The 120,661-nt window shown below is 39.4% G+C and overlaps 1 protein-coding gene across 5 annotated transcripts; it reads right to left on the reverse strand.

Annotated features, from left to right (window-relative positions):
• Positions 1–2,748: 2,748 nt before the first annotated feature.
• Positions 2,749–87,213, reverse strand: LOC124623191 (F-box/LRR-repeat protein 7-like). Of its 5 annotated transcripts, none has more exons than XM_047149001.1 (12): positions 87,085–87,213; positions 86,212–86,290; positions 69,214–69,287; positions 68,999–69,135; positions 43,436–43,731; positions 35,198–35,383; positions 33,461–33,741; positions 31,374–31,653; positions 18,379–18,533; positions 12,869–13,037; positions 9,173–9,400; positions 2,749–3,084 (listed from the first exon to the last, which is right to left on the reverse strand). In XM_047149001.1, the coding sequence occupies exons 2-12, from the start codon at positions 86,273–86,275 to the stop codon at positions 3,023–3,025; spliced, it is 1,932 nt and encodes a 643-aa protein (XP_047004957.1). In that variant the 5' UTR covers positions 86,276–86,290; positions 87,085–87,213; the 3' UTR covers positions 2,749–3,022. The 5 variants fall into 5 exon arrangements, with proteins under 5 accessions (XP_047004957.1, XP_047004953.1, XP_047004956.1 ...); XM_047148997.1 differs by having other exon boundaries at positions 86,983–87,189; XM_047149000.1 differs by having other exon boundaries at positions 86,925–87,189.
• Positions 87,214–120,661: the final 33,448 nt, after the last annotated feature.

Raw genomic sequence — 120,661 nt, forward strand, 5'->3', positions numbered from 1 at the left:
AATGCCAATCTCTGCATGGCACTAATATGATCACCCAGTTACAGTCAAAACACGATGACTATTACTCTGTGCATTTGTCAGATCCAATAAAGTTATTTTAGCTGCAAAATTTGATCAGACAGTTCATAAAGAATTTAAGTGACCACTATGGAGATTCAAAATTACTTGTCAAGATCAATTTGTAATGTATCAAGGTAATGAAACTGTCACGAACAGTTTCCGACCTTTTACAAAATCAATTTACTCGACATTTGAATACGAATAAAATATTGGCATGATGGTAAGGATTTGCCAATCCACATCTGCATAGTGTAGATGTAGCTCAAGACTATTCAGTACAAACATACAATGGTCAACAGACATATTAACATAAAGAATTCAAATTCAAGCTTGAACATGTCTTACTGTAAGTTTATGTTTTTATTTAGGCTACATGACTAAACTTAAGTAGAACAGATTAATTCTCCAGGAAAGTGAGGGAAGGAATTGTGCTAATTATTTAATCAAATGGAGCAAAAGTCATTATAACAAACTGTATTTATTAAGTTCACTGGCACAGAATCCTGCTAGAATACAGTTTACAGATTGAATGAGATAAAAAGTTAATGTTAACCTAAAAAATTACTAAGATCAGATCAGTTCCATTGTTACACTGCAATTATAAGCTGACTGCTGGTTTACAGTTGACTTCGCCTATCCCAAGACCTTATCATATCTCCGTCCAGTAGTCACATACACACTGGACAGGAGAATGACAAGGGCACGGAGTAGGCCAGTTACTTGCTGCATACACTTACTTGTCTGAAAAAATATAAATGGTGCTGTCATTTAAGAAAAGTATACTACAATACACTCAATTACTTTTTAATCAAAAGGTAAATAATTTCTTACAGGTTTCAGAAAACTTGATTACTGGGAAATATGAGCAGACACTGCAGGCCACAATGGGTCACATTTACTTATCTAATGAAGCAAACTTCTATGAAGTGACCGCTTACTGTTAAGTGTAACAACCACTAAGATAACATGCAACATATACCTTGCTTCATGCCACAAAATTTTAATAGCTACTTTGCAATTTACTACACCACATCAAACATGATATTCTCTAAAAACATACAGTGAAATCAACACCACCAACAGGCATTTCACAGAATGCTGCCTTCCTCTTTTTTCCAGTTGAATTCCTAAAGACGGCAGTTTTCACAAGGAAATTGTTAATATGTGACAGTTATGCAGTATAGAAAGCTACTAATTAGTACCACAAGAGATTTATCAAGCAAATTTTAACTATACATCCAGCAATAATTCAACCAAGTTGGAAAGTTAAACCAATACTCATGTTACTCATCTACCTCTATCAGTTAAAAGAAACCATTAAAAACAACTGTTTTTAATTTCTCATAAAAATAAAAATGTTAAGAGTGGTCACTAGAGGGTCAACCTACATCAACTTACTGACAAAATTATCAATTCTATAAATTTCAGACTGACTGTATTTTACAGCAAGTTTTATATAATGAATGCAATAAAACTTCACTAACTACACAAGTGTCTTCTAAAGATGATGCAGTTTCACAAAACTATGAACATTAATTTCATGAAACTTTCCAAAATGTTATTTCATTACAAAAAAAACTGCACTCAATACGGTAAACACACTCACTAAAAAAAAGTAATTATGCGTCCTCTGAACCAGGGTGTTTCTTTGTCTGCTAAATGAAAGGCAATAGTCAGAAAAAAGTACATTATGTAGTTATCTCTTAAAAACCACAGAGGGCCAACAAAACAGAAGGAAAAAGAATAATAAACCACTTAACAGATGAGACTTGGAAACCTGGATTCTATCTGTTAGAGAAGGCAGCTGATAAATTAGGAATAATGACTAGACTGAGTACTGAAGCTTCTATCACAATGTTTATTACAAATTTCATTTTCACATTGGATCTTTAACAACTTCATATGTTTTTAAATGTCTTCTGTTAAGTTTTCTCTCTTTTTTCATCTTTCATTGTACCCTGTTATCTCTCAAGCTGGGGCCATGAGACACTTTCCTGTTACCTTTTCCCTCGTTGCCAGACTGCCAGACACTGTGCCGTCCTGTGGGAGCCAGTTTTTTTTTCTATCTGTAGCTGTATTAGTTCCATTATTGTAACATTTTACTTCTGTTATTTACCAAAATTGTATGTTAAATGATAACACCACCTACGTTAGAATTGTGAGAAACCTTTCACTCCGTCCAAATGATAAGACCTATCATTCAGGAATGGACAATTCACCAATTTCATACTGAACAAACTATTAGTTTCTGGACTGGAGTATTTTGAGTTTATAATCATAGATATCATCAACCACATATACAATGCAAATGAGCAAACTGTTGCAGACCCTTCCCTACAAGTGAAAACTCAAAAAGTTGTGTACCATGAGTAGTGCACATAATTCCACATTCTTCTGATCAGGAAAGTTTCATCCTTTATTACTTTGTCGCCACGAAGTGAAAATTTATTTTTCAGTATACTTTCTGCTACAATCATTAGAAACAAATTTTCCTTTCACTGCATACAATATTAAATTTGCTGATTTGACTCCACTGGAGATTACAGGAAGTACATAACACCAATACTTGCTTGTGACCAGCACATGAAACATCATTTAAATATTTGAACAGGAAGTGTTTTTGAATGGGACCCAATTTTGAACTTTAAAAATGTCAGTGGTTGCAAAATATCACTGTAAACTTTGATCTAAATATCTGCACAAAATTTATTTAGTTTCAAAAGAAAGCTACCAAAAACAAAACACAGACCACAACAAAACACTTTCATCAGAATGGAAGATAGTTTTATAACTGCCATGTCAATTTTCAAATATAAAAATGTGACCATATGAAATACTAAGCAATGGGCAACTGCTGACAACCTCAAAAATGTGTTTTTTTTTTAATTTACATCATACAACAGAAAACTTTTCTTATCTGAATGGCAAGAAGCACCTTTCTAAACACTTTGCCCTCAGTGTTTCAGTATAAATAATGATAGAGAAGAAATGTATCACCAAACAGTTCTGGATATAAATTATTATCTGCAACAAAAACAGAAAACTCTGTAAGTTACAGGCCTTCAATCATTATAACACATACAAAGCTACCTTACACATACTGTTGTCCCCACTCTAAAAAAAATCACCACACAACCAAAAAGCTTTAAAAACCCTTTAACGCTAACTTTATTCCATCATACTGCTCCAGAATTTTACCTCTGTATTTCATACTACTTGTCTTCTTGTACCACTCACATTTCAACATATCAGAATGTAATGTGTTACCTGCTAAAAAGATGGACTCATTATGCAGATGTAATGTAATATTAAGTTCTACTTAACAGATTGCAGAACACAGGCACAAAAGTGAGCCAAATACTACCCTCAAAAAGCAGACCTATTTCATCTAACAAAAATACCTATGTATCCTACCCCTTTCAAGACACTGAATTTTTTTAGTTCTTGAGAAAAGTACTTTTTACTCAAGTCACTAAAGTCGTGGGCAGCTGTAAAGATAGGTGTATTGTGCATTCTGCAAAGAGAGGAAATTGCTCCAATATTCTTCTGTTAATTTAGGCACCGTGACAGCTGAATGTGTGCTATACACATTGTTCCACAATGAACAGAATCCTTAGAAATGTGAACGCATGCGCAGCATCCACAGAAATTTAATATATTTAAAGCATTTATTTTGGAATTAAGAATGTGTGGCTAAGGATATCAAAAATAATTGTTTAATGGATTTCATTGTGCAACCTGCTACAGCATTATGACATATGTATTTAATTGAATGAAATATATTTTTTGAAGGAAACTGCATTATTATGAAACCAAAAATGAATACTTTAGCTATTAATTTTTAATGCAGTTGCAGGGACAGTCATACAAAAGTCATATGCAGCAGTAATTAATTCTTACATACTTCACAGTAAGAAATCCACACCATAGTCTTTGCTGTCTGAGATAGATGTCAGACTTTCAGCAAGATTTATAACGAAATGTTCTATAACAACATTCCTGCTCATTTCTCTGCGGTAATCTTCACCCTGCAGTTTTCTGCTTGTCTTATGTGAGCTGCCCATGCAAATGTTAAGGTGCTGCGTATTCCTCATTGTTGTTTTCCACAATGTATGTTATTACCTGAGCCCATACCAGCTAGACTGGGTTGTAATGGCAATGGTATGGGGGTAATCTAACAGTGCCATTTCAATGCTGCTCTACAATTTCACATGTCTGAAACACTGCATGCAGACTTGTTGCACTGACACGAACCAGCAATTCTGCACTGGTATGCGACTAACTATAAGGTATTGCATTAGATGATAACCATGCAATAGTATCTGCCTTTTGGAATTCGTAGTTGGAGCTTTGTTCACTTTCACGTGTGGATGCATTATCCTCGACAATAACTGAATGCACAGGGATATTTTTCTTTACACCACCATTTGAAGACCCTGTCCAATTCTGAATAGTTTTCTTCAGAGTTCTTAACCTTTGACACCTTAAAAATCAGGGTGAACAAAATCAGTTTCTGCTGATCAGACATGAAGCACTGTAATTAAATTAACCTTACCGACAGGAACTTTTAATCCACCATGTACTTATCACTCATCTTCTGGCACATATCCCTTGCACGTGTTTGACTGATGATTTTGACATACATGCCAAATACTATGCACTGCAATTTTTTTTTAATTTTTTTTGCAGTATCATCTGGGTCATTTAATTCTTTTTTGTGGTTGAGTTCCTTGCCTGGTGACAAAGACAGCTGAGTTACAGGATTGCATAGACATCTTACTTCACTAGATATTCTCTGAATGGTTCTAAAACCAATACCATACACTTCAGCTGTCTGCTGTCACTGGTGCGACATCTTGTGCCGGTGTGGAGTCAACATAAGACTGTCTTGAAGTACTGATACACATGAAACACTGTTCCTCTTCACTTGTTTGTGCAGCACTGAGTGATCGCTTACCATCACTCATAATGAATGCTGTGAGCGCAAAATAATCACTCGGCACATAACATTATGACTGAACAGTAAGTTTTACAAATACAGCATGAACAAAGACAAAAATGTCACTGATGTGTGATTAGATATCACTCATGTGGTACACTTCCACATGGTTCTGTGCAGCCAACACTGACTGGCTTTCCAGCTGCTCTTCACTTTAGCAGCTCTGAAATCTTGTGTACACCACCTCTATGCCTGTGGCAGCTGCCATCTGCTAAGTAGAATTTCTGCAATCTATAGTTATTTCTTGTTTAATTTGCAGATGATATGTATTACAGTTTATTAACAGTCAAATATTAGACATTCACAAATACATGAAACTTAAACATGTAGACCATAATACTGAATTTTCATTACGGCAAAATCTACATATATTTCAAGGTGGAGCTTGTTATTTTTGTTTTTAAATTGGTTTCCTTTTTCTCTGCTCTCATTCCAAATCAAAACAATAGCATCACACACTCTCAATAGGGGTTTGAATCATTACATAATGTAATTTAATGACAAAAAACACACTTTGAACCTAAATCTCTGAACACAGCAAAGGTACATTGAAAACAAATTCACCAAAGGATTCATACAACACTGCACTTGAAAATTTTAAGTATTTTAAGAATGACAATGCAATAAAGGACAAAGAAAAGCTTACTTTTATCTACACTAAACAATAAAAGCCAGAACATTCTCACCCAGAAATTATGAGAAGATACCTACACAATATGTAGCCTGGATGCTCAATCTCTTCATATTCTAACTTTTCAATTACTAAGTATCATCTTCAGATCAACCCTCCTGTAATATGTCTTTTCTTTACATGTGAGCAAGTCTCAACCCAATCTCCATGCAACCAAAAATGCCTCTAATTTTATGCTCACACTGTCTACGAGCCGATTTTCCATCTCACTACAGGACTGCAATTTTTGGGAATTATTTACATCACAAACTTCTCAACACTGACATAACATACATGACCAATACCTGACTATGAAAACACTTCACTAATTTCTTATTTCTGTGAAAGGGTTTCAATGCTTCATCATATCCTAACTACCAACTGAATATCAAGGTGCCCAACCAGCAACAATTACTGAATATTAACCTCTACAGAACAAAATAATCCAGTGTACTTATTTACATTAATATAATTTTTTATTCAACCTCATTGTGTAGACATCATCAAAACATTGATCTCTACTTAAAAAAACCAACTGGGGGACCACATAAGGTAACAACTAACAACATTAAGAAAATGACGTACACCAACCATCAGTTTTATTATTAATTTTTTTTAAAGGTTACACTGGCAATTTGTCACCTGCAAAACCCATACAGTTGGTAGGACAGTTTAGACAATGATCAGAGAAAGGGATTCCAACTGTTTTCAGCCTATCTTAATTGGAAAAGATGAGAAATTGTGAAAAATTTCAATTTGACAGCTTGTCTTTTATTGCAGCCCACGATCAACTAACAGTATTTTACCTCACTAATGTATATTTCTCAGTAGCTGTTCAATACTAACCACTTTATTTGAGACACATTTCACACACACGTACTACGAGTTCCTGGGTTAGAATATTCACACCATATTTATGGTGGAGCATAACTTATTACCACCAGCCCCACTACTATGAAGCATTCAAACATAGAACCTACCAGAAAACTCTACGATCTGCAATGAATATGTTATGTTTAATTCATATACAGGAATAAATGTGATTTGTCTCAGGATGAAACGTTTCCTTTTTGATCACTGTAACTGGGAAAGTAAGAGCAGCAGCAGCACACTAATTTGTAGTGCATCAGGTGCAAAAATCAAAATTATTTAATTTCCTCCAATGTCTTGATTTCTAAACAGTCAGAGAAGATAAACCTATGGGCAGATGTTACTTCAGGTGTGCCTAAGTTGAACATCAAGATACCAAATGTGTGTTGTCTCCAAGGGTAGAACTCAACTGCCTTTGACACAGGGGGGTTTGGGGTAAGTAAATGCACTACAAAAGTCAGAATATGTAATAATCAAGTTCAAGAAGAGTGTTTACTGATCAAGGACAAACATTGCTTGCAGAAGTCTTAAGTGATCATTGTAATTTATATACAGATGAACTGCCACAAGTAATTTTATTTACTATTATTTTTGCTCATCATCAGACATTGGCATCTTCAGGTATTCATTGCCCTGTTGGCAACACACAAAGTTTAAAGCTCTTCTAAGCACCACTGTCAACGCAACTGCACTAAGCAAAAGTGTACACTAATGTGTTACCATTTGAGTAATAAATATTTAAAGGTGCTAATGTCAGATGAGCAAAACTAGTAATAAATAAATCACTGCTGTCATTTTATCTGTGCATTACAAAGGTTTAAATAACTATAAGCACGTCTCATGTTGCCTTACAGAACAGATCAGACACACACATTTAAAATATGTATATATTCCAGAATGTATATATTACATTTAATGCAGTAGAGAACGTACCAAACCCAGCATTTTCTATCACAAGAAGCCAACACACATACTACTGTTCTCCTGATTAATGCAGCAGTAAAATTATTGTGCCCTGTCATTTTCTGACTTATGTACATACAGAATTTGGCCTCCAAATTTCATTTGCCAGCTACCTCTCATATCAATTTTTGGTTTCCTTTTTTGTGTTCTCTTTCTGAAATATCTTCCCTTCCTTTTGTATTTTTTGTACTTCCTTTCATGGGACCAAAAGCAATATTCACTTAGCTGTGGAAGAGCAGGAGTTTGTGAAATCCCAGTTATTCTATTGCAGACATGAACATCTACACAGTGAAAAATTTAATTTGTGCCCAGATTTTTAAATACAAAAACAGATCTAAATGGCTCCAAGAACTAATGTTTTAGATATCTATAGTCTCTTTCAGCTTCACACATGGCAATTTTCATATTACATGTTTTTGACATGCAAGACAAAAAAAATTAAGCAAGAATGGGTAAAAAAAATTTGAAATGAATGAAACATTATGTTCACATCTAAAGCTTCAGCATAATAAATCAGTTATCTGAAATAAGGGAACTTCCATTACAAAACACCCATTATCCGTAAATGGAGAAACAGAACGGAAAGTATGGCACAACGTGTGCTGCCCCGTACAGATATAACACAGAGGCGCGTTTCACGAGCAACAGCCAAAAGAGAAACGTTTTTTAATTATTTTCACAATCTATGAACTACTTGTGCCTACTTGTCCCCAACAATGATGAGCATGACCAGTAAAGGTTGAATTTTGCATCTGCTGTGTTCTATGAATATAGTTATACAAACCAAGTATGGCTATTCAAGAGCTTTAAAATAAAATATCTAATATGGAACATGTTATGGTACAAAAGATGTCTACATGCTACAGGTGCCCAACGAAAAAAATTAAGAAGGCAAGGTAACAAATATTCGTCTTAGAGGAGTAAAATTTTACAAAACAATTTTAACAGATATTTATTCAAAGTTATTACATGTGGAATAAAAAGTGTCTGAGGCTAGCCCAAACGAGTAAAAACAAGACTGTAAAAGTTTTTGGAACAATTAGCTATAGTGTTTACGTATAATAGTCCATTTGTATATTACCAAACAAATACGTATTTTACACATTTCACATTATTCAGTTGTATTTCATATTTACATACAAGCAAAAAGCTTAAAATTGTTACAAAAATATGATTATTTTTTCAAAAACTGTTACTATCACAGATAAGCTGTGGGCTCTATCACTCTGTTTGTTCTTTGTAAAATTGTCACTTTCATTAAAAAAAAAAAAAAAAGTATTTCTAACTACTTGTAGCTTAACAATTCAGCTACAACACAATGTTTCCTCATGCTGAGGAAACGTGTTCTCAAAACGAGAGAGGTAAATGAGAAAGGAGTGATGGAATCAAACTTCTGCGAGATGCCACATAAATAAAAATTAAATATAAGTTACAAACCAAATTCTGCTACGAACTTCACAACAGTCCAGCACACAAAACATTCAGCACTCACAAATAACAGATGCCAGTGTCCAAAAAAACAGGCACAATATTAAAACACCTCTTCAGCACAATATTTAACTAGTTCAACATTGATAGCGATTACATCAGGAATTGTGCATATAACATACCTTCAAATGCATCATATGAATCAGACATGTCACTATCATATTCATCAATACCACTACCAAAGTCATACTCGTTGTCAGAGTCGATGAAATCATCATCACTGTAGTCTTCAAACATAGGGAGAAGATAATCGTCTACAAAATCAGGCCTAAGGTGGTCTGTGCAGTTGTTGTGGAAACTCAAGGCCACGGAGCCTGGAGGCTGGAGTGAGCCTTCTGATACAGAAGTTCCTACAAAACAGCAATGAAATACAATTTGATTTCTTAAGTAAGCAACAAAATTAACCTAACTTTCAATAACAACGACAAAACCAGGCTTTGGTACACATATTAAGAGCACATTTATTATCAAATTTGCAATTCATTTTTCCCCCCAACAGAAAATCAACACATTTTATTCAACTTTATTACATTTTGAATTATATGTACATATATTACGCAAAGTCTCTCTTTTCACGTAAAAGCTGACCATGTGTGGCGCCTCTGAAGACAGGCAACACTGAAAAATATCTGGTCACATGCCACAATGTCCTGAAGACAATCACCAATCAAAGCAATGACCACACACTGAAAACGCCCTCAAACAATATTATAAAAATTCTACCTGGTCCGAAGAGGTCTGCTAAGGGTATTACACAAGAAGTGACAGCATTCAATAGGATTGTTAGTGCAGATATGATTGATTCACTTGTGGAATGCACCAATCTGCATATCAGAAACTTAGTATCACAGAACATCTATTCTAGAGGGGGAAACATGAAGGAAACTTCTAGGGAAGAGATACATGCCCTCATTGGAATCCTTATATTGACTGGCTTGAAGGGTGGAAATAAAACAGATGCTTAGGAACTTTGGAGTAAAGATGGTACTGGTATGAAGATCATTATAGCTTGCATGTCATACAGACTGTTCTTATTTCTCCTCAGAAGCGCGAGATTTGACGACAAATTGATGAACACAAAAACACGAGACAGACAAATTAGCAGCAATCAGGTCATATGTAGATAAATTTGTCACCGACTGTAAGGAAAGCTGCGGTTTGGGAGTGTTTGTGACCGTAGAATAGATGCTGATACCTTTCTGAGGGAGATGTTCGTTTGTTCAGTGCCTACCGAACAAACCAACAAAGTACGCAAGGTGTCAAGTAAACCGTTCCATATTGTGCATCGTCCGGCAGAACCGCTGCTGTGATCAAATCAGGATATTACTTTTGATAATTGGTATACCAGTTATCCTCTGGCAGTCTCACTTTTGCACAGAAACTTCACATGCAGTGGAACTCTGAAGAAAAATAAAACTGAAATCCCTCCAGAATTCCTGCCTCTGAAATCTAGGAACATTTGGTCTTCACTGTTTGGATACCACGAAGATATCACACTGGTTGTTCTGCTTAGCACCATGCACAGTGAAGGCACAGTTGATGAGAATACCAATAAACCACATATTATCACGGACTACAACATGACGAAAGGAGGGGTTGACACAGTTGACCAAATGTGCAGTAAATATTCTGTTGCACGAGTAACAAGGAGGCGGATGATGGCTTTATTGTTCGCTTTACTAAACAACGCTGGTATCAATACCCAAATACTGTTTCACTGCAACGCCGAAAACCCAAAAAACCAAGGAGGCCATTTTTGGAACAGTTGTCCCAACAACTTATGAAAGATCATTTAGTTACAAGATCCCAGATTTCAATGCTTCCAAATTATCTCAAAATATTTTTGGCACCTTATAAACCGTAAGAACCTCCAAACAAAGAAGAGTCGCTGTGTTGTGTGCAGCAGAAAAAAAATGTTGTAGCCAGTGTAAGATGTTTGTACGCAATAAGTATAGCGCGTGTGTGTGTGTGTGTGTGTGTGTGTGTGTGTGTGTGTAGCACTGTGGATGAGGTAAAGGAACAGGATGAGTAAACACTTTATGTAGAAACAATATAGCCATGTTTAATAAAGAGTATAATCCAATAAATGCTGTATGAGTAACGTGCTGTATAATAAATGCAGGTCAAATGAGATTTAACTTTATCCCATGTGTTAGGAATGTATTGTTAAATGAAAAACTAGGATTCTTTAATTAGATTTTGTAACTGTATCTTTAGAAATAATGAAGGTCAACTATTAAAATTTATATTTCTATTAATTAAAAAAACAAATTTTTTCAGTAGCAAGCATAATATGGTAGAACTTTTCACATCCTGAATGAAAACGATGGCTGGTTGACAGAGTCAACCATGCGACCACTTGTGTTACAAAAATTGATGCAACCACTGGAGGGTTAAGAGCTCTGCCCGTGATTTTGCAATTTTTTGTACCTTATCATATAGCAATGTAATTTGCGATGCCCAATCTCCTCTGCTCATCTGCTGCTAGTACTATCTGTTCATACCTTCAAGACTAATGGCATGTCTGTTTCAGAGCACTTAATGCACTTAAGTTAATGGATAAGTTTCCTGTACACAAATACAACAAATTGTTTCCAGAAAAACGAAGGCAAAATGATAAGTGAATGACTACGTTATACTGATAAAAATAACCTTCTTGGAAATAGACAATTCACTGTTCAATTCACTGAACATGTGCTGTGTTTTACATTTCTGATTTACATTCAAAATATATTCTTTAGCACATGGTGTAAGTACAAGTGTTGATGCATTAATTCATTGAGAGACACTCAGATTCAAATAACCTAAACAGTTAGTCCAGAAAACTGTTTTTACAGCTACATTTAGGGGAAGAAGGTGCAGTAACATGGGTCAAAGTTCATCTTATGCCTTGCATTTGTTGCCCTATCTGCAAGTTACACAAATTTTTTGTTGGATAAAAAAAGTGAACAAAATTTGAAGACCACTTTAATCATGTCCTTTACCAATACCTATATGAGTAGGAATTTTCTATTAATAGAGGGCACTATATACGTTAACAGTCTCTGAATAAAAACAAAATAAGTTTAATTACTCGAAGAAAATATATGTAGTGTATAAAACTAATTGGAAACCACATGATATTATGGCACAAAGGAGTCTCAACAACTGACAAATTAACTAGGGACAGTGAGGGGGGGGGGGGGGGGGGGGGGGGGAAGGAGAAATTATTTCCACTTTGAAAGCTTTAGCTCTCAACTTACTATTATGCAATATTTGAGTTTCTTCAAAGTGCCGTGGCAAGAAATACAACTCATATTTCTATTATTGTAAGTACTTCTAAATACTTGAGATTACATGTACTATCCAAATGCAATAGCAGTTTCATATGGATATGAAAAAAACACACACACACACACACACACACACACACACACACACACTGGAACACAGGAAATACTAGTTAATATCTATTCCAAGTTAACACTCAAATTATTTTAACCCTTTCACTGCTCTGGACGTGTTACAGCGCATGCCTTTGTACCTGTCCCCGTGTGCTCTGAATGTATTTACGCATGCCATCAGTCCTTCTACCTAGTACTCTGAATCTGTAAGCGTAGACATGTTCACAGTACGAGGTAGAAAGACTGGTGGCGTGCAGAAACACGTTCAGAGCACACAGGGACAGGTACGAAGGCGCACGCGTTGACACATCCAGAGAAGTTAAAGGCTTAACCATCATTTTTAGAAAACCTACATCATAAGCTCAGAGGTAGTCTAAATTCATAAAATAACACATAAGCAGCAAAAGCTGATGTACTGTCTATGATCTGTCTTACCTCCTACAATAATCTGAAGCGGAACTGAACTTTTACGTTGTGCCAGTGCACAACTAAGGCCTTTAGTGGTGACACACTGACAGCCACTTATATCAAGACACTCAAGTTTGCAACAAAGAGACAGTATACAAGCGGTGCCAATGTCTCCAAGGTAAGGGCTGCCACGCATCTGTAAAAAGAAGATTACCAAAACAAGTCAGTCAGTCAGTATTCTGACTATATGTTACCCAAAGACTAACCATTTTTAACGGACACATGCATTTTTTCAATAAAACTACAAAAGTCCAACAGCACCAACCACAGTGAAATCAATTACCTTATGGATGAAAGAAATTAGCACAAAAATGCACATCACCCCAATCACCACTTGCACATTCACTTAACAGAAAGTCTAAAGGGTATAAAATGAGTATTCTGAACATGCAACTCGGGTAGCATCTATTGTGTTATAAATATGAACTACTCCTTAGATGCACAAGAATCGGGGAATGAAACGTAAGAGTAGGCTCCAAAGGGGAGAAAATATATTTGAGGATCCTGTCCTGGTACTGCACAGCCCTCAAATTGCCTTAAACTGTTATGAGAGTCATGGTTTGGGTGCATATATATCATATTCGGGTGTCAGATGCCTAAGACATGAATTGGTAAGTGACCACCACGACACACTTCTGTGACAGTTATCCCATGTCAAATCTTGCATTTATCCAGAAAGAGGACCTATGTCACTCTAGTTTCAATTCCAGGTGACTTCTTGCCCATCTTCACACACCACCATAATGGAAAGGGTTTTGCTTTTAACACACACCAAGAAATAATTGTGAGCAGCTAGCTGCATATTACCTGGGTCCACAGTCCTCCCTTTTGCCTCCAGAAAGACAGCATGCAGTACTGTTCATTCTCCTTGGTGTATCAATGGGCCTTAATTTATAGATAATGGTTGGCAGACAATGTTAACTGGGTAGTCACTATGAGGCATACTAATTTGTAGGGTTATTTCCCATGCTGACAACCTTGTAACTATAAAGTTATAACGTGCACACAGTCTAAGCTCGAAATGACCGTTTTAAGAATACTGAATAGCGTACAAAATTTAATACATCAATTTTAGTTATTATTTCTGTAAATTAACGATGAACCATAAGCACTTGATATACATGTAATTGACTGCTTCAGAATGACCTTTGCCCATCAACAAATTTACAAGTGAAAGTTGGATCTGATATAACAAGGTACATTTTCAGCCACAACAATGCCTGAAGCTATCAGTCTCTTCATCTTAGTCTCTTTACTCATATATGCTTTGTCAGCTTTCTTGATGTGATTTAAGTTTCCAAGAGTGATTACTATTATCATCATCATCATCATCATCATCATCATCATCATCATCATCATCATCATCATCATCCCAGCATTACAAACATTTATTGGAAATCTGAAGCACATGTTATTTGCAGCGACAAGTGAATTTTTGGAGGATAGCTCCCATGAACTAATTATGCAAACTGGTTAACTTAAACTGCCTCTGAAAAAAATTCTGAAACAATTTACATATTAAGGTATGTTGTTGTTGTTGTTGTTGTTGTGGTCTTCAGTCCTGAGACTGGTTTGATGCAGCTCTCCATGCTACTCTATCCTGTGCAAGCTTCTTCATCTCCCAGTACCTACTGCAACCTACATCCTTCTGAATCTGCTTAGTGTATTTATCTCTTGGTCTCCCTCTACGATTTTTACCCTCCACGCTGCCCTCCAATGCTAAATTTGTGATCCCTTGATGCCTCAAAACATGTCCTACCAACTGATCCCTTCTTCTAGTCAAGTTGTGCCACAAACTTACCTTCTCACCAATCCTATTCAACACCTCCTCATTAGTTACGTGATCTACCCACCTTATCTTCAGCATCCTTCTGTAGCACCACATTTCGAAAGCTTCTATTCTCTTCTTGTCCAAACTGGTTATCGTCCATGTTTCACTTCCATACATGGCTGCATTCCATACAAATACTTTCAGAAACGACTTCCTGACACTTAAATCTATACTCGATGTTAACAAATTTCTCTTCTTCAGAAACGCTTTCCTTGCCATTGCCAGTCTACATTTTATATCCTCTCTACTTTGACCATCATCAGTTATTTTACTCCCTAAATAGCAAAACTCCTTTACTATTTTAAGTGTCTCATTTCCTAATCTAATCCCCTCCGCATCACCCGATTTAATTTGACTACATTCCATTATCCTCGTTTTGTTTTTGTTCATCTTATATCCTCCTTTCAAGACACTGTCCATTCCGTCCAACTGCTCTTCCAAGTCCTTTGCTGTCTCTGACAGAATTATAATGTCATCGGCGAACCTCAAAGTTTTTATTTCTTCTCCACGAATTTTAATACCTACTCCGAATTTTTCTTTTGTTTCCTTTACTGCTTGCTCAATATACAGATTGAATAACATCGGGGAGAGGCTACAACCCTGTCTTACTCCCTTCCCAACCACTGCTTCCCTTTCTTGTCCCTCGACTCTTATAACTGCCATCTGGTTTCTGTACAAATTGTAAATAGCCTCTCGCTCCCTGTATTTCACCCCTGCCACCTTCAGAATTTGAGAGAGAGTATTCCAGTTAACGTTGTCAAAAGCTTTCTCTAAGTCTACAAATGCTAGAAACGTAGGTTTGCCTTTTCTTAATCTTTCTTCTAAGATAAGTCGTAAAGTTAGTACTGCCTCACGTGTTCCAACATTTCTACGGAATCCAAACTGATCTTCCCCGAGGTCCGCTTCCACCATTTTTTCCATTTGTCTGTAAAGAATTCGCGTTAGTATTTTGCAGCTGTGACTTATTAAACTAATAGTTCGGTAATTTTCACATCTGTCAACACCTGCTTTCTTTGGGATTGGAATTATTATATTCTTCTTGAAGTATGTGGGTATTTCGCCTGTCTCATACATCTTGCTCACCAGATGGTAGAGTTTTGTCAGGACTGGCTCTCCCGAGGCTGTCAGTAGTTCAAATGGAATGTTGTCTACTCCCGGGGCCTTGTTTCGACTCAGGTCTTTCAGTGCTCTGTCAAACTCTTCACGCAGTATCTTATCTCCCATTTCATCTTCATCTACATCCTCTTCCATTTCCATAATATTGTCCTCAAGTACATCACCCTTGTATAAACCCTCTCTATACTCCTTCCACCTTTCTGCCTTCCCTTCTTTGCTTAGAACTGGGTTGCCATCTGAGCTCTTGATATTCATACAAGTCGTTCTCTTCTCTCCAAAGGTCTCTTTAATTTTCCTGTAGGCAGTATCTATCTTACCCCTAGTGAGACAAGCCTCTACATCCTTACATTTGTCCTCTAGCCATCCCTGCTTAGCCATTTTGCACTTCCTGTCTATCTCCTTTTTGAGACGCTTGTATTCCTTTTTGCCTGCTTCATTTACTGCATATTTATATTTTCTCCTTTCATCAATTAAATTCAATATTTCTTCTGTTACCCAAGGATTTCTATTAGCCCTCGTCTTTACCTACTTGATCCTCTGCTGCCTTCACTACTTCATCCCTCCTCAGAGCTACCCATTCTTCTTCTACTGTATTTCTTTCCCCCATCCCTGTCAATTGTTCCCTTATGCTCTCCCTGAAACACTCTACAACCTCTGGTTCTTTCAGTTTATCCAGGTCCCATCTCCTTAAATTCCCGCCTTTTTGCAGTTTCTTCAGTTTCAATCTGCAGTTCATAACCAATAGATTGTGGTCAGAATCCACATCTGCCCCTGGAAATGTCTTACAATTTAAAACCTGGTTCCTAAATCTCTGTCTTACCATTATGTAATCTATCAGATACCTTTTAGTATCTCCAGGATTCTTCCAGGTATACAACCTTCTTTCATGATTCTTGAACCAAGTGTTAGCTATGATTAAGTTATGCTCTGTGCAAAATTCTACAAGGCGGCTTCCTCTTTCATTTCTTCCCCCCCAATCCATATTCACCTACTATGTTTCCTTCTCTCCCTTTTCCTACTGACGAATTCGTCACCCATGACTATTAAATTTTCGTCTCCCTTCACTATCTGAATTATTTCTTTTATCTCGTCATACATTTCATCAATTTCTTCATCATCTGCAGAGCTAGTTGGCATATAAACTTGTACTACCGTAGTAGGCATGGGCTTTGTGTATCTTGGCCACAATAATGTGTTCACTATGCTGTTTGTAGTAGCTAATCAGCACTCCTATTTTTTTATTCATTATTAAACCTACTCCTGCATTACCCCTATTTGATTTTGTATTTATAACCCTGTAATCACCTGACCAAAAGTCTTGTTCCTCCTGCCACTGAACTTCACTAATTCCCACTATATCTAACTTTAACCTGTCAATTTCCCTTTTTAAATTTTCTAACCTACCTGCACGATTAAGGGATCTGACATTCCACGCTCCGATCCGTAGAATGCCAGTTTTCTTTCTCCTGATAACGACGTCCTCCTGAGTAGTCCCCGCCCGGAGATCCGAATGGGGGACTATTTTACCTCCGGAATATTTTACTCAAGAGGACGCCATCATCATTTTATCATACAGTAAAGCTGCATGTCCTCGGGAAAAATTACGGCTGTAGTTTCCCCTTGCTTTCAGCCGTTCGCAGCAAGGCCGTTTTGGTTAATGTTACAAGGCCAGATCGGTCAATCATCCAGACTGTTGCCCCTGCAACTACTGAAAAGGCTGCTGCCCCTCTTCAGGAACCACATGTTTGTCTGGCCTCTCAACAGATACCCCTCCGTTGTGGTTGCACCTACGGTACGGCCATCTGTATCGCTGAGGCACGCAAGCCTCCCCACCAACGGCAAGGCCCATGGTTCATGGGGGGAGTATGTACAATGTCTAAATACCTCGATACACGTGGACACAGGTGTGAGTGCATTTGTACTCTAGCTCAAAGCATTAACTCTAAAAACTGTGTGCCTGTTGATTTCTGCTTTTCGGTGTGCAGTCTCCTTTACTCCCTTATTTATTTACATTCTAACGTAACAATCCTACTAAAATAAAATGTGATTCAGAAAACAAATTTCAACATAGGGCTTCACTGACTCCCTAAGACAGGCATCACAAACCAACATGATTAGGAAGCCACCTTAGCTGAAAGAGTGTTTAGGCCAGTTACTAGCAGAATGACAGGAGCAATTTGAAAATCCAATTGAGGTGGGGTGGAGGTGGGTAGGCACGGAGGCAGCTTGCATTTAACACAAAAAATTGAACAAGCCTCATATCCTCATTCACAGTATACACTACTGAACTACACTGAGAATGCACCTTTTCTTTTACTTCCTATTACAGAGGTGGCTGAACACAGCAATTTCCAGTACTTAGAGTATCGAGAAACATTAGAAATCTAAAAAATTAAATTTGAGAGATGCAACTGATGAGCATGCTATCGAATAGAAATTTTAATTATATATTCTGAAAATGTGTAACCCTACATGCAAATACGGTTCAGTGTCTTAATATTTTAAGAAATCATTAACAATATGCACGCACCTCCAACTTCTTGAGTGCTGGAAAACCTTCCTCTCTAAACTGCAGCATACATGAATCCGATTTCCCTGGCAGATAGCTCAAGATCAAGATCTCCAGATTCTTCAGTGCCGAAAGGCATTCCATAATCAAAGCAATGTTGTTCAATGCACAGCAACCTATTTAAACATAGAAATGTTTTACTGGAGACACAAAAAGTAATCTAGTGCACAAGTTTACATTTATATGTATCACATTTTACATTAACTGCACCTGATTTTGCTAAGAAATACCAACAAGAACAGCATTACAACATAATGGAAGTGGCTATCAGAACCCATGTCTAAATGCAGTTGATTCAGAACCAAGGAAAATAATTATAACAAAGCTGGCACCTGGTAATATGAAATAAAAGCGCATATATGGAATTATTTATTCAAGTTAACATCTTCACTAAGGGTCTAAAGTCTAACAGTGTTACGGAAAGAAAAAAAATAAAACTAATATGACAAACTGCCCTCTATATTATTCATACTTAGGCCAAGTTAATATGTCTGAGGCATACAAAATTTGGAAATACAGAAGCGTCCGATCTTACCCGTCGGCTTTGACCCATGACGTCACAAATACCGCGGAAACGACTATAAACAATTCCAATATGGCGGATATAAAAACATCGCATACGTATTGTAAACACTGAAATACACAAGTTTCACAAAAAGCCTAATGACTGTAACGGGACAAGCGTGGGAAATTAGGGGTTTTTGGGTGCGGAGAAACTAAATATACAGAAATGTAGCCACCGACCGCCATTCAAAACCACGCAAAACAACGAAATAAATCAACATCACAAAACTGACCAAATACCAAAAAACACATTCCTATCCATAATCGGACACTTCCCTTAACCTATATAGCTCAACAGAACCTAGCGATCACATCCCCCAATAGAAAACTAAGAAACGAAAGCTTCCCTTACACCTACATACATCGGCACTTATGCAGTTTAGCAGGTACGGAAAAAATTTTCCATTCTTTTTCAAAATTTGATCATCATGTGTCGTTATGCGGTGGGGGGAGTCTGCAGTGCCCCCCCATCCCCCCACAGGCTTCATTAGTGTCAAATCAATATTTTCGAATCATAGGCGGCCGCTGCCGCGGCCGCATTCCAAAAAAAAACTCCCAACCTAACCTCAAGTGGGCTACGCTACAGATCAATATGTTCATCAAATTGCTTCATATTACGTATACATGTTCATTAGTGTGAAATCAATATTTTCGAATCATAGGAGGCCGCTGCCCCGGCCGCATTCCAAAAAAAAACTCCCAGCCTAACCTCAAGTGGGCTACGCTACAGATCAATATGTTCATCAAATTGCTTCATATTACGTATACATGTTCATTAGTGTCAAATCAATATTTTCGAATCATAGGCGGCCGCTGCCGCGGCCGCATTCCAAAAAAAAAACTCCCAACCTAACCTCGTATTCAGGGCTACGCTACAGATCAATGTGTAGGTCCCTTACGTCACGGGTCAAATCCGACGCGTGAGATCGGATGTTTCCAACCACAAAAAAAAAAAAAAAAAAAAAAAAAAAAAAAAAAAAAAAAAAAAAAAAAAAAAAAAAAAAAAAAACGGAACTTACCTCAAAAAAGTTCCAGCTCCACAAACTAGATTGGCCACCACAATCACACACAAATGCACGCACGCACGCACGCACCCCAACGAAAAAATACTGAACTAAAATAAAAACCCAACCCACCCAAACGTCAACCCCCTCCCCCACAACTCCAAAGTACAACACACAAACACTATACAACAAAATAAACCACCCACCCACCTACCCAGCCCACCCTAACTAACCACTTTCGGTCTATACATTTTACCCACAGCCCTTAAAAAAAAACCCGAAGAATGCAATAGCCCTCTGGGACACTCTTCCGCCAACAGTACTCATCTAAATGAGACTGAAGGTTGGAAGAGCGCCTCTTCCCCCTCCCAAGAACTGACTTAACCGCTCCCCACATCCCCTCAATTGTGTTAGTGCAAGCCCCAGTATCATAATTCTTAAACTCTAGACTGTGGTTCACTACTAAATGATTAAATCCCCTCTCACCCAACCCCCTATATGAAGAAAACGCATCTGAAACTACTGTGGACCCCGGCTCTACATACTCCTCAATTAACCCCACTAATTCAGGCTTCGACCTCCCCTCCACAACCCTAAAAACACATTCAGTACCCCCACCCCCCTGAACAACAGCCCCCCACACCCAAAGACCAGCCACAGACTTCCCCCTCCCATACTTCCTTTTACGAAACTGCGACTCATCCACCTCCACAAGCACCCCATGCCCACCCAACTTACCCCTGTACTTAATAAATTCGGAACACACCTCACGACAAAAGGAATACCAGTCTAAAACAGTCCTCTCACTCACACCAGTCTCAAACGCGCAAAAACTCTGCCCGCAACTATAACAAAAATAATACGTAATAAGCACAATCTCACGCATGGCCAATCTATACTTCTCGAACCAGGTACCACGCCTTACAGAACGCCATACGCCATCTTTCCGGCAACACCACATGTCACCTGGTCCGAGAGTCCGGAACTTTAACCAATTTCATAGGTTCACCGCACACACCGCACTTCACGACCTCGGCAATTAAGCCAAATAGCTGAAGAAATTTAATCAGCTCTAAAGCTGTCTCCCCCATCATCGCCCTCAACCGAACACTGTTAAGGCGGTCTTTCATATCCATTCCTGAACAAAAAACCACAACCAAATACACTCAATAACAAACTCACCCGACGTACAGCAATGAGCATTAAATTAACCATTAACTCACTAATAGAAATTCCGCTTCAAATCCAACACCTGAGCAACAGAAAACTGACCCCACCACACGAAACAAACGAAAACCATGAACACACCACCAGAGAGCACGACAAACAAAAACAAGACATCTACAAACACGCCACAATCGCAAATCAAACTCCGCGCCGTAATGACGTCACACACCACAACACGCTTACGTCACGGGTCAAAGCCGACGGGTAAGATCGGACGCTTCTGTTGACCCCAAAATTTGCATGTCAAGGAGAAAAGCAAGTGAGAGTGGGGTGGGAAGGTGATAGGAGATATTGCAATGAAAGGGATCGCAGCCTTATTCATTCTATTATATATAGAGCGCACATGCCAAATTATTGCTTTCATTTATGCAACAATACTTCTCACAGGAAAGTTCTAAATGTGTGCTGTTCACTGGATATTTGACATTTAAGTATATGCCATTTTTAAGAGTTACTGCACAGGTATATCTGAAGGCTGTCTAAAACGAAATTTTTTGTATGCCTCTCAAAAATAACTTCACATACAATGTAGGGATTGTGATTCTGAGGTGTGGTTTTTTTTATCAAGGTACATGTGCATGCACATGCGTGTGTTTCTGTAGGGGGAGTTGCTTACCGAACTTTTTACATGATGAAACCTGAGTCCCTTGCAAAGAGAAGTGGAAATCAAAGGATAAGCTAGAATATCAACACAAGACTGCAAGGCCACCCTTAGCTGACTATTATAGTATTTTAGACAAAGAATGAGTTTCCAAATGGCACTTGTGCGTACTACCTAGAGGTAATTTAACATTCATATGTAAGTTTGAGAGTAAGGCTCTAAAAACAATAACAGGTCCTACAAATCCAACAGTGCACTAACTCAGGAATATTTTTGAAATTCAAATGGCCACAAAGGGCACTAAAATCCCCATTCTACTTACCTCACTTGGAACACAGCATTTTATTTTTTAAACTCTAATATAAAAAACAGCACACTTTTTATATGTTTAATAAGTCATGTTATAAGTTTTCTGTGATGGCATAATTTTGAGTTTGCTTGGGAAGCTAATGAAAGTAAATGGAGAAGTAAAAAAGCTCGGGGAAAATGGTTTTGAGTTTACAATGGATTTTTCCAATAAGAGATTTTTTACAATACTAGGGTGTTAAATTTGCCATATAATTGCAAATGTCAGTTTACTGCACATTCTCATCTTCAATCATGTGCCTAAATAAGTTTCTATGAAGGCAACTTCATTGAGATCAATGGGACAAAAATGGAAATTATTTCAAGTTTTAATTAGTTGTTTCATAAAGGCTACACACAATGATAGTTACATGCAGCTATTGGGTCACGTATAATAAAGCCTCTAAAACCAAGATAACTTATTGCAATGATGAAAGTCCCTGCATACAAATGCATACCCCTGGACAATAGTAAGAGAGCTGCAGGACACGAACAAGGGAGCAGAATCCAAAGTACTGTTCACATACATGATTCTTCCAACTCCTTAACATAAAACCACGAGTTATCTTGTTTTTATATCTTCAGAGAAACTTCTGGTACCACATTTGTAGCCTGGGTGTCAATTTCTGGTTGAGGAGGTTGCCACTAGATATCGTCTTTACCTGGTGCAGCTTTGCATACTCTACAACGAAACACACGTTTTTAGATGCTCTGCTACAATGCCGTTTAGACAATGCTTAAAAAAAGTATTACTACAGTGATCCTTTGTCCGACACTGAATTTAGCAGCAGTAAAGATGAAGGTGATTTTCTTCAAGAAAAAGTGACAATTCATCAGTTAAACAACGAGTGTTTACCAGAGGTACGTAATACAGCCACTGTGCCCCAATCAGCTCTTTCAAGACTTGTATTCACAGGAAATCTTTGTGAAATACAAGATTAGACTTCATAGCTACACAGAAAGTAGAAAATGACTTCCAGTTTCAGGATTTTTGGTGAAAATCCAGTGCACAAGTGTTCTCTGGATTTTATTGTTGATTTTCAAAATTTTGCAACTCATTAATCTAAACTTTAAAAGCTGTCTTTATATGTCTACATGTAATTTCATTCATTAAAGGATTTTTCATAAATAAAAGAACCTATTATTTTTTGCAATATAATTTGAAAAAGTTCACAGGTTAGAACAGTGGTGTGTGTCTTCTTTACAGTCATTTAAACTGTACAATGTCTATTCTGTGTGTCCTAATGCTTCAGATGTCAGTGCATATTGTGGTAACAGAGTAAAGACAGTACTTTTCAATGGATTTGGGAGGGGGGGGGGGGGGGTGTAAAATGTAGGAAATGACTAAGTTTTACAGATTATGTACAGGGGGGCCCCTTTCATTTTTGTAGTTATGTATGATATATGCCACTAACATAACAAAATACTCATCAGGGATTGTTTATTATTTAATAAAGATTATCTGAATTTAGTGCCATGTTTAGCAGCTGACAACATTTAGTGACACTTTAGCACAACAAGTCACACTAAAAAAACCCTAACCAAGCAGCCACCGTGTTGATTGACGTGCCTGCAAAGCTAAGGGGATGTAATTGGCAGTTTCAGTATTTATACTTTAAGCAAATGAAAAGTGCAGATCAAGTATACACTCCATTTTTACATTTCTCTAACTTTCCTGCAAAAGTGAAGTCAGCAGATGTACACAGTATCAGCCACTTATCTAACAGTTTTAGAGTATGTGAATACATGTATGTGAAACATTTTGGAGTGCATTAAACATGGCACTACACTACAGATCAGTCAATCACTGCAGCCTTCATTTGACATTCACCAGCTTCGTCAGCTTGCAGCCAAATTTTCACCTTCAAATCAACAGACTGAGGTTATGCTGTATCCACAGCCAAGATTACAGGGAAGGATACAGTACGACAAGCATTTTAAGCACACATTCATAAAATATTAATAAACCACTGTTTTTATTATACTGACATTTAATTTGGATGGTCTATATGCGATGTGAACAAATGGGTTCAGTAGTTACTACTTTTTAGCAAAAAATCCAGAACTGTGGGTTGATTAATTTTTTATGTGGTTTTCCAGTTCATAAACACAACTGAAAACTTTGCCATCAACATCTGCAGCTGAAATTATTTTTCACTGCTGCATTTACAACTCCAATTGAGGGAATCTTACTGTCACTGTCTGCACTTTCTTGTGTGTGAAAGTCTGTGTGTATGAAATCTTGAACCAGATGCTGCCACTTTTCCCATAATGAAGCAAGCAGGTTCTCAGCGACGTCATTAGCACTTCGTACTGGTGTGCAATCCACGTCCATCTTCCCTGGCCTCTATCAAAGTTAATGCTTTCTGCACAATCTCCTTCCTGTAGGATGTTTTTAAGACTGGGATAATACCCAAATCCAAAGTTTAATTTGTGCAGTTTGGTGTCAAACTGATTGCACGTTACATAAACTTATATTTTTGGGATGTGCAGTTTAACAATCCACTAATGAGAGAATTATTCTGTTGGGAGTCTTGCATCAACGCAATGTAACTGCTTCACGAATAATTCTGACATCATCCGCCCTTCATTGCTGGCATTGTAGTTTGTTGGCAATGTTTTTATATTTTTAAAACAAGGTGTTTTTTTTTTCGATTTGCCAATCAAGAACAGTTTTAAAGTTTTTTGGAACCATCCGAGTTTGTGCCTAACATTACTGTCACACAAACTTTACCGTATTTAACTACATGGCAATTTTTGCCTTTGAAGGCAAGTGTTTTGTTTGACAGTATGCTGAAAGAGAGAGCCGTTTCATCAATGCTGAATATATCCTTCAGTTTATATTGTTTCATAAGTTCCTGTAACCTACCACTGCCATTCTGTGAACAGATTTTGTATCTACATCGTTTTCTTCACCACATTCAGTTTTATACACTACACTGTACTGCTTCTTAAAACCACCCTCTTGATACTATAAAGTTCTCGAATCCAAGAACACTGAATTTTCAGCACTCTGTCGCACATCAGTTTACTGGGATGTTCGATGCACGTGCTGGCTGAAACCATTTGTTCTTAATTTCTTCTAGCTCCACACATTCTGAATAACTGGCATATTTCATTTTTTGGAATTTGGCACACTGTTGCTTGCACTTTCCAAAATAGGTTCTCTCTCTCTTTTTCATGACAAGTGTTCAGTGTAGACACAGGTATTCCTATACTCTGTGCCAATGCAACCCGTGTTCCATGGTGAGCAACTTTTCCCGGAGTTTTTACCTTTTATTCCACAGAACAAGTTTTTCTGTCTCTTTTGGCAATACTGGCTTTTTCAGTATTAAAATTGTGACAGAAAACAACATGAAAGAAAGAACTAATGACATTTCAATCACTTAAAACAAAATTACAAACATTACACACAAACCCTTGGCAAGCCAGTTGTCTAGAGTAGCCTTGTCGATTGAAATTGACTCACTTTGGTTTTAGGAAGAGGCTTATCAGCGTTGTCAATCTTAGCTAGCAAATGACACTATGTACAGAGCTATACAAACTATAAAGGAAATTACCGTATATGATCAAGTTACAAATGTGGGGAAGTGGATGTCCTCTGCATATGATCATTATCACAGGGAGAAGTTAATGCCAAAACAACTTTTATAGTCCTGTCTTCCTCAGTTGCGAGTAATATTACAGTATATTAATAATTTTTACTTATGGACCGTCTTACTTATGGACGCTTAGTTAACCTAACAGAGACAGAACTACACGAAAATGAAAACATGCCCTTGGAAAAAGAGTTTGAAACACTGCACCAATAGCAAAGTGAACAATCAATACATAGAACATTTCATAGTAGAAACCGAACACATCCTTACACGTGAAGAACAACAAAATAATTGTGAAATAAACATAGGACTGTCAAGAGAACTAGTAAAAGAGGAAATAAAAGGAATAATAAAACAAACACAGCAGACACACAATAAGAACAACCAAACAGAATCAGCTACTATGAAAAGGTTAAAACAAAAGTTAACAGACAATAACGTATTAATAACAAGAGCAGACAAGGGAAATTTAACAGTACTCATGGATAAAGAGCAATACATCACAAAAACCAAGGAATACATAAACACCAACGCCATACAAAAACTTAAGTCAGATCCAACTACACGATTCCAGGCAAATGTGAAACAAACGCTGAAAAACATTGAACACACACTCACAGACAAACAGAAATACTACTTAACACAGAAAAACCCACAAGCACCGACACTCCGCAGTCAACCGAAAGTACATAAAAACGGAATGCCAATGACAGCTGTTATCAACTTCAAGAAAGCCCCAACATACCACATAGCCAAACACCTCCAAAAGTTAGTTACAAAACACTATAAAGTAGAAAACAACAGAACAGTGATAAACACAGGAAACCTAATAGAAAACATACAGAACATACAGGTACCACACACAGCATCACTGATTTCATTCGATATAGAAAATATGTATACCTCCATCCCTATCACAGAAACAATAGAAATCATAGAACAAAATCTCTCATCCCACAGCAACCTTACCACAGATGCAATAAAAGAAATAACAGAAATGCTCAGACTGACAACTGAACAAAACTACTTTCAGTTTGAGAAAGAATATTATCTACAAACTGATGGACTGCCCATGGGATCCCCAATATCAGGAACACTAGCAAACATTTTCATCAGTCACCTAGAAAATCAGATATTTGATAAGATAACCACAAACTGACCTTACGACTTATCTTAGAAGAAAGATTAAGAAAAGGCAAACCTACGTTTCTAGCATTTGTAGACTTAGAGAAAGCTTTTGACAACGTTAACTGGAATACTCTCTCTCAAATTCTGAAGGTGGCAGGGGTAAAATACATGGAGCGAAAGGCTATTTACAATTTGTACAGAAACCAGATGGCAGTTATAAGAGTCGAGGGGCATGAAAGGGAAGCAGTGGTTGGGAAAGGAGTGAGACAGGGTTGTAGCCTTTCCCCCGATGTTATTCAATCTGTATATTGAGCAAGCAGTAAAGGAAACAAAAGAAAAATTCGGAGTAGGTATTAAAATTCATGGAGAAGAAATAAAAACTTTGAGGTTCGCCGATGACATTGTAATTCTGTCAGACACAGCAAAGGACTTGGAAGAGCAGTTGGACGGAATGGACAGTGTCTTGAGAGGAGGATATAAGATGAACATCAACAAAAGCAAAACGAGGATAATGGAATGTAGTCAAATTAAGTCGGGTGATGCTGAGGGAATTAGATTAGGAAATGAGACACTTAAAATAGTAAAGGAGTTTTGCTATTTAGGGAGTAAAATAACCGATGATGGTCGAAGTAGAGAGGATATAATGTAGACTGGCAATGGCAAGGAAAGCGTTTCTGAATAAGAGAAATTTGTTAACATCGAGTATAGATTTAAGTGTCAGGAAGTCGTTTCTGAAAGTATTTGTATGGAGTGCAGCCATGTATGGAAGTGAAACATGGACGATAACCAGTTTGGACAAGAAGAGAATAGAAGCTTTCGAAATGTGGTGCTACAGAAGAATGCTGAAGATAAGGTGGGTAGATCACGTAACTAATGAGGAGGTGTTGAATAGGATTGGTGAGAAGGTAAGTTTGTGGCACAACTTGACTAGGAGAAGGGATCAGTTGGTAGGACATGTTTTAAGGCATCAAGGGATCACAAATTTAGCATTGGAGGGCAGCGTGGAGGGTAAAAATCGTAGAGGGAGACCAAGAGATAAATACACTAAGCTGATTCAGAAGGATGTAGGTTGCAGTAGGTACTGGGAGATGAAGCTTGCACAGGATAGAGTAGCATGGAGAGCTGCATCAAACCAGTCTCAGGACTGAAGACCACAACAACAACAACAACAACAACCACAAATGAAAGTTTCAAAATCATATATTGGTACAGATACGTGGATGACATTATTTGTCTGGTAGATGAGCCAAGTGAAAAAATAGATGAACTCCATTCAGAAATAAACAAAGCTCATCAGAACACAAAATTCACACTTGAAAAAGAAAATCAAATAAATCTTCTTGACATCACAATTAAAAAAGAAAACGGTAAACATACATTTAACATCTTTAGAAAACAAACAGCCACAGACACAATAATACATTCCACATCCAACCACCCCCACAGCCAGAAACTTGCAGCACTAAGACACATGTTACATAGATTAAACAGAATCTCACTCAGCAAGAGAAACTATGAACAAGAAATGAGTACAATCATACAAATAGCTGGGAACAACGGGTATGACACACAAAATATAAAAACACAAAAAACAAACACAACAGTTCGAAAATACAAAAGAACTCACAAGCTGAAAACTTACAAACACACTCAACAAACACACACAATGACAACACCACACAGAAAAGGACCAGATGGTACACCATGACCTACACACACAAACTAACACACAGCTGCAAACGTCCTAAAGAGACAGGGCTTCAAAATAGCATATAAGCCTGGGCAAACCCTTCAATCACACCTAAGCCAGCCAGCTACCAAGAGAGACAAATTCCAACAATCAGGAATATATAAACTTGAATGTCAAAGTTGTGATGCAGTATACATAGGCATGACATGCAGGAATTTTCAAACAAGATACAAAGAACATATCAGATGTTGGAAGTATGAAACAAACCATTCCACATCTGCAGAGCATTTAAAACACTACAACCATCATCCTACAAACATGGAACAAGAAATGAAAATAATGAGGACAAGCAACCATGACAAACATCTTATACAAATGCAAGAAAACTTCCACATCCAGAAAGCCATAGCAGAAAACAAACATGTGATAAATGAACACACACACATCGGCACAGGCTCCCTACTACACTTAGTAAAGGAAATGATAACACAAAACAAAAAATAATAAAAAAAGAAAACTCTTCCCCCCCTCCCACACACACGCACACACACACACACACACACACACACACACACACACACAAATGCATACACGAACAGACCACAGATACTTCAATAGTTACACTCATAAGTTTGGCAATAACATTCGATCTTTGGCAAAAACATTTGACAGTTGGCAACAGAAACCACAACATTGCTTTAAAACAAGCGTTCAGTGCATAGTGTTGTGGAATGGGGAAACAAAACCTCAAATCGGCGTTCATAAGAAGTAGAACAACAAAAAAAATGCAACAGGAGCGTAATATGTAGGAAATTGTTCACGCAACCTGTAAGTACAGTTCAAACCATTACTACTTAATAGGAAATACCAACCACCAGAACTGTTTATAACCTATAGGCACAATGACAAAAATGTAAATAAAATAGCTGACATATGTACATATTCCAGGCCACTGATGATGCCTTGCAGAAAATAAAGGCGAAACGCGTATGGCACTAAAATTGTGCTTTATTCAGTTGCTGCCAGACGGTCCATAAGTAAAAATTATTAATATACCGTAATAATGCCAAAACAACGTTGCTACAATAATATAAGGATCCTATTTATTATAGCACACAGTACTGAAAGAAAATTGCTATCAACACGAAACAAATTAATGTTCCTCTGAAGTCCATACTTTCTTCCCACTTCTATTGGAACAGTTACTCCCCTCAGCCACTGCGGCTGAGTTTAGGTTGGCAGTGGCAGACAGGATACAAATCGCGAATTGTTCTGACTTTTACCGATTCATAACTGCTGAGTAGAGTGCCTTTGTGTCCAGAAAGTTAACACTGAAGCATTTGCACACACTACTTTAAGGCTAACAGTGCCTCGATCATTTTGTGCCAATCATGCCAGTTTTCCTCCACAAACATTGTTTCATAAAATGTATATCATGGGGAAATTACTGATATGTTAACGTAAAAATGGGTGCAAATTAACATTGTTAACATACGCAATTTGAAAAGAGCAATAAAAAATGTCAAATGGTGGGAAAGCATTAATTCTAGGAATGTGAAAGTGGGGGTTGTACTTCAACTGCTTTGATTGATGTTGCCTACGGTACGATTTTAACTGACTGGCTTGTATGTAGCAGTACAATTACTGATGGCTACAATACAAACATACAAGTAACGTGATAATAAGGGAGTTCATATCAAATTGAACGGAGGGGGGGGGGGGGGGGGGGGGGAGAAGAAGAAGGAAATGGACAAAGACTGCAGACAGGTGACACACTGTGGGTCGGTTGTGAGAGTGCCAAGATAGTTCACGCAGTTATTACACTGTCCTGGGTGGGGCAATGGTTAACACAACTGCCTAGTAAGCACAAGATCCTTGGTCCGGCACACATTTTCACATGTCACCACTGGTTTTGCACACAGTCCTGATGCAGCTAATATAAAGAATTCCTTCTCTTTCTCCTCCTCGAATTAAATTGTATATTTATTCTTCTGAAAGGATACATCTAAAATTAATTACTAATCAGGAGAACAACACTGCAGTGACACAGTTTACTAGAGTTCCATTTCTTAAACTGCTTCTCCCTATTAATTTAAAGAAAATTTTAGAATATATGAATTCAAAACCTCAGACTTAAAATCCTGTCACACTGGTTTTACACTTTCCACATCAATTTCACTACCATGTGAACTGCACGTGCTTAAGATTCATTTAAATTAATTTCGTTTGCAGTGTAACAATGGACTGCTTATAAGTGTGTGAAATCAGACCTATTTGTTAATAACTAACATGGAAGTTCCATCATGAAGTGGGTTGACAAAAATCAGTATTTCATAAAACAAGATGTGCGTGCGCGCACACACTTTAGCATTTCATAATGTACAGTATGCATCTGACCAGCTCTACAGCATGGTGTACTATTGAGAATAACTTTTTACAGCACAACATACTTCTACATCACTGGCATGCATTTCTGCCAGACACGGCACAGATCAAATATTTAAGGATTATTGTTACTTGGGAACTGGAAGAGACTGCACTGGCTGTTCATAATGAAGCTAAATTTAGTCCATGAGCATATTTCCAAGCCATTACAGACAAGTCTGTCTGTTTCCGAAAACAATAACAGTCACCCAATAATTTATGTAACGGTTCAATTTTTGCAAGCCTATAGTTGTACGCACCATAAATTTCAATTTGAGATTCATTACTAATTTAACCACAGCAGAAGTAACTATCTGATTAAGAAGATAATATAGAATTATAATTATGTATTAATACTGTAAAATGTCGCTTACCTTCTACATTCAATTCTTTCATATTGATACAACTATTTACAATAGAAATTAACAGCTCATCAGTTAAAGATGCATTAAATTTTAGATCTAGAAGTGTAAGCTGCTCGCCCTTGGCAGCAATGGCAGAGAATGCCCTCCCATTAAGAAGAGGAAATAATTGTGCCATTGTAAGCTCTTCCAAATTTTTGGCACTATCCAGTATGTGTTTAACATCTATATCACCCAAGCTGCAATTTGCACTCAAATCCAGCTTTGTTACAGTTTTAACCGCACGTGCAACCTGGAAGATATATCAATTGTTAATTACCTTAGCTATCTATGGCATGTGCAATTTGTTATTGCTGTCAGTATGTTAAATAATTTACTCAAAGCAAAGACTAACAAAATTCATTACTTTAATAAATCCATTTTGGCGAAACAATGTCTACAAGCTGAGCCTGTACAATATTTACAGGGCACATTGGTTACCAAGATTCTTAAATGTCACGGGGGATGCAACAGATTGAAATAAGGGTGAAATGGAGAAAAGCTGCACTGTACATTAGGAAGCTAAACTATGTCTATAGTATTAAACATGAATTAAACTGCGAAGTACAAATTAAGCAAAATACATGAACATGTAGCAAATTTAGACAGAATCCCCTCATTAAATCAAGATTCTAATCACACAGATCGAACAAACAAAAAATTTTACTGAATAGGCTTGAAGGCAGCAGCAAAAATGTTTTACTTAAATTTCTTATATTTACTTTACAGTCACAAGGCCTTGGTCCCAGGTATAATTATCTGCCTAAAGTTCCATCTTTCAATGCTGGAAGCATTTGAACCTGTAACAACTCAAAAAGCAATTAGAGTCTTAAACAAGCTCAGCAAGCCAAATTGTTTATACTTATATACACCATGTAGGTTCCTGACAGACTGCTACCTAAGATCGCAGTCACATCAGTGTGCGTTTTGGAGCTTGTGTGCAGAAAAATTGGCAGTGCTTGTTTTGTTTAGCACTAAGGACCACAACTTGTGTAATTTCAGACCACCTCTTCTTCTGTTAAAGTAGTTGTGTTTTTGAAGTTCTACGGCCCCTGTACAACCTAGCAAAGTAATGATTAGTTTTTAATAAAATGACAGTGTCAAAGGAAAATTTGGCGATTCCCTAGTCCCAGTGCCTCATCTGCTACAGCTGATTTATTCATTTTGCCCAGGCAACAATTGCTCGTTTCTATAAGCTGCGCGATAATGCTTCTTTTTGTACTTTGTAAGTGCACTTGCCAAATGTGAGGTATTTTATATACTCCTGCAGTGGCAACCAGTGCACATAGATCATCTGCTGTGTTCAAATATTCACGCACCTTTCTAGTTGGTTTAAACACTGTATCAATACCAGGTTTTCTCGGTACGCTGCTGATATGTGACAGTTTTTACAAATGGAAAATTTCCCGTTTAGCTGGTTCTTTCTGATCAGAATGTCTTACTTTTTGGAGTGTAGTGTCCTGCTTACCTCCATAAGAGCAGGTAATTCTTCTGATGGAAGTTCTTAAATGATCTAGCTCATCCTTGTGATTGAATGTTCTGTGAAGGTATTTATACGTGTTAACTGGCTTTCTGTAGACTTTAAGGTATGTAGTTCCATAGTGCTTTTGAAGTACTTATACATCAAAAACTGAAACTACTTTCTTTTTTTCATAGTGAACTTTATATCAAAATATTATTTAGAAAATTATGAAATTCCGAGGATTGTGTGGATGCATATAAAAAGTTTGGCACGCTGAACTTATTTAAGACTAACTGCTTTCTGAGTAAAAGCCTCTGATGATGTTTCCAGCACAGAGAAGACTAATCATTATGCAGAGATTTTAAGCCTTGGACCACAGCCTGATGTCCATACAAGGAATATCAGCAAAAATGCAAATACCAGCTGGGAAGGTGAATTATAAGGTTTTAACTAAAGAGAATGTTATAACAATCATTCAAATTAATTGTGCAATCATCCAAGCTTCACCCCCCCCCCCCTTACAATGTGTTCCTAAAATTTAAGTTCAGAATGTATACCAACTTAATATTCTTGAACTTAATTATTTGTTAGCACACACCTGTTTGCCATCAAGCCCTGTGCACCCATCTAATGTGAGGTGGCGGAGTGAGTTGCTGACACGTCCCAGACCCCAGCCACTGAGACGGAACCATCCTGCAACTGACAGTCTCTCCAACACAGGGCACTTTACTAATAAGTGAGATAAATCCCGATCTGATATTCCACAGCAGCCTGTTAAATCCAGGACACGTAGTTGTGGTCCATTGAGAGGCCGCAATGTAGAACCATTAAGCCGAGAATGTGTTATGCGCAGTTCTTCCAGCTCCCTACAATAACGCCCTGCAACAGTCAGTCTATAAGGTCTTGCAAAAAACTTTTACATCCTATTGCTTCAGTGGCGCGCACACACACACACACACACACACACACACACACACACACACACACACACACACACACACACACACAGAGAGAGAGAGAGAGAGAGAGAGAGAGAGAGAGAGAGAGAGAGAGAGAGAGAGAGAGGGGGGGGGGTATACATCATCTGATCAAAAATTTCCCGACACCCCTACGCAATGCGGAACTGGTCAGCAGATGTCCTGATAGACTCACTAGTATAAAGAGGTGGGAGGGCTGTGTTGTTGGCACAGAAGCAGAGACAGCAGAATGGCTCAGCCAGGAGAGATAAGCATCTTTAAACATTGACTAGTCATTGGCTGTTGTCTGAATAACAAATCTATCAGACATTTCAATCCTTCTAATGGTGCCCAAGGCAATTGTTGGTGATGTGAGTGGAATGGAAACATGAAGGAACAATCCCTGCTAAACATTATATACATACAGTCCAGCTGAATGTAGGGAGCTTGTACAAATGGGACACAATGCACAAGAAGCTCCTCATAAGATACACATTTCTGGAGTCCATATCAAATAACACTTTTATGTGGTGTAAAGAGCGATACCACTGGACAGTGGACGACTGGAATGAGTCAACTAGAGTGATGAATAACCCTGTGGTAAATCAAAGAAAGGGTTTGAGTTTGCCCTATGTCTGGAAAATGTTACCTGCCATTGTGCATAGTGCCAACAGCAAAGTAGAGAGGTGGTGGTATTACTATAAGAGGGTGTTTGTGATCAGTGTGAGATCCCTTAGATGTGGAAGGATAAGAATGCATTTTACAGTGCTTTGCACTGCACACAGTAGAGGAACGGTTTGAAGACTATGAGATCAGTGCGACAATAAATTTTGTTAAAGCAGCACCTGGGAGGCAATGGTTTGTGAACAGTAACACTCTTGGAATGGTATGGCTGCCCAGAGGAAAAACCTGAATCCAGTGGAACACCTCTGGGACGAATCAGGGTGTATACTTCACACTGACCTTCCCTGATTTTGGCTTTAGAAGACTGGCCAGCCACTCGTCCACAGATATTCAAACACCTCATTGAAAGTGTCCCCAAGAGGCCAAGAGAAGGGGGTAAAAAAAGACTCATACTAATTTAACACACAAAGATATTGTGATAGCAATTATCCACAACTAGTTGTCATGGTGATATTACTATTTGCTCTAGAACCCAACAACTAACCACACTGATTGAAATTACTGTCATGAGTTTCATATTAAAAACAGACCTTGTTTTATTTAACATATGTAGATATGACACTATTAAAATCTTTCCTGGAATTGTTGGAATGAGTATATAATTTAACTTTATGCATATCATGGAAACCCCACATATAAGTTGGTAATGCTTACAACGAAAGCAGTATGTGAATCATTTAAAGTTTTGTACTTACCAACACAAACAACTGTCTCTCTGCTTATTGTCTGTGTATCATGTGACAGGTCTAGTTTCTTTAGACTGCTACCACAGCGCTGTATAATGGCTGGCAAACTCTTATGTATATTCCGCAATTTCTTTGCACAGAGTTCACGAGTTGATTTCCACATCATTTGGCTGATGGACTGCCACCTTTTGCACACTAACAATTAAAGAATGTTATAAAGCACTGCAGGGTTCAACAATCAGGAAGAGACATCTCTCAGAGAATTTACTGGTACAATTATGCACATAAAATACTTGTTGTATAAAATAGACCAGTGAGAACTAAGAAAGATAACACTTAAGAGAAGCTGAGTAGCCACTTACTAACAGTTTATCTTGTCCATCAACTTCAGGCTATATTTTTATCAAGTCTTACACTGTATCTCTTATTTCCCTTAATTATCATCTTCTACTGCCATTTATTACAAGTTCTACATACAGCCTGCCATTTTTAAAATTTTCAATTAACTTTAATGTAAGACTATATTGTTGCCCCACCATTTTTTAGGAACTGTCAACATGAATGTATTCCAGTTAAATAACAGGGAGGCCAAAATAAAACACCCCTGGAAAATTTAAGTGGCTTGCATAGAAACCAATGGTGGGATTTTATAGAACTGCTTCAGAAAACAACATGCAATACAGCCTGTAAATAGTATCTAAAAATTGCAATGAGTCAGCTGCTCACGTAAAAATACATAAATATCATCCAAGACAGTTTCATTCTGGCCACCCTGTGGCATACAGCTACTTTAAACTGACCACTTTTCTCAATATGCGAATGTGGCGAACTTAAATGGCAATACTTGTGAGATAAACACTCTTATGAAAGAAAGATTTATAAATTTAGAAAATTATGAGGATGGTTTGACAAAAAGTGAGCGAGCGAGCGAGCGAGAGAGAGAGAGAGAGAGAGAGAGAGAGAGAGAGAGAGAGAGAGAGAGAATGTTAGTTTTGTAAACAACTCTCCTTACTTTTCAATATAGTCTCCTTTGATGGAGATACACTTGGTCCACAGCAATACTCCAGCTTTTTCATTCTATGGTAAATGTAGGTTCCATCAAACTCTGCAAAATACTCATTGACTGTTACTATCAGTTCCTCATTTGATGAAAATTTCTTCCCAGCAAATTGAAGCTCAAGTTAGGGAGCAGGAAAAAGTCACTTCAGCTGAAGTTCGGTGCATAGGGTGGATGAGAAACAATTCAAAGCGCAATTCATTCACTTTCGCCATTATCATAATTTATGTCCGTGATGGTGCTTTATCCTGGGGAAAGAGCACTTCATAGGTGCCAACCTTGGTCTTTTCAGCTAATCCAAGTATCAAATATTCCAACAATGAAGCAAAACAGAGTCCAGTTAAGACTCATTTTTTACAAGTAATAGATGATGACTATTCCTTGGAAATCCTAAAACACATTGGCCATCACCTTACCAGCTGACAAAATGATCTTTGCCTTCTTTGGTGCACTTTCACCAGCTTCTTTTCATTGTTTTGACTGCAGAATCATGATGGATCCAGGTTTCATCAGCGCACAAGTCTTTTAGATTCTGATTAAACATCGCCGGACACTGTGTTGAAATGTTGTGCCAAATGCGCTTTTGTTTGACTGACCAATTGTGGCACCCACCTCGCACACAGCTTATTCATAGCCAATTCACAGTGCAGGATACTATGCACTCACTCGGTTGAGATGCCTACAGTCTCAGCAATCTCTCAATATTTTATTTAGTGGTCTTGCATTACCATATTACGAATTTTGTCAACGGTATCCTGTGCGGTGACAACTGGACAGCCAGAACACACTGCCTTTGGTAATCGTCCTATCACATTTAAATTCACTGATCCAAAAGTAAATCCTCTTCAACGATGGTGCAGAGGCAATGTAAACTTCATCTAACTCTGATTTGTGTGATAGTCCAACCCTTCAAATGAAGATGTTTATTAACAGCAGAAAAAACTGTTTTCTCCACTTTCAATCACAGCTGACATGACCAATTCAGACAGTGTCAACAAACTACACTGTACATTGTTGAAATTCTTTATACAGTCCTTGGAATAATCAAGCTCACCAAAATTGAAGGCACAACAAAAATGTTCCTTTCTTTCATGGAAATTTACCAGACTTGTCAAACCACCCTGATACTGGTGTTCATAGGATCGAAATAAGGCACGAACTGCAGAGATGCTATGACAATTGACTTGCTGTCACTACAGGAAGTAAGCTGCAACATACATTTACCTTACATAATATTGCCCCATAATAACATTAACACCTTATTTGTCCCTTTTCATAATTCAGTCAAGGTTGTCCCACGTCCCAAGCACACACTATACCAACAGACAAGAATCACTCGCCAACTTAACTTCCCATTGGAAGTAAACACTATTCCCAAATCATCTCACGGGGCGACAGTGCATTCACCTCATCACGCAGTGCCTTTAAAAGGGGGGAAGGTGCAGGACAGGTCACTCAGCAGCTCCTCTATGATGGGAAACATTGTGGCTGATAGTAAACTCTAAAGGCCAGTACAAGGTGGTTGTTTTTTGTTTTTTTTTTGGGGGGGGGGGGGGGGCGGGGCGGGTGGGGGGGGGGGGGGGGGGGGGAGGGGAGCGGCGCAAATCTGCTATGGTCATTAGTGCCCGGTCTGTGACTTAGGAAACGGTAAAAACAAAATTGGAAAGCAGCAGCAATGGGAACGAAACTCAAAAAATTGGATAAACTAAAAGCAGAAGGAAAGCTTAAAAATCCACTACAGAAAGGGGTTGGTTGTCCCCAAAAAGAGCTTCAAATGACTGACATCATTTCACTGGCACTAATAAACTCGAGAACGCGATCGGCCGAGCGCATGTCATCTGCTAAAATGGACGATATCTCAGGCGACAGCTGTAGATGGGCGCGTAACTGAGAAATAGGGGCACTCAATTAAAAGGTGTCTTACCATCCACAGCTGAGAGCAGTGGGGACAGAGTGGGGGAGGATCGCCGCTTAAAAGATGTCGATGGCTAGAAAGACAGTGCCCTATCCGGATTCTAGTTAAAATTACCTCCTCCAACGACTCGTTCGGGAGGAAGAGGTCCAAGCACAGTGAAGAGCTTTCACGTCCCGCAATTTATTATGGGGAAGTGTCGACCAATATGCGTGCCATGAAAGAACAACACGACGACATAAAACGCTCCGTAGATCGGCGAAGGGAATCGATCGAATAGCTGGCCGAAGAAGAGACTGCAGCCTAGGCCGCTATATCGGCCGCCTCATTGCCACAGATACCAATGTGTCCTGGGAGCCAGAGGAACGCCACAGAGACTCCCCCCAAATGGAGCAAGCGCAGGCAGTCCTGAATCCGGTGGACCAGAGGGTGGACAGGGTAGATAGCTTGGAGACTGAGGAGAGAGCTGAGAGAATCTGAACAGATGACATACTGTATCCGCTGATGGCGGCGGATGTATTGGACAGCCTGGAGAACAACAGAAAGCTCCGCAGTATAAACTGAACACTGGTCGGGAAGCTGAAATCTATTTGGGGTGTCGCCAACAATATAGGCACTCCCTACACCTAACGATGTTTTCGAGCCATCCGTGTAAATAAATGTGGCTTCATTTGTGCACATAGAGCAGAAAATGCCCGACGATAAACAAGTGAAGGTGTACCATCTTTGGGAAACTGACAAAGGTCACGGAGCAGGCAGATCCGGGGATGGAGCCAAGGCGGTGCTGTACCAAGTTGTCAAGAAGGTTTTAGGAAAGCGGAAGGAAAGAGAATGGAGCAGTTGACGGAAGCGGACTCCCGGTGGTGGTAGTAGGGAGGAGGGGGCACCGGGGCAATGCAGAGGTGCGTGGCATTGAACGTTCCGCAGTTGTAAGAATAACGTCGGTAATATGTGTGACCTCATCGTAGACGCTAGGAAAGTGTCGGTATCAAATGTCGCTAGAGACGAAAAAAAGTGTCCAATCGGCTTGACCAAACTTCCAGCGTCGCGGGCGAATATATGGCTGTTGAGACTGCAGTCTAAGGACACATGGAAAGTGGTCACTCGAGTGTGTATCATCAAGGGCGAACCATTCGAAGTGCCGAGCTAGCGGAACAGTACCGACCGAAAGGTCCAAATGAGAGAAATTTGTCGTGGAGGCAGACAAAAATGTAGGGTCCCCAGTGTTGAGGCAAACTAGATCCGCTTGGTGGAAGACGTCTAGCAATAGTGAGCCACGCGGACAAGGATGTGGAGATCCCCAAACAGCTGGTGGGCATTGAAGTCCCCAACCAGCAAATAGGGGGGTGGAAGCTGACCAAGGAGATGAAGGAGATCAGCTCGTGCCATTGGTGTGGACGATGGAATGTATACAGTAGAAAGAGAAAAGGTATATCCAGAAAGGTAAAGACTGACAGCGACAGCTTGGAAGGAAGTTTTTAAGGGGGTTGGGTGATAATGGAGAGTATCATGGAGAAGAATCATGAGCCCTCCATGTGCTGGAGTGCTTCAGCAGAGGGGAAATCAAATCGGACGGACTGAAAATGGGGGAGAACAAAGCGGTCATGGGGACGCAGCTTTGTTTCCTGAAGACAGAAGATGACCGGCGAGTAGGATAGTAAGAGGATCGACAATTCATCCCGATTGGCTCGAAGGCCGCAGATATTCCAGTGGATAATGGACATACGGTGAACAGAAAATGGAGGAATGTGACCAAGGTTGCCGTCAACTCAGCGACTGCTCAGAGCTTGCGACCGACAGCATGGAATGGCATTCAGCCAACGGCAAAAGATCCTGATCCATAGGTTGCTCAGGAGCAGCTCCTGGCACCAGCGATCGGCCAGTTGATCGGCCACCAGCAGTGCGCCTCGGCGACACAGAAGACGGCCGAGGGCGATTACCACCAGGTGGTGCTGTAGATGAGACGCCTTGGTGGAGAAGGAGATGAACTGGGTTTCTTACTAGCCTTCTTGGAAACATGATGTTCAGATGAAGGAGGAACTGATGGTTGTGAAGTTGGGGTACGTAAAAAATCTTCACGAGTATGCTCTTTTTTCGAAGTCTTGGTGTCTGACTTTTGGGCTCAAGATTTAGCAGAACCCGATGAAGGGTGAGCCATAGAGTGGGCAGGCGAAAGTGGGGAGGTTGAACGGGCGATCTTTGCGCTGGCTGATCTGACAACCGTGGCACGAAAGGTAAGGTCACAAGTCTGTGTGGCTACCTCCTTTGTTGGCCGAGGAGAGGCAAGGACAATGCTGTATTTTCCTGTCTGAGGCACGGTGGGCTGTCGACTGGCGAATAATTTTCGAGCAGCAAAGGTAGACACCTTTTCCTTCACTCTAATTTCCTGAATGAGCTTTTCGTCTTTAAAAATGGGGCAATTTCGAGAGGAAGCAGCATGGTCACCCATACAGTTGATGCAACGAGGGGATGGAGGTGGACAAGCACCCTCATGGGCATCCTTGCCACATGTAACACATTTGGCCGGATTCGAACAGGACTGGCTGTTGTGATTGAACCGCTGACACCGATAGCGACGCATAGGGTTTGGGATGTAAGGGCGAACGGAAATTATCTCATAGCCTGCTTTGATTTTCGATGGGAGTTGAACTTTGTCAAATGTCAAGAAGACAGTACGGGTTGGAATGATGTTCGTGTCAACCCTTTTCATGACTACGAACTGTCGTTACGCCCTGGTCAGACAGGTAGTGTTTAATTTCCTCGTCGGACAATCCGTCGAGGGAGCAAGTATAAACGACCCCACGTGATGAATTTAAAGTACGGTGCGGTTCTACCCGGACAGGGAAGGTGTGTAGCAGTGAAGTACACACCAATTTTTGTGCCTGGAGGGCACTGACTGTTTCTAACAACAAGGTGCCATTTCGTAATCTGGAACACGACTTTACAGGACCTGCAATTGCGTCGACACCTTTCTGAATAATGAAAGGGTTGACCGTGGAGAAGTTGTGACCTTCGTCAGACCGAGAAACAACAAGAAACTGTGGCAACAATGGAAGGACTGTCTGTGGCTGAGACTCATTGAACTTACACTTGTGAGCTGACATAGTAGAAGATGAGGAAACCATTGCGAAAGTATCCCCCATGATTACCGGCGTCTCCGATGGCGCGCTCCTTCTTTGTGGGGGCCCTCTCTGAGGGCACTCCCGCCTTAGGTGATTGTTCACACCCCAGGTCACACCTCCCGACAAACGGACGGATGGACCAATCGGCACTTTCGGAAGGTATCAGCTCGGGTAATCACCCCTCCCTGGGCCTGGCCATTACCAGGGGGTACGTACGTGTCCTACCTGTCTACCCGGCGTGGGGAATTACGCGTTACCCCATCACTGGCTACGCATGGAATTGCGTGGGTCGGCCTTCAGACACGCACAGGGAGGGAAAAAAGAGAAAGGGAAAGGAAAGAAGAGAGGTCTCAAACGCCGCAGTGGAGAAAAGGGCAAAGAGAAGAGTTAAGGAAAAGAGAAGGACAAAGGAATGACGAAGACTTGCAAGCGGAGAAAGCAAAGAATTTGTTACAGTTTCAAGCATCCGACTCCGGACGTTGGCACGAACCATACTCCTAGAGGGGGAGAAAGGGAAGGAAAGAGGCTGAGGTGAGGGGGGATGGCGGGAGGGGGGGGGGGGGAGGGGGCGAAGATGGGGGATGGGGAAGGATGCGGAAAGGAAAGGGAAGGGAAGGGAAGGGAAGGGAAGGGAAGGGAAGGGAAGGGAAGGTATGCAGCCCGGAAAGGAAGGAAGGCCACATTAGCTCGGGGTCCCGTGCTCGCCACGCACGTATCCACAAAAGATTTGTGGACCCCCTGGGGGGGGGGGTAGTAGTACAAGGTCTGTAGCCTCAGCAAGTTACCGTACTAGAAGGATGTCTTCACATACAGGCAGGTTAACCAACCTTCCCAACCCATCTTGTACCTTCTGGATTTTGTCTTAAGTCTGCCATTGGTGGGTGAACACGTTTGAATCCAAATTGTATTGTGTCATCCTTTATCCCTACAACAGTGATTCAGTGCAACAACACAAGACAAGTTTTGCGAGTAATTCCTACAGGAACTTAATTGTGGATAGTGTTTAAGATTACACAGACAGCAAAACATTTTGAAGAATAGAAACACTTTAGAGGCTTCAGCAATGCTATAATGTTGTGAAGGGCACTGTTTCTTTACATTGCACAAACATGTTTCGAAGCCCACAGAAAGTGATTGGCTGATAGTTTGTCACAACCAGTCAATTGGCAGTTAATTTACCGTCCCCATTGTCAGTCCCATTATCTTCTACAGATATTTTTGAGATAGAGTAGAAGAACACAAAATAATTTAAAGGTCAAAGGTTTGTCATTATCCATCCGAATTACAAGCACTTTTTATAAACATCCTGAAAAATGTCACTACAGTAATTCCTCTACAGATAGACACTGATGGGCACCAAAATAAATACTGGAATATTTTAGGCTTCATAACAATTGTGTCAGATTGATAATCATGAGATCAAAAGAAGCAATCCATCTAATAAATTTACTAAGAAGAGCAATAGTGGCTGCCAATGTAAAATAATTGTTTATGGACATTAAGCAAATTTCTTATCCAAATAAACAATTGGAAGAGCTGATATAAATACCATTTTCAGAAAATATATCAGCCTGTACAGCTGATACACTATCATCACACACAATAGGAAGGAAGGTCATTAGAAACAAAGTTTAAGTTTAGACTGGAAAAGGATAGAGCATGAAATCAAATTTTGCCTTTGCAACAGAACTATCCCAATATTTGCCTCAAATGATTTCAGGAAATTACAGAAGATCTAGAAGGTGCTGTGCTGAGTGTCCAGTGGCATGAACAATGCACTTCTCAACAGTTATTTACTTTCCCTTCCTTTCCCTGGAAATGAGGAAACCATTCCACAGAATGTAACTCTTACAGCAAGTAACTCCCAAAGTGGAAGGAGTGCTTAAGGCTAAAATGTTAGGTTTTAGAATAATATTCCTTACACAAGGCGATTAAAGAATGAATAATTCTAAGTTATTCACAACATTCTCTAACAGCAAGGTATACAAACTTCAGCACAAAGACAGCAGAAAAAAATTCGAATGACAAAAACTTTTCTAATTACTTTCTCACATTATCTTTTCCTTGACAAGACTGGTACACATGATACACACGCACACACTATTCAACAGCTTACTATTTATATACAGAAGTTCACCGAAACATTTAATAATTACCTCGTTCAATTGCAATCCTTTCATAGCATGACAGATAGGAAAAAACATGCATAAGACAGTCATCGTTGAGGATATTGACCATACACAGAGACTCTTCTACATCTGTATCTTGCTGCAGTATGGGAGCTACTTTCTTGGTACCACCAGCACTAGCACTTTGTGATCCCCGCCATGGATCAAGGACTAATGTACCATCCGCTGCTTGATATGGTTGGTGCCAGCTGTCAGCGGGTGCCACATACAGTCTCTTGCCATTCAGTGTGATACCATGCAAGGTTTTACTCTTCATCATGGCTCTGTGAATATGTATACAGAGATCTGATTTGGTACACAATGGACAGGTTCTAATAGTTTTATACAACAACAATAAATATTTATTAAGCAACAGCTACAATCACTACACTAGAGAAGAAGTACCTTCTCACTGACAAAGCAAGCTGGGATTATTTTAATTCCTCTTGTTTTGTCCTCTGCCTCCTTGAAATTCATTTTTTTCATTTTGACTTAATTAACATTAACTTACGTGAATATAATCTGCATTTTCATATCAGAGAAAGGTTGACCCTCAGTTTTAAAGATTATAGCAGCAGATCTAATTTTTTGCTTAGTTTTGAGTATGTATTTGATTTTCTAATTTATTTTTGGTTATTCCAAGTTAGTAAGTTACATTATAGGGTGAATTTGACACACAAACAAGTATAAATTCTATACTTATAATAAACTTTTGGAAGACAAAATATTAATAATCTAAAAGTACCTATTTAGCTCTATTCAAAAACATGTTAGTAAAATTGGTTCTTCATTAATTCCAAAGTAATTAACAGTTTTGTTATATGTATTGTTTGCATAATTATATTTGTTAATTTCATGGTTTAAACAAATAATTCAGCCTAAACCTCAGAGCAGAAAAAACTGTTAAAAAGATGCAATATTTCGATGTATTCATTTTATTGAGGAAGTTAAATTTTAATTGTAATTTCTGTAAATTTAACTTCAAACAATGTGCAGTTTCAGTACCAATTACTGTGATTATATATAAGGGCCCCAATTTTTGGTCAGACAGACGGTCCATGGCTGAGTTTCAGACAAGTGACCTGCGCTGGTTAGAACAAAAAACAACAATGCTTCAAATTAACTGTGGAATCAGTTTTGTATGGTATTCTGCCTTACAGCAGGTCTTGTCATGGGTTAAGCCTCTTCCACGTTTGTCTGTCCATAGCCAGTCTTTTCATTTCTGAATATTTGCCTCCTTTGATATTGTCCAGCATTTTATATCTTCTTTTTCCTCTTCCCTTTTTCCCTCCACCATTCCTTCCTTCAATAAACTGTCCCTCAAACAATGTCCAATCCAGTTCCGTTTTCTCTTTCTGACTACTTTCAGCATGTTTCTTCTCCAACTCTTCTTAACACTTCCTCATTCCTTACTCGATCTCCCCATTTCACGTTTTCCATTCTTCTCCATATCCACAACTCTAGTGCCTCCAATCTTCTTTCATCTTCCTTCCTCAATGTCCAGGTCTATGCACCATATAGTGCAACACTCCAGATGTAACATTTAACAAGTCTTTTCCTCAGCTCTTTTTTAGTGGTCCACAAAGTAATTTCTGTTTCCTCTTGAATCTTTCTTTTGCAATTGCAATTCTTTTCCTAATTTCTGTTGAGCAGTAAATATCATCCATTATTACACTTCCCAAGTAACTGAAGTTACTCACTTGATCTATTTCCTCTCCCCCTATTTTCATATGGCATTTTCTCTCCTTTCCTCCAATTACCATGCTTTCCGTTTTCTTCCTCTTCTTGATCTTCATTCCGTATTATTCTAATTTGGTGTTTAGACCATCTAACATTTGTTCCCTCTCTCTTGCACACTCTGCCATCACAATCATGTCTTCTGCAAATCTTATACACTCCACTATCAGTCCCCCTATACAAACTCCTCTCCTTCCATCAAAACTTTCACTAATAATTTCCTCCAGATATATATTAAGCAGTGTTGGTGATAAACAACAACCTTGTCTTACACCTCTTCCCAGTTCAATTTCTTCATTCATCACACCACCTATTCTTACTCTTGCTCCCTGGTTCAAATGTAAATTTCTAATTAGCCATCTATCCCTCCAGTCAACTCCATGTTTCCTTAGGATTTCCATCAGTTTGTCCCATCTGACAGTCAAAAGCCTCAAGATCAATGAACACAACATACACCTTCCATTTCTTCTCCATGTACCTCTCCCCTATCACTCTCAGTAGCCCAATGGCATCTCTAGTTCCCACTCCTCACCTGAAACCAAATTATTAGTCACCACCTGCAACTTTATCTTTTTCTTCTATGCCACAGTCTTCTTCACTTGGTTGGCTGTCTGCAGCGTATAGCCATCCTATATATTCTTTCCATCTTCTCATTATTTCTTGGGGTACACTCACCATTTTACCGTCTGCTGCCTCTACTTCCTTTAGTTCAGTGTTGTTTCTCTTTTCCCTGAATGTCAAATCCATTGCTTCTTTGTACATCAAATCATTTTCCTTCTCTCTCTAATTTCTCTATCTTGGCACTTTTCTGTCAGCCATTTCTCCTTTGCTTTTTCTGTTTCCCTTCTTAATTCATTATTTAACCTCCTGCAGTTGTGCTTCCCATCTTCTGATTTTATATTTTTCCATTTCCTGCAATCATTCATCTTCGTTATCATATCTGCTGTTACCCATTCTTTCTTTACTTTTTTCCTTTCCTTGACTCCCAGTGTTTCCTTAGCTCCCTTTCTGATCCCATTTTTAAAACGATCACATCTTCCTTCTATGCACTGTCTCCTGTCCTTTCATCACGATTTCATTATATGCATTCTCGAATTTTTCACAATTGCCTTTGTCTTTCAGTTTCTCAAAGTTAATGTGCTCTTTCTTCTGTCCTTTCCAGGTTCTTTTCAATTTAACTAGAACCTCAGCTATTACTAATATATGATGTGAATAAATATCTGCCCCTGGATAGCTTTTGACATTCTTTAGGCAATTTCGGTGCCTTTGTTGTATCATTAAGTAATCAATTTGATATCTCTTGTTGTCAAATTGACATATCCAAGTTTAACGTCTTGTGGTTATCAAATAGATTATTCCCAACTACCATGAAATTTTCATTGCAGTATTCCAACAATCTTTATCCTCTCTTATTTCTTTCTCCCAGTCCAAATTTTCCCAGAGCTTTTCCTTCTGGTCCTTCGCCAACTACGGCATGCCAATCACCCATTATAACAATACATGCATTTCTTTTCTCTCTCTCTGCTAAGTTTCCCATCATCTCATTTTCTATCTTTTCATCTAAATGATTACTTGTTGGCATATAGACCTTGATGATAACTAAGTCTTTCTTTTTCCCTTTCAGTCTCATCATCATTATTCTTCCACTAACATATTCAACCCTGATAACCTTGTCTTTCAGTCTTACCTATTAAAATTCCAACCCCATACATTCCATTTTTATCTTCACCTGAACAGCACAATCTGAAGTCGTCACTTTCTAGTTCTCCACAACCACCCCATCTCACCACACACATTCCGAGTACATCCAATTTGTTTCTTGTCATTTCATGTTTGGCATGTTCTAATTTCCCTTCCTGGAGAAGGGTCAAAACATTCCAAGTCCCAATCCTCAATAAGTCTTCCTTTTCTCCTTCCTTCCTTCTCCATTTGCTCTAATCTCTGGAGTCCTCTTATTCCCCTCCCGAAGATCCGATTGAGGAGAAGCTTTACCTCCCGAATATTGTACAGAGAGGTCCATCCCATGAACATCTAGGGAAGTAATTCAAGTGGTGGTTTGCCAGAGAGCACCAGAAAACAGGCATTATTGCAAATACACAGCTGCATTAGTGTAGGAAGCCCGCATGTATAAAGCACTAAGAGAGCTTACATTATGCCATTAAACAGGACATCAGAGGATACTCCAAAAGCATCGAAATTTCGTAAACCATACTGAAATGCATAATTTGGCTTGCAGTGCACATTGATCTTTTTCCAGATTCACAATCAAGTAGGTCCCATCTGATATTAAGCTTTTCAGTGTGGTTTCCACGATGTAAATTTTCTTGGAGTACCAGTACTGTACTCTCTCATATTTGGTTCTTTATTATAGCATAATGCCATACACGGCAGAAGATGAAAACGTGCACTTGAAAATCATCGAACAGTTTGAACTAGTCAATGCTGTGGAACGAGACACTTCATTTCAAATAAATTGATTGCCTCTGCAGAAAGATTAATGAAGTCAAATTTCTTTAGCAAGCTGACAAAAATAGCTTCACTGTTCTGCAAGGCGATTAATGCTCGACTTAATAATTTGGAAACCAAAATAAAATCGTAAAACTGAAACTAATAGTATATTTTTCCCCTCCGTAATTATGTGAATGTATTATAATTCACTTGATAGCTCCCAGCCGCAGAAATTCTTTTTGTTTTCATTTAACGTGGGAGCTGTAAACTAAGAGGAAACAGCACAATCACTTAACGCAAACAGGGGTCAGGGGAGACTAACTCCCTCCCACTACAACTCTGAGACCTTTGCACCTGCGCATGCGGGAATCTGGCAGCTAGAGTGTGAGAAAAAAATTTTCTCGTACTGTTCATACGCAAGTCAACTGCGCATGTGCACGAGCCTGCTGGCCAACTGGTCAAACGAACCTAATGTAAACAGTTGTGACGTCACGCTCATAGGAAACAGTTTATTGTTACAAAGTATTACATAGTCTTCGCCTAAGGCCTTTGACATATTTTTTCTGTTCACAGACGCTTGTGAGGGCACGGTGTTTTATTGAAGTAAATGGCACATTTCCTTTGCCATTAATGTTTTATTTTTTTCCTCTCATTTATATTTTATTGCTGCAGTATCATTCTCTAGTAGCAGGACTCAGTAACATTCTTTGCTAGAGAATCAATTCTTACCAGTCAAAGTTACAAAAATTTAACTGAAGTTAAAACAATGAAAAATTCCCGGGTTTTATACAACCTGTATTAATGAGGCTTATGGAAAGTTTAAACAATAGTGCACTGGCCATACACATATAGCTGTGTATTATTAGGGGGTTGTGAACAGTGAAATTAAAGTATTGTAAAACGTAACTGCGCATCTATTGGCTACATCATTTGAAGTAGTCAGTGCCGGAATCCACAACCCTTTTTCAGCCAGTTTGGCAACACAGTACAAAGACACCGAGGACAATCAAAAAACATGAACAAATGAAGAATTAAAAGCATGTGGAATCGCCACATCACTACCAAAAAAGTTGAACTTTTAAGGAAATTAATGTTTAACATACTGTCAACAATGAAGTTGTCAAAGACAAAGCCATCACCAAAGAATTCATCTTTAAAGATTTACAGAAATCACACAAAACCAAAACCTAGATGACCTGGTAGGAATTTCAATCCTTCTCCTCCCACATACCAGTCCAGTGCTTTAATCGCTGTTGTAAAAATTGGAGGCATGTCAATACACACATGAAAACAATACTATTTCTAGCTCTTAATAGGAATGAAGTAGCAAACTGACTCCATTAGCAACACATACTTCTGCTAAAAGTATTCTTGAACGTATCACCACCAACATAGTATCTTTCTAACTAGTGTTATTTGCATTGTCGTGTTAAATGAGAGTTTCCAAAACAAATTTCAGAACAGGCTCTTCAACACATACTGACACTGTGATTTTGCCATCTAATAAATATGAATCCCAGGTTTCATTATGTACAAAAAGTATAATTACAACTAGGTAGAACAAATTGTGAACAATTTTCCAATGTACACAGAGTTCCTTCTCAGACTGCTTGTCCAGTGACCAATTTCATAGATGGTTAAGTGTCATGAAATCCGTAACAATGCAAAGTCAATAAGTACTGTATGATTACTGAATGACACATGCAAGTAATTCACCGCACTGAGTTGGTTTCTGGGATATGTTGTCAACATTATCACAAATCTTTAGACTGTTTTAATAATAGTATTTTCCCCACAATTTCAGAAATGAAACCTACATTCTACAAGTCTTGTGAAGCCGTGGGGTGGGGAATCATCTCACTAGAGGACGACTTCAACCAAAACTAACTACTCTGATATGCAGTGCAAAACTGATGGCCAATCTTACATAAAAAGTGACTTGCAATACCAATATACAGAGTGGTCTGTGCACCCCTCAGTTCACTGTTGTCTACCATTCAAAGTCCACTAAAAAAAGAAGAAGGAAAAAGAAATCCCAACACCTGCAAAAGTCTGACAACAATTAGATTTCATAATGCTGCAATTAATTGAATGAAACCTGTGGGCCTACTGAAAATGGAGGCAATTATGCCTTGACATTAAGAAGATCCATTCAAACATTCACAAGAAGCACAGAAATGCCGGGCTAGTGTCTGGATTGACGATCTACAATGGTGATTCAAATGAAATCTTTAAAAGTGCAATAAAATTTCTAGAAGATGTACTGTTGATTTGGATGTTGACAGGAGTTATCCTTGTTTTTCGAAAACTGACTAACCGTTTGCTGTAGAGAGTTTGTGAAGGATAGCAATCTCATTACTGTAAACAAAATAGCCATTTTTTGGATATTAGTGTTGGTTCAGCACACTATATTGTCCATGATGCATTGAGCTTCCATAGCAAGACTGCAAAATGGGTGCCAAATCTGTTGAGAGTTGAACTGAAAGATCATTGTGTCAGGCCCTGCAATGAACTTTCGCATTGTTTGCAGGTGAAAGGTAATTGACTTCTGGACAGAGCTGTAACTGGACATGAAACATGGGTTTTCTATCACAGGGTGTATACGTGGTCAAGGAAAAAAATTCCCGGATTTTTCCCAGTTAAACATACACTTTCTCCCAGGTGAAAAAACACTTTTTCCATGTTAAGTGACAGTATATTCTCCCAGGTGAAAAAACACTTTTTCCATGTTAAGTGGCAGTATATTTTCCCTGCAAAACTTATTTGAATGCTTATGGTTTTATACACGGGCATTGAATTTCCCGGCACTTTAGCAAACGAAACTCACGGAAAAAGACACATTTTGGAAATATCTTTGACTTGCAGCAACGTGTGCTCTGCATATTTTCGTATTACGCAAGTATACACTGGAATTCCACCAAACACTGCATGTTACTTTCCAAATCATTGAAATCCAGATTGCGATGCGCTTTTGTAAGCCAGTCATAGCTCATGTCACGTGATCTCACCAGCCGATGACAGCAGATATTCAGAGCACAGGACACGTGATGTAGTCAGCCAACAGAACATCTCTTAAGTAGCACGAAAACACAAACAGGGAAAGTTAACAGTTTAAATTAATATACATAGTGTTCATACAAGAAAAGCAAAGCTTGGTCTCTAAGGTTCATATGCCGCAAGGAAAGCTAAGCTTTCGCATATAATGTTGATCTTTTTTGCACGTGTTACACTTTAAGATGTGTCATACAAATGCACCAGTAAAATTTTTAACAATGACAAATGTCTGATCTTCAGGGTTCAAAATTCTAAATGGCTCCTCATCAAACAGGAGATTTTTAAATAAGAGTCAAACACTCAGAGTCGAGAAATTCATGGTACATTCTTGCACACAGTTCAACTTACGTAAAAGGATATTTACTTTGAAAGTAACACTTTTCAAACCACCATTCGCAATATTTTCCCACAACCTGTCAGAAATAGGTTAGTTTCAGCAGTTGCCAGAGAGCGCCGATAACAGGTGACACCACGCTTGTGCAGCTATCATGACGTAGGAAGCCCGTATGTAGGTACGTGTAGAACGTATTATGTCATAAAAGAAAGACATCTAAGGATACTCCCAGAGCATTGGAATTTTGTGAACAACATTTAAAATGCATACTTAAAGTGCACATTTGTATGTCCAGATTCCCAATGAAGAAGACCTCGACCTGGTATTAAGCTTTTCATTGTGGTTTTCAGAATGTAAATTTTCTTGGAGCACCAGTACTGTATTACATCATGTTTGGTTTTTTATTATGGCATAATGCCACACATGCCAGCAGATGAAAACATGCACTTGAAATGCAGCAAACAGTTGAAACTAGCCAGTATTGTGGAATTACACATTTAATTTAAAATACATTGACTACCTCTGCGGAAAAGGTTAATAAAACTCAAATTTCTTTAGCAAACAGACAAAAATAACTTCATCATTCTGCAAGGTGATTAATGTTTGACTGTCAGGAAGGTGGAAATAAAATAAAATCAAACTAATAACATTTTAGCCTTCCATAATTATGTGAATGTATTTTAATTCACTTGATAGCTCCCAGCCACAGATAATCGTTTTGTTTTCATCTGACATGAGAGTAAATGATGGACAAACAGCAAAATCACTAAACGTAAACACGGGGCACGTGGAGACTACCCACCGTAACTCAGACTGCTCTGGGCATCAGCCCCGGATCTACGATGTTTGCTAACGGGGTCAATAATTAAAAAAATTTGAATTTTCAAAACTATGTTCATCTTGTAGCGCACATATTTCTGAAAAGTCTGAAACATAAAACATACATGTTCAAGGAAATTTAAGGCATGTTGTTTGGTCTTGGTGTGCCAAAGTGCAGTGTCACGCCTATTTATACAGCATTCTTCTATCGCGCGTCACTGTATTTGCTCTGTGGTATTGAAACGTGTATATTTTGTAATGGATGCCATCAAACTATATGTCCTGTGGTGCCTCTCCTGCTCCCAGTCAGCCAGTTTGACAGCCTGACCCTCTTAAAAATCTCACAATTAATAGCGAATGGGATTATTTGTAATCGGGAGAACAAGAACTCTTCAGAATATTTGCACTCTTTATTGCCTATTTGCTAATAACTTGCTGTTGTGTGACAAAATTAATATAGGATACATAAAACCAATAAGGACAAGAGGAAGTACACATATCTCCATCCTTAGCTCCTAGCATTTTTTTCTCTCTAATCTTGCTAGAGCTTTACATGGCGTGCTTTCCTTTCTGTGAAAGGATCTATTACCTCAAAGTTCGTCAAACGATTTGCTACATGAAAAATCGAAATGTTGTTACCTAATACTGAAAAAGCTGTTAATACAAATAATACCCAAGACTGGTGTGGTTTCTTGATCTGATTACGTCTATTTCGTCACTGTCTGCTAGATAAAACAAAATAGGCCTTTCTCCTATTGCAGCAATTTTGTAACACACACCAAATAAACAAGACTATTTTGGCACAAATGGTCATTTTTATAACACGACAGAATAGAATTCACGAAGTACCAATATCAAATGCCTATTAGCAGGGTGTATACGACCCAGGACAACTGGGAGATTTGGGAAAAACCTGGGAATTTTTTCATCCGGGAGAAAACAGGGAAAAACCCGGGAATTTTTTACAGTTCTGGGAATTTTCCATTGTTTTTGTTTTCAGTTAAATTTTTGTAATTTTGACTGGTAAGAACTGATACTCTAACTGCAGAATAACACTTCAACAATAAAACATAAAGAAGAGAAAAAATGGAAATAACTTAAATTGCAAAGGAAATACGCCATATACGATGACGACACACAGTGCTCATGCAAGCGGGCGCCAACAGCAAAATGTGTAAAATGGTTTAGGAAGACTACGCAATGCTTCATAACAAATTGCCTCCAATGAGCGTGAAGTCACAACTGTTTATATTAGATTCATTTTAGCAGTTACACGCGGGATCATGCGCATGTGCAGTAGAGTAGTATCTTCTCCCACTTCTGGCTACAGAAATGTGGCTGTGGCCTGTATAAGCAGTCGCAGCAAGCAGCTAGATGCTACTGGGAAAAATTTTACTGGAGCATCCCAGCTGTCCGATTCCTGCATGCGCAGCAGGCCCAGATCTTGGGGGTGGGGATTCTTATTCTTCTGGGGGAAAAACCTTGTTTCACAAAGCAACTAGCATTCAGTACACGTTCGTCTAACGATTACTCCTGACTTTGAAACACATTCCTGTCAGTTTTTGAACACATTCAGAGTTGATTTCTGAATGAATCTCAAGTTGATTTGTGAATGTACGCATAGTGTACCTGATGTCTCTGTCGGGGGAATCCTCGTCGCATTTAGAAACAAACTTTCCTACAGACAAAAAGGGGCTATCGAGCTGAGCGGAGTAAGGACGAATGGATGAATGCCAACCACTGTCTCTGTGGTTGATTCGGTCTGCGAATGAGGAGGTTGTTATAATTACTAGCAAAATCCATAGATTCAGACTACAGGAGCGGAAATAATTGAATAACAGGTAAAAAAGATTACATATTACCTTCTCTGTGTAGCCAAGAAAACGAAATTTTGACAAAATTTTTGCCCAGATCACTATACTAGTAAGGGCCACTTGTACAGTCCCCGGCTAGCAGCCGCTCTAAGTTCTATTCTGGAATAAGCGCGGAAAACGCGTTATACGAACATGTAACAATGCCTAACCAGATAATAGCGGGTTAACTAAACCGGTGATTCTGGCAGAGTTAGTGAAGTTAACCTGCGAATAAGCTTTGACATTGGCAGGAATAGTTACAGAATTAGTGATAACAAGACTTTGTTAGAACGAGGAAGGAGAAGAAACGAGGACATCACACAAATTATGGAACAATGTGAAAATTCCAAGTTTTTATAAAAATTTCGTACTACTACTTTTCGATCTCATGCTTCATGCTTCAGAAACTGAAGCATATGAATGAAGTGTGAAACTATTTCCTACTGTAAAGCTTTTTGCTAGTAGTAGGCCTTACAGGCATTTGATATTGGTACTTTGTGACTTATATCCTGTTACAAAAAAGATCGTTTGTGCCAAAACAGTCTCGTTTATTTGGTGTGTGTTACAATTGTTGCAGTATTAGAAAGGCCAGTGACAAAATAGACATAATCAGATCGGGAAACCATACCAGTCTTGGGTCCTATTTGTATTAACAGCTTTTTCAGTATTATACAATGACATTTCGACTTTTCAGGTAGAAAATGTTTGATGAACTTTGACGAGGTAATAGATTCTTTCACAGAAAGGAAGGCACGCCATGTAAAGCTGTAGCAAGATCAGAGAGAAAAAAATTCGAGGAGCTAAAGATTGAAGCAATGTGTAATGTCTTGCTTGTCTCATGTCTTTACTGGGTTTATGTATCCTTTATTTAATTTTATGTCACACAAAGTAGCAAGTTGTTAACTCATAGGCCCAAGAGGGCAAATTTTATTAAGAGTCTTCTTTTTTTAAAAAAAAAAGGAAAGGGGGGGGGGGGGGGGGGGGGCAGAACGTCAAACCCACCGATTGTAAGCAGGAGAGGCACCACAGAACACTTTAATTTCCACTGTTATGAATATGGTTTAATGGCATCCATTACAAAAGATACACGTTTCAATTCCACAGAGTAAAGTAGAGTGACGTGCGATAGAAGAATGCCTGTGTGAGAAGGCGAGACACTGCACTTTGGCACACTTACGCCCAAATAACGTGTTATTACATTTCCCTCGAACACATATGTCTTATGTATCAGACTCTTCAGAAAAACGTGCACTACAAAATGAACACATTTTTGAAAATTCTATTTTTTTTTAGTTTTTAACGTCCTATCTCAAAGGCTCGAGGGAGTGGCGGGGTATTGCCCCGGTTTGGAAATATCTTAGATCAAGGGCTGATGCACAGAGCAGTCTGAGTTACAGTGGGAAAGTGGGTAGTCTCGACGTGACCCATGTTTACATTTATTGATTTTCCTGTTTCCTCTTCGTTTACTACTCTCACGTCAAATGAAAAAACAGATTTCTGTGGCCGGGAGTTATCAAGTGAATTAAAATAAATTCACATAATTACGTAAGGCTAAAATGTGTTGTTAGTAGCAGATTTTATTTTATTTCCACGTTTCTGACAGTCAAGCATTGACCTCAGTCCGTGGGTCCACATGCGTGGACTTCGTGGTTTTATTTCACAAAGCTTATGAACAGTTTCTATCGACTGAATACTTCTAGTACACGTTTGTGGAAGCTTCGTAGTTTCAGTCCATGCCACCAGATTGCGCCACAATCTGCTTGCAGTGCCATCTGATGTTTTGAAGATTCGGGTCGGCAAAATTGCTACACACAGCACACACTCTGAAGGTAATTCAAAATAATTCCTTATTCTATACACTAACTTTACTTTATTTTTTGCTTTACATATGTAAAAATAGTCACAAATGTGATATGTTTTTTCCAAATTATCTCTTACTGTGTATACAGTGGACATCGAAAGTCGAATTACACATATGAGTACTTCAGGTCTCAACCTCAAAGTTTTCCTGCTTACCTTATTCATTGTGAAGTTTTAGTTGTTATGGTATTGTGTGAAGAAATCTTCAATTATCCAACTGTTGTGGCAAAATATTATATAATGTTTACAATCTCGATTATTTAAACATCAAAAATTAATTTATGGCATTATTTTCAGTAATCAACGATGAAGATGTACTTCAGTTGCTGGAGGAGAGTGGCTTCAGCTCACTTTCAGATGATGAGAGTCTACAATTGTCAGATGAGGAGGCTATCCCCGAATCTAGTCACTACTGAACAAGCAGACATCAAAATAGAAGACCCTACACTTGGTTCGTCGCAGGACAGTGGACGTTAAAGTGAAGTTGAAATGGAAATGCTCAAAAATGGAAAACAAGGAGCCAGGTGAATATAATTTCGAAGATATGATGTGTTAAGGGATCCTGCTGAATACTTTTTCAAATATTATGATAAGAATTTTTGGAATGTTGTTGCAGAACAGACAAATCTATATCATGTGCAAAGCAATAGTAAGAATTTGAACACAAATAAGAACGAAACTCTTTCCTTTGTTGGCATTGAAATTCTAGTGGGCATGCTCAAGCTACCACAAGCCAAGATGTACTGGAGTAGGCTACTTGATCTGCCTCTCATCAGTGATACTCTAACTTGGGACAGATACTTCAAGTTACGCAATCATTTACATTTTGTAAATAATTTACATGACCAAGATAGGAGTGACAAACTTTGGAAAGTGAGGTCTTTGATTAATGTTTTCAGGAATAAGTGTCTCGCTTTGCCATGATCTAAGCACCTATCCATTGATGAGCAGATGATTCTCTGGCAGATGTGCAATGAGAACTTATGTGGCATCGAAACCCAATCCTCTTGGGTTGAAAAACTTTATTTAGGCATCATCAGATGGTTTAGTTCTTGACTTCATAATATGTAGTGGCAAAGGAACAGCGCCTGACACTGAATTAAAAGAAATAGGTTTAGGTGCAAGTGTAATTAAGCTGTTGACTGACAGTTCCAAACAATGGGCAGCATGTGATATATAGTGATGTTTTTACAGACTAAGTCAATTGAGCTTCTCTTAAGCAACAACATATCAAACAGGTACTGTTAATGAAAAACAGAATTTCTGATGTGGCTTCAAAATTCAAAACTGATTGTGATCTAAACAGAAGTGAATGGGATGAATATGTGAGAGAAGACAAAAAGGTGTGTGCACTTAAATGGAAAGATAACAAGGCTGTCATGTTGGTATCATCTTGTGTTGGGAGTGAGCCGCAAGTTATTTGTAAGTGATGGTCAAAGGTGCAGAACGGAAGTATTGATGTACCACAACCAGCTACTGTGAAGAGTTACACTTTCAACATGGGTGGTAGTGACCTATGTTACAGATTCATGGCCTGCTACAGGTCAAATACCAGAACAAGAAAATGGACTTTCAGACTACACTCCTGGAAATAGAAAAAAGAACACATTGACACCGGTGTGTCAGACCCACCATACTTGCTCCGGACACTGCGAGAGGGCTGTACAAGCAATGATCACACGCACGGCACAGCGGACACACCAGGAACCGCGGTGTTGGCCGTCGAATGGCGCTAGCTGCGCAGCATTTGTGCACCGCCGCCGTCAGTGTCAGCCAGTTTGCCGTGGCATACGGAGCTCCATCGCAGTCTTTAACACTGGTAGCATGCCGCGACAGCGTGGACGTGAACCGTATGTGCAGTTGACGGACTTTGAGCGAGGGCGTATAGTGGGCATGCGGGAGGCCGGGTGGACGTACCGCCGAATTGCTCAACACGTGGGGCGTGAGGTCTCCACAGTACATCGATGTTGTCGCCAGTGGTCGGCGGAAGGTGCACGTGCCCGTCGACCTGGGACCGGACCGCAGCGACGCACGGATGCACGCCAAGACCGTAGGATCCTACGCAGTGCCGTAGGGGACCGCACCGCCACTTCCCAGCAAATTAGGGACACTGTTGCTCCTGGGGTATCGGCGAGGACAATTCGCAACCGTCTCCATGAAGCTGGGCTACGGTCCCGCACACCGTTAGGCCGTCTTCCGCTCACGCCCCAACATCGTGCAGCCCGCCTCCAGTGGTGTCGCGACAGGCGTGAATGGAGGGACGAATGGAGACGTGTTGTCTTCAGCGATGAGAGTCGCTTCTGCCTTGGTGCCAATGATGGTCGTATGCGTGTTTGGCACCGTGCAGGTGAGCGCCACAATCAGGACTGCATACGACCGAGGCACACAGGGCCAACACCCGGGATCATGGTGTGGGGAGTGATCTCCTACACTGGCCGTACACCACTGGTGATCGTCAAGGGGACACTGAATAGTGCACGGTACATCCAAACCGTCATCGAACCCATCGTTCTACCATTCCTAGACCGGCAAGGGAACTTGCTGTCCCAACAGGACAATGCACGTCCGCTTGTATCCCGTGCCACCCAACGTGCTCTAGAAGGTGTACGTCAACTACCCTGGCCAGCAAGATCTCCGGATTTGTCCCCCATTGAGCATGTTTGGGACTGGATGAAGCGTCGTCTCACGCGGTCTGCACGTCCAGCACGAACGCTGGTCCAACTGAGGCGCCAGGTGGAAATGGCATGGCAAGCCGTTCCACAGGACTACATCCAGCATCTCTACGATCGTCTCCATGGGAGAATAGCAGCCTGCATTGCTGCGAAAGGTGGATATACACTTTACTAGTGCCGACATTGTGCATGCTCTGTTGCCTGTGTCTATGTGCCTGTGGTTCTGTCAGTGTGATCATGTGATGTATCTGACCCCAGGAATGTGTCAATAAAGTTTCCCCTTCCTGCGACAATGAATTCACGGTGTTCTTATTTCAATTTCCAGGAGTGTATTTAACCATTTTATTGATTTAGCTATTGTTAATTGCTGGATTATGTACAAAAGAACCTGTGCAAAAGAGGAAGTACCAAAGTGTAACAGACTGTCCCTAATAAAATTCCGACAATTTGGCCAATGTACTGATAAAGGGTTCTCATGTCAAAGGGTCCTCACAACTCTCCAAAGAAATAATCTTCGATGAACAGGAGATCACTGACAGCTCAGGAGAAGATGAAGACAGTAAATCCAAAAGAAGAAAAGTTGTTTCCATGCCAAGGAAGCCAACTCCATATGACCAGATTGATCATCTTCCCCAATACATAGAGGCAAAGAATGCTTCTAAATGTCTTTTTGAAGATTGCAAATCCTGCACAAGAACCTTGTGCAAGAAGTGCAATGTTTATTTGTGTGTGACTAAAAACAACTGTTTTTTTTAAATTCCATCAACAAAAACTTTAATCTGTTTTTCAATGTATTATTTATTTACCAGTTAAGACCTGAAGTCCACGTGCACCTAAAATATTTTGGACTGTACAAAAAATAAAAATACAAATAATGTAATCCTGAATGTAATTATTTTATCTTCGCGACTCAAGAGGTTAATTGCCTTGCAGAACAATGTTATTTTTGTCACTTTTCTAAAGAAATTTTCTTTTATTAATCTTTTCCGCTGAGGCAGACAATATATTTGAAAATAAGTGTTTAATTCCACACACTGTTTGTTGCATTTCAAGTGCATATTTTCAACTTCTAGCACATACGGCATTAGGCCATAATAAAGAACCAAACATGAGAAAACACAGTACTGGTACTCCAAGAAAATTTATATCCTTAAAACCACATTGAAAACTTAATATCAGGTCATTGACTACTTCACTGGGTACCTGGACATACAAATGTGCACTTTAAATGTGCACATTTTAGTATGGGTCACGAAATTTCGATGCTCTTTGAGTATCCTCTGATGTCTTGTTTCTTTTATGGCATAATGTAAGGTGTTTTAATGTTTTACACATACGAACATACGGGCTCCCTACGACATCGAAGCTGCACAAGTGTGGTGATGCCTGTCATCTGGCGCTCTCTGACAACTGCAGAAACGAACCTATTTCTAACAGGTTGCGGGAAAATATTCCAAACAGTGGTTTGAAAAGCCTTACCATCAAGTACCATTCTGGTAGTTACACCGGACCTATATGCGAAAATGTGCGATGAATTTCTTAAATCACAGAGCATTTCACTCTCATTTAAAAATAAATTCTTTGATGACTAGCCATTTAGAAGAATTTCGTGCCCGACCAATATTATATGTGGAAGCATTGTGTTTCATGTAGCAACACTATGTATATTAATTTAAACCATTAACTTTTTCTGTTTATGTGCTCACACTACTTAACAGTGATGTTGCTATTGGCCAACTACATCACTTGTTCTAAGCTCTGAATACCCACTTTCATCAGCTGGTGAGATCACGTGACATGAGCTATAACTGGCTTACAAAAGTGCATTGCAGTCTCGATTTCAATGCTTCGGAAAGTAACATGCGGTGTTTGGTGGAATTCACATTTATACTTTCGTAATACGAAAATATGCAGTGTATGTGTTGGTGCACATCAAAGATCTTTCCAAAACACATTTTTCCCTGTGTTTAGATTTTGATAGCACCGGGAAATTCTATGTCCATGTATAAAACCATAATCATTCAAAGGACTGAAGTTATACAGTTCCGAGAGAAAATCTGTCATCAGTTAACAGGGAAAAAGTATGTTTTCATCCAGGAGAACGTGTATTTTTAACTGGGAAATCCAATTTTTTTTTCCTTGTTTGCGGATACACCTTGATTAGGTCCACAACAAGCAAAAAGTTTTCTGTTAGGAAATTGTTTCACATTTCATTCATACGCACCAGTTTCTCAAGCACGAGATCGAAAAAGTAGTATTACGAAATTTTTATATAAATTTTGTATCTTCTTATTCTTACACAATTAATGCGATGTCCCCATTTCTTCTCCTTCCTCATTCTAACAAACAATCTTGTCATCAATTCTGTAGCTATTCCTGTCCTTGTCAAAATTTGTTCATCGATCAACTTCATTAATCCTACCAGAATCACAGGTTTAGTTATCCTGCGATTATTCTCTGGTTAGGCGTTGTTACATGTTCGTACAACACGTTTTCCGCGTTACTTCCAGAAAAGAACTTTAAGCGGCTGCTAGCCAGGGACTGTACAACTGGTCCTTATTAGAGTAGCGATCTGGCCAAAAATTTTCTGTCAAAATTTCATTCTCTTGAATACACTGAGAAGATAATATGTAATCTTTCTCACCTGTTATTCCTGTTAGTCGTTTATTTCCATTCTGGTAGTCTGAATCTATGGATTTCGCTAGTAATCATAACAACGCCGATCATTCGCAAACCTAATCAACCACATAATCAGACAGCGATTGGCATTCATCCGTCCGGCTTTACTCCGCTCAGCTCGTATAGCCCCGTCCCCTTTTGTCTGCAGAAAATTATTTCTAGATGAGACGAGGATTCTCCCAGAGACATCACATACACTATGCATGCATTCACAAATCAACTTATGATTCATTCAGAAATCAACTTAGATTGTGTTAAAAAATGTTAAAAACCAACAGGGATGCATTTTGAAATCATATAAATAATTGATATACCAACGTGCGCTGGATGCTAAGTGCTTTGTGAAACAAGTTTTTTTCCCTCTAGAATATGAATTTGGCACCCCCTTTTCCCAGTAGCATCTAGCTGCTTGCTGCGATTGCTTGCACAGCCAATAGCCACATTCCTGTAGCCAGAAGATGGAGAATCTACTATGCAAATGTGGCTCAACTGCACATGCACATGATCCCGCTCGTAATAACTGCTAAAAAGAATCTAATGTAAACAGTTCTGACTTCACACACATTGGAGGCTGTGTGTGTGTGTGTGTGTGTGTGTGTGTGTGTGTGTGTGTGTGTGTGTAAGTACAATCTATGTTCTGCACCATTTCATTTCAGTGCAGTAATGTATTCATTGTAATAAGTATTATAGTAGTTGTATTACACGTTTATTACCTTATAAATATTGCTTTGCCTTTACAAATGTCTGCTTGTGTGTGTGAATGTGCGGATGGATGTGTGTGTATGTGCGAGTGTATACCTGTCCTTTTTTCCCCCCTAAGGTAAGTCTTTCCGCTCCCGGGACTGGAATGACTCCTTACCCTCTCCCTTAAAACCCACATCCTTTCGTCTTTCCCTCTCCTTCCCTCTTTCCTGATGAAGCAACCGTTTGTTGCGAAAGCTTGAATTTTGTGCGTATGTTTGTGTGTCTATCGACCTGCCAGCACTTTCGTTCGGTAAGTGACATCATCTTTCTTTTTAAATAAATAAACTTTATTTTAAATTCAGTGCATTAGTATTTGTAAAATGACTTTCATATAGTGTTCATTAAAAAAAATGACGATCATTCCACTTGGGACCTGTGGAATGGTAAATTAGCTTATTTGTTTTAGTTGTAAATATTTGTCATGTATTATTGTTTTTCTGAGATGTTCTACATCCTGGAGGACCTCCTCATTATGAATCAATTGGAATGAAAGTAAATCTAATCTAAAAGCATTGCATAGTCTTCCTAAAGCCTTTGACACATTTTGCTGTTGGCACCCACTTGCATGGGCACTGTGTGTCATCGTATATGGCACATTTCCTTTGCAATTTAAGTTATTTTTGTTTTTTCTCTTGTTTATATTTTATTGTTGAAGTGTTATTGTGCAGTAGCGGGATACAGTTATACCATTTGTTAGAGCATCGGTTCTTACCAGTCAAAATTACAAAAATTCAACTGAAAACAAAAACAATGGAAAATTCCCGGAATTCTAAAAAATTCACGGGTTTGTCCCAGGTTTCTCCCGGATGAAAAAATTCCCAGGTTTTTCCCGGGTCGTATACACCCTGCTATCACCAAGCTGAAACAAGAGACTGTGCAAAGAAAGGCACCATAGCTCTTTGTCGACCACTGGCATGAACAGTAAAGCTCCCATTCCAGCACTACACAGCCTTCTACTCCACCAATGCACCACTAGTCTTTCCACTTCACTTATCTCCTTTTCTATCACCCAGACTACATCTAGCAACCCTACCTTTCCCCACTATGTGTCTGCATGCTCTCTCAAGCAGCACTACACCCTCCTCCACCACCACCCTGCTATCTTCCCCTTCCCCACCTCAGCCCCTTCCTTACCCTCACATGGCTGATTGCAGTCCAGCTTCAGTTGCCAGAGAGTGGTTACGTGCATGCGAGTTGTGCTTACGTGCATGTGTGTGGGTTTTTTTATTTTAGGAGGAGGCCTTTTGGGCAAAAGCTGAAATGTACAGCAGTCTTTTTGTTGTGCATGTCTGTGACTTCAACATCTCTATGTGGTGAGTAGCAATCTATCCTTTTCATGTTGTTGTTATTCTACAGTGGATTTTCCATTGGTTAAGCCAAGTAATGTGAATATTAGATAACGCGTTTAAAGAACGACAATATTAGGAGGCAGACAGCGAGACATGCAGATGTCTGGGTCAGTCTGAGGAGCTCGCACAGATCCCAAGTGGTCAAGCCAATAGGTTGCTATAATGGGGAAATCCCAGGCTGGCTGAAATTTTCATGTGTGTTTTGAATAGTAGGTCCATCCAAACAGGGTGAATGTCAATTCAATTGCAATCAGCAAATTAATTTCTAAACAATCATAACTGAACTGCTTTTAAAACAATCATTCTTTAAATATGAACCACAATTCATATCCTCCATTACATTCCAATGTTACCACTGATCGAACTTATGACTAGGGGCCTGAAAAATTTACATTTTGCAATAAATGTGAATACAGGGGCAAATTCTGCATGAAAACGCACAAATGTGAAGTTACCTAATAGGCACTATTTTGAAATAGGCGTTGTCCGATACAAGTCTTTTTGTGCCTAAATATCTAAAATGTAACCAATTTTCAGTCACTGGTATTGCATGTCATCTGACAAAACCCAGTTTGGGAAGATAATATGTGTAAAAATGTGTTTGCTAGATAGAAAGTGCATGAAAACAATGACCTACCAGTGCACTCTATTATCTGGTGCTATGAAAACTGCAGGTGGCAGAATGGTCTGTGTAAGATACACGCCACATAATCAAGCTTAGGCATAAGACCTAACATCTTAGAGCAAACACTTTTGTCTGCTAGCAAACATTCATATAATGTGGAAACTTTTATCATGGCAGTTTTAGGTCTTGAGTGTTTTGAAAAGGGCTTGCATCAAATACTGTACGAGGTAAGGCCTGAACTATTTTGTTTACAATACTATGCCAACCTCAACAAGCAATTGTACAGTAGCTGTTCCCTTGCTCCTCTCTTCTCATTTTGAGAGAAGTGAAAAGACTAATTCTAATTTGATTAGGACCCTCAACACTGGAAGGGATTGGCAATCCTGTGACCTTGTGTCAGTTCCGCTTTCTCAGAAATTCTGAGCATGGATAAAAGATGCTGCTAGAGGCAGGCAGGGATTGTTTTGCCAGATCACTCACTCCCTTCTCCTCCCCTTGGGTAGTCAAACAATAGTTGTTTAAACTTGAGGCTGTCTGCAAATATAGTGTCCAGACATTGCACTATAGCGACTGGAAAACAAAATCTGTTAGTGTATCTTGGCTACACCGGAATTATTCTTCTGATGTGTGAATGGAGCTATCTTCAGTTCTAGTTCTATAGTTCTATGCTATGTGCCTTGTCAGTTCTATTTGCAGTGTTGTAAATGGAGCTATTTTCTATTCTACTTCTATGTTATGTGCTTCATAGGTTCTATCTGTAGTGTTGTTAAGTATGAGTAGCACAACTTAACCCCAACAAAAGGCTGAAATTAATATTCTGCAGATTTTGTAATTATTGAACTGGGTGGGAAAAAAATAATGTTGAATAACTTAAATCAGATACACATGCAGCCCTCAGTGAGACAATGCTGCTGATTCTCAACAGACCGAGTATTTGTTGGAAGCTTGAAGACTGACAAAAGAATAAGACAATTTCAGAAAAATACTTGAATTTTTGCAAACGTCTATGTTCCAGCCAGAAAGTTCCCCAATCATTTTTTAAAGAGCCAATTTCAAACCACTAATACCTTGTCTCCAGCAGGTAGTGTGACAACCTTTTGTCATCTAATCATTTATAAATAAAAAAGGATACAAATTTTGCAATTTTCTGGTCCCTAATTATGGCAGAAGGTCATTCAAAATGGAGCAAGAGTTTCGATCATTTTTCAACTAGACAGAACCTTAGTAAAATATGGTGGTGGTGGTTGTTTAGACATTGAGGCCGTCAGAGATTTAGTACTCAATCAGTTCGGAAGTGACAAGAATTGACCACGATTTTTAAAAAGAATAATCTCTCAAATGATTAAAAGCAATTGTGAAAAATCTTAGTAAAGTGCATCAGACATTAAAAGCATAGAGGAGAATTGATGGGAAACACTGCTCTGGCTGTAAGCCATTAATCTGATATTTACCTGAAAATAAGGGCAACAAAGATTTTAAATCCACTTATCAGAATTTGAATCCTACAAGCATGAGAATTTAGTGGCTTAGCTATTTTCTCCCAGTGAGAATTATAAGCATGAAGAATACTGCCAACACTAAGATTTAAACAACCTTGTGTGCATCTGAAGTGACAGAACAATGTGACAAAGGAACTTTGGGGAAAATTAGCAATCAGCGATGAGACATGCATCTCCACATAGTTGGATGAACTCGGCCCAGGTACTCCACCCACATTTCTTAGTGAGTGTCTATTCTTGTAAAGGGAGAATCTTTATATACACAACAAAACATCAATTGAAACAATCTCAATCAGACCACAAAGCATGCATACTTTGACAGCATAATGGGCTGGCTACTGCTTGTTCAAAGCAGGAAATCCTGATCCAAAACATCCTGGAACAAGTTTTCAATTGTGTCTTCACATAACGAAACAGCCCAATGGACTATTATGGGTCTGTGTATTAGTATAATCCAAGGTTAAAAAGGTTCCATCTTTGATACGATCATCTTGATCTAAATGTTCATTGCTCAATCGAACTTCAAGATGACTACTACTTTCAAAAAATAGAAAAGTTCATAATGGGTGAAAAAGCTAAATAATGTGCAATCAATGGCACACATTGCTTGTATTGGACAGTAATTCATCCATTAACACTGTAAGATTACACATAAAATACAAGCAACTGGCACCTAATTAAGTTCCTCTGATTTCCCTGATAAATTACTCAATCCTACAAAAAACCACCATCCTAGCAATGATTAACAAAGATGGAAATTCCACTTGTGCAGACTCAATTATCTGGACCTCAGTTACACAGATTCGCAATATCCGGACTGCCAACCCTGAGCAAATATCTTTGTAGTTTAGTCCATGCACATACAGACATGTCATGCTGGACTACCATCCTGCACCCTGTGCAGTCTCTGCCCCACCCATTTCATTACTGTTAGAGTTAGAGAGCTTGCTTTTAATTATAGTTTAAGACAGTTGCCAATCGATACTGTGCTGCACTGTGTTGCACCACGTCTATGCTTTTGAATGTCAGAGTTCAAGAGAGGAGTTATCTCTCAAAGATAAAATAAACATTACCAATTCATAAAAAAGGGAGGAACTGGTTGCAAGGCAGCCGATAAATGTGGCTACAATAAGAGAAGTTCTAATATAAACTTTGTATTGTTGATTTTTACAAAATAATCAACTGGGCAACTGATATCTATTCCTTCACTCCACGAAAAGACATTACAGTTAAATGGCAAGTAACAGATGGTAATACAGACTGAAATCTCATTATGGAATTCATGAATTGGAAATACAAAGTGAAAAAATTCAGCAGATGCAGCAAATTCTTTTAACTGTAATTTTAAAAAAGTGGACAAAAATGACTGATGTGGACTTTGTTTACAACACTGATGAAACCAAATTAAATTATAAAAAATTATTTTCAAAACCTTTAAATTCTTGGTGAGCTTGTTCAGCTCCACAATAAACTAGTAAAGAGCAAGTAACAATATTAGTTTGCACAAACACTACCGAGACCCATAAAATGCCTCTGCTCCCCCACCAGAAAAATCAAAAGCTCCAGCCACCAGAAAATCAAAAGCTCCAGATACTTCAAAATATCAGAGTTCCTCCTCCTCATAGAAACCGAAGAAGCGCATGGATGAACACCGAAATCTTCACTGACTAGTATGACAACACTTATCCATGAAGTAAAAAAAAATTGGCAGACGTGGAAATGTCTTGCTTTTACTGGATAAGGCACCAACAGCTGAACTGCTGGCAACAGAAAATGACATGTTTCCAGTAAAATTTTGCCTCCTAATGTGTCATTCTTGCTACAACCAATAGATCACAAGTGTTACTGAAACAGCAACACAAATTTACAAACATCTTTTATATAAAACTTCCTGGCAGATTAAAACTGTGTGCCCGACCGAGACTCTAACTCGGGACCTTTGCCTTTCATGGGCAAGTGCTCTACCATCTGAGCTACCGACTCACGCCCGGTACTCACAGCTTTACTGCTGTAAAGTTTGGAAGGTAGGGGACAAGATACTGGCAGAAGTAAAGCTGTGAGTACCGGGCGTGAGTCGTGCTTCGGTAGCTCAGATGGTAGAGCACTTCCCTGCGAAAGGCAAAGGTCCCGAGTTCGAGTCTCGGTCGGGCACACAGTTTTAATCTGCCAGGAAGTTTCATATCAGCGCACACTCCGCTGCAAAGTGAAAATCTCATTCTGGATCTTTTATATAGATTTACATAGATTTTTTACATAGTACTTTTGTTATTTTTCCAGGCAAATGAATTTGAAGGAGTGTCATTACAGAGTTGAAGGTGCCTGGGATTTGATTGAAAGGAAGACTGAACAAAGCTTCAAACCAAATACAACAATGAAAGCATGAAAATTCAGTAACTGATACAAATGATTCTGTTTTGGAGGATGTAAATAAGCTACTGACACATGCTAATATGCTAGGAATGTCATGCTGATATGAAGAAGTGGCTCACTTGTGACACTAATGATTAAAGTTTTCAGATCATGTCGGATGATGACATTGTTGGAACGTATTGCATGCAGACAACAAGAAGTGTAAGAAAGAAAAAGAAAAAAATGAAAATGCAGAAAATGATTGAGACCATCTCGTGCAGAAGCACTTCAAGCCCTGGAAATAGCTTTCAAATGGTTTGAAAACTAACAGATTGATAGCAAATATTTTTAAAAATTAAACTCCAGTTACCCATTTTATGACCAAGGTTGCAATACTTCAGTAATTTTAAGAAAATGTGTACATAAATATGAAAATTTATCTCTAATCTAATAGACATTGATTTGTGTGATTTTTATCAGTTTGAATAATTTTTGTTGTTTTGAATAATCATCTAACATTGTGTATTAACCCTAGAAAGATAACCATATGACAACATACCCAAAAAAATAACCATACGCAGTCGATGCAGGTTACCTTTCTAGAGCTAATCATACAAAAGTTTTTCCTTAAAACATTCGATTATCCGGATTTTCAATTATCTGTATGCCCTATGACAAAAATTAGTCCAGTTAATCAAGTCGCTGCTGTATATGAAATATTTTAAATTATTTGTTGAAGTCCGCAACTGTGTTTCAGAAACACTATTTGAAACGCCAATGATTAAGCATAAATGATGCATAGGAGTAGGACACCAAATGCAGCAGCTGTAATGAGTAGCACAACACAGTCTCAACATTTTGTACGATTTGTTTCAGGTTAATACCAACCGTAGGCAGAGAACACAGCACCATACAATGCCGCTGTAGTCACCATATTACACTGGCTTCACTGTGCCGAGTTATTTCATGTATTGTTATCTCACATTACATCTGCTTTTGTACACAAAAGTTAACATGATACTTTCAGTGTTCTCTGCTAAGTCATTTTGGTTTGGCAGTGAAGGGAAGTTGTCTGTGCCAACAGTAAAGTATCTCCAATGTCAATCGATTCACATTGCCCCTATCAATCACTACTTTTGTGCCCTAAAGGAGTGCATGAACAATGTGAAAGCAACAATATTCCTTGAGTTAGTGACTTGATAATCTACTTTTTTACTCAACATGACTAATGAGAATTATCATTGCAGTGGTACCTGTGGCAAGAATTTAGGAGTACACTACAATTTCAAGCATAGGGGCCAAAGAAAAACATTTCAGTAACATTCAGTAATCAAGACTCAACCAAAAATTTTCCTCAAGTATATATATTCAATTAGAGAGGGCCAATCCACATTCTGACAGGACACAATCATTCATTCAAAATTTGTTTGACTGCCAGATGTGCACAATTTTGCATAAATTACAGTGTCAAAAGAACTGTTTTACATGAAAAAATGCAATCTCAAGAAATCTAAATGACAGACACTTACGAACAAGCCTGTGCTGGGACCAGAAATGTAACAAATCCATAATATTTTCTTTTGCAGGCATTCTTATCCACTATAACAACTGCATCCAGGACAACACCATATGTGTCAAAACATTCCTTTAACTCAGCCCGAGTCGTCTGAAATAAATGAGCTGTGTTACGGAGAATTAAAATATTTTTCCTTAATTTACAAAGTCATTTTGAATTCTTACTTACACCTGGACTAATGTTGCCAACAAAAATTTTCCGTATTGGACGTTCTGCATGGCCATTAGAAGCATCTTCACCACCTGAAAAAAAATTTCACCTATTTAATTTTTACGTACCTTTGTAGCTCTTTATGCACATACTCAGCAGAACACTAAAACAGAAACAGCTTATGATGTATCAATACTTAACATTTAGAAATCTAGGAAAGGAATTCATCTTTAAAGTGTCAAACAGTTCCGATTTTGTATGTTGTAAAGCACCAGAAATTTTAAGAAGCAGCACAATGATATTGAGAAATTAATCTACTCAGAAACCTACAATAGAAAATCCGTTAACAGTTTACTGCATTTTCTACGTACCATGCACGAATCTTCTATAAGTAAGTTGCTAATTATCCCGTATTTTGTGCATCTTTCTATCTAAGAACTTTCCATTATTGTTAAGATACAAACACCACTGCCGAATTATAAAATTAGCTTTTCAGATGACAGTAGTAAGTCAATGTGGAGTTCACTATGAAGTACAACAGGTTCTCATAAATCTGTGTTTCAATCATGTCATTACAACAGTATTGTCTCTGATAGTTAGAAGTATACAATTCATTGAGACTAAACTAAATGCTCTGAGAGGAAATTTGGTTAAGCTACAAACATTTGTAAATTTCTAAAACTGATCACAAAAATAAAACTATTTAGTCATTAAAATATAAGCACCTACAACTGGATGTAGAACCATTGTATACCCGTCCTTTTTCCCCCTAAGGTAAGTCTTTCCGCTCCCGGGATTGGAATGACTCCTTACCCTCTCCCTTAAAACCCACATCCTTTCGTCTTTCCCTCTCCTTCCCTCTTTCCTGATGAGGCAACAGTTTGTTGCGAAAGCTTGAATTTTGTGTGTATGTTTGTGTTTGTTTGTGTGTCTATCGACCTGCCAGCACTTTCATTTGGTAAGTCACATCATCTTTGTTTTTAGATATATATTTCCTACGTGGAATGTTTCCCTCCATTATAACTATATATATATATATATACATAAACAAAGATGATGTTACTTACCATACGAAAGAGCTGGCAGGTCGATAGAAACACAAACAGACACATACATACACACAAAATTCAAGCTTTCGCAACAAACTGTTGCCTCATCAGGAAAGAGGGAAGGAGCGGGAAAGACTAAAGGAAGTGGGTTTTAAGGGAGAGGGTAAGTAGTCATTCCAATCCCGGGAGCGGAAAGACTTACCTTAGGGCGAAAAAAGGACGGGTATACACTCGCGCGCGTAGAGTAACTATATTATAAATGAGCATTTTGAGTATTTAAATTTCTTTCAGCACAATAAACACATACATAAGGTCACACACACACACACACACACACACACACACACACACACATCCGTCCACACATATACAGACACAAGCAGACATATTTAAAGACAAAGAGTTTGGGCAGAGATGTCAGTCGAGGTGGAAGTGCAGAGGCAAAGATGTTGTTGAATGACAGGTGAGGTATGAGTGGCGGCAACTTGAAATTAGCGGAGATTGAGGCCTGGTGGATAACGGGAAGAGATGATATATTGAAGAGCAAGTTCTCATCTCCGGAGTTCTGATAGGTTGGTGTTAGTGGGAAGTATCCAGATAACCCGGACGGTGTAACACTGTGCCAAGATGTGCTGGCCGTGCACCAAGGCATGTTTAGCCACAGGGTGATCCTCATCACCAACAAACACTGTCTGCCTGTGTCCATTCATGCGAATGGACAGTTTGTTGCTGGTCATTCCCACATAGAATGCGTCACAGTGTAGGCAGGTCAGTTGGTAGATCACGTGGGTGCTTTCACACGTGGCTCTGCCTTTGATCGTGTACACCTTCCGGGTTACAGGACTGGAGTAGGTGGTGGTGGGAGGGTGCATGGGACAGGTTTTACACCGGGGGCGGTTACAAGGGTAGGAGCCAGAGGGTAGGGAAGGTGGTTTGGGGATTTCATAGGGATGAACTAAGAGGTTACGAAGGTTAGGTGGACGGCGGAAAGACACTCTTGGTGGAGTGTCTCATTTGGTAAGTCACATCATCTTTGTTTTTAGATATATATTTCCTACGTAGAATGTTTCCCTCTATTATAACCATATCATATATATATAATCTCCTACTCCAGACATTATAATAAATTGTTAGTTTGGTTTAAGAACAGATCAATACGAAAACGAAACGAATGGGAACATAAATGTTACAAAGACTGTTACAGAAGTCACATTGACAAACACATTTAGAAAACTATCATGACTGACCATAAGTATTTATACGATAAAAATTGTTTTCTTATACGCCAAACTTATAACCCATGGTTTGTTACTTAACTATTACTTAGAAACAAATGTGTATTAGTACTGCTTAACACCCAAGAATTTCAAGCTTTCAACACACAAGAAGAATCAAGCAACAAAGGATGAAGTTAAAGACTGGAGTGTGGGGTGGGGGCACAACTGCTTGCTTCAAGGTAAATTGGTTGAGACAAGCTCTAGTGTTCCACAAAGGCAGTTAATTTATAGTACAACTCGCAAAATGTTATACAAATCTGACAAACTACTGCACTGGCTGAATCGATGTTAACCCTCTAATACGCGCACCTGCGAATAATGCCCACCAGCCACAAATACCATTTTTTGGTAGCATTCCATTGTTGTTTTACAATTGCAAGCCCATACCTATTCATTCATTACTGCTTCAGCTATCACAGTGATAAGTTTTGTCATTCTTCCAAGTAAGCAACAGTAATATAAAATAAGCAGCATACTTGGTCAGAAAAAATTTACGATTGCTACAGAAAATGACCCATATTCTGAGCTAGCAGGAAAGTCCCACAATGAAGCCACTGTCTATGAGATAATTAGTAACCAAGTAAGTGGCTGGCTGAGATCCGATGCAACTGTACTGTTTAATGCTTCAAGTGGGTCATTACCGTATGGTAACACACAGCATCAGAGTGATAATAAAAGATTATTTTATTACTATCCAATTAAAGAGTGATTTAGCTGATATAATGTATGTTCATTGTATCGTTTAATTAAACTAAGAATAAACTGTGATTCTGCTCATCCATGTTTACCTTGGTAACAAAGACAACTATTCTTTACCTGTGTACGAATTACACTAATGTTATGAAAAATGGCACATCTGCTCAATTACTAACAAATGCAGAGTTTCAACAGTCTAATATGTTACTTCTGTGTTACACAGCAAGTGATACCAATGCTACTCAAATGGCAGTGTGAACCACTTCTTGGTTTTATTTTTCATGTATTTCACAACTTATTAGCCTTATAGAGCCTAGGACTAACACCTAATCCCTTGTCTCAATGCCAGTTGAAATTATTTTACATAAATTTTACTTTTCTGTCCACTTAACACTACACAATAAATAAAAGGATTCATTTCAAGTGCGGTGTATATCACTATGTCATCTTTGTGGGCAAGCTTTTAGGTTTCTGTTAAACAGTTTACAGGTGTCAAGACTTCTACTTCACACATACAGGACAATCACAATGAATGGCCATAACTAATGGGTAACAACACACACAAAAACTACACATTTTCTTTTTATGTACTCCACCAGTGTTTTATATTAATTCCCTTTATCACACAGATAGCATATCTAAGCAATAATCCATACCACGTAATACATTCTGAAATGTAGAGTAACTATATTATAAATGAGCATTTTGAGTATTTAAATTTCTTTCAGCACAATAAGCACATACATAAGGTCCTTGCCATAACTGCACAAAAAGAAATCATCTGATGTCAAGTTCAAAGATATAGATGCCCAAGAACAGAACGGTGTTGACATGTCCAGTATAACAAACGCAACAGTTTGAAAGACATTCATTTAATAATGTGCAAACCTCTTCAACCCAATGTGGTGATTTTTCACCTTGCAGAAATACGACATTCTTGGCATGTAACAGCCATTGCTCAAGCTCGTCTAGGTAAATTATATAAACAAACACTTACTTCAATGAAGAAATTAGACCCTACAGTTTTTTTTGACTGCACAGAACACATTAAATTTCTGAGTCATGAAGGCCAGATTTGAATGCTGTGCCAGTTAACATTATCACAAGGTGGAAGATTGTTAACATTATCACAAGGTGGAAGACTGCGTTATCGCAAAAAACGAGGTGTGCTCCAAATGTTTCTCCCCTTATGGCTTCCAGTATTGCCATAAGATATGCTGACTCCAGATTCACTGCACATGTGCAGCTGTCAAAATTTTGAACCTTTGTATTCTTATTGCTACGCATTTAATAGTTAGGCAATTTGCAACTGCTACATCCAAGAACCTGACAATACTTTTTTTTTGTTTGTTTGTTTTTAATCAAATTTCTTGCACACTGATACAAGGGTGGTTTGAAAAGTTCTTGGAATCACAATGAGAGGTCAGCACTAGTGCAACAAGTTGTCCACATGATAATTCATTGGTCTGTTGCCTGTAAACACATGCCACGTCAGGGCTCTTGGAAGAGAGCTGTGGCAGTGACGTGGTTCTGTTGTTCCCGTGTAGGGATTTGCCAGATGGAAAGGGGTGGGAGGGGGGGGGGGGGGGGGGGGAACCAAGATTCGAGCAGTGATTAAGTACTTCGTAAAGAAAGGTATGAAAGCAAAGGACATTCAAGCCGATTTCCAGAATACACTGGGAGGGGAGGGGGACTGCTCCTTCATATTCAACTATTGCCAAGTGGGTAAATGAATTTAAATTTGGTCGAGAAAGCTTAGATGATCATCCATGTGGTGGTTGGCCAAGATGTGTCACTACTCCAGAAATCATTGCAAAAGTGTACAAAATGGTCATGGACAAATTGCGTGAAACTGCTCACACTTGCCAGATGTCATCTGAAAGGGTATATCACATTTTAACTGAAGAGTTAGAAATGAAAAAATTATCTGCAAGATGGGTGCCACGATTCTTGACACTGGATCAAAAACACTTGAGAATGGACATATTGGAACAATGTTTTGCATGTTTTAGGAGAAACAGACCAGTTTGTGACCACAGATGAAACTTGGGTGCACTACTATACCCCAGAGACAAAAAAACGGTCAAAGCAGTGGAAACATACTGATTCTCTGCCACCAAAGAAAGCAAAGATGATTCCTTTGGCAGGAAAGGTCATGGCATCAGTGCTCTGGGATACAAAGGGGATTCTGTTTGTATATTATCTCCCCACTGGGCAATGAATTATTGGAGAATACTATGCTAACTTCATGGATAAATTGCAACAAAAGATACGCGAAAAAAGGCCATGTTTAACAAGGAAAAAAGTCCTCTTCCATCAAGACAATGGGTACCTGCACACACACATACTGTTGCCATGGCATAATTACACAAACTAAGGTATGAATTGTTGCCACACCCGCCCTAGTTTCAGCGATGTAAGTACTTCTATTCCGTTCCAAGAACTTTTCAAACCACCCTTGTATTTTCATATTTCATACTGAGAAAAAGTTACTGCAGCAAACAATGTCATTGCAAATTGATACTAATTTACTTCCTTTTTACCGATTCTCTCTCTCTCTATCTCTCTCTCTCTCTCTCTCTCTCTCTCTCTCTCTCTCTCTCGTGCGTGCATGTCCAAGTCTTTCTGCAATTCTGTATGATAGACTAATGATACTTTCCCATACACAACAGTAAGGTCAGTAAGTAATCTTTATGTCACTGCTACTCCCTAATAAATCATACATTGAAATCAAACGTTCTATTACACTTCTTTGGAGAAAACCTGAATGTTACTTTTGTTTTCAAAGAACAGTTACCATCCACTATTACACACAGATTTCTATCCATCAAATATTCCTCAAGCTACTCACACTTGCATGGAATCCATATGACTATAGATGCTGTCTAATCAAGTTACTGCACAGCACTCAGAATAACATTTCTGTACCTGTTTCACTTTCATTTATTCTTATTGTTTGTTGGCACAATGCTACACACAAAACCCACTCACAAAGATAAGGTACCATCAATTGCAATAACCTTTACACATATTGGAGAAACATTTTGTATGTTCTTATATTGTGTTGCTCGTAGTGATCAATCCACGTTCAAAAATGAATACTTCAGGTTACAGTACACAGCCAGTACACTCAATCTTTGTCAACTGCCTTCTTTTCCTCTGTTGAGAAACAGGATGAAATTTTTTTTCAGTACAGTGGTAGGATGCTATCTTCTGGAATTCTGAAAGCAGTATGCTGAGAAACAATTTACTGGAAAATCTCTTCCATTTCAGGGTAGCACTTGCACTTTGTCCCGTATTTGTTGGGTATACTCCAATCTGTCTTTCCTCATAATTTTTACCTTATACACCTCTCTCGTTCTGTATTAGTTCACCTAATTTCAACATCCGTCCACAGCACATCTCATATCTTAGAAACTCTTCTTTGCCAGTTTTCCCACAGTTAGCAGTTCACTACCATACATTCTGTACTTCAAATGAATTCTCCAAAATTTCTTCCACAACTTAAGACTTTTATTCCACTGGTCAGCTACACCTTCTCTGCTTGGGCTAGCCTGCTTTTTATTTGCTTCTTGCTTTCTTTGTCCATGTGTTTTGCTTCCAAAGTAGCAAAAATTCCTGATTTTGTGATCACAAATTTTGATATTGACCCATTATTGCCTAGCTTCACATTAATAGTATAAGTGGCAAGACTGGACTATTACTGGTTTTTAGGCGAACTATCAATTACAAATTCTGTTATACTTATTTAAGGATGGTTAACAGCTGTTCTTTCATTTTTGTGTTAGTAGTCTTAATAAGTAGTCCACTACTGTGAACAGTAAGCAGTTTAATTTAAAACAATTTCTGCAGCCTGACACCACACTATAGATTTCATGTATGTAAACAAAATATTTTATCATTAAGGTTCAAAAATTTTTAGTAGATCCTTAACAACCTACCAACCTCATGCCTTTTACTGAAATTGCAGGGACATGCTAAATTTTCAGTATTACTTTTACATAACTGAGCACTAATGAGTTATTTCCACAACCTATTTAAAAGATTGTTAATTTTTTGTAGAGATTTTGAGGACTCAGTTGCAGAGAGAAAATCATGTCACCCAAAACTGTCCCCTTCCAGAGAAGGAAATAGAAAAAGATGAAAGAATTACTATTTTTTCTGCCATACGAAATAGCACAAAAACTCCATTGTTTCTGCAGCATCAAATACAACATGATTGAACCCAGCAACTAATCTCAAAATACATTATCAATGATCAAGGAAACTAACTCCCTCAAAACTCCATCCTGACAATACAACAAGCAGATGCATGGAACTGATTGATTGGATCTAAATGTTAGTCAGCATGGTGATAAATACCCACAGCACAAAATGAAACTGACCTCTTTTCAGTAGGATATTGGACATGCCTGGATACTCTACCACAAAACTGGAAATGCAAACAGGGATAATGCGATTGTACTTTAGGTATGCAATACGACCAGAAGAACCTGTACAAACACCACACAACAGTACAGTAGTAGATTGGGTTCAAATCGATAGTATGAACCACCTGACTGCGAAAATCAAAAACACAAAAGAAGAATGTGTTGGAACAAAACTGTATTACATCAGCATGTACTTAATGCAAGAAATGTGATGTAGGACTTTATAATGAATGTTTTGCACCTTGTCATAGGATGTAATGTATTATTTTTGCTTTTGATTTGTAATTTGTAAAAACGTTAGAATGTGGTGACCTAAGTGACAAAGCCCGAAGAAAACGGGAATTTAAAGACAGAAACCGAAAGAAGATATTAGGCATTACCAAAGCCTAACAAGATATGAGAGCTGTTTCCAGTAATCGTTTTGAGCCCAATAAACCAATGGAAGAAAGTTGCGAGTGCAACGCAGTAGAATACGTGGGAAAGTACTTGCGGAGAAAACTGGAGAGAAGACCTCAACTTTTTGACTAAGAAGATTGGGTGTGGAGAGTAAGCAGTCTTCACACATGTACATCATGCCAACACCGACACAGTAAGCAGCCACCAACACCGACTGCACCAGCTTTTGCTCACCGGTGCTGACTCCGCATCCACTCGCAGCCGCCGACGCTGAAACCAACATTCGACACCGCCAGTGCCAGTGCCATCCACTGGTGCTGATTACATATTCGCTCACCAATGCAGCTAGAACTACACCAGCTGAGCGAAAACCAATAATTATTTGGTAAAAGTTGAGGGGACGGCTGAATAACAAACTTATTATAGTTATTGTACTCAGTGGTGACTATTCTTTTAGATGATTACTAGGTCTAAGATCAATAAAATTATGGATCAAGGACAGAAACTTCAGGATCAGCCATGGCCATGACAGTGAGTAGGGACATGCCAGACTTTAGGTTAGGATACACCAAAACACATCTACACACATACAAAGATACACTTAAACACAGACAGGAGAAATACAAATTAGAGACACCTGAAGTGATGTCAGAACCACCAAATGATGTAGGGGAATAAAGATAAATGTACATCTGAGCAAATGCACATATTCCATTGTTGATATGTTACGGTTCTGCATCTTTTTTTGTCACTCTCAAATGTATATTTACATGTATACATATTGTGACTTACCAAACGAGAAAGCGCTGGTAGATAGACAATAAAAAACACACATACAAATTTCAAGCTTTCACAACCCATGGTTGCTTCATCAGGAAATAGGGAAAGATGAAAGGATGTGGGTTTTAAGGGAGAGGGTAAGGAGTCATTCCAATCCCAGGAGCAGAAAGGCTTACCTTAGGGCGAAAAGGGACAGGTATACACTCGCACATATGTGCGGATGGATGTGTGTGTGTGTGTGTGTGTGTGTGTGTGTGTGTGTGTGTGTGTGTGTGTGTGCCATCACTTTCTCGTTTGGTAAGCCACAGCATCTTTGTTTTTAATATATTTTTCCCATGTGGAATGTTTCTTTCTATTATATTTGCATGTATATAAAGACAGAATAATAACAATCAACGCACATGCCTTGATAGTCCTTTGAGAAAAGGCACAGTACCTACTGGGAGTTGGTAAATACAGAGACATAGCATCTGCTACGTGTGGCCACGATATCTGTCTATATAGTAGGAGTGAGGAGTGAAAGAACTCTTGGGTATTAGAGGGAGTATTGGAAAGTGGAGTTAAGGTGTAAAGTAGATTTGTAATTTTACAAGAGAATATTCAACTCTTTCGTGACAAGCAAGGTAGCTCCCTCGTCGGTCAGACAGTAACCCAAAAAGACGATCGACATAGCTCCTACGTCGGCCGATTATCAGCGATGTTAACGACTCCCAGCGCATGACTTTCATATTCTGTAGGTTTATAAGTACTCTCTGGTTATCCTAGTACCAAGAAAAAAAATTATAGATGGCAACACATGTCACTGTTTGATGTGGTACAGGAGTATATTTTGAGTCATTTGCTTTGCCACGTTCACGCTCGACTTACAACAGTTATAAACTTTAGATTGTTGTCGGCTGATAGCTTTGCGCTTTATTTTCGTCATGGCCTTGCGAGATGAAGAAATAGAGTTTTTATTGAACAATAGTGGTTCAGAATTAGATGAAGAAATGGCAGATTTTGACATTAGTGATGGTAAGCTATTTTTTGCCCAAATTTTCCGTAATTCTGTGGTTTGATTCCTGGTCAGAAAAAAGATAGTTTTTACAAATTTTCTTATAGATGAAAATGATCCCTCGGACGGAGAACCGTCAGGAAGACCCTGAAGATGAGGCTGTTGACATCATTGTCACAACAAACAACTGGTCATTGCAATTTGCCACATTCTTCTGGCCAGTGGACTGATGACGATACAATCACTCCCCAGCTTCCTGTTTTTTCTGAATCCTGTGGAATTCAAGATGGGATTGACCAACAGTGTGAGTGTTTCACGTACTTTTTCGATGAAGAACTGGTGAGACTGATCAAAAGAGAGACAGACCGCTACGCTAGAACGACAATAGAGACACTAAGTGCTACATGAAAACTGAAGCCTCAGTCAGGCTGGCGTAAGCGGACAACAATGAAACTCAGTGAACTGCATAAATTTTTTGGTATTATTTTGCATATGTGCCTAGTCAAGAAACCAGAACTGACTACTGGCCAACAAATCCCGTGTTGCAGTCCTCATTTGCGGCAAAGTGTCTGCCAAGAGATAGATTTTTGTCAATTCTACAAATGTTACATCTCTTAGATAACGCAACATATATTCCTAAAAACCAGGTAGGTCGCGATCCTATTCATAAGATAAGACCTATATTCGACAGATGTGTGACCCAAAGTGGAAAGGCTTACAAGCCAGGTGAAAATATTACTATAGATGAACGAATTTGCCCTTTTCGTGGTAGACAGTTTTAGAGTGTATATGAAGAATAAGCCTAATAAATGTGGCATAAAATTTTTTACGCTATGTGAAAGTGGGTACGTCCTAAACTGTGAAATTTATTCTGGGAAACAGTCTAATGCCGATAACAGCATTTTACACATTGTAGACAGGTTGTGTCATTCGTTTCATAATAAAGGTCACACATTATACATGCACCGATTTTACACCAGCCCTGATTTACTGGATTACTTGTGGGGGAAAGAACTAAGGCAGTTGGTACTGTGGAGAAAAATAGAAAAGGACTACCAAGCAATCTTGTTGGTCAGAAATTGAAAAAAAAAAAAAATGGACTTTCGTTTCGCAGGCGAGATCACTTACTGTTTGTAAAATGGAAGGACAACAGACTTTTTTCTTTTGACAACAAAGCATAAAATGACGGCAACAAATGTCATTGTAAAAACTAAATTTGGAATGGTGGAAAAAATAAAGCCAGACTGTGTTTTGGACTACAATAGTAAAAAAGCTGGTGTGGATCAAAGCGACCAGCTAATGGCATACTATCCTTTTGAACGAAAACAAAGTGGTGGAAAGTTCTTTTTCACATTTTCATGCTCATGACTAAATTCATACATTTTGTACAAAACTAATGTAAATGTTTATTTCTTTGCAGTACTCTGAAGGGAATGGACATAGTTTTTAAATGCAAAAGAGCAATCTATTTTCCGTGGTATAGAATCTGCTGTAGAAAATTCAGAAAAACTGAAATCACTCAGTACCAGCTGGTTGAGCATCCACACTCGTGCTCAGCCCTCAAAGTGTTAAGAATAGTATACATGAAGATGTATGCTAGGGCAATGAACCAGGAGGCCTACTCAAGGATATGGAGGGCGCACTTGACATTTATTGGATGAGAAAACGGGCGGATACGCAGACCTACAAAAGGTTGACCTATACTGCACGGACAGGGCACCACGAAGGGGATTTACCAGTACCATAGGAGGATAGAAATAAGAAAGGGGAATACCTACCAAAACGGATCAACCCATGTAGGATATAGGTACTGCTCCTAAATGAAAAAGGGCAGTATCTTGAAAAAAGTCACGTGTTTTAACGTTTAAAAGAAACAGTCTAGTAAGTTGAATTCTATGCACCAATAGCCTTATTTACAAGTGTCAGAAGAAGTGAACACTTATTCTACCCAGAGTTCCTCCAGATAACAATAAGTAATGAGTAAGTACATACTTAGGGGAAGTAGTACGGGAAATAAGAAGAAAGCAGTAGAGTATTCATGAGTTACCTACATCTGAAATTCACAACTGGGCGAGGAATAGAAAACAAAAATTTGGTACTCACGAATTTTTTGTGATTGAAAACAGCTTACTCCAACATGGATTGAAAGGTTTACATTTTATAATTGTGGTAAAAAAGGCATGGTTATTAGTAGAAAAAGATATCTTGTGCGAGATTATTGTACACAATGAATACGTATACAATATTGCATGCTCGATTTAAGGGGAGGGATATGTAGTGCCTCAAGAATTTCTGTGTAAATTCTAGAAACACTGCCTTCCACAGTCTAGCACCCGATATTTTAGGTACGAGTGCGGGAGAGAGAGAACGTTTCTACTGATCCACCTGTTTCTAAGTGCAGGTCGGAAGTTTGTTATTAGAAGACTACGAGGGGCGAACGACAAGTGTTTGCTGCCAGCGCCACCGAAGATGTGATGAAAATCCAAGGAATAATTATGTAGTATTCTTTGGTGTGTTAGTGTGTGTTGATTGAAAAAAAGCTAATGAACAATTGAATATAGATTTCTATACACATTCATGTGTTGACTCGTTTGAGACTTATCTTACTTCACGTCTTAGCTCTGCATGAGGCAGGACGCATGTGACGTCCATAAATTATTGGATTGTTACTGTGATATTGAACTTGTGTTCTATCGAGTTTTACGCTTAAAGACAAGTTGGCTTGCCAGAGTTTAATTACGTATGTCAAAAAGAGTAAATGTTGCTTTGTGTTGAGAGATGAAAATATACCAAGAATGAAAAAGTGTTCCACAAGTACACAAATTATTTCAAGAATAGAGCAGTAGCTTAAATTCCTATAATCCACTATAGGCTTCGGAGAAGAAGGTTTTGGGAGATCAACGTAGCTGCCTACCCAGAGAAGAGAATCGGCTGCACACACTACGTAAGTCAACTGCGAGAGACGTGAGAGTCTTGCACCTCAGTACCACACTGTCTTGCGTCGTCCGAAAAACGTTATAACACAAAAAACACACCTTTCGTTCCCATCATACCTCAAGGCAAGCAATGACAACATTCCTCCAAGAACAGTGTTAAGTACTCCATTGGCACTATTCTAGACTTACCATTTCCCTGCAATAGCTACAAAATCTAACTTCTTATAAACATCCAGAATCCCAGGTCAGTCAGTCCCTCTCATCCCGTCTGGTAAGTCTCCCCCAACCAATGGTTCTAGGTGACTTCTGAACGGTACCCTCTTTCCTAAACCTCTCTAGTCTTCTTTCTTCACCCTTCTTCCTTCCCCTACAACTTTTCTGCAAGAAGGAGCCACTGGCTCCTAAAGCTTGTAAAAGTTCAACCTTTTTGTGCATGTGTTCTCCTGCAGCCACATGGTGAGTAGATTTTTTGTCTATCCATATACATTATATTGTACATAATTTTCACTGTTATAAACTTTACAATTTAACTTCACTGTCTAAGTAGTGGAGATAATGGTAATAAAATTGTTGCGTATCAGCTGTAGCACTCAGCACATACATAGCTGGCAGGTTTTACGTAACCATCACATTGCGTAAATTTTGGCAAAGTTCACACCAGTTTATTTGACATTGTCTGGACTAGATTGATGTTACACAGCATTATTAGTATGTCTACTGTGTAAAGCAGTTGATGCACTAGTTTCATTGGTTTAAGGTATATCATACTTAGTGTTAGCATAGTTTGCTGTTTATGTGAGTGTACTGATGAAAATTTGTGTAAATGAGTTGCTAAGGTCCATGGGGAATTAACCATTGTTGGTTCCTTTTAAAGTGAGAAAGGCAGCATCACCGTCGCCATAGGGGCCACGCCCAAAAGCTGTGCAACAGCAGCCACAGGTGGGTCTCTACATCTATACTCTGCAAACCGCCATGAGGTGTGTAGAGAGAGTACATCACATTGTATGAGTTATTAGGATTTCTTCATGTTCTGCAGGAAGAACGGACAATAGGAAGACTGACTGACTGAATGCCTCTGTGCATGCATTAATTATTCTAATCTTATCCTCACGGTCCCTATGTGAGCGATAAATAAGGAGTTGTTCTATATTCCTACAGTAATAATTTATAGCTGGTTCTTGAAACTTCGTTAACAGACACTCTCAGGATAGTTTATGTCTATCTTCAGAGTCTTCCAGTTCAGTTCCTTCAGTATCTCTGCAGACACTCCTATGGATTAAAAAAACCTGAGACCATTCATTCATGCTGCCCTTCTCTGTATACATTCAACATCCCCATTAGTCCTTTCTGGTACAGGTTCCACACACTTGAGTAATATTCTAGAACCAGTCATTAGTGATTTGTAAGCAATGCCCTTTGTAGACTAACTGCATTTCCCCAGTATTCTACCTATAAACCAAAGGCTACCACCTACTTTACCCACGACAAGCTATGTGATCATTCCTTTTCATATCCCTAACCAAGTGTTAGGCCCAGGTATTTGTATGAGTTGGCAGATTCCAACAGTGGCTTACTGAAAGTCATAAGATATCATACTTTTAACAATAAGCACATATGCTGTACCGAGTCAGTTACCATAGGTTCCCAAGCCTTATGATACATTTTTGTCATGGGCTAAAGTTAAACAGAGACATCTTAGAATCTTAGGCTTATGTTTACTTCAAGCTGTTTTAACTACCGACAGGTGCCAATTTGCTGTAAAATGTTATAAGAAAAACTTTACCACCAGACCGATGTCACGGATTGGATTATTTGGGAAGAAATTTTGCTAAGACAGAAACCAAAAAAAATTACACTTTTCAAATATGATTACCTCAGATTATTAGAGCCACAAAAAGAACTATTTTTATTGGCTTCCTTATTCCATTTCATTTTATAAAAGAATTTTGTGGAGTTTGAACACTAGAGATGTTTAAAATAAAACAGCACTTATAACTCAAGATCATTTCCTAGTCATCAGGACTTTGGTATCTTTCACAGAGAGCACTAAAAAATTTTACAATTTAATAAACAGTGCCAGATTTCAGTACCAGTGGTTATCAGGGGCCCATTTTCAGTGCACCTCCCCCTTATTTTTTGGGCCTTACATGCTCTCATTGAAAAACCAGATCCTGCTTTTCAGGTGGTTTAGAACACGGTCTTCCTCATGAACATAGTTCAAAAGGGTTTGTAGGAGACTTTAGTAAAAATGGGCCAAAAACAGCCATTTTTTAACATTTTTACAAAAATCACCTTTGCCCTCAATTTTTAAACTATTCAAAAGCAGCAAGAGACAAACGTTGTATCTTAACAATTAAGTACTTGTATTGGTAAATTATTACATGCAAAGTTTCATGATTATCCCCAGTTTCTTCCAGAGATACAAGAATCTAAAACTTCACATTTTTCAGACTTTTTCAGCTGAATTTGCTTAAAATTATTCATACAAAAACTGCCCAGGAAACTTTTCTTTTCACTACTTAGCTTAACGAAACATAAATGTTGTACAAGATGGCATAGCTTTGTTTCATTCAAGAGAACACTGCCAGAGACACAATGTTGCCAAAAACTCGTGGGTGCATTATTGATAGCTGTGCCATGGGCATCAAGCAAATAACTATCTCTGGAATTACTGAATTAATGATCATGAAACTATACCAGTGTTCATTGGGAACCTGTGTGAATGTTCCCACAAAATGTCATCAAAATCGGTGATGTGAGAACTTCTCAAATTAGACCACTTGGGATGGAATGGCCCAGCCTTGTGATCAATCAACTTACCTGCAACCATGCGCTGGACAACTGTAGCTGCCTGCCCACATGAATTACCACCACCAAACTACAGCCAATAGACAACTGGACTACTCAGTTACTGACCATGCCACCCAACATATGCTAACACATCTGGCTAATCTTCTGGCTGCACTGAACTCCACAGTCAAGTACTCAGCCTGAAACATACCCTTTGTTGCCATAAACCACCTGGCCTCTAACTTCAATAGTCTGTCCTCTACTCATCTACCCTCTTCCATGCTGCCTCTTCAGTACCACACAGCTACATCGTGTATTCCGCTTCTCTCCTCCTCACCCCCCCCCCCTCCGCACAGCTTCTCATTTTAAACTGAGCAGCCCTATCCCATCCCCACCATATCCTCAAACACTATATTGCTGCACACAACAGTTGCAGTTGGGACTTGGCATCCACACTGGCCATGGTTCGTTGGGCGTCTTCTAAACAAGACTTTGCCCTAAAGCTAAAGCAGTCTTTGTTGAGCCTGTCTGCAACAAGTCATTTTTACATTGAGTAGCAATCTACCCTTTTCCTAACATTGCTGATATACCAACCTTGAGTGTCCACTGTTTGTTTGAAATTTGAAAGACTGGAATGTAAATGGGACTCTGGAGGGGCCAAGGTAAAGATTTGCTCCAAACTTGGTGTAAACCATCAAAACTGGGTACAATCCCTTGCTAGAAGGCAAACCGTCACGAGAATACCACAGGGCCTAATCGCTCGTTGCCGATTATAAAAACATCTTTCCACTGATAGCTGATCCATGGTATGGTATGCAGGTGTGTACAGCATGGACAGCGTATTATAGTCATGTCACATCATGAAGAGGAGTGACGCAAAGCAGCAACTAACTAGTCACAGCTAAAAGGCTCAGTATGGGGCTACAGAAAATTAATATGATCTTGGCACAAAAGCTGTAAGATTATTAAAACCTGAGAGAAAAACCAAACTATGGGGTGATTCTTTTAATACAGAGATTATGCCAATGCCAGAGCTTATAGTTAACAAGAAAGACTATATAGCTTCACATGCAAAACCTAAGGGTCTACATTAAACATTTTGATTATAGAACAGATTGATACAGGTCATAAGCGCCATGCCCCACAAACACAAAGTGTAATATGCACCATCAACCTCTGACACTATGTAAGGTTGCATCAAGTCTCCTTTGTGATACATGTTAGAACACCTTGATTACATGAAGGTAGACAAACAACAGCACTTCAGCTAATATAAAGTTCTACACCATTACACACACAAAGTTGAGAAGCATCATGTCTATTACACATTAATATGGAATTTAAATGAATAAAATATGCAACCATTATAAATGTTTTTTTGCAATTCAAAAATTTAAAGTTCTATGGTCAAAATTTGGTTTCACAAGATTGGTAAAGCAACAACTGTGATACCAAGCTAGGCGCCACTGATTCCCCTCTAATAAAATTAAACCCAATGTCCACTACCCCTATTTTATAAAATAATAAAATTCGTAAATATAAGTGAAAAATTTACAGAAAAAAATTAATTCTATGTGCATCCCTAGAAAGGTTGTCTGAAGTGCAAGGTCAAAATCTATACTCCACTAACGTATTAAATTACGATGTGTGCGACTAAAAAATACTTACTCTCAGACGTAACAGGTGAGTGGGGAAACATTGCGGCTGCCATTGCCACCACCAAATCCTCCATTTTCACTTCTAGCTCCTAAAAAAGGGCAAAAAATGTTTTTCATGATCCAGTCAATTTAGAAATCTAAAAACGCAAAAATTAAATTTTATTAATTAACATATTCTGATGATAATATCATTGCATTAAACAGTTACGGTACATAAACACTAACATTACGATAGCCATAAAATAGGGTCCAGATGGTTTACAAAGCAGAAGAGTACTTTTGACAATACACACACATCTGTTACGTACTGTTTCACGAACGAAACTGAATAACGAAAAGAATTCGTCGCGGCGTTTGAAACGCACAAACGGTCATTCGCAACCATTTGTAACCCATCGGCTATACCGCTTCAGCTTGAAGATCTGTTCCTTATACGATTAGAAAACTGGGCGTATGCTACACTATTTTAAGTATATTACCATCACATTTACCGGCTTCATCAATGGCACACCTAAACTTATAAATGAAATATTCCAAATTGTCATACTTTATGACAAGAATAGCCATTATTTTAGGCAGCCTGTATCCCTCATAATTTTTAACACTCCCATGTTTGCTACATCATTTATATTTTATTGTTTGTGTGAAACAAACTTCATAGATACCAATAAATATGGAAATTTTGACAAAATCTACCAATTTATCAAAAGCATAGAGGCTTACACACAGTCACAAGAACTCCGTCGGATAACGATATTAGTGAACTATACTCGGCACCCACCATCCCAGCAACATCCAGCACTAGAGACTCTAAGTGTGGCCTATCGATTTAGATAAATGTATTCTATCACTAGCACTTTTAGAGTAGCTCATTTACTAGGACCTAGTACTGTTCCATGGGAGTCAAATTGATAATATTGTACTGATGAACGCCCGAAGACGCAACACTTCCATTCTCTCTTAACAGAAAATCGTTACAGGACAAAAAGAATTCAGTTCACAGAGAACACAGTTCACCACAGCTCGATACTTCAGAATCGAAACAGTAAGTTGAATCGACCTGATGACGTCCACAAGGAATGGTAACAACAACCACATTAGACAGAGCATTCCACTACGATAGTGGGTGTCATTGTTGTTTACATGGACTTGCTTGTTAAAAAAAATAGCAACCTATTCACAACGTTGAAATGAAATTTAGCTCAAAACAACACACGGACAGTTCAGTCGCCTTAGAATATCCCAAATGTGTCAACAATAGCACGTTTCTATGGAAAAATTGTTTCCGCCAAATTTCTTAAACTTTATAGTGCAATTCGAGTCACAGGGTTGAGTTCGAGGCTGTGTGGGAGGAGATAAGTAAGAACAATGAACTCCAAATTCCACACAATGAGCAGTTAAACTGAAAAATACGTGTCACTTCTTATGACATATAAATGGATTATTCATTACTAATTCAGTGCTACAAATACTACACGGATCCTTGTTGTTACCTGTCATTAATGAATAGAAAAAACAAAGACAAATAGGCTTACAGTAACGCTTTGTAATTTTGTTCAATAATAATTAGTTGTTCAATCGTTTTCAGATCACAACCGACAACAACGAAAACAGGCCGGCATGAGTACGAATGACACCTTTCATGAATTCGTAACGAGTCCAACGTATTGTAGCGAGTCGAGTTATGCTTCAACCAGGCGTCAGCAGGCAAAGTTACTTCTAAACTATATTAAAAGCTTCTTACAACGTGGGCCGGTATACTCACATTGTTACTTTCTTAATACAGCTTGCAGGGTGGGCCAGAACTCCACAGATAAACTTTCAGAAATTGCTCAGGATACCTTCTGAGTATTTTGCTGTACAGAGGGCCCAATGTTTTCGGGTGACTCGTTACCGAGTTACTGCATTTCGTTTGGTTTCTTGCCCCAATTAACTTTGAAGCTGCATTGAACCGAAAGCAGTGCGCAATATTGGAAATATCACCGGTATATGTTTCCTGTCTTAACTGGAAACATTTTTTTCTATTCACTCACGGAACTTGTGACAAAAATAATGCCTTTATGTACCTTAAGCTTGCATCTCGGGTTTCTATCTACGACAGTGTTAGTTGTATGTTAACAGTAGGGATAAATTTAGTGATGATGAGTATGCCTCGTGTGTGAGTACACTGAACACAGTGGAAGAGTGGCACAACAATAATGCTATGCTGAGCTTTTGCTGCAGAAATGGCAACATTATAACAGTACTTATGAATCTCTACCTACGAGCCTACATGTTACAATCACCGCTTATCACACTCATTTTCATTAATGGGAAGGTATTTTCCCATAAACAATGGTTAGTAGCGTTATAAATTGAATAAGCCATACTTACATATTGTGGAGACCGTTGGACCCCTACACTAAAATTCTCAGGAAGGTGTTCCTGAAAACCCTTTGAAAGTTCGTCAATGGAGTTAACTTAATATATTATTATACTGTGTAGGGGAGAGCTGGCCACATTAAGCAAAATCGTATATAAATTTGAGTAACAATTAGAATGAGCTACAACAATGCAACTTTTTAACACAAGTCGACCAGAATATTACTGCACCTGGATGGGCGCGTTGGGCAGCTCATTGTGAGTTAGCACCTTATCGGTGTTAATTGTATACACACGAATGACCGTAAAGTATTTGCTATGCGTTTTCTTCAGTTACTACTTCACTTGTTTACTTTAACGTCACTGTGTGTATCAGATAAGAGCTAAGTGAAGTATTGTCGTGGTAGTGTAATATAACAGATTTAACTCGCACACAAAAACAAAAGCCGGCCGAAGTGGCCGTGCGGTTAAAGGCGCTGCAGTCTGGAACCGCAAGACCGCTACGGTCGCAGGTTCGAATCCTGCCTCGGGCATGGATGTTTGTGATGTCCTTAGGTTAGTTAGGTTTAACTAGTTCTAAGTTCTAGGGGACTAATGACCTCAGCAGTTGAGTCCCATAGTGCTCAGAGCCATTTGAACCATTTTGAACAAAAACAAAATCATCTGTTATAAAAAGGAAAATAGAAACATTGAAACGCTTCCTACACTGACCACTCTTCCCAAATTGGAAAATAATATTATACACAATAATGAAGATCAAGCAAATAAATATGTAGCCCTCTCCACTGTTCACAGGTTTTGAGTGAGAAGACGCTTTGGCACTGCAGCTCGTCTTATAGGATGATGACACTAAAAGAAAAACGACTCATGATGAATGAATAACCCAAACGGGACGGAAATCGATATGTGTGATGCACATGTACGGACAAAAAAATGATTACTATTTCAGAAAAATCAGGTGACTTATTCAAGAGAAAGAGCTTACCAAATTGAGCAAGTCAATAACGAATTGTTCCACTTCTGGCCCTTATGCAGGCAGTTATATGGGTTGGCATTGACTGACAGAGTTATTGGAAATCTTCCTGAGCGATACTGGGCTAAATTCTGTTTAAAAGGCGCCCCAGATTGTTAGAATTCCTGGCTGGTTGGAGGACCTTGTCAAAAATGTTCCAAACGTTCTCAATCTGGGAAAGATCTGGCTACCTTGCTGGACAAGTTAGGATTTGGCAAGCACTAAGAAGAGCAGTAGAAACTCTCACCCTATATGGGTGGCTGATAGATTGCTGAAATGTAAGTCTAGGATGGCAACAAAACGGATGCAGCGAATGACAGCCAAAGGGGTCCTGCTATAAAAATAAATGGCGCCCCAGTCCATCGCTCCTGGTTGTTGGGCTGTATGGCAGGCTACAGTCTGACTGGTATCCCACAGTTGTCCGGGGAATCCGCAGGGAAGTCTTCGCTGATCATTAGGGCTCAGCTGAAAGTGTCATCATGAAGACAAATCTACTCCAGTCATTGAGATTCTAGGCTGAAGACGTGTCTGGAGATGACCCAGACAAAGATGGGACACCAACTGACTGTCACCTGCAATATCGCTCGACAACCAGGAGTGTTACTCTGGGGTGCCATTTCCTTTCAAAGGAGGACCACTTTGGTTGTCATCTGCGACTCTCTTACAACACAGTGATACATTGACGATACTTTATGCCCTGCTTTGTTGCTTTCCATGGCAAGCCATCATAGGCTTACGGTTCAGCAAGATATTGCTGCCCACACACGGCGATAGTTTCTACTGCTTGTCTTCGTTTTTGTCTGACAGACCATATTTTGGCCAGCCAGGTCGCCGGATCTCTGCCCAATCGATAACGATTGGAGCATTATGGGTAGGTTCCTCCAACCAGCTCTGGAGTTTGACGATCTAACGCACTAGTTGGACAGAATTTGGCATGATATTCCTCAGGAGGATGTGCAAGGACTCTGTCAAACAATGCCAAGCCGAATAACTGCTGTAATAAGGAACAGAGTGGACCAGTTTGTTATTGACTTGTTCAGTTTGTGAGGCTCTTTCTCTCGAACAAATCATCAATTTATTTTGAAATTGTAACATTTTTCTGTCTGTAGATGTACATCACAACTATCATTTTCTATCTCATTAGTATAATTCCTTCATGGTGTATCTTTTTTTGTCTTGAAATGTAATTGAGGAAATGATCGAAAGGAGAGATGAGCTGTGGTCCGTGATCTCATAGTCCACTAGACTTATTAATTTGTAAATGAAAAGTAAGAATTCGCGGTCTGGTTTAGTTAAAGGTACATGGAAGACGTCGGCATTTGTGACTAGTACAAGACTCATGCAGTGTTCCAGAAAAGCGTAAACATACGTTCATGCTAAAATGTATAGTAAACACTGTACGGCTTGTCTATTCGATACGTTCATGATTCGTGCAGTGGCTGCCGGGTATCGCAGGAGGCGTGCCTGCCACCGCAGTAGGAGTACCGAGGGGAGAGGAGCCGTGAGTGAGGGGAAGGCAGCGTCGGCTGATAGTCGCACCAGTGGCACAATTATCGTCAACAATATGTACGGTAATACTTCGCGTCCACGGGCAGGTTAACATGGGCAATGATCTGGGACAAATGAATATCGTTCAACTAAGCCGATTCTCTCCACTTTTGGACCCACCAGTAAAATTATTAAGTTGTAATGAAGAAGCCGTATAGTGTGCTCACACTGTCAGATTACCACGACTGAAAGCTGTTCTATAAATCATGTTGCATTATAGAAGAGCGCTGTTTCCAGCCTCCTAATGTGACATTATTTGCCCTATCAGATTTAAGCTGCAACTCTAGAAGAGGGAACTCTCATGTTGCTGGTCGTGGACTGCTCTACTTTTGTAGGAAGCAGTGTAGCCCTAGTCACACTACATTTACAGTTTTAGGCAGTGCACTGCTCGTATTGTGTTGTATTGCTCGTCCAATAGGTACTACATGACCACGATACTGTACACTCAGAAGTCCACCACGAAAACATGCATCACATCCCTGTAGCTGGCAGCTCCAGAGCGACATGGTGTTTTTCACTCAAGTGCTCAACAAAATCTCTAAATAAACTGAAGACACGATAGTTTGTGATAGCGGTGAAAACAGTTTTCCTTCAATTATTGAGTTCAGATACGATGTGGACTACAAGTTCTTTGTGACACAGTAAGTACATCATAGGTAACTTATTGGTAGTGTAATCCACTCATGAATTAACAACAATAATCAAATCGAATAATGAAACTCCCTCAGTTATGCTCCAACAGAATTGTTGCAGACAATTGTTGTTGTTGTGGTCTTCAGTCCTGAGACTGGTTTGATGCAGCTCTCCATGCTACTCTATCCTGTGCAAGCTTCTTCATCTCCCAGTACTTACTGCAACCTACATCCTTCTGAATCTGCTTAGTGTATTCATCTCTTGGTCTCCCTCTACGATTTTTACCTCCACGGTGCCCTCCAGTGCTAAATTTGTGATCCCTTGATGCCTCAAAACATGTTCTACCAACCGATCCCTTCTTCTAGTCAAGTTGTGCCACAAACTTCTCTTCTCCCCAATCCTATTCAATGCCTCCTCATTAGTTACATGATCTACCCACCTTATCTTCAGCATTCTTCTGTAGCACCACATTTCGAAAGCTTCTATTCTCTTCTTGTCCAAACTAGTTATCGTCCATGTTTCACTTCCATACATGGCTACACTCTATACAAATACTTTCAGAAACAACTTCCTGACACTTAAATCTATACTCGATGTTAACAAATTTCTCTTATTCAGAAACGCTTTCCTTGCCATTGCCAGTCTACATTTTATATCCTCTCTACTTCGACCATCATCAGTTATTTTACTCCCTAAATAGCAAAACTCCTTTACTACTTTAAGTGTCTCATTTCCTAATCTAATTCCCTCAGCATCACCCGACTTAATTTGACTACGTTCCATTATCCTCGTTTTGCTTTTGTTGATGTTCATCTTATATCCTCCTATCAAGATACTGTCCATTCCGTTCAACTGCTCTTCCAAGTCCTTTGCTGTCTCTGACAGAATTACAATGTCATCGGCGAACCTCAAAGTTTTTACTTCTTCTCCATGAATTTTAATACCTACTCCGAATTTTTCTTTTGTTTCCTTTACTGCTTGCTCAATATACAGATTGAATAACATCGGGGAGAGGCTACAACCCTGTCTCACTCCTTTCCCAACCACTGCTTCCCTTTCATGCCCCTCGACTCTTATAACTGCCATCTGGTTTCTGTACAAATTGTAAATAGCCTTTCGCTCACTGTATTTTACCCCTGCCACCTTCAGAATTTGAAAGAGAGTATTCCAGTTAACATTGTCAAAAGCTTTCTCTAAGTCTACAAATGCCAGAAACGTAGGTTTGCCTTTTCTTAATCTTTCTTCTAAGATAAGTCGTAAGGTCATTATTGCCTCACGTGTTCCAACATTTCTACGGAATCCAAACTGATCTTCCCTGAGGTCGGCTTCTACCAGTTTTTCCATTCGTCTGTAAAGAATTCGCGTTAGTATTTTGCAGCTGTCAATACCTGCTTTCTTTGGGATTGGAATTATTATATTCTTCTTGAAGTCTGAGGGTATTTCGCCTGTCTCATACATCGTGCTCACCAGATGGTAGAGTTTTGTCATGACTGGCTCTCCCGAGGCCATCAGTAGTTCTAATGGAATGTTGTCTACTCCCGGGGCCTTGTTTCGACTCAGGTCTTTCAGTGCTCTGTCAAACTCTTCACGCAGTATCTTATCTCCCATTTCGTCTTCATCTACATCCTCTTCCATTTCCATAATATTGTCCTCAAGTACATCGCCCTTGTATAAACCCTCTATATACTCCTTCCACCTTTCTGCCTTCCCTTCTTTGCTTAGAACTGGGTTGCCATCTGAGCTCTTGATATTCATACAAGTCGTTCTCTTCTCTCCAAAGGTCTCTTTAACTTTCCTGTAGGCAGTATCTATCTTACCCCTAGTGAGACAAGCCTCTACATCCTTACATTTGTCCTCTAGCCATCCCTGCTTAGCCATTTTGCACTTCCTGTCGATGTCATTTTTGAGACGTTTGTATTCCTTTTTGCCTGCTTCATTTACTGCATTTTTATATTTTCTCCTTTCATCAATTAAATTCAATATTTCTTCTGTTACCCAAGGATTTCTATTAGCCCTCGTCTTTTTACCTACTTGATCCTCTGCTGCCTTCACTGCTTCATCCCTCAAAGCTACCCATTCTTCTTCTACTGTATTTCTTTCCCCCATTCCTGTCAATTGTTCCCTTATGCTCTCCCTGAAACTCTCTACAACCTCTGGTTCTTTCAGTTTATCCAGGTCCCATCTCCTTAAATTCCCACCTTTTTGCAGTTTCTTCAGTTTCAATCTGCAGTTCATAACCAATAGATTGTGGTCAGAATCCACATCTGCCCCAGGAAATGTCTTACAATTTAAAACCTGGTTCCTAAATCTCTGTCTTCCCATTATAAAATCTATCTGATACCTTTTAGTATCTCCAGGATTCTTCCAGGTATACAACCTTCTTTTATGATTCTTGAACCAAGTGTTAGCTATGATTAAGTTGTGCTCTGTGCAAAATTCTACAAGGCGGCTTCCTCTTTCATTCCTTCCCCCCAATCCATATTCACCTACTATGTTTCCTTCTCTCCCTTTTCCTACTGACGAATTCCAGTCACCCATGACTATTAAATTTTCGTCTCCCTTCACTACCTGAAGAATTTCTTTTATCTCGTCATACATTTCATCTATTTCTTCATCATCTGCAGAGCTAGTTGGCATATAAACTTGTACTACTGTAGTAGGCATGGGCTTTGTGTCTATCTTGGCCACAATAATGCGTTCACTATGCTGTTTGTAGTAGCTAACCCGCACTCCTATTTTTTTATTCATTATTAAACCTACTCCTGCATTACCCCTATTAGATTTTGTATTTATAACCCTCAATGACCTGACCAAAAGTCTTGTTCCTCCTGCCACCGAACTTCACTAATTCCCACTATATCTAACTTTAACCTATCCATTTCCCTTTTTAAATTTTCTAACCTACCAGCCCGATTAAGGGATCTGACATTCCACGCTCCGATCTGTAGAATGCCAGTTTTCTTTCTCGTGATAACGACGTCCTCCTGAGTAGTCCCCGCCCGGAGATCCGAATGGGGGACTATTTTACCTCCGGAATATTTTACCCAAGAGGACGCCATCATCATTTAATCATACAGTAAAGCTGCATGTCCTCGGGAAAAATTTCGGCTGTAGTTTCCCCTTGCTTTCAGCCGTTCGCAGTAACAGCACAGCAAAGCCGTTTTGGTTAATGTTACAAGGCCAGATCAGTCAATCATCCAGACTGTTGCCCCTGCAACTACTGAAAAGGCTTTTGCCCCTCTTCAGGAACCACATGTTTGTCTGGCCTCTCAACAGATACCCCTCCGTTGTGGTTGCACCTACGGTACGGCCATCTGTATCGCTGAGGCACGCACAATATCAGATGTAAACTACAACATAGCTGTCACAAAATGTTATTACAACACAAAAAAGAAAATACTTTTCGATTCCACTTCCTGTCAGGCTGCCTGTCAGACTTTTGATGTCATTTGGCAGATGACTAAAGGTTTTTGTGCCAACATAGTTCACACTTTTCTATGCCAAAATCATATTTAACCCAGAATAGAGAAGATCATTACAGGTTATTGAATCACATGTTGACATAAGATTCAAAACCAGAAGGAAGGAAGTAATTCATTATCACATACACATCAATGGAAACTTTTGTATGTAACTACAACGTGGAGGCAATACAGACAACAGGAATCTGCAGGCAGACTGAACTTCTGTACTCAGAAATCAGAGTTCCACAGCCATATTACATTACATTACATTAATACTTCTTCTATAGATCAAGGATTCAACATTTCATAATGATGTGGAACGTGTCAGTTTAACATAACTTTTCTTTATATGATACACTTTTTAAAAATTTTTTAATCATTACTACTTCATAGTTATCAATTCATCTATTGAGAAGAAGGAGTTGTCATTCAGAAATTCTTTTAATTTGTTTTTAAATGCTGGTTGGCTACCTATCAGACTTTTGATGCCATTTGGCAAATGACCAAAGATTTTTGTGGCAGCATAGTTCATCCCTTTCTGTGCCAAAGTCAGATTTAACAAAGACTAGAGAAGATCATCCTTTCTTCTAGTGTTACAGTATGGACTTTGCTATTATTTTTGGACTGGGATGGTTTATTAATAATGAAATTCATAAGTGAATATATGTATTTTGAAGGTACTATGAATATCATGAGTTCCTTAAATAAATGTCTCTAAAGTGATCTTGGGTGGGCTCCAGCTATCATTCAGGTTACACACTTTTGTGCATTGAATACTTTAACTCTTGGTAATTAATTACGCCAAAATATGATGCCATATGAAAGCAGTGAATGAAAACAGGAATAGTAAACAAATTTGCTGATATATTTATCACCAAAATTTGGAATAATCCTAATACCATAAATAGCTGAACCTAATCGTTTCAGCAGATCATCAACATGTTTCTTCCACTCCAATTTCTCATCAATGCATACATTCAGAAACTTTGAATATTGTATCAGTGTGCTGGTTCCCCGTCAAAACAGAGTAAAAAAACCTATAATTACATCATATTGAAAGAATCAAGCGACACTTCAGGGTCAAGCTTTCTATCAGACTCTTTCAGAAAATCTACACTAAAATCCCCCAAAACAATCATTTGTTTCCCTATGTCTAACAGATAGCATAACAAAGAATCCATACACAATAAAGATCGCTGGTTCCACCACAACAATCAAAGGTACTACTAATATACACAACTAGGTATCACGAGGATGAAATTGATATAGGGACTTCCAATAACGAATGCTGCAACTATATCAATCCTAGGGAACCTAATCATTCCTTCATCATCTCCTTTTCTTTATTACTGGATGATTTAAAATCTTCCATATTGGTTCTTGTTTCGTAGTAAAAAGAAACTGATTTCATTGGATCATTGGTTGGTTGATTTGGGGGAGGGAACCAAACATTAAGGTCAACAGTCCCCCAGACTGGGGAATGGAATTGGCCATTCCCATTGAAAGGAACCATCCCAACATTTGCCTGAAGCGTTTAAGAGAAATCACAAGAGCACAAATCAAGATGGGCAGATGTGGGTTTGAACAATCATCCTCCCGAATGCGAGTCCAGTGTGTTAACCACTGCACCATCCCTCACAGTCATCATATTGTGTTTCTGATTGTAATGACATGTTTATAATGATTAGTAAATATGATGCGAGTGTTCGGCTTGATTTCTGTACTCATCTGTAATATTGTCCAGAGTAAATAATTCCATGTTTGCTCTTGTTTTGTATAAAACTGAAACTGGTTTTGTCATATGTCTTCTGTGGACTTGTGTACATGTGTTACCCATACATCTGTGAACTCTTCGATTTAAATGTATATTCAACTTTATTTTTTGTTTGTGTCCATAACTGTAGTTTCTCGCATTTAATGGAGAACTTCATGTTAGCAGTTGTTGAAAGAATTGGTAACTATTCAGCTTTATTAGTACGTCTTGACACAGAATAAATATGGTATGAAATTCTGTTTTGATTAGTACTGCTTCTTGCCGCTGGGTGCCATGCATATCACAGTCATTTCCAGAGTAAGGACAAAGATGTAGGTGAGTATGCTTTGTATTTTTAGTGACTAGAGCAGTCTTCCCCACAAATGCGCAAATGCTACAGTAGTTAAGCAAATGTGTTCACATGCTGTTAACATTTACTATATACAACGCAGTTTTAGTAGAAATCAATGCACCATAGTCATCCTCTTACTCCAATGGAAATTTTGGAAGCCTCAATTAAATGCAATGAGTATAAGAAACAGATGCAAACTAAAATAATGTGGAATACGAGAAATACACTTACAATGCATATAAATCGAGCAGTTCATACATGTAATCATAAGCAGCAACAAATAGACATATGCCCACAGAAAACCATACAATGAAACTAAATTCCAATTTAACTATACCGCTATATAAAGACGTCGTTTTTTAACATTGTTACCAAAAATCCCCGGGAAGTACTTGAGCATTTTACTTCATATTTTTATACGATTCCCTAATAAACGTTCAGATGGACGTGTGATAAATATTTTTTTAATACACATTGAACATACACTGAAGGGCCAAAAAAACTAGTACACCTGCCTAATATCATGTAGGACCCCCACAAGCACGCATAAGTTCCGCAACACAACATCGCATGGACTCGATTAATATCTGAAGTACTGCTGGAGGGAACTGACACCATGAATCCCGCAGGGCTGTCCATAAATCCGTAAGAGTATGAGGTGGTGGAGACCTCTTCTGAACAGCACGTTGCAAGGCATCCCAGATATGCTCAATAATGTTTGGTGTGGGAAGTTTGGTGGCCAGTGGAAATGTTTAAACTCAGAAGAGTGTTCCTGGAGCTACTCTGTAGCAATTCCGGACGTGTAGGGTGTCGCATTGTCCTGCTGGAATTGCCCAAGTGCGTCGAAATGCACGATGAACGTGAACGGATGCAGGTCACCAGACACAATGCTTACGTACGTGTCACCTATCACAGTATCATGGGTCACATATCACTTCAGCTGCACATGCCCCACACCATTACAGAGCCTCCACCAGCTAGAACAGCTCACTGCAGACATGCAGGGTCCATGGATTCATGAGGTCGTCTCCATATCTGTACAGGTCCATCAGCACACTACAACTTGAAATGAGACTCATTCCATTCATCAACAGTCCATTGTCGGTGCGACCGCAGCGTCGTATTCTGCCTGTTTACATATCGCTGTATTTGAATACACATGCCTATACAAGTTTCTTTGGCGCTTCAATGTAGATATATACTTACTGTAGCAATTGGGAAAGTTGTTAGCCAAAATCTCGACAAGTTCTTGATGGATTTACGGATTTACTCCAAATATTATACAATGGTCTCTTAAACCTTCAGGAGGACATAGCCCACAGTCTTCTTTTTAAATATGAGTTGTAGTCAGATATGTATTTAAAATCTGTACCACTATACAAAGACAAGTTAATGTCTAACGACGTTACCAAAAATCTTGAAACATTCTTGACCGATTTACTCCAGATTTATGCTTGATAACCTAATAAACGTTCAGGCGGACATACATAACATGTTTTTAAATATATATGGTATACAAAGACGTATACAGGGTGTTACAAAAAGGTACGGCCAAACTTTCAGGAAACATTCCTCACACACAAAGAAAGAAAATATGTTATGTGGACATGTGTCCAGAAACGCTTACTTTCCATGTTAGAGCTCATTTTATTACTTCTCTTCAAATCACATTAATCATGGAATGGAAACACACAGCAACAGAACGTACCAGCGTGACTTCAAGCACTTTGTTACAGGAAATGTTCAAAATGTCCTCCGTTAGCGAGGATACATGCATCCACCCTCTGTCGCATGGAATCCCTGATGCGCTGGTGCAGCCCTGGAGAATGGCGTATAGTATCACAGCCGTCCACAATACGAGCACGAAGAGTCTCTACATTTGGTACCGGGGTTGCGTAGACAAGAGCTTTCAAATGCCCCCATAAATGAAAGCCAAGACAGTTGAGGTCAGGAGAGCGTGGAGGCCATGGAATTGGTCTGCCTCCACCAATGCATCGGTCACCGAATCTGTTGTTGAGAAGTGTACGAACACTTCGACTGAAATGTGCAGGAGCTCCATTGTGCATGAACCACATGTTGCGTCGTACTTGTAAAGGCACATGTTCTAGCAGCACAGGTAGAGTATCCCGTAGGAAATCGTGATAACGAGCTCCATTGAGCGTAGGTGGAAGAACATGGGGCCCAATCAAGACATCACCAACAATGCCTGCCCAAACGTTCATAGAAAATCTGTTTGATGACGTGATTGCACAATTGCGTGCGGATTCTCGTCAGCCCACACATGTTGATTGTGAAAATTTACAGTTTGATCACGTTGGAATGAAGCCTCATCCGTAAAGAGAACATTTGCACTGAAATGAGGATTGACACATTCTTGGATGAACCATGCGCAGAAGTGTACCCGTGGAGGCCAATCAGCTGCTGATAGTGCCTGCACACGCTGTACATGGTACGGAAACAACTGGTTCTCCCGTAGCACTCTCCATACAGTAACGTGGTCAACGTTACCTTGTACAGCAGCAACTCCTCTGACGCTGACATTAGGGTAATCGTCAACTGCACGAAGAATTGCCTCGTCCATTGCAGGTGTCCTCGTCGTTCTAGGTCTTCCCCAGTCGCGAGTCATAGGATGGAATGTTCCGTGCTCCCTAAGACGCCTATCAATTGCTTCGAACGTCTTCCTGTCGGGACACCTTCGTTCTGGAAATATGTCTCGATACAAACGTATCACGCCACGGCTATTGCCCCGTGCTAATCCATACATCAAATGGGCATCTGCCAACTCCGCATTTGTAAATATTGCACTGACTGCAAAACCACGTTCGTGATGAACACTAACCTGTTGATGCTACGTACTGATGTGCTTGATGCTAGTACTGTAGAGCAATGAGTCGCATGTCAACACAAGCACCGAAGTCAACGTTACCTTCCTTCAATTGGGCCAAAACATTACCATCCTTCAATTGGGCCAACTGGCGGAGAATCGAGGAAGTTCAGTACATACTGACGAAACTAAAATGAGCTCTAACATGGAAATTAAGCGTTTCCGGACACTTGTCCACATAACATCTTTTCTTTATTTGTGTGTGAGGAATGTTTCCTGAAAGTGTGGCCGTACCTTTTTGTAACACCCTGTATGTAACATATCAAGAGGAAACGTTGCCAGCAAATTTCTCGAAAAGTTCTAGGCCGATTTCAATCAAATTTTTACATGGTACTCCAATAAATGTTTGGACGGACATAGGCTACATATTTTTAATTTCTATATTCGGTTCTAGTACATTCTAGAAGTATCCACAAATGTCAAGAATCATTGTACTGGAATATTCTGTAACTGTATGAATAAGGTATGTGTTCTGGCCGGAGGCAGTTCGCTCCGCGCTCTTGTATGTGGAAGTGCTGAATAAACCTTCGTTAAGAGAAGTTAATGTTCGTCATTCATCTAATTGCACCTTCTTCTACGTGACATTATTCTGGTGGAGACGTTGGGTAACAGAAGTAGTGATAGCACACATTATCGACGACACAGTGGCTCCCATCAGGCCACGACAGAATCGCCGTTTCAACAGATCGCAATCTATCGGAGACAGAAGAAGAAGAGGACATTACGGTGACAGCAATCATGTGCCACCACATGAGACATCCTTCCAGGTTTTCTGGTGACGATGGCCACTATCCAATCAAGTGGCTGATGGTATATGAGCGTATAGCCAAATTTAACAAATGGGATGACACCGTGTGTTTTGCTAACGTATTTTTCTACTTGGAGGGCACTGCCAAGCAATGGTATGAGAACAACAAGGAGAAGTTCACAAGCTGGGAAGTATTCCAGGTGGAATTGCGCAAGTATTTCGGCGACACTCAACGACAGAAGTACAATGCTGAAGATAAATTAAAGTGCAGGGCACAGCGTCCAGGAGAAACTACAGCATCCTGCATTCAAGATGTCTTGGAGCTGTATAAAATAGTGGATCCTAGAATGAAGGAGGAAGATAAGATTGCACATCTCTTGAAGGGTGTTGCTGAAGACATGTATCAACCCCTACTCCTGAAGGAGGTTTCGACAGCAGACGACTTCATAAAATGGTGCCAGTCTATCAAGACAATGCATCAGAAAAGTATTACAAGCAAGAAGTTCGAACGGCTTCCAAACGTCGTACCGACGTCTGTGATGGGGGAAGGAACTGATTTCACAAGTGTTCTTCGTCAGATAGTGAGAGAGGAAGTTCAGAAGACACTTGGATTGCATAGCGAGCAAAAACCCAAGACGCTTCAAGAGGTCATAAGGGAGGAAGTGGAACAGACATTGAACCCAATCTCTCGTCCCTCATTTCCCTTTAAAATGGCGAAAAAGTAGAGACCCAGCCGAAGTTACATTCCTACAATGTCGCATGGGGAACCTGTTTGGGCACCAAGGAAGACTGACGTCTGGAGGACCCAGGATAACCAACCACTATGGTTCCACTGCGGACGACCGGGACATGTAGTGCGCTATTGTCGAAAAAGGCGGCGGATACTTGGTGACGCCCGTGCCAGAAGACAGCAGACCGATCTTAGCCGACGCCAGCTCCGGGACGACGAAGATGAACAAGAAGATGTGGGTGCAGGACGACGTAGGTCTCCATCGCCGTTTAGAAGCTCCAGCCGATCATCTAACCGCCGCAAACTGGAGAACTAAAGGGTGCGACCTTCCTTGGAGGTGAGACCGCCGAAGAGAAAAATCTTCCACCGTCGATCACCACAAAAATGATAGGAAACTACGACGATATTCTCGTGGATGGCCGACCAGCACAAGCTATTGTGGACTGGAGCATCATATTCAGTCATTTCAGAGAAGTACTGTCGCCAGTTGCAGAAAACAGTATTCGTCGACAGCAAACCATCTCTACTGAAGGTGGCTAATGGGAAATATGTAAAACCTACAGGAAGATGTGTCATTCGTGTGGGTATAAGTGGCCATACACAGCCCTTAGAATTCATCATCTTACAAGAGTGTAGTCACGATGTCATTCTCGGATGGGAATTTTTCGAAAGCTTCTCGGGCTAGACGAGATGAGATACTGTGGACAGGAAGATGCGCATCCGAGTGTGTGGAGACTGTGTGCATGGTGAAATGATCAATCCTGCAGTCAGAGCTAGAAAGGTAACTGTCATGTGTCATGCCATGCATCAACCCATGGATCTTGTAGTGGACTGTAAGAGAAGCATACCACTGAAGAATAACTTAGTTATCCCAGCTTCTGTCGCCTCGTTTAAGAACGGATTCAGTGGTTTGTGGATAGTTAACTGTCGCCGAGAACCGCAGATCCTTCTAAGACACATGTGAGTAGCAAACGCTGAGCCGTTAATTAAAGAACAGCTGAGCATCACAGAGGCCTTTGTATAACGCTTCTCAAAACACATTCGAAACATTTTACCGCGACCTATTAAAGAAATGTTCTGTGACTGTATATATACCATGTGTGTTCTGACCGGAGGCAGTTCACTCCGCGCTCTTGTATGTGCTGGTGCTGAATAAAGCTTCGTTAAGTGAAGTTAGTGTTCGTCATTCATCTAATTACACCTTCTTCTACGTGACAATATGAATTACGCTAAACACAGCCTGTTAGACTCTACAGCCCTGAAATTGAGACTGCCCAGCACAATGCACTTTTGTGAGCCAGTCACAGCCCATGTCACACGATCTTTCCAGCCAATGACAGCAGATATTCAGAGCATAGGACACGTGATGTAGACAGCCAACAGCAACATCGCTGTTCAGCAGTGTGAGCACGCAAATAGGAAAAGTCTTCGGTTTAAATTAATATATATGCAGTATAGCTACAAGAAAAGCTAAGCTATGACATTTAACACTTGTTGTCAAAAATTTTTGTATTGCTTTTTTCCAAGGGTATGGTTAGGCAGGAGCCAGAGCACAGCTTAAATTGCAGCAGCTGAATATTTCCGACAAGCTCGATCATAAGTTTCACTGCTGTACATCGAACATTTCGTATGTCACCTGGCTGAACACATGTCCCGTCAAGCACTTTGATATTTCAATAGAAAAGCCATATGCGTGTGGAATTGCTCAAGAGGTCACCTTTTTTTTTTTTTTTTGTTTTGTTTTTTTTTTTTTTTTTTTTTTTTGAAGGATGATTTTTACCTTTTGCCAACTTTATTGAATAATTTGTTATCTATGAAAGAGCTAAAATAAATATGAAAAACGAAACATGCAGCTTGGTCTTCTTTTTTTAGAGCGTGCTATCCTTTAAGATATATCAAACTCTAATGTGCCAATAAAATTTTAAATAATGGCATAATTGGCTGGTCTCCTGGGCGCATAATTTTTCGAAATGGCTGGTCCTCTCAGTGTCAAGTCTTGAATGAAAGTCAATCGCTCCATGATTTCAAAAATTCATCGCAGTTTCTCACACATAATTCGTTTTTGCATAGAAAGAAAGTAACGCTTCTCAAACCACATTCGTAACATTTTCCCACGACCTGTTGGAAATTTATACAGTATCGACGTCACACCCATGAAACGCAGTTTGTTGTATTGCATAGTCTTCGTCCTTAGACTTCGACACATTTTGCTGTCGGCAGGCGCTTGTGTGTGTATTGTGTTTTTTTTTAATTGTAAATAGCGCATTTTCTTTGCAATTAAAGTTTTATTTTGGTGTTATTCTCTCGTTTATGTTTTATTACTGCGGTATTATTCTGCAGTAGAGGAGTTACAGTAAAATTCTTTGTTAGAGTACCAGTTCTTACTAATTGAAATTACAAAAATTAATTGAAAACGAAAACAATGAAAAATTCCCAGAATTCTATAAAGTTCGTGGGGTTCTCCCAGATGAAAAGACTCCCGCGTTTTTCCAGTTGTCCCAGGGCATATACACCCAGTTTAAATAACGGCACCCATCTGATGCTCCAAGATGACACCATCTGTGCTGTTCTCCAACAACCTTATTCTGGCCCCCATAACGTACTCCAAAATGGAGAACAAACGTTTTCTATCTTTCTGCATGGTAAACCGTCAACAATCTCTGTCCAGTGCCTCCAGCCAGCTTGGGTGAGGGGGACCAGGAAGAGGTAAACAACCTGCGATCGCTATCTGAGCATCCTTCATCCATTTCCACTACAAACGACATGGTTCTTCAGTCAGACCATCCTACCCTCAGGGAGGAATTCGACATCTGACTACCATATCCAAGTATGTATCATTCATGGTGATCCACCCCACTCTCACTCTGGCAGGTCCCTGCACCCTCCTGATTTTCTGAAAGATTACATTCAGGAGAAGGATCCCCCTCCTATCCTGTGAGGTACTATCCAAAATTTTCGGAACTGGTGCTGCCACCTGTTGAAAACCATACCTTTAGACTAATGGTCACCATCACCCTCAAAGTAGTTCCCATCCACATGTAAACATTGGTCCCAGTGCTTCTGCCACTGGTCAAACGTTTTCTTTGAGGGTGTTCATCACGACCAGCAATGCTTCTTGAATCCTCTCTAGAGCGTCGAACCAATGGCCTTTCAACTTGAGTTTCAGTTTTGGGAATAGTGAAAAGTCGAAAGGTGCCAAATCGGGCGAGTACGGTGGGTGGGGTACAACCGCCATGTTGTTTTTTTTTTTTGCCAAAAAGGTCCTGGTGAGCAAGGACGTCTGACAGGGCGCATTGTCGTGATGCAGCAGGCAGTTCCCTTGACGCCACAGTTCGGGCCGGCGTCGCCGTACGTTTTCACGGAGCTGTCGCAAAATGTCACAGTAGTACACGGAATTCACTGTTTGCTTGGGTGGGACAAATTCTTTGTGCACAATTCCCTTGGTATCAAAGAAAACGATGATCATGCTCTTCACTTTACTCTTCACCTGTCTCGCTTTTTTGGGTCTTGGACAGCCCAGGCTCTTCCCACTGGGACGACTGTTGTCTTGTCTCTGGGGCAACTGTAAATCCAGCTCTCGTCACCAATGATAACCCATGACAAGAAGGTTGGATCATCAGATGCGGTCTGACGAAGCTCCATGCACACTTCAACATGCGCTGTTCTGTTCGCAGATCCATCGTAAAATCGCCACACACCAAACACAGAGTATTACGGAAATCACTCTGGACACGCAACACGTCCTCCCAGCTGAATGCCTCTCCGCACACTGACTCATCATGGTGCAAAGATCTACTACTCCTACTTTCCAGATGGCAGCACCAGTCCAGAAAATTTTGGATTCCACTTCATGTTCTCTGTACTCTGCACTGGAGGTGCAGATACATACAGAATCGATATGAAGAATTATATGAATTTATGTCTTTGAATATTATAATGTATTTGTTCTTCTCTCTTGTTATTGTCTTGCCATGTCATTGTGTATTAAAGTGAGTGTATCTTATTGTGAACTGATTCATGTGAATAAATTGGTTCAATTCATAGCAACGGTAGCCGCACATTTTTCCACATACTCACCATTATGAAACTCCCAGAATAATTTTCCATGCAGCTTGCCACTTATTGGTATAGTTCCCATTACTACTAAGACTGCATGGTTTTTTGGCTCATTCTTACATTTAACATAGGTTGGTCTGGCATGGTAAGTCTTCAGAGTATTGTATATACTGAACAACAGCATAATTTGGTTTTTACAATTTGTTGTTCGCTTAGCACACCAGGGATCTTGTCTGCATGGAATTTTGGTTGTGAACCCTTCATCAATTATTCTCTATGTCTTTATGGGAACACTGCCTGCATTGTATCTAAAATGCTTTAACAGTGTAGCAGATATTATTTTTGCTGACATATCATTATGTAAAATAGATTGTGTGTCATAACATGAATCAAACCAGTCTCTGTCATCAAGGGACTTACGAAACCTGACAATTTTATCGTCAGTGACAAGTTTTATGATCACAACTTTTATGACAGGTCAAGTTACATTACTCTTATCAAGAGGGAACCTATTTGTGTTACAGAATTATAGTCTGAAAATTGAAACACTATCACATCATACGATTTTTCTGTGGTTTTAAAACTGACAAAAATATTGTCAATACATATTTGATTTCTTATGGACCTATTATTAATGGAGTGTAAATTGCACTAACTTAATAGATTGTTCAATTCAGTGACACCACATTTATGTGTTGTCATACCAAAATCTACATCAAGATCTCCACCTATTACGATGTCATAATGTATGAATCCAGTTTCTCTAAATATGTCTATCAGAATGCCAAATTTTCCTAAAAATACATTAATGATACTCTTAGGTGATCTACACAATCCAATAAAACAGCCCCTTGGGCATCCTTTGTCACCCTCTGAAGAGACTGCTTTTATTTTATGATCAATTAGTTGTTTAATGTACAATGCTACAGCACACCTATGTCAGTAAATACCCTCTTTAACGCAACTTACGTAAAATCTGAGTTTGCTGTTTTAGTCTGTGGACAGTAACAAGTTTGTGAATATGCTAGGTTTCTCTCATCTCCTTGCCACTGTAGGTTTATACCATAGGAAGCAAGGAGAGGATGCTGTTTGGTGGCCGGTATCCTCATTCTATAACACAACAGCACACATGTATTAACAGAGTTCTTTATTCATAAGACTATTAAACTACTTGCCTTTAACCTAGTTGTTGTGGTACTGGATCATCTGTAATAGTCCAAGTTAGCCTCACTGCTTGTGAGAAGTACAAGTCCTGCTGTACACGGTGAGGGCATTGACGATGGTTGTTTGTGAGTCTGTCATTGCCCTCTCTCCTGATAGTCTCACTTGCTCCGCTGCCTACTATCCATCTTGTCACAGCCTCTTTGCCAATTGGAGTGCTGGCAACAGCCTACACCAGCAAATTCCTCCCCCCCCCCCCCCCCCCGAAATGCTGTACCATTGTCATGTAGTGAGGCTGTGAACGACAACAGGGAGAGAGGCAGGACTCTAGATGTAGAGATGAGCCTGGAGCCGTAGCTGTGGAGGATGGCATTCTCTCGACTATACCCCATATACCCCACCATCTGGCAAAAGGAGCATCCTCCGAAAAACTGCTGCCATGGCAAATGTCCAGGTCTGAGGGCATGTCCTGGGGTGACGGTGGCGATGGAGACGGCATTGATGGGTCCAGATCCATAGGGTCGGCGAATGGGGATTGCTCCTCCTGGGGTGCCCTGGTGGCACCATCGGGCGGCGGCGAAGGCCGTGCAGTACCATGAGACCGTGAACCTGGGAGAAGAAAAGCAGCAAAATCACGGGGCAAATGCTGTGCGCGAATTTGGTTCTGGTGGCGGCACTACAAACCATCGGGACCTGCAAAAAAATACTCAAAAGAGTCAATGTGTTCCTGAATCACGCCTCTTTCCCAGCGCCCACAGTTGCCGTAAACCCTGAAAAGAACAAGATCATGAGTCGGAAAGCGAAATTTGCTAACCATTGGCGGCACTGGATGCTGCAGTGGGTGTAGCAAGTGGAGCAGGGTCCGATGGTGGCAGCCATGCAGAAGTTCCGCCGATGATGGTTCATCTGGAGAGTAGGAGGCGAGTAAGAGTAGCAGCACTTGTTCCCGTGTGTGGGTGGTGCAAAGCTTGGACATCTGTTGTCTGAACGTGTTGTAACGTTCCCTGGCAAACTCACGCTATTAATGAACAAGAGTTTATTTGTACCATATACGCCGCTCTGAGCAAGTTGTATATACCGTAATTATTGAACAAAAAATATTATTGAATTTTGTGTAAAAGACATTTGTTATTATCGTAATATTTTTTGTAGTAATATTCTCTCTGTATTTAGGATAGTAATTTTTCTGTATTCATTATGTGATTGCGAAATGTGTCAGTATCTGCGATAACAGAGATGTGAAATTTAGCCAGAGGAGAATAATACTGTCAAATTACAAAGAAATGTTAATAGTCAGCAGTAGTATAAAAGAACCCTGTTCAGCGTATTCTTTGGTCTTCTCTGTGTAGAGCTGAATGCGAGAGGAAGCTGTGTCGAAGCGATTTATGAATGGGTAGACTTCTTTTGTCTCTGTCTAGATTTAGCCGCCATTAGAGCAGAAGTTACAAATTAATGTGAGTTGAATTATTGTTTGATCTAAATATATCAGAATTTATCAAAAGTGTGTATTATTAGTGTAAATTAGCTTGCCCATGTCATCTATAAAATTTCTTTAAAGAATTTTCAGCATTTTTAGCGGTGTTGCTGGGCTGTGCCGCGACCGATCGATTTGCAGCGGCGGCACATTAAAAAAATTGTTCCGCTAAAGGAAAAATCAACCAAACCCATAAATCGGGAACAGATAGATAAAAATTAACAGTGAATTAAGAAATTGTTCTTCTTTTACAGTGATCCTGAGACTGATGAATTTTAAACTAATTATACGTTTGTGCATTCGTAGGCGGATAGTTAATGTTAGTTAACATTGAAATTTAACAATTTTGGTTCTTTCAAATAAGTTAAATGTATAGCGAAGTAGGTTTGATCAGTGATAATTAAATGTCGGCTTGGCAATAATTAACCATTTTCTGCTAATAGAGATAATCTTGTGTTCCATAGTTAACGCCGGGATAGAATTCAGTAAATATTTAACAAAAAATCCACTGCATTTAGAAAATGTGTGCCAAGGCCGAATGATGTAAAGGATTTAATTCTCAACTAAATATTCTTAATCAGTTAATATGAGTTCACGTAATTTTTAAATGTACGTAATTCTTTTGAAAGTGAATTTTTTTTATTACCACACGTAAATAAGAGAGAGGTTCTACAACAAAGTTCGTACTTACAGAAGAAAGTTAAAGAAAGGCAAATTAAGTAACTAAAAGCAATAATAATTAATAATTATTCTTTAACGAAAACAATAGCAATTTCGTTAAATTGGCGCCCAGCGTGGGGCTCGAATATGCAGTGGCCACTAAATACCCATGAGATAACTAGGGAATTATTATAGTCGAACTTTGTTGGAGAACATTTAATAATTTTTCCATGTATTGTATGTGTTGCATAACCAATATTGTGTGGTAATACCTGTATATGATTTTTTGCATGAGAACACTATATACCCAGAGGCAAGCTGAAGAAGAGAGCTCATTATTTCGAAAAATTAATTACCTACCACAATATCAGGGGGCAGCTGCACCCAAGATAGATCACCAAAAGGTAAAGCTACAGTGTAGTTGTCCTGTGGGTAGTAAAGTAGCCTCAGTGCAGTGTTCTCGGATCATTAGTGGTGTGCTTGTTGTTAGTGCTTTGTTTTAAAATAACAGGACATTTGAGTAGTTAGTCACTGTAGTATATAATAAGTGTGTTTTAACAAATGACCATTTCTTGTGTGATTATGTCAGTGAAACCTGAGTGTTAGGATATTTAGTTCAGATTTTATTTCTTTTGTTTACTATGGTTAGATTGCGTAGTCAGAAGGATATCAACATGGATAATGAACAACAGTTAGTAAGTAGTGATACCGAGTTAGAAAGTGGGACACAAAGTAATGTTAGCGACGTAGTTCAGGAAGTACAATGTGAGAATCTTGGGGCAGAAGGGCAAGAAATGTTGCCACTGCCACCCAGTGATTCAGTTGATAGCGGAAATACTGTGCCACCCGCACGCACTGGACACGGACCAGAGAGTGGTGAGGTGTCAGAAGTGCAATCATTAAGAGTTATGTTCGAGCGCATGCTCAATTTCCAAGCTGAATTTGTACGTATGCAAGCAGAGCGTGAAAGAGAACGTGATGCTGAACAAGCAGAGCGTGACCAGAGATTGGTAGCTGAATTTGCATGTAAACAAGCAGAGCGTGATAGAGAACGTGATGCTGAACAAGCAGAGCGTGACCAGAGATTGGTAGCTGAATTTGCCCGTATGCAAGCAGAACGCGAAATAGAACGTGATGCTAAACAAGCAGAGCGTGACCGATGCCTGCATGAGAGAGACTTGCAGTTAATGCAATCTTTGGAAGCTATGCAAAGTGAGATAGTTAGTTTGAAACAAAACTATGAAACCATACCCAAAACGGTGCAAGAACTAACCGAAAGAGTAGATAGTATCCAAGTGGCTAACGCCAGTATCGTAGAGGAAATCAGTGTACTGACCAACAGGGTGGAACAATTAGAGATTGACACAAATCGAGTAATTGAGCACAAAGTGTCCGAACAAGTGCACAAAATGGAAGGCGAATTTATAAAGGAAATAGACGAGAAAGTGCACGCCGCGATTGAAGCCAAAGATGTGGGCTCAAATGCGGAAGTGCAGAACCTGAAAAAGGTGGTACACACTGACATTCCGCTGTGGCATTCCGTCGTCTTGCCGAAATAGAAATCAGCTTGCGGCATGACGACTCACAGCTGTATGTCACGCCAGCCAGGTCCAACAATGATAGGCATATAAATACAGCAGTAAAAAATTGCGACTGCGAGACAGAACATGCAACCAATGTAAGCGAAACAAATAAATGTCATTCCAAAGTAGTGATTGAAGAAAGCCTGATTAGAAACCGACAGTTTTAGATCTTTACAACGGAGAAGAAATCTGTTCACCCTGTAGTGTTTGTCAACGGATTTAGAAACATTTTGCCTAGTGTTTGGAGTCATACACAGAAAATACAGTTCGTTATGTCTTACATACAAGGAGATGCTGTATTATGGGCAACCGAAGCAGCTGACAGTTACGATACATATGAGCAATTTGAAAAGGCATTCTTGGCCAAATATTGGTCAACATGTATTCAGGAGAGATTACGGAAGGAGGTATATAATCCAGAGCCGTATTCTCCACGATTAGGCAATTTGCGAAAATATTTTGAGAAGTACATTAATAAGACCCGGTATTGGGACGAGCAGATTTCATCCCGGGATTTGATCAGACTTTTGAAATCACACTTGCCGATACACGTAAAGGAAAAACTTATACACGTGCCCGAAAATGACATGGAACATTTCTTGTCTGTTCTGGACTCAATTGACCTGATTCAGGAGGACGTTAAGGCAGCCTCTGAACAGGATAGAAGTAACGGAAACGGTTACAGAAATGGTCGAAATAACACGCCTCCACCAAATAATGGAAACGGCGGAGGTAACAATAGGAGACAAGATTATGTACAAAACGGAAATAGAGGTAGAGACCGGAACGGCAATAGTCCGCCGGTGAATAATGACCGGAAAAGGAGGTTCGATGACCGGTATGAGACAGGCCCACCAAGCAATAGTAGATGGAAAAATGCCAGGGGGCCGTGGAACACTAATACCTATAATGATGCAACCCGAACTTGGCCACAAAACCAGAGGCCCAGTACGGACCGGCCAAACAGTGAAGGATATGACAATAACCGACCGCCACCACAAAATGCGCCAATTGCGCAACCGTGGCGGCCGACGCAACACAACTTACACATAGTGGAGGTCAGTGACACAGAGCAGCCACACCCATCCACCTGTAATAATTCAACAAACTAGATTCAGCCGAGATACGCTCTCCATCGTCGGCTGAGGTTTGGAGTGAGAGCAGCCCGACACCGAACAAAACATTGGGAATCTGTATCCTCAGGTATAATGACGGGGTACAGATGGGACATGAATTGATAACTGAACCATCCACGTGCATAAAGGAGCACAAAGACAAAGTACAAGCGATAATAGAGATCAAAATTAACAATATTGATGTGCAGGCGATCGTAGATACAGGTGCTACTGTCAGTGTCATGAGTATGGACTTATTCAAAGTACTGGGGAAGGAAAGGCGTATGCTGACTTTTCCTGTGAACAATTGTAAAGTCACTGGAGCCATAAGTGCACAGCGACAAATAATTAAACTCCAAGTGCGGGTAGAGATGTATATAGGGGAAGAAGCCATAGCGTGCTCATTCCTGGTAGTAAAGGGTTTAAGGGTAGCCTGCATTTTGGGGGTAGATTTTTTGAGAGAAAGGGACGCAGTAATCGACCTTTGTCGGGGAAAATTAAGTTTGATGAACGCTGGTAGGAGGATAGAATTGTCCATGCTCAGATCTGAAGAGGTACCTGTGCCTAATTGTAATGCTATTAACATAAAGTGTAGGAATCAGTGGATACTACATTTAGACAATCATTGTCAAGGACAAAATCTCTATTATCCAGACGTACAAAGTGATCAATTAAAAGCAAATGCGGACGCACTAGTGAACAAAGTATCACAGTCCGAAAATTTGAACTCAATGCAACAGCAGGATTTGGTACAGTTATTAACTAATTATGCAGATGTATTTTCAGAACGACCAGGAATTGTTAAGGGATATCAGTACAATATCGAGGTGAAGCCTCACAAAACCTACTGTCGAGCCTCATACTTCATTCCTTGGTCCAAGAAGGAAGTAGTAGCTAAAGAAATAAGAAAACTGATCGAGTGGGGAATAATAGAACCGTCTTTGTCCCCTTATAGTAGTCCTTTGGTGGCGGTAGCAAAAGCAGACGGAGAGGTACGGTTAGTATTAGATGCGAGAGACATAAACGAAATTATTGTACCTGTCAGGACTCATCCGGAAAACTTAGATGAGCAAATTCAAAAATTCCATGGAGTGCAATATTTGACATCTATTGATATGAAAAGTTCATTCTGGCAAATCCTGCTCACACCCGAGTCGAGGAAATATACTGCATTTATATTTGGGGGAAGGAGCTACCAATTTAGGGTACTACCTTTCGGCTTAAATGTAAGTGCAGGGGTTTTCATAACAGCCCTCGACGCGGTTTTAGGTCCGGATTTGCTGCAAAGGGTAACAGTGTATGTAGACGATCTGGTGATTGCTACTGCCACCTAGGAGGAGCACGTAGAACTACTGGTTAGAGTCTTAGAAAGGTTTAAGCAAGCGGGAGTAACAGCGAATCTTGAGAAATCCAAATTTGGACGTAATCAGATTAAATTTCTAGGTCACATAATAACACCACAAGGCATCAAACCTGACAGCAAAAAACTTGACGCAATTCGTGGGTTTCCTAGTCCGAGAACTAAGAGACAACTCAAAGCGTTTATAGGTCTTGCATCCTTTTTTAGACGGTTTGTTCCAAACCAATTAATGAATAACGAGTCGTTATTGAGCCTGTTGCGTAAAAATGCGCACTGGGTGTGGACAGAAGAATGTCAACGCGCATTTGACGCTATCAAAAACGCCTTGGTGAATGCAAACATACTGCGACACCCAGACATGACAAAAGATTTTTGCATAGCGACAGATTCGTGTTCATACGGTCTGGGCGCTTGTTTATTTCAGTGGGACAGGAGCAACGACCCCACAACAATCAATGTAATCGGATTTGCCAGCCGCACACTAAACAGCTGTGAGAGAGCATATTCCGCTACCGAATTAGAGGCTCTTGCAGTGGTTTGGGCGGTAAAGAAATTCAATTATTACATCTATAGTAAAGAAGTCAAAGTATTCAGTGACCACCAGGCTCTGAGCTATTTAATGTCTTGCAAATTATACCATACCCGCTTGCTAAGATGGAGGTTAGCATTGCAGGAATATAAAATTAAGATTATGTACCTAAAAGGACAAGATAATGTTGTAGCTGACGCCTTGTCAAGGCTTCCACTAGGGCGGGCAATCCTCAATGTCAAAGATTTTGGAACAATCGGAGGAATATCGAATACTCTTAGTACAAGATAAGGTACATAGGAGGGACTTTTTACATATGTTTAAGAATATGTCTATATTGCAGGAAACTGATCCGATTTGGCGAGGTATCATTAGCAAAATTAAAGAAGGAACCAATCTTAAAAGTGTTCAGAATTTCAAAACAGTAGATAATATTCTGTATTATAAAACAGGTGTGTCAAATGACCATGAAGTCGTGTGTATACCGCAACAGGCTATCCCAGCTGTAGTGTGGCACACGCATTTAGCATGGGGTCACGCTGGGATAGGCAAAACAATAAGGATTTTATCCAGATTCTGTTACTTTAAGGGAGTAAGCCAGCAGACTCGCACCATTATCAGGACTTGTCCTCTGTGCCAAAAAGCTAAGTTTCAAAATAAGTCCACAAGGTTTGAACTGCATCCTATAGTGCCTCATCGTCCACTTCAGTTAGTATCTATAGACATAGCAGGACCCTACCCACGAGCCAGGGGTGGATTAAAGTACATTTTAGCGGTGTATGACCTTTTTCTAAATACTTAAAAATGTACTGCCTTAAATCAGCCACTGCTCGTGGAATAGTTAAATAGTTAGGGAAAGAATATTTTACACAAGTGGGTAAGCCTGAAGCGATAATATCGGATAATGCTTCCTATTTTACAGGCCATACCTGGAAAAACTATTTACATGAACAAGATATAAAGCACATACTAATATCCCGTTTTCACCCACAAGCAAGTTTAGTAGAGAGAACATTTGGAGAGTTAAATAAATTTTTCAGGTTATACATTGCATATAAGCACACAAGATGGCCAGATATGATACAAGTCCTCGGCATCCTTGAAACAGAATAGCAAGTGGCAATTGGTGTACAATGGACCTTTTAGAGTAGTAAGTGTGCCACATGAGTGTAGCTATCTCTTAGCAGATCCCCACTCAGGGAGAGTACGGGGACTGTATCCGCGTAAGGATGTAAAAATATTTCTACAGTAAAAGACTAATAGTCCTATATAGATACGCCATTCTTTTGTAAATGAATGAACATTAATGATGTGCTATCTGTAGACATAATGTACTAGTGTAGAAGTATTTAGTTATAAGAATATGATTGACTTTCTCTTTTGTTTATGAATATTTGTGTTGTGTCTTCTTTTCATTAATGTTAGCTTAAACATGCTCTAAATGTCTGCACAGATAACCTGATTAGTGCAATTATTTATAGTGTTAAATTGTGACAGGGATCAGTCAGGAGGAACATTTTAGTAATGATTAGTTTGTGTACTACATAATATTCTATATGTGTGTCAAACTTGAAATATTTCTTGTACAATCTTTTCTATTATATGTGTATATATGTGTAGCTGTCAGATTGACAGATTCGAACCCAGAATAATATCAATAATATGAGGCCCTGAGAACTTTATTACCTAACCAATGTTATCAGAGAGAATAATGCACCCAGTAGTGACCCGAGGGCACCATGGGAGGCAAACTTATTGCAAATTTAAGTAGCGCAAAGTTACGCACAAAGAAGCTTCAATTGAAGCATGTGCAGATTCAATCAGTAAAAAAGGAGCTAGCCTGATACAGTCCAAGTCAATTTTAGCCTACAGAGACTACACTATAGTTACGTAGGACCTTGCAAGTGAAGTAAGACATAATTTCAAAGGAGTTATTGAACAATATGCCTGAATCCGGCTGGAATGCACAAATAAAATCTACTCGAACACGAATATAGATGATTTTTGGGCAAACTAATACGAAATTTTAATATTTGTTACCATGTACGCAAATATCACACACCTTGGTAAAGAGTTACGAATGTGCTGTTACAAAAATTGCACAACGGACATTGTAAATAAAAATAAAGGAACTTAAACAAAAGTGCAGTATTGTGTGGCAGAGACAGACAGTGACTGTTAAACCTGCAGCAATACGTCACGAAGTTGTTGTGTATAAGTAATAAAAAACTGTATCATCGCCGTGTGTGCAAGTGGACAAGGAACTAGCACGACACGAACAGTGAGCCGGTAACGGACGGTGGACCAAGTTAGTGTCAAACTTTAATTCTTTGTGTGTCAAGGGACGCTAGGAAAGCGCATTGACTACAGAGATACATTTTGTCATAAGGTGAAAACTTGCGTGTGACTAATGACAAGTCATGACATGGTGAAAAATATTGTGTGCCCATAAAACGTGTTACTGTGACAACGAAACATTGTGCAAACCAGACTAGTTGGTTGGTTGGTTTGGGGGATTAAAGGGACCAGTAAACCAGACTAGTGAAGGCCTACTGAATAATAACTGCCAATAACTGTGTGCGTTTTTTCCACAGCAGGAAAAATGCCCATAAGGATAGTACACTGTTTGTGCGAGCTGATATACAACGCGCATCCGGCTACATCAGCCATGCAGCGGCCTCAGCAGCCCGTAGCAGACCAGACAGCCACACGCCTCTCCGCGCCGTAACTGTCAACACCGGGGGCGGTGACCTACACGGAGCCGACGCGCCGCGCCGAGCACCGCTCAACAATCACTCCGCACCGCTCACCAACTACAGCATTATTGACTTTTTCCAAAATATTTACATAAACTGCATAACATGTCAATGACTCCATTTTGATAAACATTGAACATTTATTATGTATGTCCGTAAACTGATAAGAGAAAATGAACACTAACAAGTGCAAGAGATGAATTTGTAACACGTAGGTAGTGGAAACATTATGAAAAGTAATCCTGTGCTAAGTGATTTTAAAAAAAAAAAACTAAGTGATATATCCTAGGACAAGTGACCTTGCAGTATATCCCAAAATTAATAATAACGAGTAGTTAATCACACACACACAAAAAAAACTTTCGTTGAACTGTATGTGACTGTGATATTATGTAACCGTTGGTGACAAACTGCTAAATTAATTCAAATGAATGACTGTTAAAGAGACAATATTAATCATGAACCAACTGGGATGGCTGGGCTCCGGCACAGTTTTGCCCAGGTTTCCTGTCTGCCTTCGCCCAAATGGGGGAGCCATGAACATATATAACCCTGGGACTAATTAAAACAGCCATTCCATAAAAAATACAGAATTGTAAAGAACGTTACTCGCACCATTGTGTCAAAGTATAGAAACACTTTGCCAAATGCTGCCAGGGGGCAATGTAACGTTCCCTGGCAAACTCACGCTATTAATGAACAAGAGTTTATTTGTACCATATACGCCGCTCTGAGCAAGTTGTATATACCGTAATTATTGAACAAAAAATATTATTGAATTTTGTGTAAAAGACATTTGTTATTATCGTAATATTTTTTGTAGTAATATTCTCTCTGTATTTAGGATAGTAATTTTTCTATATTCATTATGTGATTGCGAAATGTGTCAGTATCTGCGATAACAGAGATGTGAAATTTAGCCAGAGGAGAATAATATTGTCAAATTTCAAAGAAATTTTAATAGTCAGCAGTAGTATAAAAGAACCATGTACAGCGTATTCTTTGGTCTTCTCTGTGTAGAGCTGAATGCGAGAGGAAGCTGTGTCGAAGCGATTTATGAATGGGTAGACTTCTTTTGTCTCTGTCTAGATTTAGCCGCCATTAGAGCAGAAGTTACAAATTAATGTGAGTTGAATTATTGTTTGATCTAAATATATCAGAATTTATCAAAAGTGTGTATTATTAGTGTAAATTAGCTTGCCCATGTCATCTATAAAATTTCTTTAAAGAATTTTCAGCATTTTTAGCGGTGTTGCTGGGCTGTGCCGCGACCGATCGATTTGCAGCGGCGGCACATTTAAAAAATTGTTCCGCTAAAGGAAAAATCAACCAAACCCGTAAATCGGGAACAGATAGATAAAAATTAACAGTGAATTAAGAAATTGTTCTTCTTTTACAGTGATCCTGAGACTGATGAATTTTAAACTAATTATACGTTTGTGCATTCGTAGGCGGATAGTTAATGTTAGTTAACATTGAAATTTAACAATTTTGGTTCTTTCAAATAAGTTAAATGTATAGCGAAGTAGGTTTGATCAGTGATAATTAAATGTCGGCTTGGCAATAATTAACCATTTTCTGCTAATAGAGATAATCTTGTGTTCCATAGTTAACGCCGGGATAGAATTCAGTAAATATTTAACAAAAAATCCACTGCATTTAGAAAATGTGTGCCAAGGCCGAATGATGTAAAGGATTTAATTCTCAACTAAATATTCTTAATCAGTTAATATGAGTTCACGTAATTTTTAAATGTACGTAATTCTTTTGAAAGTGAATTTTTTTTATTACCACACGTAAATAAGAGAGAGGTTCTACAACAAAGTTCGTACTTACAGAAGAAAGTTAAAGAAAGGCAAATTAAGTAACTAAAAGCAATAATAATTAATAATTATTCTTTAACGAAAACAATAGCAATTTCGTTAAAGTGTGTACGAAGCATTCTGCTTCTCCATTGGACTGTGGGTGAAACGGAGCACTTGTTAGATGACAAATGCCATTTCGTTCACAAAACTGTTCAAAATCACCTGAAGTAAACTGTGATCTCTTGTCCGACACACGTATTTCTGGCAAATCTTGTATGCAAAATATGGAAGACAAAGCTTGAATGGTGCTGTGTGATATGGTAGAAGCCACAGGCAACACAAATGGGAACTTGCTAAAAGAGTCTATCACTATGAGCCAACGAGTGTTCTAAAATGTTCCTGCAAAGTCAATGTGCACTCGTTGCCATGGGGATCGAGTCTTAGGGCAAGTTGAGAATGTCTGTGACGGAGCGCGTTGGTTCTCCGCGCTTGCGCGACACTGTGACCTAATCTGTCCAATGTGGGCGTCCATGCCCTGCCAAGTATAATGCCGGCACGCTAACTGTTTAGTGCGAACAATTCCCCAATGTCCTTGGTGGAGCAACGGCAACACATCCTTTTGCAACACTTTTGAAGTAAGCACACGCAATTGTCCACTGTCATTTTGAACTAGAATCACATCTTGTTGTGAAATGAAATGATCGTATAGCATTGTTGGTCGGGAAGTTCGGCCGCCGTATTGCAAGTCCTTTTTAGTTGACGCCACTTCAGCGACTTGCGAGTCAATGATGATGAAAGACACACAACACTCAGTCATCACGAAGCAGAGAAAATCCCCGCCGGGAATCGAACCCGGGACCCCGTGCGCGGGAAGCGAGAATGCTACCGCAAGACCACGCGCTGCGGACACATCTTGTTGTACCAAAAGGTTATGCTGATGAGCAAAGCGTCAGCGCAAAACTAAGTTCTGGTTTACTGTTCAATGAGCGAGACCAAGACATGCGAACGTAATGCAACAAAATCTTGAGATATGGGTCTACTTCCATGGCCTGTGCAAATTTTCTGTAGGGCAAGGGAAAAGATTCCAGCAATTCACAGCCCTGCGCATCGATTTGGCAACAAGATGCGGCAGATGCATCAAAATCAGGGTCTGGGCCGATCGGAAGGCAAGATAGAGCGTCTGCATTGCCAAACTTTCCCGTAGGTCTGTAAACAATTTCATACAGATACTGTGAAACCAACAAAGCCCATCGTTGCAATTTTTAATTACTGCGAGTGGGAACCAGATTTGAAGGATGAAACAAGGACTGCAAAGGCTTGTGATCTGTCACTAAATAAAACCTGCGACCATACAAATAGTGATGGAATTTTGTCACACCATTTTTCAATTTGAGAGTAATTGCACTGAGTTCGAGTTAACAACTTTGAGCCAAAAGCAATAGGTCTGTCTTGTGCACCATTTCTGTGTGATTCTGTAGGAATAAGCGCTGACTTGCAAAACTGACGGCTTGTCAGGGTCAAAATGCACTAAATATCTGCCATCAAGCAAAGAATTTTTGAGTTTCCGAAATGCGTCTTGACACTCTTCTGTCCACACAAAAGGTACATTTTTGTGACACAAGCGATACAATTGAGCCGCGATCTGAGCGGCATTCGGCATGAACCAAATGTAGTATTTCATCTTGCCAAGTACTGACTGCAGTTCAGACACATTGCGAGGAACAGGCAGGTCATGGATTGCAAGCAAATGAGATTGGAGGCGCTGCACGCCCTAACTGTTTATCACATGACCTAAGTGCTATAGCTTAGTTTGAAAAAAGGCACACTTTTCGGGACGACACTTGAGTCCTGCTTCTGACAACACTCGAAAAAGAGTATGCAAATTGGCAATGTGTCCCTCTGGCATATGACCTGAGACGACAATATCATCAAGATAGTTTGAAATAAATGCCACTTTTGCAGTCGGCTGTTCCAAGTAAGGTTGAAAAATGGTGGGTGTGGAAGCGCTGCTGAAAAGCAAACGCAAATACTTGAACAGTCCAAAGTGTGTATTTACAACAAACACTTTCTATGATTCTTCATCCAATGGAATTTGCAAGTAGGCATCACACAAACCTACACTCCTGGAAATTGAAATAAGAACACCGTGAATTCATTGTCCCAGGAAGGGGAAACTTTATTGACACATTCCTGGGGTCAGATACATCACATGATCACACTGACAGAACCACAGGCACATAGACACAGGCAACAGAGCATGCACAATGTCGGCACTAGTACAGTGTATATCCACCTTTCGCAGCAATGCAGGCTGCTATTCTCCCATGGAGACGATCGTAGACATGCTGGATGTAGTCCTGTGGAACGGCTTGCCATGCCATTTCCACCTGGCGCCTCAGTTGGACCAGCGTTCGTGCTGGACGTGCAGACCGCGTGAGACGACGCTTCATCCAGTCCCAAACATGCTCAATGGGGG

Source organism: Schistocerca americana, chromosome 7 (assembly GCF_021461395.2).
Source record: "Schistocerca americana isolate TAMUIC-IGC-003095 chromosome 7, iqSchAmer2.1, whole genome shotgun sequence".
Lineage (NCBI taxonomy): Eukaryota > Metazoa > Arthropoda > Insecta > Orthoptera > Acrididae > Schistocerca > Schistocerca americana.

Coding starts and splice junctions, on each gene's coding strand:
- LOC124623191 (XM_047148997.1), bottom strand. Junction 43,732..68,998: donor GTCCCAGCACAGGCTTGTTC/GTAAGTGTCTGT, acceptor ACATATTCACAG/AGCCATGATGAAGAGTAAAA. Junction 35,384..43,435: donor AAGGATTGCAATTGAACGAG/GTAATTATTAAA, acceptor TTTAATTGTTAG/TGTGCAAAAGGTGGCAGTCC.